We start from the raw sequence: 123094 nt of genomic DNA, 5'->3' as shown, positions 1-123094 counted from the left end.
ATGTAACACAGGTGTTACAATCTTATGAATCTTAAAAGACTTATTCGTTCTGATATCACTTGTAAATCTTTAAAGGACTTTGCAATGAAAAAAACTGGGCCTCACAAGAAAATTTCTGTGTGTGTGTGTCAACCTTTAAGCTACTTTCTGGATTATGGGGCAGAACCCCCACCCCATCAGTGACCTCACTGACCTGAGTTTGGTCTTCTACAATAGAAATGTGCACACACACAAACTTGTGATGCTTTCCAATGTGTAGAATTTGGTGGAGAACAGGGTGGAGGAAGGCTTGTACACCGGCCTGAAAGTGGAGAGGCAGACAGAGATGAAATATAAAGGAGAGGAAACGGACATCGATTGTCTGGACTGTTGGAAAACAAGAAGTACTTGAGAAACTAAATTGACATCAGGCCAGCTACATTATATGAAAACAATTGAAATTCCTTATTAATGCATGACAAGGCCTGTAAAATAAGACATTTAAATTTGACCTGACATATTTTTTTGCCATCTAAAGAATTTGTAAAATTGATTTATTTTAGCTTTTATTAAAAAAATATATATTTTTTTTAGTGTTACTAAGCTAAACATTTCTTTTTAAGGAAAAACTTCTCTATCCTTTTAAACCTTTTTCATGTGATTTAGTTTGTAAAGAAATGTCTACATCTGTGGGCTAATGTAACCAGGGATTTTAGAAGCACTCCTTTTTTTGAGAGAAATCTATAGTAATGATTCATTTTAACAACAATTGGATTCATATCATAATTTGTGGTCGCTGATCCGATTCACAGTTGATATTGGTTTAATTTGAACGATCCGCTTCACTGATCTAAAATGGATCCAGAAAGTCTTCCACCAGTGTGACTCAGAGAGAAATACCTGCTAATGATCAGTGATGTTTTCCAGATTCCTTGGATTTCTTCAAGATCATTACGTGTAAATGAAATATGTGTCCAAACAAACAAGAATGAATGTCAAATCCATTCACATTTTAGTTTCCTAAAGTTTAGCACACTGTTGATTTTCCACATCCAAAGAATCCTAAGAAAATGGAACAAGAATATATAGAGGAACATCAATCCAAACTTTTGGTTTTGAAGTTGTTTTGATAATGTAACAGTAGTGATTGATTTCATTCAAAAATGTTGGAATCTAGGCTTGGAGTACGACCGTTACGGCTTTGTGAATTCCTGAACAGACTTTTGGTACAACCCACAACAGTGTGAATGACGTCACAAGGAAGGATTCCAGAGAAATTCTTTGTAACATTCCTGAGTATTTTTCTTCTCTTTTTTTTTTTTTTTTTTTTTTTTTTTTTTTTTTTTTTTTTTTTTTTTTTTTTTTTAAACAAACTTTATTGCATTTTTCAATTTACAGACATTCACAGTCACTTACTTGCTCAATAAACAATTGTTAATATCAAACACACATATAAGACTGAAAAAAACGAAAAATAGTAATATTTTTAACAATGTGTGTGCCTTTTTTTTTTTTTTTTTTTATAGATGCTCATATACAAACCAAATTAGGGTGAACAAACGTTATAAATGCACATATAGAAAGAAAAAGAAACAAAAATGAAATAATAGGCAAAGGCAAGGCCAAAACAATTCAAAATAATAATACTTTTGATATATTCTGATAAATGACTGTAGTTTTCTTGTTTTTGTTAGGAATGCATTTAAGACACTTATAATAATCAGAAAAATAATTCAAAAAAATACTAAATAGAGGGCATGTGTTTTTCCATTTACACAAATGAATGAAATGTTTGCATAAAATAATAACAACATTAATGACATCAGAAATTCCCGGATCCAGATTTTCCATATAGAAAAGAACATCATATAAGGAAAAAAAGGGAATATTTAAAATTTTGAGTGACAACCAATTGTGTATATCAGACCAAAATATTTTAACCTGGTTGCAACTGTAAAACAGATGTTCTAATGTTTCAGTTTCAGATGAACAGAATATGCATGGTTCCGATTCAAATTTGAATCTTTTATGTAAAAAATCTCCAACAGGGTAAATTTTAGATATTATTTTAAAATGCGTTTCTTTCATTTTAGGAGGAAGTGGGTACTTTGTGTATAAAGAAAAAGATTTGTTCATTTGGGTGGTTTCTAAATCGCATCTATTGTTTATACTAAAGTTGCAGAAAATTAATTGTTTAAAGGTTAGAGTTATTAATTTATTGTTGCATTTTTTATCTTTTAGGGGAATATTATTAATTTTCAGCTCCGAAAGTTGTGGTTTGACTTCATTGTATTGTAGTATGTTTTGAATGAGATTAAGTAGAGGTATGGGAATTGCTTTACAGACTTTGTTATAACAGTTACTAGAATCCTTAATCTTGTATTTGGTTACAAATTCATAGTATGATAACAGCCTTCCATCAGTACGCATCAAGTCATGGACAAAATACACACCATTATCATACCATTCAGACATAAACAAGGATTTCTTGTTTACAGTTATAAATCTGTTGTTCCATAAAACAGTGTTGTGAGGGGAGAAGTTATGGTTGAAAAGCATCTTCCCAAATTCTAAGGCTTGTTTGTAAAAGTTTGATAGTTTTATTGGTACTTTTGAAATATTATAATCACACTTCAGCAAAAACTCCAGTCCCCCGACCTTACCGAAGAGTTTGTTTGGGATATGATACCACATAGAATGAGGCTGGGAAATACAGCCTTTTAACCATTTCATTCTAAAAGCCACAATCTGTGATTCAACATCTAAAGCTTTTAAGCCGCCATTTTTATAATCTCTGACCAATTGTGATTTTCGTATATAGTGAGTCTTATTTTTCCAAATAAATTTAAAGAGAATAGAATTAGACAACTTGATGTTTTTTGGGGATGTATATAATGAGTGACAGGGATACACAAGTCTTGAAAAACCTTCCGCTTTGGATAATAGAATGCGGCCAAATATTGATAGGCCACGTCCCAACCATTGATTTAAAGTTTTCTGTATTGTTTTTAGTCTGGGAGTGATATTTACACTTTCTCTATCATTACTATTTTTTGTTATTATTAGACCAAGATATTTCACTTCACTTTTTACAGGTATGTTTTCAATAATACTTTGATTGCAGGTATGTATAGGTAAGATTTCACATTTTTTGAGATTTAGGGTAAGGCCAGATGCTCTTGAAAACAAAAGTATTTTATTGATAACAACAGGTACCATATTTTTATTCTTTAAAAATAAAGCTGTGTCATCAGCAAATTGACTAATTTTAAATTCCCTGTCGAAAATGTTAATACCCTCAAAATCTGGAGAATATTTAAGAAAGATGGCTAGTAATTCCGCTGAAATTATGAACAACAGCGGGCTGATTGGACATCCTTGGCGAACACCTCTATTAACAGGAAAACTGTTTGAGAAACCTCGGTTGAGTGCAATGTTGCTACTTATGTCTTTGTAGAACATTTTAATTATGTTACAAAATTTTGATTCAAAGCCAAAGGTTTTCAAGGCATTAAACAAAAAGGCGTGTTCTAATGAGTCGAAGGCCTTAAAAAAATCCAAAAAAAGGATAAGACTTTCCTGAGGAATAATTTGATTGTAATCTATTATATCTAAGATTAAGCGAGTGTGGTGGTGAATATGTCTCCCCTTAATAAATGCTGATTGTGATTCGTCTATGATCTGAGATATTCCTGATTTCAATCTGTTAGCATAGATATGTGCTAGTATTTTATAGTCACAACAAAGAAGTGTGATTGGTCTCCAATTATCAATTAATAACACATCTTTGCCCGGTTTGGGTAAAAGGGAAATAATGCCTCTTTTCATTGTAGGTGACAACATCTGTTCGTCGATGCATTCATTAAATGCCTCAAACAACATTTCTCTGATGTCAGTCCAAAAGTGTTTGTAGAACTCAGCTGTAATTCCATCAGGTCCAGGTGATTTACCACTGGCCATCTGGGAAACAGCTTTATCAAGCTCATCTATAGTAAGTTCAGATTCCATGAGATCTCTAAATGTCTTGTCTATTTTAGGGACTTTATCATAGATTAACCTTTCAAATAAAAGTGTGTTTTGATTTGAATATTGAGTAGTGTAAAGATTTTTATAGAAGTTGGTGATATAGTCCTTAATATTGTTTTGATCGTCTACTAGAGAGTTTTCTATCTGTAGCTTAGTGATTGTTTTTTTCCTTTGTCTACTTTTTTCCAAGTTAAAAAAGTAAGTTGAATTTTTTTCTCCATCTTCCATCCACTTTGCCTTTGAACGAATAAATGCTCCTTTGGCTTTTTCGGTATAGAGTTCATCTAATTTAGATTGCAATTTGTTAATTTCAATGACATTTTCCTCACTCAGTTGAGTTAAATTACACAAAGTGTTTAATTTTGAAATTATTTCAGTCTGTTCTTGTCTTTTTTTCCTAGCCAAAATTTTTCCTTCTACAATTGCAATTTTTCTAATATTAAATTTCAACCACTCCCATCTATTAATAGGAGACAGGTATTGTATTTCTTTTATTTCAGGAATAAGTGATTTGATTTTTTTACAAAAGTTTTTGTTATTTAAAAGGCTATTATTGAATTTCCAGTGGGATGTTCCATTTTTTGGTTGATTTTTTTCAGGGGAAAGAGCCAAAGTGATAGCACAGTGGTCAGTGAGAGGAGAGTGGGAGATATTACAATTCAAGGTTGAAGATGTTAGATTACTTGTTACTAACCAGTAATCTATCCTTGAGCGTTGAGAGTGTTGAGAGTTATTCCAGGTGTATTGAAGCTTATTTGGATTTTGTCTACGCCAAATGTCGATAAGGTCGAGAGAGTTAGAAAATTCCGAAATAATTTTATTGAAATGAGGAGAGTTGTGTTGAGTTGGATATCTGTCTTGGTTTTCATCTGGTACTACGTTAAAATCACCTGCAACAATAATCTTGTCAGTTGCATACATCTGTTTCCAGTTGATTATCTTGTGATTTATGTTTGTGAGGAATTTCTGATTTTTTGTCCTATTATTGAAACCATAAATGTTAACAAGAATATATTTAGTGTCGTCCACCTCAATGTTAACCATTAGCCAATGACCTTCTGTGTCACTTTTATGATCAACAATTTTACCATCAAAATTATGTAAGAAAATTGCCACTCCTGCTGAACGAGGACTTCCATGAGATAAATAAATGTTTCCACTGCCCCACTGAGATTTCCAAAAATCAAAATCTTCTTCACTACTGTGTGTCTCTTGAAAGAAAAAACAGTTCACGTTAACTTGTGCCTTACAGTAAAGAAAAATTGCCTTGCGCTTTGTTACATTCTTAAAACCATGAACATTTAAAGACAACAAAGAAAGAACCATAAAGAATAGCTAGAAAGCAATTAACTCCATAAAGGGCTATAATGCAATTTCACATTTTTCTAATCGGTTTTCTCAAAGCTGTAATAACATTTAACACTATAACATACCAGCTTTGGATTTATTTTCTCTCTTCTTCTTCAGGAAGATGTCTTTGTCCATTCAGTCTAGATGAAGGAGTATTGGTTTCAAGCAGTGACCTGATGACCATCGATGACCGCGTATCCGTCCTTTAAAAAGGCCTTGAGTCCTCTCTTCCTCGCCTCCTCCACTCTCGGCCAAAGACGCTGACGAGTCTCCCTGTCTTCTTTGCAAAAGTCTTCTTTGAAGCGAACATTTAGATCTTTGCAGATTTTTGCATTTTTTGACATTCTCCAGACTTGGTCTCGAACCACTCACATTCCAAACTGGATGATAATCTGTCTTGGTTGGTTATTTTTTCCTTTCTGTCCCAGCCGATGTACTGTGTCCACTGAGTGTCGTAGTTCCTCAACGTTGACCGACGTCACTTTGGAAAGGATCTTGAGAGTTTCATCTCGTGTGATTTCCCCTTCTTTCTCAGAAAGGCCAATAAGTCGCAAAGACCATCTTCTTTTATATCTTGCATGTTCCAGACACATTTCACGGAGAGAAGCATTTTCTTTTTGCATAGACACCATCTGCAGTTTGAGGCGGTTCACATCTTCCACAACACTTTTAACAGCAGCTGTATTTGTATCAACAGATTCTTTAACTTGTTTAACTGCATCTGTGATCTCTTGCAGTTGAAACTCATATCCTTTCAGATATTCGCTTTGAGTGTCAAACTTGGTTGTCAGGGTTTGAATCGCGTTAAAGAGGACACTGTTGGATATTTCCTCCTTGCGTTCTTGTGGAGCATTCTTTTTAATCTTTTTAGGGTTTGGGCTTTTTACCGGTGTGTGGTGTCTGTTGACTCTCGTTTGATCTTGTGAGATGTCTTCCTGTTCCTCCATCCATTCAACTTCTCCCTCGCTGCACGTCTGTCCTGAAGCCACTAGATGGTACTCATGGTCTTTGCTAGTGTTAGCCATTTCTTCACGTCGAAGTTTGAAAAATATAACGAAAACAGTGGTAAACAAACCTCTTTCAAGCTGAATCGGTTTGAGAGTTCTTTGCTGGTATTTTCTTTAGCTTTGGTTGAACTTGTCATATAGAAAGAGTTATTATTTCAGGTAAAGCGTCGGAGCCCCGAAAAAAGTAACCGCTTATTCCGCCATCTTGGTAACACCCCAGTATTTTTCTTCTCTGCATCCTCGCTTGGACATTTGTCCAGCCTGGTGAACTTCCGGAGGACGTGGAACGCGCCTTCCCTCCCCTTCCCATCATCCTTTGCAGCGCGGACGGAAGCCGTCTTTTGGCGCGGTGTCGTCCATCTTGCGGTCCATTTCGTGCTAGGGTCCCCTTGATTCCGCCGCTCTCGTGTCGAGATCCCTCCGCTGGTTCGGCAGACGGGTCCAGGTTCGGTGAAGCAGACGCAGCTCGGTTATGGCGGCGGTTAGCATGACTCCCAGCCGAGATACGGGTCGGTCGGCGGCCTCCACGCCGCTTTCGCCGACCCGTATCTCCCGGCTGCAGGAGAAGCAGGACCTGCAGCAGCTCAACGACCGGCTGGCCGTCTACATCGAGCGGGTGCGGGCGCTGGAGCTTGAGAATGACCGGCTGATGGTGAAGGTGTCTGAGAAGGAGGAGGTGACCACGAGGGAGGTGAGTACCGGGCACGTGCAGTGTGTGCGCGCGCCCCCGCCAGCGCTAGTTTTGTGTGTTTTGGGGTAAGTGGGGGGTGTGTGATCAGTCTTTGTTTCTGTTCTGTTCGCGCGCGCGCGCGCGCGCGTGTTTGAGTAAGTCCAACCTTCAGTCCGTGTGAAAAATCCAGGTCTGGTTTTTGGGTGTGACCCACTTTTCCAGCTCTGCTGTTTGAACGCTTTCCCCCCCTTTTATAACCAAAGTGGCGCCGCTTCTGCGGGACATAGTCAAGCTTTCCAATAGTTCAGAAATGATCAACCAAACCATTATCATACTTTGTTTTTAATAAATCCTAAATTTAAAAAAGTGCTTTTCTGTTTGTTTCTACTTTATTTTGAAAGGAAAAAATTTTTAAATTGTAAAAATCAAACTTTTTGAAACTTTTTGGATCAGATTATAATAATTCTTAAAAACTTGTAAAAGTTTGTAAAAAAAATTCAAAGAACAGGATCTGGATTAGTTCTTGGACCTGGAACAGGGGTCAGAGCCGCATGTGACTCTGATTCCCTCCATTCAATGCGACTCTGGTATTGGTAAAAAATGCTCATGAGTGATAAATAATAGGCTAGGCTAGTTAAGTAAATTTATCATTCATTTTTAAATTTGTTTTAAATACAAATAACATTGTTTTCATGTTCAACCACTGCTGACACATTAAACTTCTAAATCAGGAGGCATTGGGAGCTTTAACATTCCTCTAAAATGCACACATGTTTAGGTGAAATGATGGGAAAAGGTTTGATCTTTTGTCACAGGGGTTTCTTATTAAAATAAGTTTAAAAGCATATTCTTTTATGCATTGTAGCTGTTCAGAGGCCAAATTCTTAGTGTAGTAGCAAATCTACTGAATGTGGATCTTATTAGAAACAGGATGTATTTTATTTTGAAAGGAACTTGAATGTGCTGCTGTCAATATAAGTAATAAAAATACAACATAAAATGATAAAATTACTGCAATAAATAAAAAGCTGTTTAAATGGCCACAAAGACGTAAATAAAGTTACATTTTATGAATGTTGAGATGGGACTTTGGTTCTCGCTGGGTTCTGGTCTGGAAGAAGCTGGGGCAATTGACTCCTTTAGTGTTGAAGGTTGCAGACTCCTGTGCCAGAAGGATCTTGAACGTTCCTCATTTACATGAACTAGGTTTCATCTTAATCCACGTGAAGCAGTTTTTCTTATTGACAGTTTGGAAACAGAAACTTTTTGTTAGGGGCAATTGTCACAAAATGTGATGAGGTCTAGCTGCTTTACAGCCTCAGAGGTCTTGTTTTTGCCCTGGTTGAAGTGCCCCTGTCTGCTGGTCTTGAGTTTTCTTGGTGAGGATGTGAGCTTAGAGAGCTCGGGGTGGTGTGTGCTCCTGTGTGGATTCAGCTGCTTCATCTTCTCTGTGCTGTAGGTGACGGGCCTGAAGGCGCTGTACGAGGCGGAGCTGGCTGACTTACGCCGGGTTTTGGATGAAACCGCCAAAGAGAGGGCTCGGCTCCAAATCGACCTGGGGAAGGCTCAGGCGGACCTGGAGGAGGCCACGCGCAGGTGAGGACCTCCCTTAGACCAAATGTTGCCCAAAGATATCAACGTTAACGAGGGGTCTTCTTCCTCCTGCAGCGCCAAGAAGAAGGAGGCTGACCTGGCTGCCGCCGTGTCCCGGGCCAACAGTCTGGAAGGTCAGCTGCACAAAAGCGAGGCTGCTCTAAGCACCGCCCTGAGCCAGAGCGCCGCGCTGACCTCAGAGCTCGGCGAGGTCAAGAGCCTGTTGGCCAAGGTGGGCACTGGATGGGTTTCTGTCTACGAGTCTGAGCTGCTGCTCGCTGTGCCGTCTCTTTTACCTTCCTATAATTGCCCCTCTCCCTTCTGACCGGAGGTTTCTGGGAAAATGTGCCCTTCTTCAGTAGTAGATTTTAGAATTTTCAGTTTATTTCTGATGGGGGGGGGGTTTGTCACCTGGGCAGGCGGAGGATGGCCATGCCGTTGCTAAGCGCCAGCTGGAGGCGGAGACTCTGATGCGTGTGGACCTGGAGAACCGCTGTCAGTCTCTGAGTGAGGATCTGGACTTCAGGAGGAACATGTTCGATGAGGTAAGTCTTCACTCGTCCCACAGCAGCTGCCCAGCTAGCATCATAGAGTAATATTTGAGCCACTAAAATGACTAGAAAAGCGAAATGTCTGAAAAGTGCAGTTTTAATTAAGAAAAATGGGTGTGAATTCCCGGTTTTGCCTTTAAAATCTCTCTTTTTGTGTGTAAAAATGACATTTTTGAGGTTAATATTGTTATTTTGCAGAAGAATTTTCAGACGACTTCTCTATATCTTTGCGTTTTCACCCCTGAAATCAGCAATACAAATGTGGGTCACAACCAGCCAATCACAGACAAGAAGGTTCATCCTGATTGGCCTGGATTCCGTCCATATAAGTGATCTTATTTGTTAAAGAAGGACGTGAAACTGTAGGTTTTGATTGTAGGCGAGGAGCTTATGAATCAAAAACGGTGACTTCAGTTCTGGTTTTAGTGGCACAAACGTTGGCGTCACGGAGCGTTGGCGTGCGGTCGGCTGTCAGCAGCTTCTCTTCCTCTGCAGGAGATGCGGGAGTCTCGCCGTCACCAGGAGCAGCGGATCGTAGAGGTGGACTCTGGAGCCCGACAGGAGTACGAGTTTAAACTGACCCAGGCTTTACAGGTGAGGGGGCGGAGCGTCTGTGGCACCTGCAGCAGCATCCGTGTTTGAATGAGACTCAATAAAAAAAAAAAAAAAAACTCAATTTTAGTGGTTCCCAAACTCCCGGAATGCTGACTGGTACCAGGCTGTGGGTCATTTGGTTCTGGTCCACAAAGGAAAAAGAAAAAAAAACATAACTTTCATTGTTTCTGTTTTATATAGGATGTGATTCTGAAGTAAGTATCTTTATGAGAACCCTTCTGGGTTCTCTCTTCTACGTCTGTCTGTGACTGTGATGCATGTCAAGACGTTCGTCTCGGTTAAGGTCATGTGACTTCATTACGTTTGCTGCCGTCTAAAGGGAACTGCCCCGCCTGCTAAATGTTAATTCCTAAAGATTTGGTCATGTATACCACTGCGGGCGCAATGGGGAAACAGCGGCAGAATCTAGACTAGCTGCTGCCGCCCTGATTTTTTCCTCAAAATCGTTGGCGTGGTCATGAATGCAGAGGGCGGGGATGACGTCATCACAAAATCGGGCGACAGTTAGGCCGGAGCAGCCGGATCGCCGGCCAGCAGCATCTCTGATTGGACGATGTGTCAGTGTCTCCGGATTGCGGCCGCCCACCACCCGGCAGTCTGGGGCAATGTTACCTGCGGCTTTGTGCACTGCTCGTACATTGTCGGTGCACAAGAAAATGTGTGTGGCGCCCAAAATAAAATGACGTACTAGTCACATCAGAAACAAAGTTACAAATCGCTAACAGGCGACTGCCATCGACTGCCATCGCCCGATTGCAAATGCCACTGCAGCGCCAGATTTACCGATAAGCTAGCGTTTAGGCAGATGTGGCTATAGCTTCAGCTAGCAAAGAAAACAAAAAACAAATGTCTTTGTTTCTCAGGGCAGAATAGTGGAGGAAGAGGAAAAGAAATCTGCATTGAACAAACCAAAACCAGGAGTTGTAGTTATACGAATGCATTAAATTCACTCTGCATAACATTTGGCAAATAATATTACCAATCCGCCGCTGATAAAGTTTCAAATACAGTGGATTCACCTTTATTATTATTAGTTGTTTAGGTCGTTTTTTAGTTTTATCATTTTATTTCTGCCGCCCTTTAAAAAGGATAATGTCCAGTTTTTGAACTTTAGCCGTAGCAGTTTAAAGTCTCTAATCACATTTTACCGGCTCCTGCAGAAAATCTAACATGTGACGACAGTTTAGTGGCTGCAGATCTTTTATAGAGGAGATTTAAGAAAATGTTGCTGCTTTGATTGATGAATATTTTTGCCCTGATGAGAAATCTTAGCCTGAATCAAGATGTCTCGGTGATAAAATGGCATTTTGTTTAAAATGAATTTTATGAATTTTTACAAACCATGAACAACTTTTGCAGATCAAAAAGTTTGTTATATTTCTTCTTTAACCTCTGTGAAATATCTGCTGAGACCGTTTTTAACTAGAGGTCATGTAGGACAAATTGACCGTGAAAGAAAATTCCCCAAAAGTTAGAAGCTTAAAAAAAACGTCATGCAGCTTCGGCCTCCAACAGGCCGATCGGTGAAAACATCGTCTGACAATAAACCGGTCTGCAGCCGTTTGTTTTGACCTGGACCTTTGAAAGGTTCTGGTCCGGGTGTCCATGGCCGACATGTTCTGAGCCGGATTCTGTCATCCTGAAGGACCTGAGGAAGCAACACGACGAGCAGGTCTCCTTCTACAAGGAGGAGCTGGAGAAGACCTTCCAGGCCAAGGTGAGAACACATCCGGATCCCACCGATGTTTGTAATCCTGATACCGGACCACCTGTCTTAACTCGTTTCTACTGAAAACCGATCACAAAAATCCCGATTTGGAACAGCAACTCTTGTTTTTTTTTTACAGTGAAAGCAATAGTTACTTTTTCTGGAAACTATTATTAAAGTCACTTTTTGATTTTGACTGGTTCTGACCCGTCTGTTCTGACTCGGTTAGCTGGAAAATGCTCACGTTTCCTCTGAGATGAGCAATGCAGCCATGGATGCTGCAAGGGAGGAGCTTCAGGAGTCGCGCTCCAGGATCGAGAGCTTGAGCTACCAGCTGAGCAGCCTGCAGAAGCAGGTACTGACCCGTGGGCTCAGAATCCCCACAGGATGGGAGTTCTGGTGGTTCTGACGGGGCCTGTGCGTCTCCAGGTGGGAACCTCAGAGGATCGGATCAGGGAGCTGGAGGAGATCCTGTCGGCCGAGCGGGACCGGCACCGCCGGGCCATGGAGAGGAAGGAGCAGGAGATGAGCGAGCTGAGGGAGGGCATGGACGCTCAGCTGAGCGAGTACCAGGAGCTGCTGGACGTGAAGCTGGCTCTGGACGTGGAGATCAACGCCTACAGGAAGCTGCTGGAGGGAGAGGAGCACCGGTACGGCACACCCGGTTCTGTTGGGCTCAGAGAAAAAATCCAAATATATCAAAACCTGGAGGGATCTGTGTTGGGGAGGTAGCTGGCACCAGCTCTCCGCCTCCTGCTGATGTCCTTTTCCTCGTTCCAGGCTCAAACTCTCCCCCAGTCCCTCGGCCCGCGTGACGGTCTCCAGAGTGACGGGATCTTCCTCCTCCCGCTCCACCAAGAGAAAGTGGTCGGAGGTGGAGGCCCAGGAGGAGGCGGGGCAAGCAGAGGAGCAGCTGCTGGTGTCAGAGGAGGCCACGTCCACCGGATCTGTCAGCATCTGTCCTACAGACATGGACGGAACCTCTGTGAAGCTCACCAATGAAACGGATCAGGTCAGTGGGTCCGGAGCTCCTCCTCACTCAGGAGGCCTCTTCAGCTTTCATGAGGGAGGAGTGACCAGAGTTCTCGTAGGAGAACCAGGCGTCCTGATTGGTTTTGCGCCTCCTTCTCTCTGCAGGACCAGCCTTTGGGCAGCTGGAGGCTGAGGAGACAGGTGGACAACGGTGAGGAGGTGGTCTACAAGTTCTCCCCCAAGTTCGTGCTGAAGGCTGGGCAGTCGGTCACGGTGAGCTGAGGGAGGAAGAAGAGCAGCAGCGAAGCTCAGCTCCTCCGCTCACCTGCGCGTCTCCCGTTGCAGGTGTGGTCTGCTGACGCGGGCAAGCCCCACAACCCGCCCTCCGAGCTGCTGTGGAAGAGCCAGGCCTCCTGGGGGACGGGAAGCACCATCGTCACTTCTCTGATCGATTCCAGTGGCGAGGTACGGGTAGGGATGTGTGAGGGGGGGTTCTCTGGGGTGAAGAGCAGCTTTCTGATGTCAATATTCCTGCAGGAGGTGGCCAGGAGGTGTGCTACTAGGACTCAGGTGGAAATGGAGAATGGCGAGGAGGAGGACAGCGAGTCAACTGTGACTCAGAGGGTGAATATATTTTTTTCTCTGCTGATGAGGTCTCCCCCCCCCCACCCCCCAAACACCTGGATCATGGAGTCTTTCTCCTCTGTTCTGCAGGGCCGGGTCTCCTCCAGAGAGTGCTGCGTCATGTGAGGCTCCTGCAGCTCCTCCTCCAGGAGCCTCTCCGGCCGCTCCTCGTAGTTGTGTGGTTGCAAACGCTCTTGTCAGTTTAGGAACCATGGACCTGTCCATGTGGCAGAGAGCGCCTCCTGTAGGTCTGCAGAGAAACTAGAGTTCAGCCGATCATTCCCATCATCTCCTGACGGACCCTGGTGGACCTCCAGTCTGAACCCGGTTCAGTCCGGAACCACCCTGGTGGTCTTTGGGATTCTGCAGGCAGGCTCACTTTCATTTTGGACCTCTCTTCTCCTGCTGAGAACCAGAACCACGGTCCACAGGGAGTCTGGCTCAGAGAGCTGCTTGCTCCTTCATACGGGTCAGAACCAGCCACGGTTTGAACATGAGTGAGTCTGCCTGTAGAGGCTTTTCAGACTCCGAGGAGCAGACCTTGAGCCTAAACCTTTTTATTGTGGTCCCTTGATTGTGTAAAGGTGAGGTTCTGGTTCTGCTCTGATTCTCACACGACTCCAAATGTAAACCAGAAAGGCCTTTAGGACCTGGAGGTCACAGAGTTAAAGCTGCTGACTTTCCCTTCCTTTTGGACCCAGAAGCTGGGCCTTAGAAGCCTCCTCCCTGAAAAGAGCTCACATTTGATGGGCTTGGTTCTGATTCATCTGAATGGGCCAGTCATATGGATCAGAACCATCGGGCTGTCCTTCTGTCAGCAATTCTCCAGCGGCCTTGCAGGACCCCATGTGTCTCTTCACGGCGGTTCTTGGTGTGAACATTAAAATTGTCTGGATGACCCGGTCTGAAGACCTGTAGGACCAGATCTCCTGCAGGATCATTGCAGGACCCACCAAATTGGATCTGCCCTGGCCAAGACGACTGGTCATGAGTTTTATGGTGCCTTTGGTGATCTGCTATCGGGTCGGCCGTGTTATCTGGCAGAATTTCTGGGTCAACATCCAGAACCGTGTCCGGGCTCTGTGTGAAGTTTAAGGATTAGACTGATCAAAGGTGTCCAGGATCACAGGGACGGACTGGGCCAGGTTGGATCCACACAGACATTTCACAAGACTGCTTTGGACTCTCTTGATTCCGTAGGTCCAGGCCGCTCTTGATTTTCTGAACTGTCGGGTCCGGCTGCTTTAAAAGCTTTAAAAAAAAAAGTACTGACAAAGTGTTCAGGTCCTCTGGGGTTCTGATTAGAACCACAGTGTTCTGGAGCTGGTGGGAATTTCGGTGCAACTCATTTTCTCGTATTTTCATTACTAGTTATTTTAGTTACCTGTAACCTGTGTGTTAACTGTAGGGGTATGTGGGGGGAAGGGGGGTTTGAAAAGACACACTACGCGGTCCATCAGAACCAGTGTTGATGAAAAGAGAACAACCTGCTGCAGAGGTCCTGAGCGAACCGGACCTGCCGGCCCGGTTCAGCTGCAGCATGTGACCCGTTCTTCTGGGAACTTTTTATTATTATTATTATTGCTGAATTTTAACAGGGTGGCGTTTTTTTCTTGTGAGGATTCCTCCATGAAAACTCGCCCGCCAACTTTTCTACACAAATAAAGACTTTACACAAACACGGCGTTTGTTCTGTCCGTACGCTAGAACCTCCGGTCCGACATGAGAGACTTGGAAAGGTCCAGGACTTCAGGTGGCACAGTTTTTACCACCAGCTAGTTCATGTGTGCAACATTACATTTTTGGCTCTAATGTACTCCGCTCTGCGCTCCCTAAGGCCTCGACGCCGACAGAACATCCAAAGAGGAACACTGGAACTGTAGAGGTAAGAGGAATTCCACACCAAACAGTCATGAACCGGAGCGGCGTTCCGACCTCCCATCAGCAAAGGGAAAATCGCTCTTCCTGTTGTGGAACAGGACTGTCGTGCATGTTAGAGCGCAGACATGGAACCTCAAGACTTCAGGCCGTGTTCCTGAATCTGACCTCATGTTTTGGCTTCAACCCCTGAAATAGGAGATCACTGTTTCTGCAGGGACACATCAAGAAACTGGAGGAAGGTTTTTCTCTTGGCAGGAAGTCCGAGATCCTGTCAAAGGGTTCTCGCAGTGAGGTGAAGTGTTCTTTATAAGTTTTCAAAAAAACATTTACCTGCAAAGGTGTTTACTGAGAGTTGAGCTCAATCTTAAAGGAAACACGCCTGTAAGCTTTTATATTCTTCTTGTACGTGGTGCTCTCATTTCCAGCACCTGTTGTCAACGGTCCTACAGTCTGTCTTCATGCCAGCGCCTGGTGAAAGTCCATCATCTGTTCTCTAGGTCGCCTCAATCGGGCTTTGTCTGCTCTGCGTGTGTCTGCCACACTTGGTGGCAACTGCTCTGACATGGAACCAAACCCTGAAGACTTGGAAGGGTCGGGTTAAATCTATTCTATAGTGAACTTCCTGTCTGTTTTCTGGACACGCTGGAGCAAAAGCCTTCCACAGATCACTAAAGAAAGCGGTTTGTGCTCTCCGTCTGCCTGCAGACGGCGCTTCATCACTTCTACTTTTTATAACCTCATCAAGAAGATAGGGATTTAAGTCTAAATTCTCAGGTGTGCATCTTCAAGTGCGGTCATAAATGACCGTGTCATCGTGAAATGGAATCGTGAATCAAAGTGCTTGGAAGAAAGCCTGGCTTCCCTGATCATTTAAGACCAGATGTGTTCAATAATATCTCTAAATCTGTGGAGATCTTTTTGAAACAACTTGATTGTTCGCCAGAGAAGCAGCAGCCATGGTTTTGGTTTAAACACCCACCTGATCGAAAAAAAACGGTGCTTTTAACATGTTCTTGTGTCGTTTTACTCATGTTGGAGTTTCTGAGTTTTTCTTTATTCAAATCATTGTGAATCAGGAGCAGATGAATAAATGCAGTTTTAAAAAACAGAATAGGCTTACTCCATCACAGCAGTTCTGCCCACAACTCGGAGGCAAATTTCTGATGAACCCCAGCCGCTCTGCAGAAACTATGTCCTAGAAAACAACACAGGACTTTTAATTTAGGTTTCAAACATGATTAAAAGACCTGAGGGAACGCTTTTTCAAAAGATGACCAGAGTGAGACTTTAAACATCTGGACAGAGTCACACACACGGGTTATTTTGACATTTTATTCTTTCTCTATTCACTGCATGTATACATGTATGTATGTCACCTGTTCATGTCCGTCTACATCCAGAGAACACTGGGTACATTCACCCAAACACCCCCTACCAGAACTGCAGCTGTTCTCCTGCTGTTAGGAACTTTCCAGAGAACATTCACAGGGGAAACATTCAGGACCTTCTGGAGAGGACCTCCCTGCAGGTTCAGAGAACCCCAGCTTGTTCTGAAGTTCTCCATCACGTGTTCACGTTAGGGCCCAGAATAGCAAAGAGGAAGAAAATGTATTAGAACAAATCTTTTCTGGGATCCCCTGCTTCCTGTTTTTGGATGTAGAATCTTCAGACCATCCTGTCCTTAGCTGGGGGTTTGATGTTTTTGCATAAAAATGTCATCTGCATTTTTTTTTCCTGAGCCACGCCTCCTGCAGGTTAGCGCGGGTAAACCAACCTCGTTTTCTCATGCGAAATAAACATCTGTCGTTTGTGTGGAACTTCACCGATTGTACATCAGCAGACACACGGTTGGATTCGTGGAGATAAAAACGTGCGTCAGGCAGGTATGCGGCTGCGCAGGTACTCCAAAACCGCATCAGTTCCTTTGGCGACGATGGCGGCTCGGGGTGTCCGGAAAGGGTTTCCCTGCAGACTGAGACTCCTGAAGAGCAGAAGGCAATACCCTTCAGACACATGGTCAGTGAGGTGGGTCAGTTGAGCCGCTCACCTGAGGCTGGTGCACAGGCCGAGTTCAGGAGGGATGCTCAGCAGGTCATTGTTCGACAGATCCAGGGTCGACAGGTGCTCCAGTCTCGCGAGTCGGGCAGGATCTACACTGCTGACCTGATTGTTAGCCATCAGTACCGTCTCCATGGAAAACATCTGGTAGAGCACCTCTGGGAAGGACTTGAACCTGTGACGCCAATAGAAAGGAGCCAATGGCAGATGTGAAAAGCACAATTCACCTGCACAGGTGTGCAGTCCTCCTTTGCAGTCAATCTGGGGAAGACTGCAAGCCTTGCTGGGATTCAGACCAGAAACCTTGGGTTGTTAGGATACAGTGAACCATGCCCATTATGCAGCCCCACCCTCTTAGTGATCTGTCAGATCTGTCTCGTTTTTTTTATACATTTTCTGCTAAAATGTTACATTTTCACAATAAACACGAAGGTTAAAATTTAAGGATGACCCCCACCCTCTCAGTCTCAGCATCTTGTCTAGTTGCATATAAAACCGGACTGAGTGACCCTCCCCCTGGCGTTCCAAACATGAAGTACCTTGTTCCAAGAAGCCAAAATCCCATAGATTTCTATAGAGAAATAAACAGCTGTAACTCAGTCATTCTATTGGTCAGAAAAACCATTTTAGCTCTTTTATTAACATCTTCTTAGTAGTCCTCATATTTTTAATATATGTTCTGTAGTTCAAGTTATAAATGGACCAATTATATGCCTCAACAATAGTAGGTGGTGCCTGCTGACCCCCACGCCCATTAACATTAACAGATTTTCTTGAGCTGGCTTTCAAGTAGGATGGGTGTGGCCTTCCAACAGGCTTGATTTGATTTGGATTTGAATGGTGTTAGGAAAAGTCGAGGGACAATGGACCCTGTAGTCTGCCTAGAAGCGGACATCAGGAAAGCCCAAGTAGATAAGGAATATTTGGTTGCAATATTTTTTTATATAGAAAGTGGTCTGGAAAGAGGGTTTATTGATAAAATTACCAGGTAGGTTAGGACTTAATGGACGAATTTATAATTGGATTTAGGGATTTTTATGTGATAGATATGTTTAAGTTAGAATAGGAAAGTCTTTTTCTAATAGATACGTAGTGGATAATGGAACAAAAAGGAAGTGTGATTTTCAATTATTACTTATTAACTCCTGGCTGTTTGTTATTGACATTTTTTGACACGTTATTCTGCATTTCTTCTCTTATTGTATACTTGCTCAATAAAGTTTAAAGAAAAAAAGGACAAGAAGACGAGAGAACTTGGATAAACACAAAAGGGTTTTGTGGATTAATGATATCTTTAATTCCATTGGATGTGAATTTTTGCAGATGATGGAGCCTTGTGGAAGAGGGGACGGAATATTCATTATATGGAGAGAAAGATACATATTACGGGGGTGGAAAACTGGTCCTATAATTGGGGATTCAAATTTTCAGTGACTAAAACAAAATGCATGGTTTTTACTAGGAAATGTGAAACTGTTGAACTTAAAATTATATGGAGAAGTAGTGGAGCAAGTGCATAGTTTTAGGAATCTGGGAGTTATATTTGATACAAAGTCGAAATGGAAAGAGAATATTGATAGTATAGTAGGGAGATGTAAGAAAGTCATAAATATAATGAGATGCTTGAAAGGCACTGGGTGGGGAGCTAGTGCACAGGCTTTAAAACAAATATATATTACAATGATTAGGTCAGTCACAGATTATGGAATTATTGTTTACAATACAGCATGCAAAACGTTATTGCATGAAATAGAAGTCATCCAAAATCAGGCTTTGAGAATATGCACTGGGGCTATGAGGTCAACTCCTGCTGTGTCATTACAAGTTGAAATGGATGATCAACCATTGAAACTAAGAATTAAACAGCTGTTGCTTAACTATTGGGTGAAAACACAGGGTTGTGTAGATCTAGAAGACATGGTTAGGAGAGCTACTGCTCCTTGTTGGAAAAGTGATAATGGGACAAACGAAAGTGTTGCTTGGAAATTAGATAGATTAGCAAGAGAAACAAAGATTCATGGTAAAACCCTAGTTAAGACAGTTTTGTACCCAGCACTCCTTTCTGGGTTTTTCCAACCATACAAGTGGATTTGTATCTCCACAGGAAGATGGAGGGTAGCAAATGGAAGGGAAACTGGGATGAAATAACAGCAGACAGGTAAGACTCAATCCATGCTTCATTTATTCCCATATATACAGATGGATCTAAAGACCCAGACACAATGAGAACTGTTTTTTTCTTTCTGTATCCCTACATTATGAAAATACGTCGGAATTAAGACGTCAAAGGATCTTTCAGTTTTTGCAGTTGAAATGTTGGCAATATCTTATAGTTTACACTGGTTAGAACAGAATAGAATTGGAGATGGGATAACATGTTCAGACTCATTATCAGCATTGATGTCGTTGAAATCTTTTTCTGCTGATAGCAGGTCAGATCTAATGTATTTAATTTATGAAAGTTTGTTCAGATTGGAAAAATTGAAGATACGCCTCAGATTTATGTGGGTACCAGCACATAGGGGGGTAGTGGGAAATGAAATGGCTGATTTTCTGGCAAAAAGGGCGTTGAAACGGGGTATAGAGATGGAAATTCCTTTAGGCAGAACGGAAATTAGGGCGATTATTAGGAGTCGTATTGTGGCAGAATGGCAGAAACATTGGGAAAGGTATGGAAGCGCTTGTGTAGCATAAATAAAAAGAAACCAGAAAACCAGAAATGCAGCTTAATTTTGAAAATGAAAAAGCATTTCTGGTTTTGACTTTTCTTTTTATTTATGCTACACCATCGCTTCCATAGAAAGGGAGAAGTTTAGTTAGGTAGCCCCCCCACTTCGACCCATACTCCAACACAGTAGGTGGCGGTAATGCACCTTCACGTTGGTGCCTCCCGCCATTTAAACTACAAGAAGAAGAAGCTGTCACAAACAATGCATGAGGGGACAGCCAGGTTAAACGAGGTATGTTTGGTTTCAGTTTTACTTTTAAAATCATTCGATCATGTCCTGATCTTTGTTCTACGACCCATTAACTCGTAGGAGCCAACTATCAGTCTAAACCCGCCGCAAATGAGCCGCGTATTTGACGGAGAGTTCACACTCCCTCCCTTGTTTTGGTTAGCTTAGCATTAGCTCTCGTCAATGAATGACGTGGACCGGTTAGCAGCTGCTATCTATGCCAAATTTCTGTGTTCTACAATGTTGTCTACACTGAATGTGTATATATGGTAAAATGTTTTGTTAATGTAACCACATTGATTATTAATCAATGTAAAGGTTCTTTAGTTATTTTGTCTGATAATCTAATCTTTTTCTGGTGTCTTATCTAATGCAATGAAATGCACTTTATTTGAAAAGCCATTCTATTGAATGGAAACACACACTTATGTGCTATTTCTCATGTGCTTTGTTCAGTGCTAATGATTCACTTACAGGATTTTAATTATGAACTGAATTGCAATTTACAGTTAGGTAAATGAGAGAATCCATTTACCTAACTGTAATACAATTTGTATTTAGAATAAGAACTTGTGTTCACACAGAATATAATTTTCTGGATCTAATGGGTCCTGTTCTTTATCCAGGTCATTTATGTCGATGGTGAGCTAAGCCTGAACCAGAAAGAGACCAAGCATTGGAGCCTTCCAAGGAACTTCCTCCACCCTATTGTCTCTGCCCCCTCTCTCCTTGAGCTGTTCCCAAGTTTCTGATCACTAGTCCACAATATATATATATATATATATATATATATATATATATATATGCTATAGATCAGTGTTTTTCAACCTTTTTTGAGCCACGGCACACTTTAACCTTGACAAAAATCCCGCGGCACACCAGCATCCCAAAAAAAAAAAAAAAGAAGCAGAAACTCATAGTCTGTTTTGATCTACAGCCCCCCCCCGGCAATCTGACGTGCATTTTTGTGATAATTGTGGCAGAAAAAGCAGGAAGTTGCAGATGTTTTTCTAAAAGATGTAATAAAAGTTAAGTTACATACAAACTGTATGTTCGTTGTGTTTTCAAGACGCGTAAGAAGGACGACTCATTAAGCCAATGCATCATGGGAGATGTAGTGTGAAAACTGCGAGAAAACGGCAGAAAGACTCGCGTCTCTGAGCTTCATGGTTTTGTTCACTTGTTCCACGGTCTGATACCGGATTCTGTGGAAAGCTACACCGCTAAAGACGAGCTTTAGCTGGTGTTTTTGTCGGAACTGACTGAGTTATGAGCTAAATTGGAACAAGGAAGTGGAGACTTTTAACACTTCTGATTGGTCAGACTGATGACATGTGATTAAGCCTTCAAGAATGATTGGTGGAGTCGTGGAGACAGTAAAAGCTGCGGGACTTTTCCTTACACAGTTATAGCTGCAGCTATTTCGCGTTACCGTCATTCTTATCAAAATGTCTTTAATAGAATCAAATAAACACAAAGAAAAAAGTATTTTATGATCGTTTATATTCCTAACTACTCAGTGTTTTATCAGGACCTGTTTGGATGAACAAAGAGCTGATTTCCTGGAGATGGGAAATGCTTTTAGATCAGTTAATGAGGGCAATTTCCACGGCACACTTGACCATCTCCCACGGCACACTAGTGTGCCACGGCACACTAGTGTGCCGCGGCACACTGGTTGAAAAACACTGCTATAGATACACAGCTGATAGTCCTACTGAATAGACTGTTAGAATTTGTATTATGGCAAGAAAAAAGCAGTACAGAAAAATGAGTGGCCATCATTACTTTAAGCAATGAAGGTCAGTCAGTCCGAGAAATTGGGAAAACTCTTAAAGTGTCTCCAAGTGCAGTCACAAAAACCATCAAGCGCTACAAAGAAACTGGGTCACATGTGGACCGTCCCAGGAAAGGAAGACCCAGAGTCACCTCTGGTGCAGAGGATAAGTCCATCCAAGTCACCAGCCTCAGAAATGGCAGGTTAACAGCAGCTCAGACTAGAGAGCAGGTCAATGGCTCACAGAGTTCTAGCAGCAGACACATCTCTACAACAACTGTTAAAAGGAGACTGTGTGAATTAAGCCTTCGTGGTAGAATATCTGCTAGGAAACCACTGCTAAAGAAAGGCAACAAGCAGAAGAGACTTGTTTGGGCTAAAGAACACAAGGAATGGACGTTAGACCAGTGGAAATCTACTTTGGTCTGATGAGTCCAAATTGGAGATTTTTGGTTCCAACCACCGTGTCTTTGTGCGACACAGAAAAGGTGAACGGATGGACTCTACATGCCTGGTCCCCACAGTGAAGCATGGAGGAGGAGGTGTGATGGTGTGGGGGGTGCTTTGCTGGTAACACTGTTGGGGATTTATTCCAAATTGAAGGGATACTGAACCAGCATGGCTACCACAGCATCTTGCACTGGCATGCTATTCCATCCGGTTTGCGTTTAGTTGGACCATCATTTATTCCTCAACAGGACAATGACACCAAACACACCTCCAGGCTGTGTAAGGGCTATTTGACCAAGAAGGAGAGTGATAGGGGGCTGCGCCAGATGACCTGGCCTCCACAGTCACCGGACCTGAACCCAATTGAGATGGTTTGGGGTGATCTGGACCGCAGATGAAAGACAAAAGGACCAACAAGAGCTAAGCATCTCTGTGAACTCCTTCAAGACTGTTGGAAGACCATTTCAGGTGACTACCTCTAGAAGCTCATCAAGAGAATGCCAAAAGTGTGCAAAGCAGGAATCAAAGCAAAAGTTGGCTACTATGAAGAACCTACAATATGACATATTTTCAGTTGTTTAAAACTTTTTTGTTATGTATATAATTCCACATGTGTTAATTCATAGTTTTGATGCCTTCAGTGTGAATCTACAATTTTCATTGAAATGAAAATAAAGAAAACTCTTTGAGAAGGTGTGTCCTAACTTTTGGTCTGTACTGTATATGAGCAGCTCCTCTGAAGTTACCTGTTGTAACTGAGGATGATGCAGCGTAGCTTGGCCAGGTTCTCCATGTCGGCGGGTAAATCCTTCAGCTGGTTGTTCCTGAAACAGCAGAGCACCATCAATGCACTGAGAGCTTTCTCTGTGTCTTCCAACAAACTGTGTAGAAGATCAATCAGGATGACTTAATGTTCAAGAGGGGGTGGGACATAAGAACATTCCTCTAAAACCCAAACAGTGTGAAGATCAGTCTTTAGTCCAGACTGTGTCTTCACAAAGACAAGGAGAACTGCTCTGATATGTGCGCGCGCCTGTGTAAATGTGTGTTCCTGCAGGCATACCTGAGGTCCAGGTGCGTCAGCTGCAGCAGCCTGCACACCTCAACGCCGCAGTGGTCCAGCTGGTTGAAGCCTAAGTTGAGCTCAGTCAGGGAAGAGCTCAGTTGTAGCAGCCTAAACACAGAATCTGTTGTAACAGGGACAGGGTCTTGGGGGGAGGGGTCCTGGAGTACCTGAACACACCTGGCAGGGATGGAGGTCAGCTTGTTCTTGCTGAAGTTGGCAGTGACCACGTTCTGACCTTCAGCAGCGAGGAACGCCTCGTCTGGGATGGAGTCTACCTGCATGTCACTGAGCAGAAACCCCGGGGTTACACCTGCACAACATATGGACGTGTCCTGCACGCACTCCCAGGTCCACCGCTGACCTCTGGTCCAGCACCCCCAGGGTTTTGATGCTGTGCACGTTGATTCTGGCCTGGGAGGGGAATGTCATGGCTGTGGGGGGGTCCTCTGAGCTTTCAGGTTCCTCTGCAGAAGGACCACAGAGAGAATCCGTGAAGAAAACAGAAGTTCACTCTCCTGCTGAAGCTGTAGAGCTCACCTTTCACTCTTCCTCTCAGGTACTTTAGAAGTTCATTGGTTCCTTTCTGTGATGCAAAGGAAGATGAGGTTCAACAGAGGATAGCAGAACTCAACACGAAACCATGGTGGAGCAGAAAACATTGAGGTTCTGACGGCAGAAACACTTGTTCTTTCAGCGGTCTGGCCCACCATGAGCTTCTGTTTGTCGTGACTCGGTATGACCCAACAGCTGTGAAGCTCGTGTCTGTGTTCTGGTGACACCTACAGTCAGAAGATCTCTCCTGATCCCCCGCAGAGGGTTTCCCTCCACCAGCAGCACTTTCAGGTTGGGCAGCAGGCTGAGGGAGGCTGGAAGACTGACAGAGACAGGAGTCTCTCTGGTGAGCGGGGCGTGGCCTGCAAAGGTGGGGATGATGTCACAGATCTACCTGCCGATGTCGTTGTTGGTCAGGTCCAGGCGGGTCAGTGTATGCAGTAGAGACATCTGCTCGGGAACCGCTCGGATCTTATTGTCTCTGAGCTCCAGAACCGAGATGGCTTTCAGGCATTCCAGCTGCTCCGCCTCCAGCACCCCCACCTGGTTGTTTCCCACGTAGAGTTCCTGCAATCACACTGCTCCATCACCGAAGCGGAGGTGGACCGGGCCGTGTGGGCCTGTACTGACTGACTGGGATGGTGCTCACCTTCAGGGCAGGTGCGTGGAGCTGGGGTAGCCGCTGCAGCCGGTTGTGTCTGAGATGAAGCTGCTCCAAAGAAAGCATGTGAGCCAGGCTGGCAGGAACGTCGCTCAGCTGGTTGTTGCTGCAGTCCAGCAGCTTCACGTCTGTGGAAGCAGACCAGAACCTTAGAGACCCACACCTCATGAAAGGCTCAGCTATGTGCTGTCCCCCCTGTAAGACCTCAGGAGGTCTGGACATCTGCCATTTTTCACCTGAACTTCTGTCTAAGATAGGCACGAGTGTTTTCCAACAGTGACGTTCAACTTCAGCTCCAAATCTTCAAAATAAAAATCCATCTTTGTCTTCTCTCATCCTCCTTGCTGAACATCAAATGTGAGTTTGAAGGTATGAGATACAACCATGAATAAAACCTTCTGTGACCCCAGAATGACCTGTGACCTCTGATGGGCCTCAGCGGCGCCTCTCCTGGTCAAGAGAAGAACTGCTGCCCTTACTTGTGAGCTGTGACAGGCAGTCAGGAAGACAGCTCAGCTTATTGTGAGACAGGCTGATCTTCTGCAGGCCGGTCAGACGGCCAAGGCTTTGGGGCAGGTCTGTCAGACGATTCTTGGACAAATCCTGCAGACAGAAGACAGACGTCTGCAGGAGCCAGAGACTACCCAAGTTCCTGCAGGCAGTGAACACAACAGGCCCTTTCACATTAAAATAACTCATCCCATCCCCACTGAAAAATCACTCACCAGCTCTGTCAGGTTCTCCAGTTGTCCGAATTCTTCTGGAAGGTTCTCCAATAGGTTCTGCTGCAGGGTGAGACTCCGCAGGTTCCTTAGCATACACACCTCCACTGGCAGTGATGACAGCTGATTGTGACTAATTACAAGCAGAAAGGGCTTTAAGAACATTTAATGTCCAAGATGAGCCTGAGGTCACATGATCAAGAAAGAGGTCACATGATCTGGCGTGAGGTCTCAGGATGTGTTGAATGTGAGCTCACCTAAGACGTAGCGTCTGCAGCTCCTGCAGCTCTCCAATGGCGCTGTGTAAAGTGTTCAGCTGGTTGTCGTGGAGCTGAAAGGAAACATGCATTTCTGGTTGGTTATTTCAAGTCACTGCAAAAACACTGGATCTTATAATCCAAGAATTACTGCTCGAGTGAGACCTTTTCTCTCCAGAGCCAGAGCTGAAATACTAAAATATGCTTTTAAAACATCTAGAACAGATTGTTGTTATGCCCTTCTTTTGTTAAGAAAAATGTGATATTAATCTGCCACAGCTTGGCTGTGCGGCTCTTAACCAGGACCAGAAAGGAGGACATGACTCCATCTTTGAAACCTTTGCAAGGGCTCCCAGCCAGCCTTAGACATGATTTTAAGATTATCGTATTAGTTTATAAATGTCTTCATGTAACTGGATCTTATATTTTATCAGAACCACTTTAAGTTTATCATCCTCCAAGAGCCCTCAGGTCCTCAGGTGCAGGTCTGCTAGTGGTCCCCAATATCAGAACCACTCACTGTATACGAGAACTGGACCGAGTGACTCCTCCCCCCTGACATTCCAAACAGGAAGTACCTGCTGCCAAAATCCCATAGACTTCTGTTGCTCAGTCATTGTATTGGTCAGAATAGCCATTCTTGCTCTCTGATACCTTTTTAACATGTTCTTGATAATCCAATTTTTTTTTCTTTATTGGAAGTTATTCAGTTAAAAACAGAATAATCAGATACCTCAATAAAAGTATGTTGGTCTCACATTAAACATTCAAAAGGTTTGACTGATTTCGTGTAGCTTGCTTTCAAATAGTAGGGGGTTGGACTTCCAAAAGTTCACTTTTGATTGGCAAGAGTGGTTGCCACAGAAACAACAACTCAGATCGACTTGGACCACTGCTTATTGACAAATTCTAGTTCCAACATGGGTTGCCGAGAACCGCAACTGAAGTGCCTTCATTTAATTGGACCTGGAAGTGAACCATTCTCTATGGGTCACACTCACTGGGCCCACTTCGCATCCACAGTCAATGGTCAGAACAAAAACCTGCGGCGAAGCGACATCCCAGCACTGTGGACCTCACCTGTGGAATTGCCTGCCTGGGGAGGTGAGGGCTTTGCCCACTGTGGTGGTTTTCAAGAAAAAAAATTAAACTAATCTTTTAAGGTTGCTTTTAAGTAGATTTATTTACTTTAATTTGAATTATAGTTGCTTTTTTCCAGTTTGTTTTTGTGTACGGTGTATGTGTGTTGTGGGGCTTTTATTGTGATAATTTTTAATTATTGATAGAACTCCCAGAACTCCCAGTTACCAAATCAGGGAAATGCAAAGAACCTTTTTAAAGGAACAGTTCTTCAACGTCAGTTCTCCAGGTCTTTAGGAGCACCTTCATTGTTTTTGGTGGATGGTCACACTAAATATTGTCCATCAGTAGATTCTGCATGCCTTAACCGAACAGTAAGTTAGAGTGTTAGTTTTGCCGTCCATGTTTACCAGCAGGCAGGTTTGGTGAGGTCAGGCTGCAGCTTCACACAGCTGTGAAAGCTGCAGCAGTTCTCATAGCAGAGCATCACAGACGTATTTGTAACACTTACATCCAGCGTGACGAGTGCAGGCAGCAGTCTGATGTCCTCAGATATCTGACTGATCTGATTGGAGGAGAGCAGCAGCTTGGTGAGGTCCGTCTGTTCCCACCAACGATCTGAAGCTCCAAACGAAACATTCTGCTGGGCCTCTTCATTGACCCGGTACACACTCTGAGGGACTGAGACACACCATCATAATGTCCAGCAGAGGAAAGCAGTCATTCCACCTTAACTCTGTCCTCAGTGGAGTACGCTCACATTAGAGATGAACACGAAGGGCTTTCATGAAATTGCACTGAAGCTTTGGATGTCCAAGTGAAAGGAATCACAGACCAGCAGGTGTTCCACAGACCCAGCGCCATGATCACACATGCACCCCCAATTCTCAGCTGCTGAGTTCGTAAAGGTGCCGAATTATATCAAAGGGTCATTTCCCTTTCAAGCTACAAAAATCTCTCACTGATAACAGTGAGAGATACATTTTGTAAGTATTTGAGTCTAAGTTTGAGTTTAAACATTTGATCTCTTAGTAACCATTAAGAGCTCTGCTTCACACAGACCAGTTAGACTCTACTATTCAACTTGTTACCTGAACTGAAGACACCTGTTCAGTTCTGATGGACAGACAGAATCAGTCCATCAGTCAGACTCCAAACTCTCCAACATGGAAAGACTAGAGTTTCCAGTGGATTTGAGGGAGACGATTGTAGACCTGGACAAGACCAGAATGGACTACAAAACTATCAGCAAGATGCTGGAGGTTAAGGTGACAACTGTTGGTTTAAGAGACTATCAACCATCAATCCACCTTTAGGTCTGAGGCTCCAAACCAGATCTGACCTGGTGTGGTTTCCATGACCATGAGAACAGAGAGAAATCAGCCTAAAACAACACGGCAGAAGTTAGTTGATGATCTCAAAGCAGCTGGAACCTCAGTCACTAAGAAAACCATTGGGGATACTAGGAACCAAAGCCCCCCTGCTTAAGAAGACACATGTGCGACCCGCCTGAAGTTTGTCAACAAACACCTTCGTCTTTTATAGAGGGATTGGGAGAAGGTGTTGTGGTCAAATCAGACCACAGCTAAAGTCTTTAACTCAACCTGTTGTGTTTGGAGGAAGAGAAATGCTGCCTACGACCCCAAGAACAGCATCCCTACTGTCAAGCATGGAGGGGGAAATATTATGCTTTGGGGCTGGTTTTCTGCACAAGGCTACTTCACAGTGTGGTAGGGAGGATGGTGGAGCCATGTATCGTCAAATCCTGAGTGAGAACCTCGTTCTCCCACCAGGAGGTTTAACATAAGTCTTCCAACAGTATAATGACCTAAAACATACAGCCAAGGCGACCAATGAATGATTGCTACAACCATTCTCTGGATATTAATTTTATAGAAAACCAATGGAGAGAGCTGAAGCTTAGAGTTGCCAAGCAACAGGCACCAAATTTTAATTATTTAAAGTAGTTGTAAACTACTTTTTTTTGATAACCAAACAGAAGTTTTATTTTGATAGGGATTAAAAAATAAAGGCATCCGCCCAGTGCGGCGAGCGCGCGCAGGTCCGCCTCGCCCAATCACGTACACGCAAACACTAGCGTTACCTTTCGTGAGCGCGCGGCCGGACAAGTTGAGCTGTCCGCTCTTCCGCGCGGCTTTCAGCAGGCCAGCCGGGACTTCCTCCTCATCTTTAATCTTTGGTCGGAAACCCGCCAGAGAATCTGCGCGGCCTCCCCTTCCTAACCTCGACATATTGATGAGATCCAAACGGCAGCTTTCCCTCCCGCCCGTCAAACAAACGCAAGGTCCTTTTCCGGTTTTTCAGAGTAAAAGCCCTCGCGAGGTCGGGGTTGTTTTTCTGAACCAAAGTATACATTAACGTGCGTGTTCACTCTAGATCTGATGCAGAAGCAGTTAAATATTTTATTTATTTAACCTAAGGAAAATTACCAACATTTTTAGTAAAAAAATAAATAAAAATGGAGTGGCAGCGACTGTAATTACAGTGATCAGTTTGGTCATGTGACCTGGGCAATTTGAACCCAGCCATGCATATCACAATTTACAAGTAATGCATGATACTGCAAGGCTGTAGGAAGGAGGACTAAAAAAGTGCACTTTCTGTTGTGTCATTCTAACAAGTAAACACATGATGTGGACAACATTAATGTGTGAGAAAGGTAAAAAAAAAAAAAAAAAACATTGCTCAGCTCAGTGTGTTCAGTTCTGCTTTAAGTGTTTGTATAATGTTTCAGTCAGAAGACCTCCTTAATTCTTCCATGGAACACATGTGGAAAACACAAAACTTTATTTAAAAAAAAAACAATGGTCTAAATAGCCCTGTGGGGCTGTCCTTAAGCTGATGGTTATACTCACATCTGTGAATGAAAAAGAAAATTTCCTTAGAACAGCCTATATTTGATCGTAAAAGAACTTAAATACCCACTCTGATGAAAATGTTATTCTGACATTTTTCTGATGATTGATAACATGTAAAGAAAATTAGGCTCACAGTTGCTTTTCGGGTGCTCACTAGTCAGTAATGAGTGCTCACTAGTCAGTAATGGGTGCTCACTAGTGAGCAGAAACCCGACCGTTACTGACTGGTGAGCACCAGTTAGTTTTTTTTTTTTTTACTTCAATTGTTTTTTTTTTCAATGGTCCTTTAGGGGCTCCGTACCTTTCTGAATATTTCTTCATATTTATATTGAATCAGGAGCAGCCAAAACAATACAGTTTAAATAAAGATTATTAGTTGTGACGTAGAAAATAGGGAGGGCGGGCCACAAGGTCTCTGCTCCGAGCTCTCAGCAACGGGAAGGGGGGTCGGGGTTGCTCCACACCTAACCCTGCCTATAGCGCAGATATGGATTTTTAACCAACTCCTGCTGCTCTGCAGTAACTATATACTAGGAAACAACAGTTTGTTTGTTTTTTGGCTTAAAACAGCATCATCATCATGAAAAGATCCTTGGGACCACATAACATTAAAGTGAATGGAAAATAACTTGTGTAAGATACTCACTAATGGTACCTGGAAATTCTAGTGGCTTCATTTTTTTGGTTTTATAATGTTCTTCAAACAGGAAGTGACCTCCTGGCCTTTGGCTGGGTTGGGTAAATAGTTTTTTAATGGACTTACTAGACTTGACTCTCAGCTAAGACTTGGTTTCCATATTATTTTATAATCCCAAATTTCACAGGCTGCCTTGCTGTGTCAGGAGCAGGTCACCTGTTTGTGACGTCACTGACGTGTTGGAGACCATTGCAATGCCGCGGCCGCCGCCGTCCTGTCATTGACAGAGATGATAGTGATGGTAAATCACTGCATTACCAGACTCCCCAGGAGAATCCCAGATTGTGAGGTCTGCTCCTGTGCTCACACACAGTCACACACACATTTTACACATTTATGCAGTGTTCGGATCCTTCAACCCCCACCACTATGGTGTGGGTTGGCTCTCTGTTTACTCTCCACAAGTTAATTGTGTAATTAAGAGAGTGGGCGGGAACTGCAGTTGATTGACCAAAGTACTAATTACAGCTCGACTGTTTCTGCTCACACATGCGGCTGGCGTGTGTGTGTTGGGGGGGTTGATCTCCAAGTGCAGTAGCAAAGGCGCCATGGTGCTCAAAACAGCGGTCTGACATTTGCTTCTCAAGTTCTGACCTCCTGTGGTCGCTCTGTGAGGGGTGATACACACTCCTTTACCACACCCTGGCAATCCCCCAGGAAAGCCACCTCTGCAGGGGAAAGATGTTTTGGAAAGAGGCGGGTCCATTTAGGAACTGCTGAGCAAGCTACCTGGAAAAATTGCTGTTGAAATGATCCTCAACAGAATGAATGTCGTTCATGAAGTTGTCCCCCCGTCAGGTAGTAGTGTAGACTGCTTCCCAGGCAAGTTATCAAACACTGAGGGCTCTAAAGCTCCTTCAAGCAGAATGGCATCATCATGGTGTGTTTAATCTTTTCCCAACATTACCGATGACTTTAACTCAGAGTGCCAATCAGGTGCTGCAAATGTTATCATATCAGGAGGTTGGGGGGAAAAATCCTAAGCTTAACAGTCCTTGTGACCTTAGGTTGGACTTCGTTCGAATTTTGCTCATACCTGTTAAAAACACTCATTTTTAATAAAAGCATCTGTTATAGCCGAGCTGGATTATTCCAGTTTTGTCATTCCAGTACGGGAATGTCAGGAATATTTTATGCTGCCTTTAAAAGGTCCATTTAAAAAAGGTTTGAATTTTCCACTAAGATGGTCTCTGCTTAGGGGTGTAACGATTTATTTTAACAACAATTTAATTCATATAATAATTTATGATTGCCGATCTGATTTATAGTGGACATTGGTTCCTTTTTAACGATCCAGTTCAATTACATAAAATGGATCCAGAACATCTTTGTCCAAAACTTCAACCAGAGTGACTCAGAGATAAATACCTGCGACTGAACAGTGAAGTTTTCCAGATGCCTTTGATTTATTCAAGAGAATCAAGTGTAAATTAAATCTGTGTACAAACAAGTAAACAAGAATTAATGTCAAATCCATTCACATTTGAGTTTCCTAAAGTTCAGCCCACCACACAATGGACTGGAATGATGGACTGATCAGTTTTTGATGACATCACAAGTGTGTTGTCTGCTGTAATGTCACTTTGTCATTTTAAAATAATAGTAACATAGCCCTAATGTACCTTAATCCAAAGGCATTTTCCATTATCTATTATAATGATTTATTCAATTTTAAAAGGAGTTTATGATCGTATAAGTTGATTCGATTAACAACTTGCCTCAGGCAGGTCCTTGTGGTTGGATTGTAGGGATAATAATAATCTCTAAAGTAATATATACCTTGATCTCTGCTTTTCTTTTTTTAAGTTTTGGTTTTCATCTTGATCGAGCTTCTGAAGAAATTAACTGTTCTAGTCTGGAATCATCTCCTGTACCCAGAACTGAAGCTGAAGAGGTTGCAGCAACCTTATCTGTTCCCTCGAAAAAAGTCAACAACAATCAGGTGAGAAGTTCTGTCCTCAGTGATCAGAGTCTGAATTACAATAAAAGCCACTGTCAGCAGAGATAAAGCAGTGTGACGAGTTTTGCCGTCTTCCATGGACTATTAATGACTTCCTAAACCCTGGTAGGGGTTAGAACTACAGGGTAGATTAGAGATAGTGTGGATCTGTACCAGTTTCTCCCAACATTTGAAAATGCTGTGTACTATGAAGGTAAAAATGTGTCTAAATGGACGAGTTTGGAGATTTTTTATGTGAGAACCTGTAAAACAGAATGTGCAACCCAAATCTATATGTTGAACCATAAATCAACACATCTGTAGAAATTCTATGTTTGTTTTTATGTGCGTACATTTTTACACACAGATGCAGATTTTTGGTGCACAAGTTCTCGCATTTTATTTTACAGGTTCTCACATCAAATCTCCAAGCTCGTCCATTCAGACACATTTTTACCTTCATAGTGTGAGGGCTGCCTGACAGTAATCATTTTCAGTGATAAAATTGAGTCTTCCCCTCAGGAGGGGCTAAAGTTGGAGAACAGGCAGGAGGGGGACACTGGCCTGGCTTAATGCTGGTTAAGAATCTTGGTCAAAACAGCAGCAAGCTGAGAGTCAAAGTCCTTTGTTTCCTGTCCAGGAATCTAAGGTAACATACAATGTTGCAGTTCCTCAAATGACCACTGGAGGTTGATTTTATAAGGTTACCACATCCCAGTGGACTCCCAGGTTAAAAAAGTCAAAATTTACACCAAAAAGAACAATTCACAGCCAGATGTCAAAAATTTTTCTAAAATTATTAATTATAACAGTGGGGTGGGTGGGTGGGCGGGGGATAAAAATCTATTGTTTTAATTTAATAAGAGTATAAATTTGTGATTTATTAGAGATATATTTTTGAATTGTCAGGTGGGTGGATCAATGCAATTGGCTGACTTCAAATGATCAAACTCTCACTTTATTTTGTCCTGCCCATTGCCTATTTTTGGATGTTGTAGAGGTGGGTAGAGTGAAGGTGGGCCCGTACCACTTCAGGCCTCCTTTTTACCATTTAAATTTGTCTGAGTGATGTCAGGGAATAGTTGTATATGCAAGGGATAGACGAAAGCGGAAGGGTTACTAACTTGTTGGTGTATCTAAGATTCATGAGGGCGATGTCACAGAATTAAAAGTGAAATGGGCACATGCCATTTGTTTTTGTACATTGGATGATCTGCATGTGTGCTGCGGTGCATGGATGAATGTGCATGTATTGGTGCGTTTGTGTGCTCATGCGTGTGTTTCTTCTGGCCTGTAATCCGTCTCCTGGCAGTGACGGCCCCTCGGCAGCAAGAGGGGGCGGTTGGCTCCATTGCTGCTTTTTAGTCTCCTCGGGACTCTTCTGTCCCTGGAACTGGATCAGATTTTATCTGGAGATGAAGTTGAACTTAGAAAGCTGCAAATTTGCAGAAACTTGATGAAGCTCCTGGATCTCTCTCAGAGATGAGACTCAGCTGACGTCTGAGGAGAAGCTGTAATTTACAGCTGTGTGAAGAGGATTGGGAAGAACTGAGGAGTTGTTCCTGAATTCAGTGCCACACTTCTGTTAATCTGGGCCTCAGTGATGTGTGGAGGATTTACTTGATTTGAATGGAAACAGACGTTCCAAGCTTAAGGAGACAGCAGAGCCATTCAGCTCAGATCTGATGAAGATGCTGGATACTGAGTCTTGGAGCCGTAGGAGCTGAGAACAGTAAGAATCTACATCTGTTGGTCTTTTTTTTGGTCCAGAAGAACAGAGAGAAAAATCCTTGATTGGATATTCAGAGTTTTTTCCTTCTTTTTTTCTGTTATTTTTTTATTTTAAGAATGACATGTCGGCTTGTTTAAAGAATCTTTGGAGTAAAACACAAACTTCATCTTCATGCTTCTCAGAAACATCCTCCTCCAAACTCTAACCTGCAGAGTCTGGATCTGAACTTGGAGAACAGGAATGATTCAATAAAGGGAGGAAAAACTTCTAAAGTTCCTCACAGTCCTGTCATTTTGACTTTTGACGCCTCTGCTTTGCCTTCATGGAGACACCAAGAGGATGTGGGGGGGCCGACGGTGCCGTGAAGTGGCAGCTGTGTTATGATGTGACGGCCAAGACGTGGTGGATGGTGAGTTCAAATTCAGCCAAGACTGTGATCAGAAAGCATCAGATGTAAGCCTTCATGTGTATAGTAGTGTGTGTGTTTTCATGAGCATGTGTGTTTGTGCCTATTGTTAGATTTAGTAAGAGTTGGTCAATGTTAGTTATGGTTGGCTGTAGTTGGTTATTTTTGGTGAGATTTAGTTAAATTAGTTATAATTGTGCAGGAGTTGGTGGAAGATTGCGGCCCAAGCTCTGACAATCTGTTTCAAAGTCAACCCTGAAGGAACAAATGTCATCGTTTCTGAAAAGACTACTGGAAGCTGCAGTCAAAAGAGAGCAGTTTATCATCAGCCAGGTTTACAGCTTTGTTTACACTTTAGCAGCTGTTTGTGACTACTGTGGTGGTGGTGGTGGGGTGACTTTGTTATTCTATGTGCTTATTTTATTAGAGCTGAAAGTTGTGCATATTTAGGGATGTGTTTTTTTTTATTGGCAGATAGATCGAACTATTGATGAACCAAACAGAGTTTCAAACTTTACCTTATTTTGCCTAACTAGAAAATGTTGGGACGCTTTTGAGCAAAATCTAAGCAGAACACCAATGGGGGACCTTTCTGTGTGGAGTTTGCATGTTCTCCCCGTGCATGCGTGGGTTTTCTCCGGGGACTCTGGGTTCCGCCCACCGTCCAAAAACATGCTTCATAGGTTCATTGGTTACTCTAAATTGTCCCTAGGTGTGAGTGTGCATGGGTGTGTTATTGTGGCCCTGCGACAGACTGGCGACCTGTCCAGGGCGTCCCCTGCCTTCGCCCACAAGTGGCAGAGATAGGCTCCAGCAGCCCCGTGACCCCAAAAGGAAAAAAAAAACGGGTTTAGAATATGAATTCATTTCTAAAATCTGTGCGTGGAATTCAGTGTAGATCCCAATCTAGGCCCAAACTCTGAAATATGTGAATGCCAGTAAAGATTTAATGATGCACGCAGCTTCTGAGCATGCATCTCCCTCTGAACACAAACCTGCAGTCAGCTGTACGTAAATGCAAATGTTCTCTTTCCACAACCTGCTCTGATGTGAGTAAAGATTTATTTGTGATAAAGAATGTGCATGAAATAAGTCCATAATTTTTGGCAATTACGCTCTGGGCTGATGACGTCCTGCATGCTTGGGATGAACTTGGACTATGGATGAATTAACCCCACAGAGTAGACTCTGATGGTAGCTCAGGGCCAACCATGCCAAAGTATCACTCCAGGAGGAGAACGGGGTGGAGGAGAGCTGGTGAAGTGCTTGAACAGGGGTCAATGTTAAATAGGCCTGCACAATATACCGCAAATTTATCGTTATCGCAATATCCAGCTCTGCAATATGCATATCGCAAAAGACGCCGAATATCGCAATAAATCGCAAACCCAAAATGTGTTAAAACAGTCTTCTAGCAGCTTGAAGCATTTAACGAATCAAATAAATCCCTTTATGCTTTGACCAATCAGATGGACGCCTTCCCATTGTTGACCAATCAGATGGAGTCCTTTTATGTTAGATGTTTGTCACCCGTGTCGACGAGGGTCATTTGGAGTATAATTTTTAAACTGTTGCAATGAAATGGGAATGATGTTTTTGTTTATTTTTCTATTTGTTTATTTACTGCAAATTATATCGTTATCGCAATATTGATCACTAATATCGCAAGTTTTCCTCATATCGTGCAGCCCTAGTTCATACTAGGTCACGTTTAAGTTGTGGGCCTCTATCTTTTTTCTTCATTGTTCATTTATGTTTTGGCCACAGCTATAGGTCTTAACTTTTTCTCCTTTTTGAAAAAGACTTGGATTTTAAGTTATGTTGACTTATTTAATAACACTTGCAGTAAAATGGAAATGTAGGAGACACCAACCTTTTTTATTCCTGGGCATCTATATAAATTTTTTGTAATCATTCATCATAGTTTTGGCAAGTTCTATGGTAAATATATTTTCTTCTTTTTGAATAAAACTTGCACGTTAATTTAAGTTGTGTTGAATTATTTGAATAAAACTCACACTGAAACCAAAATGTATTGGTATTTTTGCTTTTCTATTTTTCCATTTATCGCAAGTCATACCGTCATCGCAGTTTCAAACACTGATATCGCATATCGCAGATTTTTCTAATATCGTGCAGGCCTAATGTTAAAGGAATCATTTGGGCCAGTTTCTTACTAACTAAAATGCAAGGAGATTTGCAAAATCCCACTTTCTATTCAGAAAAAGACTCACTTTAGTTCTAGTTTTGTGGCCATAAAGCCATTTGTTTAAAACATGTCGCTTTTAAATATTTACAATAATTGAATTACAACAGGGTTATACTTTTCTACAAATAACAACTTTAATTTCTTTCACTTTTGACATCAGCAAACACAAGTTCATTTCAAAATAAAATACACCCTGGTTTAAATACCCTGTACTCATGTCACCTGGCTGCACCTAGTTTTTACCCTGAAGTAGTAGGGATAGGTTCCAACAACCCCGTCAGCAGACTCAGGGTGGTTGAAGCTGTTTGTAACAGTTCATAGGATTTTTTTTAACTCTCCATAACAGATACATGACAACATGAGCCCAGTATAACATCAGCCTGTCGTTTTGTTGTACAATACTCTGTTCAAATGATGTTGTTTTAAAAAACTCAAAAAGGGAATTTCATCGAAAGCATCAGCTAATCTAAGGAACATTGAGTTTGGAGCATGAGTGAATCCATTCAGCCTCCACTGATGATCAATAAGTCTGCAGATGTAGATTAGTTTGGACCATACAGCTTTGATGACCTTGAATGCATCAGCATGCTGTACCTTAAACAGACCAAAAACTAAACAAAAACTGCAAAAGTAGAAACAGAGAATCAACCAATGAAAAACAGACATTGATGAGAATTTGCAGGTAAATGGTCTATACTTGTAAAGTGCCTTTCTACCGTCCTCAAAGGCCAAAGGTGCTGTATAGTCACAGTCCTATTCACACACACTGATGGTGGCTTTGCTGCCGAACACTGGCACCAACTCTCCACCAGAGTTAAGGTGGGGTTCAGTGTGCTGTCCAAGGACACTTTAACATATGGGCGGGCAATCAGAGATCGACCGCCGTATCACTGCACCACGGCTTCCATTCTTGTTCAATGGAACCATTTTTAAACAGTGAAACAGACCAAAACGATGGGTCCCTCCATCTAACATTTGGTTGCACACATTTTTGAGCCAATCTTTGGAAGCAGACGATTTTGTAACTATCAGAAAGACTTCTTCACTTGTTGGCCGATATTCTGATCCATTTTTTAAACAAAGGACTTCAAGTGTGTCCTGCAGAACACATACAGTATTTCAGCCCAGTCCACAAAAGTTCAACAGCATTAAGATCCGGGCTCATGACGGGACACCGTGGAATGGTCTACTGTTTTGCTCTCTGGTGTTCTTGGTGGTTCTGACAGTCAATTTGGTGTGTTCTGTGGGGGCCTAATGGCAGATTGGAAGGTCAGATAGTGAGCTGAATGTGCCCTTTCAGGTTGCGAAAGCATTAACTTTTCTTGTTTTGTTTTTTTAATCCTGGGACTACAGAGGCGCAAAGAGTTTGTTGATTCAGAGTTTCCCTGAACTGTAAGCTGTACGGATTTAAACAACTCTCTGGGTGGTACAAGCAGTGTGGGAGGCGCCAGCAGGAGCCATCTTTATAATGAGAGGGAGCACCAGAAAACACCAACACACACTCACACTGTAAAAGGACAGGCACGGTAGGGATAGATGGATGGACGGATTAATGGATTTCTGACCCTGGATAAAAATCAGGTTTCTAGAATATTCCTCTTTCATGTTCTCAACATACAACAGAGAACTTAGCTCGCACATATTGTAACCCTTTATTAGGAGACCGTTCCAAAGCTTGTTTTAAGACCAAGTCTGAGGAAAATTGTGTTTTTAACATGTTCTTGTGGCATTTTTCTGATGATGGTGGGCATATATAAAGAAAATCAAGCTCAAACATGCTTTTCTGAGGATTTAGATGTTCCAAATCTTTAAAGCGTGGAGATTATGTTCAAACCATTGTATATCCCCCAAAAATTTGAACAAGGGCGTATTTTGACAATACATTGGGTGGATCACAAGCTCCATGCTCTGCTCTATTCTGATGCATCCACTTGGAGACAAATAGATCCGTGTACGTCTTTATTTTCCTCGTCTGTGTTGGAATCTGGATCAAGGTACAATATTGATGGCCATTTTTGTTGCACCACTAATGTTGTGGGTGTGAGTGGCTTTAAGCTAGCGAAGAAAGTGTAAACAGAAATCTCTCAGCAACAGGAAGGGGGGGCTCTGTGCCAATGGTTCTGCCCACAACTCAGAGGTAGATTTCTAATGAACTGCTGCTCTGCAGGAACTATGTCCAAGAAAACGACACGTTTAATGATTTTGGCTAAAAATGACATCATAGAAGGACCACTGTGAAAACGATTGATCAGAGTGGGACTCTAATAACAGCAATGTTCAAATCTAGAACATTTGGTATTAGGGCATAACAATCAGATTTAATCCAGAAAGGCTGATTTGGTATCTGGTAAAACACATTCTCGACTTGTGTCCAGACTTATTTATTTTATGGGTAGGATTTGAACTATAAACATTAAACCAGATAAAAATCTCAGAGTTTAGGACCAGATCAGATGTATCAGAAAAGTACAGCTCAGTTTAAAGTTTTTTTGTTGTTGCTTCTTAGGATGCGAACTAAACTTTAAAGCTATATGGATGGATGAGGAATGGCGTCTCTCTCCTCCTACAGGCTCATAATGGAGCTCTGTGCAGCAGGTTCCTCTGTAATCTCGTAGAACTGAACATGTGGCTCCTGGAAAACCGAACCTCCGATGCGGAATCAAGGTCACTGATCTGGATTCAGGTTCTGTGCACGCGCACGCAGACTGAAGTACGGCAGAGAAGGGCTCTGCCGCAGCCCGGAGGTGGAGGAGGAGGAGGAGGAGAAGGAGGAGGGCGCCGCGCGGCCCGGAGCCTGACGCGGGACGTTTCTGGTCTCGAGCACCGCGGATTTACTCCAGCTGGCGCGCGCACGATGACAGAAACGGAGTGATAAGAGATGGACCGGAACCGGGAGCACCTCTGAGCTCCGGCAGCGGTTCGGCTCCGACATGGTAGGACTCCACCGGTTACGCTTGCAAACGCGGCCCGGTGGTTCTGGTTCTGTTCGCGGGATGACAAGTTTAGATGCATGCGCGTGAGTGTCTGACGTGCGCGCGCGCGTGCAGTTAGTTCTTGTTTGCGTTCGTCTTCAGGGCAGAAAGCTGACTCCGCACTCACGCACGGACTAACACGCAGTCGACCGAAACCGCTAGTGCGAGTCGGAACTTATGATCAGCATGTTTTCCGTTAAAAGTGAGGCGGAAACATTTGTCCGAGGGGCCTCAAATGGATCATCTCAACACAACCGGCCTTCTTTCTACCACCGAACATGGGCCGAACTTTGATCGACACCACCCAAGACCAGAACACGACCTGTCATTGACGAACTTCCGAGTTTCAGCTTAACATAACCGTCAAAAATACCACCCGAACCCTTCTTCCAAGTTCTGACTGGGACCCCCCCGCACCCCCGACTAAAACTGCTATCTGGAGTCCGGACGAGATTCGGCAGGGCGGTGAACCCGTGACAGTTGGGACGTGTGCCGATGCGGGGGGCTGCGGTGCGGGCCTCTGTCCGGGCTCTTCAGGCGGGATGGTGGAAGGCCAAGTTGAAGTTCAGCCCCCCCTCCCCGCCTCCCCTTTGTGTTAGTCAGCAGAAAATGGCCGCAGCTGCAGCAGGGAGAGCCGGAGCTCTGGTGTCCAACTAAAACTGAACGCAACATTTTGTGAACTCCGAGCATGCGCACAAACCACCTCGGTGACGGAAAAAAACCCAACAAGCTAACAGAACCTTGGAAGTTCTGCGCGCGCACACGCGTGTGTGTACATTTCAAACGGATGTTTTCTGGATCCTCAGGTGCAATAAATCGGACAAACAAATAAATACTCAACCAATTAAAACAGTAAAAGGAAAACCGAACCACCCCTTGGGATTTCAGTGTTTTAGAAAATGTTAAAATTGTAACTGATTCTTATGTCACAGAACTATCCTTTATACTCCTAAATAAGGACAGAGTGACAAAGACAACAGTAAAACCAACAGAGAGGAAAACTTACCGAAACACCTGATGTTTTAGTCCCAACTGTCCTGACGGGTGGATATGGGATGTCTGTGGGTGAGAAATGGTCACCCAGACAGGTGACCCACAGACTATGAACCACTCAGTGAACCTGCTCAGAAAAAATGATCATGCGTGTGTTTCTCTACAGGCATGCTGCAAGCAATAACACTTCTATAACATGTAAGAAGGATAAAGTAGGTGAGATGCAGGCATGTCATACAGATTTGTTTCAACCTCTCCAAACCTGCAAACAGTGCAAAGAGCCCAATAGTGCTATTCAAGTGAGGAAGTGCGTGTTCATCGTACCGCCTTGCACGGTCCGTGCTTCCAGCTTGCCTGTTGTTGCCTCGTTAGATAAATGGGAAAATTAGACAGAGCACCTATCTATCACATGCACACCTCGGGCCTGCAGGATTTGCTCGTGTTTAGTAAGGAGCCTGTATAAACATCCCCTCACTAACGACGGAAGTGCGGCGTAAGGGCACTGTACGACAATATCACACCTATGTCATAGGTGTGTGTAGCTTACATTATCTCTATAAATACTTCACAGTACACTTACCACACACACGACAATGGTATGTTCCATTTTCATGATGTTCCTTAAGGTGACCACATGAGCCTCATGGGAACTGCAACACGTACCTGCAGCCGCACCTGTCTACAAATGTCTCCGGACCAGGGCAACCCAAAAACCCAGAGCACCATGGCCTGGGTTGACCAGTACAGGTGGATGTGACTAAGGCTTGATTTATTGGGGGTGGAGCCATAGCATACTCTGTAGGTCACATGATTCCATCAGAACGTTGCTGGTTGTTTGAACTTTGAGTAGGCGGTATCCTGCAGAGTCAAGGCTGCTGATGGCTCTCTTACAGGTGCATGTGTGTGTCCTGCAGGATGAGTTCCATCCATTCATCGAGGCTCTGCTGCCACAAGTACGCGCCTTTGCCTACACCTGGTTCAACCTGCAAGCCAGGAAGAGGAAGTACTTCAAGAAGCACGAGAAGAGGATGAGCAAGGAGGAGGAAAGAGCAGTGAAGGATGAGCTGCTGGGGGAAAAGGCTGAGGTAGGCCTGAACCTGTTGCCTTCTTGCCTCTTCACATACCTCTCCCAACAATAAGATTTATAGAAATAATCTTAATTTTACAGATAATCTGCCTTCCCCTTTGGACTTCTTCCGATAATCAAAAATGTCCATATAATCAGACTTGAGAAATCCCGGATGAGCCCCAAATTTGTGTTACACCCCTGTCTCACAAAGAATGAAGGATAAGAATTATTTCCAAAAAAAGCAACTATTTACAAAAAAAATAACCAAAATACAAGAACTACACCTGTGTAAGCAAATACGAAAGTTTAGCTCAGTTGCTACCAGCTGGGCGAGAATCATTGACTGGATGATATATAACTGTACGATTCATGTGTGACGACATCCATTGAGAATTTCTTGCTTCCAGTTCCAACCAAATGAAGTCAATTCAGTCGCCATTTTTCAGTCCGTCGCCATGTTGGAACCAGACGTCCTCAGTAAGCTGTGATTGGCCTGTCTACATTTCTGTGGCAACCTCTCTCTCCAATCAGGAGCGAGTATGTTGAAAGGCCACATCCCTTTCTCTGGAAACGGGCTCTGGAGAATCTGTGAAACGCTTTTAACGTTCAACCTGAGGCCTCCTACTTTTATTGAAGCATGTGATTGGTCAGTTTATAACTTGAATAACTTCAAGGACAGAAAAAATATGGAGAAAAAAAAGGTATAGCAAGAACGTGTTGATAACAGGTAGTAGAACAAAAATGGTTATTCTAACGAATATAATGACTGAATAATAGCTGTTTATTTCTCAATAGAAGTTTCAATAGAAGTGTGTACTTGCTATTTGGAACGCGAGAGGGGAGGGGCAGCTCAGTCCAGTTCTCATTTACTGTCAATGCTGAGGAGCTCCAATAACCTGCCTTCCACTGGTACTTCTCCTGTTAATCAAACTTTTCCAAAAAATCGGACGGTTCCATATGATAATATGGATACCAATTATTAGACTGCTTTTGTCAATTGGACAAAATGTGTTTTTTCACAAAGCAGCATGAGAGAATTTTTGAAAGACAAACACTTCTTCACCTAAAAACGCCAGCGGAGATTTACTCCACATGGAGCCTAAATGATGAACTGAGATCTGGAGGGGGGGGGGGGGGTCTTGATTTAGCAAGTTTGAGTCTGTGGTCTTCATGAACTCTGACAGAAGTCTGATGATGAACTGAAATGTTCCTCAGTTTTCAGATATCCAAGTGCATGTAAAGGCAACAGATTTAGTTGCTGCGGTAATCTGATTACTCCCAGTTGTCTGGATTTTACTCCTGTGTAATCGGAGCAGGGCTGACAGTGTTAACATCTGGAGCAGGTGAAGCAGAAGTGGGCAAGCCGCCTACTGGCCAAGCTGAGGAAGGACATCCGTCCGGAGTGCAGGGAGGACTTTGTGCTGTCTGTGACCGGGAAGAAGGCAGCCTGCTGCGTGCTGTCCAACCCCGACCAGAAGGGCAAGATGAGGCGCATCGACTGTCTGCGGCAGGCGGACAAGGTGAGCACACTCTGGGAGGGGGGGGATTTAATCCAGGTGATTTATGAAGCACAAGGCCCTCTATGGGTTACCACCTCCCTCAGGGATTAGCAGGATGCATGTTTACATTTATAGCCATCACAGGAGCATCAACAGCTGACACCATATTTGACACTGGAAGAGAACTGGACAGAGTGGGTGTGACGTCCCAAGTAGAAAATGGTTTACCACCGACCTCATGTTTTGAACGTTCAACATAGTCAGTTTATAACTTAAATAACTTGCACTACAGCAAAAATTCCACGAAAGAAATGAGGATTAGCAAGATGTTAAAAAAGGTATCAGATTCAGAGTGGTTCTTCTGACTGAGTAACAGCTCTTCATGTCTCTGGGATTTTGGCTTCTTGGAGCCAGCCGGTACTTCCTGTTTGGAACGCGAGAGTGGAGGGGTCACTAAGTCCAATTCTAATTAAAGGTTGACCCGCCCCATCCCCATGTTTCTGCCCCCCCAGGTGTGGAGGCTGGACCTTGTGATGGTGATCCTATTTAAAGGGATCCCTCTGGAGAGCACGGATGGGGAGCGGCTGCTGAAAGGGGGTCAGTGTTCGAACCCCCTCCTGTGCGTGCAGCCGCGGCACATCTCTGTGTCCGTGAAGGAGCTGGACCTCTACCTCGCCTTCTACGTCCAGGACCGAGGTACTGGTGCTCGCTCACGCTCATGCACTGATTGCAGGACTCTTCTATTCGGACACTAATTACATCCTTATTACACAGACAGCCTGCAGCTCATTGATATTCACTGTTTATTTAATTGAATAAAATGTTATGGTTTAATTATTTTTATTCATTGGTGCAGTTTAGCTCTATAGGTTTAGTTAAGCTTAGTTAGGCTTAGTTTATTCAAGTTCAAAGTCAATTAAATGTTATTTTATTTATATAACCCAATATTACAACATAGTTGTATTGATGGGCTTCATACCGGTAATTGCACAAGAATATGAAATCAGTCATAAAATAAACTAAACTGGGCATCCCTGTCCTTATTCCCTCCTTCTCGGTAAGGAGAAACTCCTAAAAAAGAAAACGGATTCTGGAAAAAAAAGAAGAAACCTCAGGGGTGTCCACATGAAGGGGGGAGCCTCCCCCAGAACGTACAGGCGGAGTTCAAGTGGATGCTCCAGGTGTTGTGGAAGGGGCCGTCCTAACTGTGTTCCCCTCCGTCTGCAGAGTCCGAGTCGTGCAACAGTCCCAGCCAGGCCGGCGTTGGTTCTGATCAGGAAGACAGTCGGACCACCACAATGGGTAACTCTTGGTCTTCACAGCCTGTGATGGGAATGATGTGTGGATGTGAATATGTCTGTTATGAGAGTTACACCTGTAACTCTCATTCCTGCTTCACTCTGACCTCAGACTACCCAGGTGTGTCAACGCTTTCCATCTGGACTTGTCTGTGCTTCAGTTCACATTTTAGGCTTACCCCCCCCATGTTTTTATTTAGGTTGAAAAAAAAAATTTTTTTTGCAAGTTGGAACAAGGACTGTCTAATTAAATGTTGTGTTGTTCTTAAAGTCTGTGTTTTTGTTATTTCTTTCAATAAAAATATTACCAACAAACACATATTACATTAGATCATTGAAAAAAAACACAGGGAGTAGTTTTGGTATGATAAACCCCCCAACCAGCCATTCATAATAAGGATCCCTGTACAGAACGCAATGGGGTCATAAATGACCCCACTCAGTCATTACAGTCAGTAAAATAGCTTGGTTGCTTGAGGGTTAAGAAATTAGACCCACATGAACACATTAACCAATAGCCAGCAGGATTGGTCAAACCTTCCCATGTCTTGGTCTTGTCGTGTCTGAAAAGTCCGATTTGCCAGGCAGCAGGTTGCTGGCTTTTTTCCTTGGTTCCACCACCTTCAAGTTGGATTGCAGTTTGTTCCCCGCAGCTCCTGGGAAGGAGGTCAGAATGGAGGGAGTTTCTTTGTTCTTCATTGGATCTTTTCTTGGTCTGTCTCTTTTACTCATGCAGATGCTCCGGAGTTCCAGGAGACCTTCGTTACATCAGGAGTCTTCAGTGTTGCTGAGCTGGTCCGGGTCTCGAGAAGTAAGTCATCCTCACCCAGAACACACCTGCTGGGTTCAGTGCAGCCAGGTCGACAAGCACCGTCTTCTCTTAGCTGAAGGGTTGATGTGGTGAATGAGGGATTGAATGAGTCGGTGAGAGAACGCTTCCACGTCAGGAGGTAAAAAGCTCCTCTCGAGGGACCTCAGATCCTGAGGTCAGCTGCTGTCAGTGCTCCTTCTGCAGCTAGAACCAGATCTTTGGCCATATCAGAACCAGATCTTTGGCCTTTATTTGATTCTATTAAAGACATTTTGATAAGAATGACGGTACCGCGATTTAGCCGTAGCTTCAGCTCTGTTTTCAGAAAAGTCCCGCCCCTTTAACTGTCTCCACCAATCATTCTTGGAGGCTTAATCACATGTCATCAGTCTGACCAATCAGAAGTGGTTAAAGTCTTCACTTCCTTTTTCCGATTCTGCTCATGAAGTCTCTCAGTTCCAACAAAAATACCAGCTGAAGCTCGTCTTTAACAGTGTAGCTTTCCACAGAATCCGGTGTCAGACCGTGGAAAAAGTGAACAGAACAATGAAGCTCAGAGACGCTAGTCTCTCTGCCTTCAGTGGCTGTTTGCTCTACATCTCCCATGATGCATTGGGTTAAAGTGACAGCGTCTCAGCGCACAATGAGTCTTCCTTTGACGTCTTGAAACCACAACAAACAGACATCAAACAGTTTTTAAATCTTTTAACTAACTTTTATTACATCTTTTAGAAAAAATAGCTGCAACTTCCAGCTTTTTCTGCCACAATTATCACAAAAATGCATGTGAGATTGCAGAGGGGCTGTAGATCAATACAGACTATGAGTTTCTCCTTTTTTTTTAAAAAGTTTGGGATGCTGGTGTGCCGCGGGATTTTTGACAAGGTTAAAGTGTGCCGTGGGCCAAAAAAGGTTGAAAAACACTGTTCTAGTGAATGGTTCTTCATTTTTTTCTCCCGTCAACACGATGTGACTTCCTGTCTCTGAAAAAAATTTTTAGGATGCGCTGTGTCATAAGGTTGTGAAGTGGTTGTAAATCATTTTAACCATAGCCATCTATTAGCCCATGCTTGTTGGTGCAGGAAAATGGAAATGTGAAAATTCATGGAGAAATGGCTTGAAAATAGGGAATACTCGTTGCGGTTAAAACCGGATAATGGAAATTCTTATGAAGCAAACTGCATTGTTTACTGAAAGACATGTAAACATTGGGGTTCAAGGTGACTGAACTGGATGTGTCGAGCAAGAAACGGCAGACTCTGGCTGTTCGTTTTATGTTCTTTGTACATATGGTCTTAAAATAGATTCTATGTGTTCTTAAAAAGCTCTTAATTCTTAAATTTAACATTTGTAAAACAGTAAACACCCTACTTATCCCCATCACAGCTCCTGTGGTGACGGCAGTCGGGCCGGGCTTCTCCATGGGGGAGCTCCAGGGTCACCTGGCCTATGACCTCAACCAGTCGGTCAACCAGGCAGTCGGCCTCCGACGTTCACTGGCGAGCACATCATCCAGTGGGTGAGTTCACCTGTGTCTGAATTCAAAGAGTTCCTCTGTCTGTCTCATCAGAGTTTGTAAGGGTTCTGGGTGAGAGCAGTATTTATCAAACACAAGTGTGATGGTAGAACGCATTGTCTTTAAAATGGTGGAGGTCTTCAGCTAGGGGGTGCCCAAATCCAGGCCTCGAGGGCCGGTGTCCTACTTGTTTTCTAACCAATTGAAGCTCCTTATTGGCTAAACACACCTGATCCTGGTAATCAGCAGCAGATAAGGGAGACAGGCCCTCAAGGCATGGATTTGGGCACCCCTGCTTTAAAAGGTCTTTCCATTTTAGTTCATTTTTGCATCACAACAATGACACCTACTGTTTAGACTTACAACAGCAGATAATGACATAAATCTAATGATTAAGACAAACACATTATACATTCATTAGAAAGATGAATCATTAAGGAAACAATGCATTTAAAAACATTTGGAAGGGTTTTCTAGATACATTCTTTCAAAACTGTATTATGGGATTTCCTGCTAAGGATCTTCAAGACCCTTAGTGCAGTTGGAACTGACAGAATTAACTATGCTGCCTTTGAAATATCATAGTCCAGGGGTGGGAAAACTTTTTGACACGTGGGCCACAAAGGGTTCTAAAATTTGACAGACTGGCCCTACCAGGAGCAGATCCGTGGTGTTCTGGTAGTCCACCTCTTAGGAGAGAGAAATACCATGGAATATGGACAAAAGCTTGCTTTAATTTTGGTTGAAAATAACAGAACAGCAAACAGAACCTTTTGGAGTTTTATTGCAAAACTGTGGCTTTTGTTCGATGGGTTAATGTCCATCAGGGAAAAACACAAACTGAAGAGAAATGCTGCATTCAGGTGGTGTTGGAATGATCGGAAAAATGACTGTCCGACTCGGAAAACACACACAAATGTTCAGAATAACTTTCTGCACCTAAACAAGGGTAATTATATATGGATTGCACCATCTTTTGGGAGACACCAGGACATAAGACATCAACAAGGATTCATCAATATAATTTATTATATTCCCCGTGCTGTAGTCTGCCCACCTCTGCCATAGACCATGGAGTTTAAAGCTGTCAAAACGGCCAAATCCTGCTTTGAAAATGACAGCGCCTGTAAGTTGAATCACACTTCCTCAAATAAATGTGCACAATAATCAAGTTATATTAATATTGATATGAATGCAGTCTATGTATGTAGTAAATAATTGTAAAAACTGTGAAATAAATATTAAAACAGAGTTCAAAATACAAAAGGTCCTCCTCCTTTTTAGGCAGAGTGCTGAAGTCTTTGCTTTATTTGTTAAAGCTGTTGCCTTAATGCAGGAGTTTTGAAATAATCTTTTTTGGGTAATAAAAAGGGTTAATTAACCTCAACATCTTATGGGGTGACTTGCAGAGGTCTAAAGGGATCCCGGTGTGAGCCTGGAGCCGGCTGAGGTCTTCAGAGACCTGAATGCTTCACCTGCTTCTGTCTCTGCAGGAGCAAGCGGCACAAGTCTGGATCCATGGAGGAAGAGGCGGAGAGTCCGGGAGGCGAGTACTACCACTCGCCTTCCTCTCCAGCAAGCAGCTCCAGAAACTGGACAGACGACATGGAAGGAGGTAAACGGGAGGCACCGCCACCCTCATAGTAGCTGTGTTCCCGTTACACATATGCGCAAAATGTTATCGAAATTCTACAAGTAAGGAAAAAACACAGTTTTGCAATTGCAGATTATGTGAAGAAACACAAACCAGCTCACGCGATAAATCATTAAAAGAAAAAAGGTGACGGATGTGAACAACGATTTAGAGCAGATACATTTACATTTCTGTCACGGCACTAGCGCTCATCATCATCTATCAAAGGAGACGTCGGCGTCTTCTTCAGGCCGTGGAGGGGCGAGCTTCTTACATGTGGGAGCGGCTGTAAATTAAGCCATTTTGGGAAATGGTGGTTGGTGATTTTACAGAGGAGCTGTGGATTCAACTATTCTGCATGACACGCTCAACTTTTGAGGAGGCGTGTGATGATGTCCCACCTCATGTGGCGCCCGCTGTGGAGTGCATAAGACTGCCAGTTCCTACCAAGAAACACATTGCCATTGCTTTCTATCTGACACATTTAATTTGAAATTAGTTTTTCCATTGCAGTTTTGCAAAATACGTCAATTAAAAACCCACCACCTCCAAGCGCAGAAGCTTTTTTTTTTCAATAAATGTGAATTGTTTTGAAATAGTTTCCATTTGGCAATTTATTATTGCAAATCCAATTTGTGCAATTTCATAGTTAGTGGAAACGCAGCTACAGGCCTAATAGACAAGAAAAACCAGTGCAGAGTGATAGGAAGTCTGTTTATCTCCATGAAGGATCGTTACAGTCTTCCAGCTAATTCACACACTGTTAGATGGTTGCAGGTGAAGCTTCAGGGGTTGAAATGAATCGAGTTGAAGGCATCAGGCCAGATAATACAGGTGAGCTGTGAGACAGGAACGTCTTTGACGGGAGCTAAAGATGTTCTAGTCACATAAAACCTGAGCAGAGCTGGGTGTTAAAGTCAGTAATAATATTACTTTGCTAAATAATAGGTACTTTAAAGTGTTACCTCTAACATATACATAATAATATTATAGTCACTTTCCACCAAAGTAACTTGTTACAAGCATACTGCTGTCACAATCTCAGATCTTTGATTAATGGAATTTTTTCAAGCAACTTTCAGCAAAATGAAAAAAAAAAAAATGTTTTAAACATTATAATTGAATCTAATCTTAAATATGGTAGACATTTGCACTTATACTTACAGTACACACAAATGACACATTTAATCCATTTATATAATCCCAGCCTTATAATATTTTACTGAACTTACATACAGTAGTTGCCATCATTTGGTTCTTAACATCTATTTAAAATTATTAATTACTTTTTTTAATCCAAGAGCAGGTTATTCATCAAGTAACAGACATAAAGTTCTTAGTGATTATCATCAAAAGATGTTATTGCACTATTCCAGAAATCATTATTTCAGGTCAGTTATCATATAACAAAAGCAGAGTCTTTTTTGAGGGATTTCACAGTTGGTTAATATTTTAAAAAGCCGAAAACCTTCTTGTTTGTCTGAGTGAGATACTTTTAAGACTGTTTTAACTTCAGAAAGGAAACTTCACAGAATCAACCTTTAGAGGGGTTACCATGACAACAGCTCTTGCTCCATGCCTGGAATGTATTAAAATATCGAATATAACTACGGTAATTATGTAAGAGTTATTGCCCGACGAAGTGTGCCTTATTACTTTTTAACACACGCTGTGGAAGCCTGGAAGCTTCCGTGAAGTGCGTTAAAAAGTAATAACGCACACTTGGTCGGCCATTAACCCGCTTATGGTAAATGGTAAATGGCGTATACGCCTTTCTTCCTACAAGGACAAAGCGCTTTACAGTCACAGACCCATTCACCCAGTCACACACACATTCACACACTGGTGGTGGCTCCGCTGCCAAACACAGGCGCCCGCCTACCACCAGAGGCAAGGTGGGGTTCAGTGTCTTGCCCAAGGACACTTCGACTCATGGGCGTGCAAGGCGGGAATCAAACCTGCAATCTTACGATCATGGGTCGACTGCCCTACCGCTGCACCACGGCCGCCCATATACCATGGTCACTTACAAAAGCAATACATATTAACCAGTTTTTAGTCCTTAATTCTTGTTTTTTTTTTTTTTCGATTTGGATCGCTTTTCTCACAAAAAGCATCGCGCCGCATCACGTAACACATAGTCCACGTCGCACAGCACCACCGCCGCAGTCAAGATTCGGCGATATCTATGCTGATCGTCCCGATGGGTTGAATAAAGCATCAGTTCAGAGAGAAAGTTCATCTCTTACCGCTTGTTTTTGTCCAGATGATGAAGCAAAAGGTTGTTTTAAAGAAGCCGGCACAGTGATACGAAACATTTAAGCTGGCTGACCGAAACTTCTTTTTTCACCATGCGGTTATCAGGTTTTAATACACACCCAGCAGCCAATCAGAATCGAGTATTCAACCGGACCATGGTATAATTATTACTTATATAAATAAGTAATATTAAATGAAATAAGATTTGTTTTAAAAAGAGCAGTTTAATTACTTACTACACATATAAACACAATGGACCGCATCCTTTTTTGGTCTGTTCTGGGTGGATTTTCACCAACTATGTTTTTGTCTTTGTGTTGGAGGTCCGTCTCCTCCAGTGAAGAAGGCAGAGATGGACAGTCCCTCCCCCCAGGAAGGCTCTCCAAGGATGGGTTCCTACACTCAGCACCACCGTCCTGTCATAGCTGTGCACAGTGGTCAGTAACCCCCCCGCCAGGGATGCACATCCGTGTGTCTCTCAGACCAAAACCTGATTCCGCTTCTATCCAGGTCTGTGCCGGAGTCCTCACCCTTCCTCAACACTTCACTTCCCGTCGTCCTCCTACTTCCCCCACGGAGCCATCCGTTATCCGCCTCACTTGGCCCAGGACCCCCTCAAAGATCTGGTGTCTTTAGCCTGTGACCCCGCTAACCAAACCCCCACCTCAGTGAGTACGAATGTCTCCATCCAGAGCGCCCACTCACATGTCAACCTGTTTGCTCACCAACAAGAAGGGAAATCTCTGAAACACCTCTTTTCCAGCTTAATGGAAGCACCCAGGTCAAAGTGCCTGCCCACTACATCTCTTCTCAGATGTTGGCTCCCCCTGGGCCAGCCCCCTCCCTGTCCGGTCCAGTGTCCGCACTTCTTAGACCGACGCTTCCTGCCGAGTCTAAGGCCAGCACCACCTCCAGTGACGGAGGAGCAAGTTCCCCAACGTCCCCGAGTAAGATTACACGAGCAGCCTGACGTCCTCAAAGCAGAAAGCTTAATGAAAGAATCAGTTATTCAGTGTGTCAATGACAGAAATAACTATTTCACACATGAAGATCATCAGAACAGGCCTCAGACACGTTCACTGGATTATGTCAGCTGTTAGCCTACAAATACTTACATCACTACAGTATAATAGTCGGGTTAGTAGCTACTCCTGTACAACCAGAGGTAACCGCACTGCTGCCTTTATGAGGCTGCGCATCCACAAATGAAAAAGGGTCATTTTTAGCAGCGAGGTGTCAAAAACCAGGATATAGTAAAGTAAAAATGATGATCACTGAGTCCACCCTCAAGTACAAACCTGAGTGGGAACCATACTGTCTTTAGTGAAGGTCCACTCCACACCTAACCTTATTTCCCAAAAATTACTGCCACCACCATAAACTGCAAGTCCAAAGTCCTGTTCAGGTCCAGGGTGTACCCAGCCTTTGTGAGGCTGGGATAAGCTCCAGTGTCCCTGAAACCCTACAGGGACGCTGGACGCCTGGAATGAGTGGAGAAGATAGAAGATAGATGAATTGATGTTTCTACTCCTACATCCCTGTTGGCCATTGTCTGTCCTGCTCCGGGTTCAAAGGAACCACAACACGGATAGATCCACCCATAAACCAGTGGCTGTTGTTCACATCATTTTTATAGGTGTTATTGCAGATGACGGTGTCATATGACCTGTTACATCACTCATGCAGTTCTACAGCTAGCGCACCTTCAGCAGTCCTGGTCAGATCAGAAGAGCTCTGTGAAAAGGTTTCTCTAGTGATACAAAGATGTTGCAACATAAACATGTAACCCAATGAAAGCAGGTGCTCATGTTTATCACAAACTTTCCCAGCATACTCTGCTCCCGGGACACCCCCTGCCAATCGGTCCCCTTTTGTTGGAGTCAGCCCTCGGGACACAGGTGGACTCTACCAGGCCCAGGTGAGTCCGTCCACAAACAGCAGATGAAGGTAAAAGCTGTGGAGGTAAAAAACGAACTAAAATCCCATGATTTATTTAGTTTTAACTTCTCATCAGCCAGACAAAAAGTCTGCAGTCATGTTCTTATTGTATTTGCATTAAGTGGACGTATCTACATTATTTAAAACCATAAATGTGGATTCAAGTCTATACATACCGGTATGTAAATAAACTCCACATAAACTGATGTGAGGAGGGTGTGGGGAAAGTTTGAGGAAAATGTGAGGAAGTCCTGAGGAAGGTTTAAGAAAAGTATAGGGACAGTGAGAGCCAGCTGTGAAATATGTTGTGTGTCTGTCAGGAACATGTGGGGTAGGTCTGAAGAAAGTGTTACCCAGGTATGTGACAGGTGTGAGGAAAACATGGGGCAGGTGTGAGGAGGATTTTGGGGTGGGGTGGGGCAGATGTGGTTTAGGTTTGAATAAAGTGAGAGGCAGGTGTGTGGAAGATGTGAGACGGGTGTGAGGAAGTCACAAGAAAGGTTTGAGGAAAAGTGTGAGGAAAGTGTAATCCAGATGTGAGACAGGTGTGAGGAGGATACCGTAGGAGCCTGCCGTGGGAAGATCTGTGGCAGGTGTGAGGAAGATGTGTGGAAGGTGTAAGGGGGAGGTATGAGGAAGATTTGACACAGGTGTAAGAAACATATGGGACAGATGTGAGGAAAATGTGTGGCAGGTTTAAAAACAGTGTGAGTTAAGTGTGGGGCAACTGTGAGGTAGGTGTGAGAAAAATGTTGGAGAGGGGCCTCAAAGGCTCGGTGTGTCCGAGCCCCAGCACGATGCTGGCCGTTCTCGGACAGTTGTATGTGTGATGTGTGGTTGTGGGACTGACTCTGCTGGTGTGTTTCTGTTGCCGTGCTCGGACAGTTGTGTGTGGTTGTGGGACTGACCCTGCTGGTGTGTTTCTGTTGCCGTTCTCGGACAGTTGTGTGTGGTTGTGGGACTGACTCTGCTGGTGTGTCTCTGTTGCCGTTCTCGGACAGTTGTGTGTGTGATGTGTGGTTGTGGGACTGACTCTGCTGGTGTGTTTCTGTTGCCGTGCTCGGACAGTTGTGTGTGGTTGTGGGACTGACTCTGCTGGTGTGTCTCTGTTGCCGTTCTCGGACAGTTATGTGTGTGATGTGTGGTTGTGGGACTGACTCTGCTGGTGTGTTTCTGTTGCCGTTCTCGGACAGTTGTGTGTGTGATGTGTGGTTGTGGGACTGACTCTGCTGGTGTGTCTCTGTTGCCGTTCTCGGACAGTTGTGTGTGTGATGTGTGGTTGTGGGACTGACTCTGCTGGTGTGTCTCTGTTGCTGTTCTCGGACAGTTGTGTGTGTGATGTGTGGTTGTGGGACTGACTCTGCTGGTGTGTCTCTGTTGCCGTTCTCGGACAGTTGTGTGTGTGATGTGTGGTTGTGGGACTGACTCTGCTGGTGTGTCTCTGTTGCTGTTCTCGGACAGTTGTGTGTGTGATGTGTGGTTGTGGGACTGACTCTGCTGGTGTGTCTCTGTTGCCGTTCTCGGACAGTTGTGTGTGTGATGTGTGGTTGTGGGACTGACTCTGCTGGTGTGTCTCTGTTGCAGTCTTGGTACCTGGGAAACTAAGGAAGGTTCTGATGGAGGCTGACCACTGCAGAGATGGCACCGCTGGAGGGAAACTGTCTTTCACTTTTGTGAATGAATCAACTCTTTAGCATTTTTTTGATGCATTCACACATGTGGAGAGTCAGAAAGCGTCTTCTGGACTGAACATGAAGCTGCAGCTACACTTTGAACTTCTATTGGACCTGAACTCAAACCAGAACTTAGCGGACTAACAGAAGGCTTCTAACCTAGCTGATGATAGGACCAGGTCCACTACATGGGATGTGTTGATGGGTCTAGATAGATCCCACAACCTTATCCTGAACTCCTGGAATGATCCTGTGTGCCACAGGTGCTGGTTCTGATATGCAACAAGCCTTCCGGATCTCCTCGGACACAGAGCTCCTCTTTTTACTGTTTCTTTGCACTTTGAGCTGAGCAATGCAGCAGGACGGATCTCCTTCTCGTCTAGAACCCACAGAAGCTTCCACCAACACGAACAATCATCAGCCTGACCATGAAGACTAAGTCTGAAAGCCAGAGCTCATGTGAGACCTAGAGACCCGCCTCGGCCCAGGTTCTGAGAGACCCGGGCTCTGGACGCTCTGTTCTCACACGCCTGCCTTAGTCAAGCTGGTGTAATTGGGAAATTGTGTGTTTTTGACCCTGATTTAAATGGGTTTGCTGGAAATGAGCATCACTTAAAATTGTGTGTGTGCATGGAGGGGGGTTTGGACACAGGAGCCACATGTATGACAGGTAGAAACAGAACAAATTATGAGAAGTTCTGCAGAACCTGATGAAGAACACTCAGGCTTGCTGCTCTCATCCATCCTGCTCCCGGTGAGCAGAGAGAAAGTTTATTACGAAGACCTCAGCAGCAGAACCAGTTTTGGGCATGGTTCTGATCCGTTGGTTTAGTTAGAAAACAGGGGTTTCTGAGCAAATCAGCTGCAGAACCATCCTGGTGGTAATCGTCACGTCACTCTTTCTGAAGACAGGTTTTAGGCTTCAGCTGCCAAATGTTGATGTTTCAAGCAATAAATAGGCTGCAGCACCACTCCCTCATCATGCCACATGGTGGCACCTTGAGCAAAAGTTCTTTTAAGCAGGATGAAGGTCAATTTGGAGAGGACCCAAGTCATCAAAGTCTGGACAGAACCCAGGTTGAGTTATATTCTAAGCTGCGTTGGGCCTTCATGACATTTCACTTAGAGGTACCTGTGACACACACATATGCACGGTTTTACCGTGAACATTGATCTGCTCACCTATGTACATGTGGCTCCTGGTGTATGGGTCAGACAGGTTCTGGAGTTGGCTGTGAGGGTTGAGATGGGGTTCTGCTCAGGCTAATAAAGGTCCCGGTTCTGTTTGGATCGTCTCTGCACTCAGGACTCTGACAGAAACACTAAAGTGGACCTGGGTGTTCTGAAGCTCGGTTAACTCTGCATGCTGCTGCAAAGGTTCTGTTCGTTCCGGATGAGTGCATGGCTCAGACTGATGATGCCTCTTCATCTCCAACTTGCTCCTCTTCCTCAAGCTCTTGCAGCTTCTATTTTGCACGATCCTTCATGAACACATTATGTGCCTTGGCTTTAGTTAGAAAACAGTAACGCTTTATGGAGCTGGAAGCACTTAAAAAAGCAACGTGATGACCTGACTGGATGCAGCAGGCAGTTAGTGGGCGGAGCTTAGCAGCTAGCTGCGGTAGAATTATCCGAGTTTAGAAGAGGTCCCTGAACGTCTCGCAGAGTAGATGTAACCTGGTGGCTAAACGTGTTCGCCTTGTGTGAGAATGAAGGGGGGCTGCATCAGGAACCTGGTCCAGGTTCTGTGCTGTAATTTGTTGGGTTCTTCTAGGCGTCAGGGATTCGGACAGTGGCACTTTAAAAGGCTGCAGGAGTTCTGACCGTTCTCAAACAGGCGTGTCAGCATTCGCCAGAGAGTACTAGATGCAGGGATGGTCTTTGTGTACATACTGGCCGCACCCCTTGAAGGTTCTGCAGCCCCTCGACATCCCACGTGTCAAATCATGTTACATGATGACGTGCACGCAGTGCTGAACTTGTTTACTTTGGCTTTTGAATTTTGGGTAACCATCAACGTCTTGTCATGAAGTACTGTCTATAATTACAGCTTTAGAGTGTATAAAAAAGCAGACAGTAATGACCTATAATATATATGTATTTTTAAACATTCTCGTGTCTTGTGCTTATGTATTTCTTAGTTAATGGCCTGAAACTTAAACCCATGAAATGGGTTTGACGTGTTAACGTCGAGGAACACCCTGATGAAGGAGGAAGAGCACCCATGATGCAAGTGATGGACAGTCAAGGATGTGAGGGGAAAGGAAGTGGAGGTTGCCTTTAAAAAACCCAGAGGTAGTGAATGATACACGAATGTGTGGCAGGTTGCGACTAACTCAGTGTTTCATTAGTGTGACGCCACCTGCCACCTGGGTGCTGCTAGTCCATGAAGGTCTGGACAGACTGACTGCGTAAAAAGGCAGGCGCATGACGCAGAGCAGCACTGAGAGTCATGTGACTGGATCTGATGAGAGAATTTCCGGATGTCCTGTTGGAGGTCAAGAAAGAAAGTGGTCATGAATGGACCTGCTCCTGTGCCGTTTCAGAAAGGAAGAGCATTATGTGGATTGACTTGATGTAGGACTGCTGGTTTTTGGTGCTCTGAGTAAAGCCCATTTGTCTGAAAGTGGCTCACAGGGACGTTTTTAAATGTCGGTGAAGAAGAAACAGATGTTTGAATGTCCAGGCGTGTGCATTGTTTGTAAATCTCTTCTGTGTGGGTTTCTCTGTGAGGTTCATGTTGGCAGGAAGACAGGCGAGGCCAAAACCAGGGTCAGATTATGTGCTAAACCAACCAGCAGCGACATGAACGAGAACCAAAAATATTTAGCTAAAGCTGTGCCTGTGGTCAGACTGTTGGCTGCTCTTGGTCAGCAGTTTGTGATGTATGCAAACACACAATGCCATCTGCTGTGCAGGTCCAAAGGGGAGAAGCCATAAAACAATCCAAAGAGTTACAATGAAAATGCTGACCCCGACCTTTGACCTGAACCTGCGTTCTGCTTTTTTCTGGGGCACTGAAGAGATCCCATCTGAGAAGAAGCAGCCGTCATGTGAGGAGTTCCAGTGTCTGCTTCCCCTTTAGTGCACCATACTGACCCTTAATCCCTTGTTTGTACTTTAACGCATCATCTTTCTGTAGCCGTGCAATCTGGAGATATCACATGACACAGTCCTGCTGGTCGTGGGAGTTTGCTCTTGTGGCGTCATGAGGACGCGTCCTGTTTCTCCTGAAAGCTCCCACCTTTGTCTTCAGTCTGACGGCTGTTCAACTGCATCTGTTGCCATGGAAACGTTTGCCACTCTGCCTGACCGTTGCATCAGTTCACGTCACCTCCTTACTCTGTTATGGGCTCTGAAAACTCGAACTAAGGTGGAATGGCTGTGTGGGAGGGGCTTAGTGTTCAGGTGGGGCTTGACTGTAAATGTGTCTGTAATTTGCTGCGTTGTCAAAGTGGTCATACTGTTTTTCTGAATCCTCAGCCGGCTCAACAGAAGCATCCTTTTCTGAGATGTTTCGGTTTGGTCGGCCGTTTCACTCCGGCTTCCTGGTAGTTTTTTATTCCCCTGCTGTGATGCAGGCGCGATGCTGCTTTTTTCCCTCTGCCTGCTCTGTCGCTGCACTCTTTGCTCTGAAGACACTTTGTAAAAGATGAAAGGATTTTTCTTAGATGCACTTTTCAGTAATTTTTTCATTCTGATCATTTTAAAGGTGTTGGAACAAACTGCTCTCCTTTTCCAGTGTTTGTACTTGTACATATCTCTCACACCCGCTATTGTGGGCATGATAAGATTTCATATGTTACTGCATGAATAGGCTCCACTCCTGAGCTGTGCACACAGGTTGTGCTTCATCATTAAACGTCGCTGCCAGCCATCAACCCGACAGGAGGCGCCGGAACTTGGTTTGGTTTGTGTGTTTTGGTCAGGGCAGCATGTTTGCATGGCTCCTGTCTGTCTCCATCAGAATGGGTCGACCCATGAAAGACTCAGCAAGAACAATGCCCCAACTGCACAGGTGAGTGGGGGCGGAGCTTCTGATGTCGGTGCTGGTTTTCTGTGGAAAGGGCTCCTGCTCTGGACCGGAGCAGCTTTTTTTTTTTTTTTTTTTACCCACGACGCTGAAGCAGGAACCGTCTTATATCCACGCGCCTCTGAATTTCCAGCACTCCGGGTTTTTGAATGTATTTGAGTCTGAGCAGCACGTGCACACGACAGGTGTGCTTTCCACGTGCGCTGGGGAAAATGAACTTACTGATGATATGCCTTTAGAACCATACTTACCACTGTTATCTACAGATTCTGACTTCATTACTGGAAATGAGGATGTTTCCCTATGCAAAATTACCATGAATAAAGAAGCTATACCATAGATGTGACGGTGTTTATGTGTCCATCTCTGATTGGTGTACATACACATCTCTCTACCTGCTGACCAGCCAGCCAAAGCAACCAACAGCAGATTCAAAACAACACACATATTTAGATTTATTAGAACCCAGACTCGGCCTCCTGTCATCTTAACCTGCAGTTCTGGAGGTGGGGGTGTTTGTGGATTATGATAGGGGTGTGGTCTCCTATGATGTTGACGCCCCTGTTCTCATTTACTCTTTAAACAGCTGCTACTTTTCTGGAGAGGTCTTCCCATTCTTCTTTCCGGGGCGGAGTTGAGCAGGCATAAACTCCGCCCTCTGATAATCTCTCCTGTTAATCAAACCCAAAGGGGTCCCTTCAGTACCACTAAGCAATGACATCACTGTGTGTACACCTCATTGTCTGTGAATGAGAAGTGGAGTGAGCGGGGGTGACGTCACTTGCTTCTGGTTACCACTGGTTCCGTTACGGATGTATCCATATTTGAACCAGTAACCAGTGAATGGTCCAAGTTGGCCCGAGCCAACATTTCAAAGGCAACCATTCAAGCCAATCAGAAGTGAGTTAATTGGAAGTCCACACCCCTACCATCTGTCAATCAAACCCTTCAAACGTTTGATTGACTGTAAATTCATCCAACACCATTGGATATGAGCCAATAGTGAACACCATTCTAGAAAATAATACAGGCAAATAGTAAATGTTCATTTTATTCAAAGTCCCACGTCACAAAACCAACATTAGTCTAATCCAATCTTCTTGTTCAAATTCTGCTGATGCATGAATATCAGAAATAACCCTAACTTTTTCAGTTTCAGCATTTGAAAATACACATTTGAAATATAATATAATATAAGAAAGACACATTTGAAATATAATATAATATAATATAATATAATATAATATAATATAATATAATATAATATAATATAATATAATATAATATAATATAATATAATATAATATAATATAATAATTTTACACCATTAACATTCCCGGCCAATAGGTGGCGGTATTTTAATAATTACTATCACTAGCAGTAGAAACTATTTCCGGTTCCGTTACCAGGACAATCCGGTTTAGCGGCCGAAGGGCGGGAACTTTTTAAAAAGTACCAGAGAAACTGGGTCAGACCGGAACAGACAGAAACAACAGAACCCGGAAGAAAACAGCCGCTGTGTTCCCGCGCGCCACCGCTGAGTCCGGAGCTCCTCATGGAGCAGCTGTTCAGCCAGGTGTTGCGAGTCTCCGTCAGGTGCGGGGACTGCGAAGACAGGTGAGTGAGTGACATCATTGTTTGAGCTCGTCACGGCACGCGCTGAAGAACACGGACTGCCCATTTAGTCTGTTAGCAGAACCTTTTAGGTTACATAGGTGTTCAGGTTTCTGACGGTAAACAACAGAGTTTGATGTTGGAATCCTGTTCAGAGAAAGAAGAAAGAGAGGATCCCGCGGCATTAAACTTTCCAACCGAACACAGACAGTCGGTATCTGATAACTACTCTGGACCTGAATAGAGCTCTGGTTGGAGCTTTTCTTGGATCTGAAGCGTCTGTGGACCATAAGATACTCTGGATCCTGAGATACTATTGTTTCGAAGCTCTGGTGGTTCTGAAAAGAGCTGTGGTTTTTAACTCATGTGGATCTGGGGGCCAGATTATACTACTGTTGTTAAGCAGCTCTGGGTCTGAATAGAGTTCTGGTACTGGAGCTTATTTGGACCTGAAGCATATGTGAATCTGGAGATACTCTGGTTCAGAAAAAAGCTAATGATCTGACAGAGTTAGAAATAAGGGGAAAAAATGGTTGTTCTCTGGACAACCTGGCAAGTAATATTTGGTTGTCCTTCGTTACCAATATTCAACAGCAATGAAACCTACTCAGATGTCAGTACTTACACCTTTATTTCTTCTATACATCTAAAATCAATTGCCTCTTATGACGGACATTTAAAAAACTTTAAATATTAAAAACAAACATTTTACTAAATATTGAAGCATCTGGTTACACAAAGTATTGCCATGTAAATCAAATACTGTTACGGTCAAATGAAAATACTTTATCTTACCCTATAATATATCAGAAAATTGATTACATTAACCAACACTGTAACCTAATGAGTATTTTTAAAATTTAGAACACTTGTATGGACTGGGACTAGTACAGAATTCCAAATATAAAGTAATCTTTATATGTGATAAAAAGTTATAATGTGAGATAACATCTATTTCAAATAAACACACGTGTAAATGATGCCATGTTTACATTGTGCTGCAGCAGCAGTAAAGACTAATATCCCTGATCTTTTAAACAGGACATTCAGGTGCAATGTTGTCATTTTTGACAAGTAATTTCCGACAAGTTCCTCCAGGGATATGTCGTCATCATCAACGTCCGACTCAGTCTGCTGAGGCTGATGCCGCTCACGTCTTCGGGCGTACTCGGTTCGTTCGGAAGTCACGTGACATCGTTCGTGTACACTCGATTTATCTTAAAAAGGCGGACGCCGGTTTCCCAAAAACTTTGAAAAATAGTCGAAAAATACCAAAATGTTGAATAAAAGACCAGGTTGTCACACGGACATTTTTTGGTTGTCCTCCGTGAAATCTGGTTGTCTCGGACAACAGGATAACCGCTTATTTCGAACGGTGTCTGAAGATATCCTTGTTGGAGCTCCTCTCTTCTGTATGAGGAACTGTTTCAGATGTTCATGTCTAACAGGAAATCAAACGTTCGAGTCACCATCCAGCTCCAGCTGACCACCAGCCCGATCCATAGGAGGGTGAGCAGAACTTTCTGGATTCTTCAGGTGATCTCCACTGTGAAAAAAGGAAGCTTGTGAGGATGGAATGGATCTTCTCTTTCAGGATCTTCTGGTCAGGTTAACCGACGATGCAGATCCATTTTTTCTCTTTAACCTTTCCATATCAGAGGAGGACTTCCAGAGGTGAGTCTGTTGCACAGCCGCTCACCTGAAGTAGATCAGGACCTGCTTCTGACTCCTCTGTCTCATGTGGGAACAGTCTGAAGGTGCAGCAGGGCCTGCTGGTGGACTTTGCCTCATTTCCTCAGAAGTTTATCGACCTGTTGAAGCTGTGCTGCTCAGAGCAGGAGTTGGAGAGTCCGAGGTATGGGGGGGTGCCTGTCAGGTTCACACCGGAGCGTCTGAAACTCCTCAGCAGGTGTTTCCAAGGTACAGCACAACACCCGGCGTCAGCTAACCTTCTCGTTTGTGCTCAGGTTTGTCCTACACCTCAACTGTCAGTCTGCCGCGTTGGAAGGCCCCGCCTCCTTTAGTGTAGTTGAGACCAACGCCTTCAAACACCTGAACCACCTGTCGCTGCGGCTGGCTCAGGGCTCCGACAGAGAGCTGAAGGACTACCTGGCGGCATGCCTCGCCTCCATGAAGGTATGAAGGTCAGGTGATTCGGTCTGAGCACAAATGCTCCTCCTTGAAGGTCCATCACAGGAGTTTAGTTTAAACCACATTGGAAACGCTGACAAAAACCAGGTCCTGGGGTTGCACGTAGAGACTCCAGATTCTCCACTGGACTGAGAGGTTCTGTTTATCTCCTCACTTTTTTTAGGCAGAGAAGCAGGCTTTGGACCTGAAGCTGAAGAAGACGGAAGAAGATCTGTCCAGGCAGCTGAGCTACGCCCAACAGGTGTGCTGCCTCTGTCTGTTACCATCTCCTGTCAGCTCTGTTCTCCTTGGATCGGCATTTGAGGGACCTGGGGCCTCATTTATAAAACTTTGCGTAGGATTTGCGTCAGAAGTGGCGTACGGATGAAACATAGGACGTGCGTACGCCTGGGTCAGAGCTTGCGTGAAGGACCGCACATTTTCCCGTCAAGTTTGCTTTTTATAAATCTCAACTATTGCGTAGAGAGTGGCGTACGCCTTCTTTTGTGCGTACGCAACGTTTATAAATGAGGCCCCAGAACTTCTTCTCCTTGGATCTGCATTTGAGGGACCAGAACTTCTTCATGATGGTCCTCCAGTGTTCTGAACATCTCATCAGATGTCTTGAACTCAGGATGAATCCCTTTTTAAGGTTTCTTCTGTGGGTTTTCTGGACATGCATACATTTTTATGACAGAGGGTTCACATACAGCACAGAACCTGAGCACCATTTGGCCCCTGAGACCCTGCAGTCTGTCTCACAGTGTTAGGAGAATGAACTGCTCCATTTGTCCTTCAACTTGCATGGTGGGGGAGTTTCAGTGATGGAGAAATTGCTGAGCTGCAAACCAGACTGACTTCAGCCCCCTGGATCCCACTGACTCTGGGTTCAGTCACTTAGTATCTCTCCTTCAGTTCTTAGTCATGAATTGTTCTGATCTGCTTTGTGACGGTCCCCAAAACAGGAGAACCTGTCAGCAGAAACACGAGGAACATGTGACGATGTCGGGGTTTTCAGTTCAGGCTTGTGTGTTTGCTCCACAGACTCTGTCTGACAAAACCAGAGAGCTGGACAAACTACGCTCGGAGTGGACCAATCAGAGCAGCTGCCTTTCCAGCCGCCACGCTCAGGAGCTTCAGCTGGAGCGGGAGAAGGCTGCAGAGGTGAGGCTTTCCCGCTGACGGGCCAGCAGATGAGCTGAGAAGTTCTTGGAGCTTTCAGAAGATGGGGAAAATGTGCAGACGTTCACATAAACCTTGAATCTTGAAACGCTAAAGGATTGAGATGTTTGAGTTTAAGAGTAAAATCCAGTAAAGCTGCACTGGCCTCGGCCTCTTCTGGCAGTGCAGCGTCATCTGGACAGACGTCTGGTGTGTTTCAGCTGCAGAGCCGGTTCCAGCATGAGGTTGACCAGCTGCGTCAGGAGCTGGAGAAGGAGCAGAGGAGGAGCAGCCAGCAGCTGCAGGGCAGACTCGGTGAGCTGGAGGCCTCCTGCAAAGACCTGACCGAGAAGAAATACAAAAACGATGCCGCTGTCCGGGACCTGAAAGGGAAGCTGGTGGCTTCAGAGGAGGTGGGTGTGCAGGTGGAGCAGCTGCAGGCACTGAGCTGCAGAGAGGAGGGTGGAATCAAACACAGACTTTACGCTAGCGCATTACGGAGAGCAAAAATCATCTGTCAGAGCTTCCTCTATGGTTCCCAGTCTGACGGCTGGATTCCTCCAGTCAGAGTTCTTCATGAACACGTGCAGATCACACTACTACTGGAACATGAGGGAGAACTCAGTTCTCTAATTTAGTTCTGAACCTGAACATTAATTCTGACCTTTTCTGATGTTTGGTGACACCTTCTGACTTGCAGGAGTGCCAGCGTCTGAAGCAGCAGGTCCTCAGTCTCAGGAGGGAGAATGGCACTTTGGACTCAGAGCTCCATGAGAAGGAACGTTTGGTGAACCAGCTGCAGATGAGAGCTGCTGTTCTGGAGCAGGAGATCAAAGATAAAGACCTGCTGATGTGTAGAACCAAGGAGGTCCTGGAGGCCACACAGCAGCAGAAGGTAGGAGCTGCTCCTCTGAGCACGGAGCTCCAGCCTGAACCTCCCTCTGCTGGGGGGGGGGGGGGGGGGGGGGGGGGGGGGGGGGGGGGTTTGACACTGAAGAAAATGGCTTCCCAGAATTAGGTCTTTAAGAGGCGTGCAGGAACAGAACATGGGCGTGTCAGGACGGGAGTTGGGTCATTGCTGAGAAGGGGAGGGGCACAGCTGAGATATTACTGACACCTATGTCCTTTAAGAGGCCTATATCATGCAAAATCAACTTTTTTGAGCTTTTAAGTGTTTTGTAATGTCAATTCCTTACAAAACAAGCAAACCCAAAGCAGTATTTTGATCAATTCACGTGTGTTCCTCTAAAAACCTACTCTCGGAGAACCCGCCCCTCCCAATCCACGAAAACAACTGGGCCTTCACGTTGTGATGTCACAAAGCGAAACCTCCCAGGAAGAGTCTGCGCTGCCAGCTCAGTCTGCAGGCTAACACACACACACACACACACTTTCTCCGTGGCTGAAACGCTTTACTTTTCTACGCACAATATGCACATCCATCTTTGCAAAAGTTCGGATGTTGCTTGCTTTCGTGGGAGAAACACAGACACGCTGCAGAAGCCGACTCTAGGATGACGTCATGAAATGGGCGGAGGCCACGTCCACACATGGAGAGAAAGAGGAGCCTCAGAGATCCAGTGGTCTTGTCTCCAGGTTTAAAAATGAGCCTCGAAGATAACTCAAATGTCATTACAAAATCATTCTTTAGTGTCCCAAAGGTGACATATCATAATATTGCATTTCTGAGTATTTTTCATTCAAGTCATTGTGAATCAGGAGCAGAGGGAAAAATGCAGCTTGTAGTTTTGACATCCCAGCTGCTATAGACAGCCACCAGCTCCCTGTTCTGCTCCATTCTGATTGCATCCACTGTCAGACAAATAGATCCACAAATGTCTTTGTTGTCCTCGTCCGAGCTGGATTCTGGATCAGAACTGGACAGCTCTGGTATTGGTCGCTGTTTTTAATGCATCGCTAATGTTAGGTAGGGGGTGTGGGGGGGGGCTGTAAGCTGCCATCACAGATCATTGATTTTGGCTAAAAACTGCATAATCATCAATAACGGAGCACTAAAGACGATCTGACAACAGATCAAAGACGATTGAAGTGAGACTTTAAGCCCCCATGTCCCCTCTGCTTTCAGGAGTCTGTGGAGGAGAATGCAGAAAGTAAAGAACTCCAGCTGAAAAAGCTTGAAGCCACCGTGTCATCTCTGTCCGAAGAGCTGATCAAGGTTTGTGGCACAGACACCCCCCCCCCTCAGAATTGGATTGTGTGGTTTGGGAATCTGATTCGCTCTGAAATATACAGTAGATCACTAGAACTTTTCAGTTCCATTTCACGTCCCAAACCACGATGCTGCCGTCTTTACAGTCTGTTGGACTCAAACGTCCGTCTTCCTCCAGGCCAACGGCATCATCAAGAAGCTGCAGGGGGAGCTTCGAGGTCTGGTCGGAAAGATCAAGGTCAAAAACACGGTGACGGTCTCTCAGGAGAAGCTCCTTCAGGAAACCTCAGACAGACTGCAGAACGCTGAAAAGGAGCTGCACAGCGCCCGGCAGCAGCTGCTCGCCAAGGAGGAGGAGGTGTGGCTCCTGTAGTGAGAACCTCAGAGGTCCTTCGGCTGGACCCTCCTCTTCATCAAACTGTTTCTGACAGGTGTCAAAGCTGAAGGAGCAGCTGGAGGCCAGCATGCAGAAGCTGAACGAGAGCAGGGAGGTTCTGAAGACCAACGAGAACGGTGAGGAACACACAGCCCAGATGCCCAAGGGGAACCAGAACCTTTCCTGATGGTCCTCTTTATCGAGTTCTGCTGGGTTTTCTCTGACTGATGTTCTGGCCCAGTTCTAAGGAAAATGCTTATGAATTTTGTCATGGTCATTTCTCAGTTCTGAAGTTCACTTTAGCTTTTCTCAGCCCCTCCCTCCTCTTTTTTTTAGTTTTCTCCTCATCATTTCCTGTTTGTATAAATAAAGTGTGGGGGGGGATCATGTGCTCCTCCTGCAGTTATCTGTTGGCTGAACAAGCAGCTGAATGAGAGGCAGCTCCCCCCAAAGCCTCCCGAAGGTGCAGACACCCCGCCAGCAGCAGGACTGAGGGTACAGTCTACTTCCTGGAAACATCACACATCTGTACACTCAGGTCAATAACCCCCCCCCCCCCCCCCCCCCATTTCCCCCAGGCACACTTCAACCCTCGGACAGGTCTTCCTACTGTGTCTCCCTTGTCCTTAACAGATGTCACTGCACAACAGAGAGGGGGCGTGGCCATAGGCCAGCAGCTGTGAGTTTTATCTGTGTGTGTGTGTGTGGTGGGGGTGGGGGGTTAGTCAGCTGGTTGGGGTAGGAGTGGGAGGGGGGGGTCATGAAACAGTTCTCTCACTTCCTGTTTTCCTCTCAGAAAATCTCCAGATCTAGACTCAAAATACTTTGAAAGAAGAGACCCAGTCTTCTGTCGGACCCCCCCTCTGCCCCCCACAGGTGAGCCCTCATCATTTCTGTATTTTGCACTTTGACGGGACATCGGCCTGTATCTCACCTCCCCAGCAGATCTCATGGGGGGGACGTGGAGGCATGATGGACACCTCGTTGGGGATTATCCCTTAATTAATCCACACCCTAATCAGAATAAGTCATCAAGTCAGTCAAATGTCTTGTGTGGTTTTCTGCAGATCTCTCTCAGCGCACGAAGCCCTTCATCGCCTCCGCATACTTCTCTTCGTGACCCACCCCACCCACACACCCACCCACCCACACAGCAGCAGACCGTCATCTTTGGAATCTAAAGATTACTTTTGTTTTTCGTGTTCAACCTTGACGTTTCAATAAAGTTTGTTTTTGAATACGTGGCGTCTCAGGAAACACCTGCCTGTCTGATATGGACATACCTAGCCAGGTGAGGACCCCCCCAGAAAGCCCGAACAGGGAGCGGTCCCTGATGCTTTCAGGTCAACATGAGAGAAGCGTTCATGCTCACGCTGACGGCAGCTGGGGAGAATCAAGACGAGGAAGAGGAGTCTGATTTTCTGCTTTAATGGGAACAGAGCACACTGTTTCACTGAAAAGCCAAAGCGCCGACGCGCTTCAAGAACAACGGCATCACAGTTACCATGGTTACGGAGTCGGCTGCAGAGTCCAACTCGAGGGTTCAGTAGTTCGCGTACTAAATGAACCATCTTTACTGTATCTGGATGTAACCACTGCTGTCTGCTGCACCCCCGCCCCCCCCTTCATGATGTCCCAGGAGCCCCATCTGAACTCCTCATCAATGTAAACCCCTCCCCTAATAAAATGAGGCCAGACGGTTAACCCCACACCAGAGGGACAAATGTTCTGGGAATAGTTTATGACAGCAGCAGGGCAGATGAGTTCATCACAGCTGATCCAGTCCAAGGTTCTGGTTCAGGAGGCCCAACAGCAGAACGTGCAGCCCTCGACTCTGGGGTGCACAAAACCGGCCGTCCATCTGTGCTTACCAACCGCGATGACTTCAAACTGAACTGAACCCAATGGAGCCGTGGAACCAGTCTCAGAACCCAACAGGGGAGCTTGTGGCAGGTTGAAGATGACATGAACGAGATGATCTTTGGAGATAAGCAGACCTGCTGTAACCTCACTGCAGGATCCTGTGAAAACAACACTGTCATGCTTAAGTCCCGGAGGTCTCACTTTTACGGCTCGTCCCCTCAGTGAGCCTGGAGCCGGAAGTTCTCGCACCATCAATGCACTTAACTGGTGTCCTGATCAGGATGTGTGAGAGTGGGACAGCTGCTGGAAGATCCTCTCGTGCTTCAGATGCACCGTCCTGAAAGACCACAGGTTAGTCTGTGGTGAGGAGTAGTGGCTCTCTGGGCGAGTCTTGAAGAGGGGAAAACGCTCAGCAGCATCATCTCAGCTGAGGTCAGCAGAAGAAACCATCACAGCTCGAAGCTCCAACAGCAAACCCTCATTCAGATCTTCAGCAGTGGATCTCGTAGGCAATCTGGGACTCCATGAACAGACCCGTGTGGTTCAGAAACATCCCCTCAGCTTCAGACGTCAGCACAGGCTCCGCCTCCCCTCCTTCCCCAGCCATCCTCCTCATGGTCCGAATGTCGTTGTCTGGAGGCAGCTGCTTGCTGGGGGCCAGGGTGGGGCTGCAGGTGGGGCCCGGCTCCACAGAGGCGGTGTGGCTGGAGGTGTCGGAGGGCGCGGAACAGGCTGGGTCCGGGGCGGCTGCTGGCGGAGCAGGGGTCAGCACGGGTTTGGCCCGGTTCAGGACATACATCTCGTGGCCCCGCTCGTCCCGGTACTCCTCCAGCTGAGCAAAGGTGGTGGGTCCGTCCGAGTAGTCGTTCACGTACAGGATGCTGTCCTCCTGCTGGTGAGAATTCCCCTTCACGTCAGGGAACCACATTCACTGCAAACACGTCCTCTGAGATTTCATGAGAAACATTCTAACGTGCAGCAACCATGTGAGTGTTTGGGTGGGTGCACAGGTGGAGCAGGGGCTTGTAGTGTTTGTAGGAGCCTAAACGGGGATTCTGCTGGGTTTTTTTTTCTTTTCTTCTTCAGAAGACCATTTTAATCTGTTTGCTACAGTTTAACCTGAACCAAGGCAGGAGAGAATTTGTGAGTGTCAAAGACAAAATGCTTCCTATGTCTAGAATACAGACCATACACTACTCACAAGAAGTTCGGGATATTGTGAGAAACTCTGTGGATGCTGTTTACACAAAATTTGTTTCACTTACAGTTTGGGGATATAGAGGCAATTGTGTTGTGGTGATAGACACAACTCATTTAGTGTTTTCCACCTCATGGTCTCACTGTGTTCATGGCTTCTTACCTACTGAAGGCAAAATCAACAATGCAAAAGAAAAGCCTTTACAATGTGGCATCAGTGTCAACATTCTGTGGGTATAAAAAGCTGATTTAACTGGTAAGTCATTCCTAGTTCACCATTCAAACAGCCATGAACACATGACATCACTTAAAACCCTTGTGCTATCTTAGATGACCTCACCCTTATATTGACGTGTTCTCCCTACCATGACAAAGGTGGATAAAGGTGGAAAGATTTCATGTAATCCATGGACACCAGTGAAGATCACAAATCATTGAAGAAAAAAGGTTCAGAGCACTGTCTAGTGGGTCTAGATGACCCAACTCCCAATGTTAAAGTGCCTAGGATAGCACAAGGGTTACTGGATGAGCAGCTGCACCTGGCCATAGCGCCTTCAGGTTGGTAAAAGACAGTCAGAAGTTGCAGGTGAACTCGGTGAGTCTCAAAGTGTCATCAAGATTCAGAACTACTGTCAGAGTTTGTGACAGACCTAGGAGTGGAGCCCCACCAGAGACAGACCACAACCATGACCAGAACCAAAGGACCTGTGGACTTAAGTGTGGTTTATCAAATGTCACACAGCTGCAGGCCTGTGTACCCCTTGTGCTATTCTATGCACTTCAACGTTGGGAGTTGGGTAATCTAGACCCACTAGACCAGTGTTTTTCAACCAGTGTGCCCCGGCACACTAGTGTGCCGTGGGAGATGGTCAAGTGTGCCGTGAGAAATTGCCCTCATTAACTGATCTAAAAGCAATTACCATCTCCAGGAAATCAGCTCTTTGTTCATCCAAACAGGCCCTGATAAAACACTGAGAAGTTAAGAATATGAAATATAATAAAATTATTTTTTCTTTGTGTTTATTTGATTCTATTAAAGACATTTTGATAAGAATAACGGGATACCGCGATTTAGCTGCAGCTATAACTGTGTAAGGAAAGTCCCGCCCCTTTAACTGTCTCCACCAATCATTCTTGAAGGCTTAATCACATGTCATCAGTCTGACCAATCAGAAGTGGTTAAAGTATTCACTTCCTTGTTTCGATTTAGCGCAAAAAAATTCTCTCTGTTCTAACAAAAATACCAGCTAAAGCTCGTCTTTAGCGGTGTAGCTTTCCATATAATCTGGTATCAGACTGGAACAAGTGAACAAAACCATGAAGCTCAAAGACGCTGGTCTTTCTGCGGTCGGCGGATTACAGGCACTACATCTCCCATGATGCAGTAAAGTGACTGTCTTAGCGCACAATGAGTCTCTCCTCTTAACGTCTTAAAACAACGAACACACATCAAACAGTTTTTGAATCTTTTGACTGAATTTTTAATACATCTTTTAGAAAAAACAGCTGCAGCTTCCAGCGTTTTCTGCAACAATTATCACAAAAATGCATGTGAGATTGCAGAGCGGCTGTAGATCAATACAGACTGAGCTTTTTCTTTTTTTTTTATTTATCTATTTTTTTGGATGCTGGTGTGCCGCGGGATTTTTGTCAAGGTTAAAGTGTGCCGTGGCTCAAAAAAGGTTGAAAAACACTGCACTAGACAGTGCTCTGAACCTTTTTTCTTCAATGATTTGTGATCTTCACTGGTGTCCATGGATTACATGAAATCTTTCCACCTTTATCCACCTTTGTCATGGTAGGGAGAACACGTCAATGTAAGGGTGGGGTCATCTAAGATAGCACAAGGGTTAACAGACGTGAGGGGTCCTAGTGTTTCCAGACTAACCTTTCACAACCAACTCCACCACTCTGAATGACAGACGACTGTTGCAGGTGCTATCACTGACACCAAGACACTGCCTTGAACGTTTGCAGTGCAGACCATGTGACCTGGACGACGCAGCAACGGTTTACCGTCCTGTTCACTGATGAGTGTCGGGTCACCTCGCACAGAAATGATGGTCATCAACATTGCTGGAGAAGACGAGGAGAGCGATTCTCTGAGGTCAACATGGTCCTCAGGGTTAACTTTGGTGGAGGAGGTGCAAAAGTCCGGACAGGCATCACCAGTCAGCGCAAAACCAATTTGGTTAGACGGAAGCAGAGACATGACGGTCTTACCCCACCTCCAAATGACCTGCCATAACTGCATAAAGAACTTGCAGGAGAGAGGAACGCCTCAGAACAACAACTAGTGAGGAGAATGAGGCGCCGCTGCAAATGGTGGAAATACTGACATGATCAACTTTTGTTATTCACGGCCATCTTTACTATTGTATTCATTTTGGGTTAATAAATATCCAACTAATGGAAACAATGTTCCTTCTCATTCATTGATAGTAATATGAAAGGACATTTTTACATATTTCATTGAAATTCAGACCAAACATGAAAAGAACTTGCGTAAACAACAATGTCCCTAACTTATTGTGAGTAGTGTAATTACCTAAGAAGTCGATCAGGATCGAGTTCAGGAACCAAAGAACTGGTCCAGGATCAATGATGGTGCAGCAGCCAGTCTGGACTCGGAACCAGAACCGAGTTTTTGCTGCTCTCCAGGAGTTTAGTGGACAGTCTGGTCAGTCCTTTTTAGCCCTCAGAAGAACCCACACTCAGACTGATACTCACCTTTTCAGAGCCTTCGGCATCCTTATCCCGCTGCTGGTGCCGGCTGTATATCATGGCAACCAGCAGCAAGGCAGTTAGAGCCAGCAGGGAGATCCCTGCAGCGATTGCGGTCTGCGTGGCGGCTCCCAGGGCGCTGAAGGCCATGCTGCCCAGAGCATACAGAGGCTCCCGGCTTACGTCTGAGCCCAAAGCCGGGTTGTAGCCTCTCTGCCGAGGCCAGGCCGGGGAGTACGGCGAGGACAGCTGAGACCAGGAAGCCCAGATTGAGGAGGAGGAGGAGGCTGTGGATGAGTTGATGGCAAGTTCAAATGTCACCCTGGCCATGCCCCCTGCATTCCAGGCTTCACACTCATAGAAGCCTGCGTGCGCCACCGTCACGTTGCTGAGGAACAGCATGCCGCTGCCCGTGTCGGGGTCAAAGTGCTCGCCACCGCTCTTCTGCAGGGTGACTTTGCCTTCTTCTGAGGGCTCCTCAGGCACTCCTGGAGCACCCAGCTCCTGAACCAGGCCCCTGGGGGAGTGTACAACCTTTCCCTGGGATGCTTTTCTCCAGGTCACCTAAAAAACATACTCTGTTTTAGGACTGGAAGGTCTGCTGGGATCTTAGCGGTCCAGGATCACGTGAGCCCTGTCTCAGAAGTGAGACTCATGCACACCTGTGGACGAGGGTAGCCGGTAGCGTGGCAGGACACCCGCAGGCTCTCCCCCAGACGAACCGCCAGCCTCCGAGGCTCCAGCTGCACCAGGGGAGGGATACACACCAGGCTGTTGAGCGGGACCTCCACCAGACTTAGATGGGAAAGGCGCGGCGGCTCGATGCAGACCAACCGGCGCTCTGCAGAACTGAGCAGCCTCTGGCCCTCCTGGTCTATCCAGCTCCTCAGCCAGTGGAGGGCGCAGTCACAGCGCCATGGGTTTTCTGGAAGGGGAGGGGGGCACTCTGATCAGCTAATCATCAACAACCTGGTCAGCAAGTAAATGTGTCTGCCTCACCGGTTATGCGCAGCACCTGCAGGCTCACCAAAGGCCGCAGAGATGCAGGTCCCATGGTGTGAAGATTGTTCCTGCTGAGGTCCAGCAGAGCCAAAGAACTCAGACCCACCAGGGCCTGGTCTGCCACCGCCTCAATGCTGTTGTGCTGCAGGTGGAGCTCCTGAAGCCGCTGCAGGAAGCACAACCCCACCCAAAAAACTCCTTTCAGGAAAAAGATTCTTGGATCACAAACAAAAACCCAGAACAGTTCTCCTACCTGCAAACCGCGGAAGGTGTAGTCCAGCAGGCGTGTGATGTCATTTCCTGAAAGGTAGAGAATGCGGAGGTGGTGGAGGCCCTGGAAGATGTCTGCTGTCAGCAAGTGGATGTGGTTTCCGTTCAGCGCCAGCTCCAGCAGCTGACCCTGATCCTGGAAGGAGCCGGGCTCCACAGCAGAGATGGTGTTGTTCTGAAGAAACAGCAGATCCAGAGCAGACTCACAGGTTTCTGTCCAGTCTCTTCTCAGAGCTGTGTGTGCACGTGTGTGTGTGCACGTGTGGTACCTGCAGGTACAGGTAGTGCAGGTGTCTAAGCAGACTCAGGTCCAACCGGCGGATCTGTGTGATCAGGTTGTCCTGCAGGAAGACGGTCTGCAGACAGAGACAGATTCACCCCTGATCCAAAGCTCAGAACCTTCAGAGGAAGGTCTGCGGGACCTCACTCACCTGAGTGGGGGCGGGGATGTTCCTGGGGGGGGCCTTCAGGCCGGTAGAGCCGCATTCCACGGTGAGGCTGTAGCAGCGGCAGCCTTCAGGACAGGGGGGGGACGCTCCAGCAGGAGAGGATGGAGCCAGGAGGATCATGAGGAAGAAGATCTCCACCATCATGAAGCCCACAGACGGTCCTGCAAGGGGGGGAGGGGGGGGGGGGGCAACAGCATCAGCCAAAATAAAAACACAGAACCTGTGAACTTCTCACGGACACCCTCCTGGACTGTTTGGGTAGGTTCCTTCACACAGATCCTCCGGGCTTCATACTGCTTTTTTCAACATACACGCACGCACGGACCCACACGCACGCACACAGCTCCAAGGAAACCAAGGCGCGTTCACCTGACAAATACCTCAGCGTGCGCCAATTGACGGCCGAACCCGACCTAGCGCCGGTTCTGAACGGGGGGAAAGGGGGTGGGGTGTTGGTTCCGTTACCTGCTGAAGGACGAGGAAGGCTGCGCTCCGCTGCGACGCGCGGCCCCCCCATCACCACTCGAACCAACACGCAGATTCGGTTCCGCGGGATCCGGGATGGGATGAGGTTCGGTCCGCTGAAGGGTGACGTAGACGAACCGGGTCAAACGCGATCCTTTGAAGGCCGCCGCCGCTGCTGCGAAACAAAACACACGCGGCTGTTGTAACGTTAAGTCCAGATGCGCGCATACGCAGAGGGATGCGCGCACGTCGTTGCGGCGCGCTCAGGTCGGGGCGGCGAAGATCGTGTGCACCTTGGTTCTGAGTGAATGAACAGAACCAGAGACAGAATCGGGAACGAAACAAGTCCAACCGTATGATAGGTTTAAAACGGTGACGTCATAGACACATTAATAAAGCCCCGTTTCCTCCCCTCCCAGCTTCAACCTGACCATGAAAACCCATCACAACCTGTTAAAGACCCACTCTGATGAAAATAGTGTTTTATGTTCTTGTAGCATTTTTCTCATGATGGATGACATAATTCAAATTAAGACTGTGTCTCTGAGTCTTTCTTTATTCGAGTCCTGGTGAATCAGGAGCAAAAAAACACAAAAGCCTGTAAAAATGACGTAGAAGCTACAAGCTCCCTGCACCGCTCCATTCTGATGCATCTACACGCAGAAAAATAGATCCATGTTCGTCTTTGTTGTCCTTGTCTGACTCTGGATTGATCCAATATCGCTCACCATTTCTGTTGCACCGATAATGTTGGGGTGTGTGTTAGGGGGCTGTAAGCTAGTGGGAGAGAGTGTGAGCAAAAAGATGCCTGGAAGTCCAGACAGGCGCACACAGCACCATCAGTTCCGTCCCAGCCACAACTTCAAGATGAATTTCTAATGAACTCCTTCAACTCGGCAGAAATTTTGTCCTAGAAAACAAGTTTTTTTTTAAATTTTGGCTAAAAATGGCATCATTACTAAAAGACCACAGGGAACACTTTAATGTCAAATGATCCTGTTTGATACGCCTTAAAACAAAACAATACAATCAGCAACTGCTGATTGTATTGTTTTGTGCATTATTCTTGCTTTGATTGCTTGAAAATAAACCATTTCAAATCAAAATTTTTATTTAACCCTTGTGCTATCCTAGGCACTTTATCATTGGGAGTTGGGTCATCTAGACCCACTAGACAGTGCTCTGAACCTTTTTTCTTCAATGATTTGTGATCTTCACTGGTGTACATGGATTACATGAAATCTTTCCACCTTTATCCACCTTTGTCATGGTAGGGAGAACACGTCAATGTAAGGGTGGGGTCATCTAAGATAGCACAAGGGTTAAAAAAGGATCAAAATATAATCAGAGTGAGACTTTAAATCAGTAGCTGCCACAGCAGGAGGAGAAGGTGCATGTGCTGCTTCTGAAATTGCTTCTGATGGAGGAACATATTTTGAGCTTTCATTGGCTCCGCCCACAGACAGATGGGTGTGAATCAAGGAGGACACAGATGGTAAAACTTCTCTATGTTTAATTATATTTCAATAAAGTTACAAACATTTCAGACTCAGAGCTGCTTGAGGATGAAGACCAATCCAATCCTCCTCCTCACTTGCTCTCTCATCAAGAGTCCATACACGCTCTGCTCTGGTCTCGGCCCGGCCCTGAGCCTCCGCCAACTCCCCCTGGAGTCTGAAGTGGGAATGTTTCTGTGGACCTGAGAAGGTTCCAGTTTCCGCTGCAGGACTTCGGCGGAAATCCAGAGATGGAACAGAACCGAGAGCGGTGCTGAAACTGAAGAACCAGGAACCCAGTCTTTGCTGAGTTCTAGTTGCTGAAGGCAGGACTTGACGGGTCCGGTGTGAACACAATGGGGTAGATCTGGCTGTAGTGATCTACAAAATGGACCTCCAGGCCTTCAGAGATGTAGTCCGGCAGATCCGAGAAGTCCTTCCTGTTCTCAGCTGGTAGAATCATGCAGGTCACTCCAGCTCGCCGGGCCTGATAAAGACAAAAACAACTTAGTGCTGCAAAGACAGATACCCCAACAGAACCCGACCTGGCTCTTTCCTCAGCCCTGGAACTCAGATGGTTCTTCTTGGGCTCAGCTGAAAAAGAGACCAGGGTCTGACAATGACACACCAACAGAGTCCCCAAAGTGGTTCTGATGGCACACAAGTCTAAACTTCTCCAAAAATCTGCTGACAGCAAATGTGTGAATGTGCTCTTACTGCAATCGTCTTCTCTTTAATGCCCCCCACTGGTAGGATCTTCCCGGTTAGCGACACCTCCCCTGTCATGGCCACGTTCTGACGCACAGACCGGTTAGTCGCCAGGGACAGCAGTGCGGTGACGATGGTGCAGCCAGCGCTCGGCCCATCTTTCGGAGTGGCTCCCTGAGGTGCGGAGAGCAGGTCGGAGTCATTTCTTTTAACGCTTTACAAACGTGACCTCCAAGGTGGTCTGTCACCATGGTTACCTCTGGGACATGCAGGTGTAGGTGGGAGTTGAGCAAGAAGTTATTGTCAGGCTCCTCCTTCATGAGGAAAGACCTGGAGAAGGTCCATGCAATCTTGGCACTTTCCTTCATAACATCACCGAGCTGACCTGTGGAAAAGCAGCAGGAGCGTCACATGTTTAGCTTCACACTGGGCTCGGAAATGTGGGTTTGTCTGACCGCTTTCAATGAAAAACCAATGTAAAAAGCAGGGCAAGTTTCTTTGTATAGCACAATTCGTACACAAAGTAATTCAGAGTGCTTCACAAAATGCATAAAAATCACAATACATAACGTTAAAAACATACATAAATATACATACATAAATATTATAAACTTTTACTTTACGTCTAGATTTGAACCTTAACACAGTAGAAGCCTGTCTCACAACCTCAGAGAGGCTGTTCCAGCTTTTAGCTGAAATAAGACTGAAATGCTAATTCCCCTTGTTTAGTTTTGACTCTGGGCATCAACAGGAGGCCGGCCCCTGAGGTCCTCAGAGTACGAGATGGTTCACATGGCACTAACATGTCAGAGATGTACTTTGGTGCGTGGCCATGGAGAGACTTGTACACAAGCAGAGCTGCTTTGAAGTCTATTCTTTGAGGTACAGGGAGCCAGTGCAAAGACCTGAGCACAGGACTAATGTGATCATACTTCCTGGTTCTGGTCAGCACTCGAGCAGCAGCATTCTGGATGTACTGAAGCTGTTTTACAGCTCGTTTGGAGAGGCCGGTGAGCAGGCCGTTACAATAGTCTAACCTACTGGAGACAAATGCATGAATAAGTATCTCCAGGTCTGGCTTTGACACTATGTTTTTGATTTTGGCAATGTTTTTTAGATGGTAAAATGCTGCTTATGTTACTGATTTGATATGGCTGTTAAAGTTCAGGTCAGAGTCCATGATGACCTCTAGGTTTCTGACTTGATTTGAGGGTTTTAGAGACAGAGAGGGAAGGTAACTGCTGACACTTTCTCTTTGTTTCTGTGGACCAAAGACGATGACTTCAGTCTTGTCTGAGTTTAGCTGGAGAAAGTTGTTTTGCATCAAAGCAACTGATCTGTTGGATGCAACAACTGAGGGAATCCACTGGCCCATATTTACCAAAAGCCTGTGTATATTATATGCGTGTTTTGGACTTCCGTGTTCAAAACTCTTACGTTTCCGAGTTGCTACGCTAGTTTTTAAGTCAGCTTTTGGGCTCTACATACAAAACCCGCATTGAAAGTTAAACCAGGTCGAACATTAAAGAATAAGGGACTCAAATGACTTCCATGACATGGAAGTGACAACCGTGAGAAAATTCATCACGAAGGAAAAATAAATAATTACATTTTGTGCCTGGCTGGATTCATATGACACCAAGTCTGTCATATATCAGAATAGAGGTGGAAAAAAAAACCCTGGAGGAAGACTTGCACCACTTTGACATTTTGCACCAATTCTTCTCCAACTGAGAGTTCATACGTCGGTTTCAGGCAGCGACAGTCCTGTGTGAACACCGTACGCCAAAAGCACTCAACAGGCGTCTGGAACATGCCACACATATTTATCTCTGTGTGGTTTTATAGTACCCTATCAGTGGCCTTCTGGTAGGGTGTTCACCCTGAGACTGGAAGGTTGTGAGTTCAAATCCACGGCAGAATCATCCCAAAGACTTGGCCGGGGTCCCGGGGTAAAATGCAGAGAACACAGAGGTTCACATTCCGGTGTGTGACATCTGATGGGGCTTCCACTGATTTCAGAGTCATTCTATTGTCAAAGCGTTCCCAGTGCCCTTATCATTATGACTATGCCGTCTGCGGGTGAAATCAAAAAACCTTTTCTAGGACATTTCTAGGAGCAGCAATGGTTTATAAAAAATTTGCGTCTAAGATGTGGGCGGGACCGTTGGCACAGAGCAACCCACCCCCTCATCCCCTCCCTGTTTACACGCTCTCCCACTAGCTTATATCCCCTCACACCACCGACCTATCATTACCAGATGCCAGGTCTGAGCAGGATGACAAAGACGTACATGGATGTAGTCGTCTTCAGGCGGATGCATTGGGATGGAGCGGAGCAGGGAGCTTGTGGCCCGCTGAGTGTAGCTTCTACATCACAACTAACAGCATTTTTTCCATCTGCTCCGTGTTCACAACGATTTGAATAAAGAATTTCTCAGAAATGCCATTTGACTTTTAATTTTCTTTATATATGTCCTCCATATTTAAAGAAATGTTACAAGAACACGTAAAAAAAACACCAAAAACACAATTTTCATCGGAGTGGGTTTATAACCTCAAAGATGGGACATCTGGGAGCAATCTCACACCCCTTCATGACGCTGAAGTTAGCTTCCGATTCACAGCTTCCGATTCGCGAGGGCACTAAAGGAACATTCCGCTGCATTTTTCGCGCTATGATCACCTAAAACCGGGTCCTGTTCAAAAACTGCTGGACCTGGACTGCTCAAACCTGGATTAAATTATGCATTAGATACTAAAGAACACATTAAACACAGTGTCTGATTTGTGAAAACGTCCTCTGATTTGTGAAAATTGATTTTCCATGCAATTGATTTTCCAGAGTCCATGCAATAAAAATCAACCTATTTCACATTTTCACAAATCAGAGGAAGGTTTCACAAATCAGAAACTGTGTTTAATGTGTTCTTTACCATCTAAATTATAATTTAATCCAGGTTTGAGCAGTCCAGGTCCAGCAGTGTTTGCACAGGACCCTGGGTGAAGTGGACTCAGTGCGTAAAATGCGATAAAAATCAACCTATTTCACATTTTCACAAATCAGAGGAAGGTTTCACAAATCAGAAACTGTGTTTAATGTGTTCTTTACCATCTAAATTATAATTTAATCCAGGTTTGAGCAGTCCAGGTCCAGCAGTGTTTGCACAGGACCCTGGGTGAAGTGGACTCAGTGCGTAAAATGCGATAAAAATCAACCTATTTCACATTTTCACAAATCAGAAGAAGGTTTCACAAATCAGAAACTGTGTTTAATGTGTTCTTTACTATCTAAATTATAATTTAATCCATGTTTGAGCAGTACAGGTCCAGCAGTTTTTTGAACAGGACCCAGTTTAGGTGATCATAGCGCGAAAAATGCAGTGGAATGTTCCTTTGGTGCCCTCGCGAATCGGAAGCTGTGAATCGGAAGCCAACTTCAGCGTCGTCACCCCTTAATTAATATTCTTCACAAACTGGTTTAAGAATGAGAAAATAAGATGCAATGTGAACTCTTCTCGCCTTACCTGTAATCTCCAGGGAGCCTTCATCCTTAGCTCCTCCCCCTCCTGCAGGCCGCCGAAGACACGTCTCGATGAACAGAGTGGATCCTCCTGCACAGCAGACAGCAGACCTTCAGCTCAGGCCTTTCGGCTCAGAGCTCTGACGGTTTTAGCAAAAGTCTCGCTCACCCATAGCCGTCCAGGCCAGACCCATGACCACTCCTGGTGGGGTGACGTCGTACATCCGGTCCACCGTGAACAGAGGTTTACCCACAAACTCCTGCAGGTTGTCTGGAGTCACGGTGACCGCACTCTGATGTCCACTTACGATGCTGAACGCCACTTTGCGGAAGACCTGAAGGGCACACGGGACAGAAGTGAGGCGTTCTGAAACTCCTGGATGCAACGGCAAAGGAGGAACACGCGCGAAGGCAATTACCTTCTCCACCTGCTTCTGAAGGTTTCTGACCCCAGACTCCCTGCAGTACTGCCTGATGAGCAGGCTGAGGGCATCCGGCGAGATGGAAGCCTTCTCCTGCGTCAGGCCGCACAGCGAGCGCAGCTGAGGCACCAGGTACCGCTACAGACACAGAGGGAGGGGGAAGAGCTGTCACGGGGTGAGCTCACTTCAAGGACATCAGGTTCTCCGACTATAAAGGAGGAGTGTGGTGCTTCTCAGTCTCAGATGATCCACAACGCCTCAGCTGATGGACCCTCATGAGGTCAGAGAAGGTAAAGAGTCCTTACTAGTGAAGGAGAGACGTTAGAGCAGGGCTGTCCAAACATTTGGCAGCGAGGGTCAGATTGGGTGAAACTGTCTGAGGGCCAACCATTCAGCTTGCATTCTTAAAACTATTTTAATGGGATAAAATGCAAATGGAGATTTTAATGAACATGTTTACTGCAGTGCTATTTTCATTTCTTCACACGGAACACAAACACAGTGAAATACATTTCAATCAAAATGACTCAAGTCCACATTTGAAGACTAGAAATAAAATTCAGGAAATGTCTGTCTGAAAAAACAAACATTCAATCAAAATGTTACTTCTGAGTCACCGTTAGATGCTCACTCTGAACGTCTACACTTAAACTGAACAGAAAAACTGAACGCAAACAGCTCAAACTGTGGTTTTGATCACACACACAACCCCCTCCCATGTGATTTTAGAATGGATTCACCACAGAAGACTCAATAAATAAGATCCCGGCACTAAAGTGATGGTGATACTGAGATCGCTATTGCATCTAAAAGGCCTGTCTGGCTCAAAGACTGGTTTTAATGAGTAATCTGTCCCGAAAGTGAGAGTCCCCTAGTCTTGTGCTCACGCGGTTCTTGTTAAAGTTCATAAGAGAGAATGTGGCAGAGGTGTGTGGAGCCAAACGAGATCAGCCTTTTTCTTAGTGAATGTTCACATCTGTTGAAAGCTGCCTTTTTTCCAGCTGGTGGTAAAAGCTGAGAAGAGGGAGGTGCTGGTGTTGAATGCATCACTCAACGTCGCTGCAGCTCATTGAGCTTCGTCTGGAGCGTCCATCAGGGCGGTGAGCCTGTGCTTTCAGTGCAAGCTAATGAAAAATACTCAAACTCCGCCCCTTTTGCCTCCTACTGTCTCTTAATATTCCATGAAATGTCTTTAATTCTCCGGACCACTGAGCCAGACAAACATTAAAAAACTCCTGCTTCTTCTCAGGACAAATGTTCTTCACCATTTTCATCCCTTAACGATACCCATCTCTAGTTACAGCAGACCGGAGCCAATCAATGAAATCTATGGCAACATATTGAGGTTTATTTTTATACTTGTTTCATAAGTCAGCCTCCAGTCAGTCTGACATTAGAACACAACCTCCCTTGGTACCGCCCCTCTTGGGTCACATGACAACATGCGGACTTACCTCAGCGATGGCCAGCTTTTCCTGCGCCACATATCCCGACACGTTGATCATCTCCATTCGATCTCTGAGGGGTTCTGGGATGGTGTCTGTCACATTGGCCGTGCAGATGAACAGAACCTGAAACAGACCATGCAGATGATCAGCTGACACACCACCGCCAGCTGCTCACTCGTGGCCACACGCCCACCTTTGACAGGTCCACTGGGACGTCCAGATAGTGGTCCAGGAAGTTGGCATTCTGCTCTGGATCTAGGAGTTCCAGCAGCGCCGAGGAGGGGTCACCCTGGTATCCACGGCCGATCTTATCCACCTGGTGACATCATTGAATACCATCATCAAACTGCAGAAATCAGTTCCGTTGTAGTTTAAGCTCCAGCAAACCAGAGCCGGGGAACCATCACCTCACTGACCTCATCTATCAGAACCAAGGGGTTCTCCGTCTTGGTCTTCTTCAGACACTGGATGATCTTGCCGGGCATGGCCCCCACATAGGTCCTCCTGGACAGAGATATAGACCCACCTTCACACATCTGAACCTTTCTGAGCTCCATAAACTTTGGTTGACCCATAATGTCAGAATTATTAGGGTCACTCTGGTGGTTCCATTGGAGCCTGACCTGAGCTTCTGGGCTCAGACCTGGACGGTCTGACCAGCAGCTGCTCACCTGTGCCCTTTGATCTCAGCCACGTCCGTCATCCCCCCCACACTGAACCTGAAGTACTGGCGGTTCAGAGCTTTGGCGATGGAGCGAGCGATGGAAGTCTTCCCCACACCAGGGGGGCCGTAGAAACACAGGATCTTTCCCTGGGTGGAACCCCTCAACTGACTGACGGCGATGAACTCCTACAGAGACATGCCGCCGCTTTAGTCTGACCAGGACTTTGACGGGTCAGAACAGGACGACCCGGAAGGAACCCCACGAATGTCTATGCCTATGTGTGTGCTGACCAGAATGCGTTTTTTGACATCCTCCATTCCATAGTGGTCCTCCTCCAGAACCTCTCTGGCCCGGTCCAGCGCCAGGTTCTCCTCACTGTTGGTTCCCCATGGCATGCTCGTGAGCCAGTCCAGGTAGTTGCGGGTCACGCTGGAACGCAGGAGGCAGAGGTGAGCGGCGTCTGCAGCATGCAGGCGAGACTTGAAGCAGGACTCACTTGAACTCAGAGGAGTGGTTGTCCAGCAGAGCCAGCTTGGTGAGCTCCTCGTTGATGACCTCCAGGATGTTCTGAGGAACGCTGCGGTCCTTCAGCCTCTCCCTGAACTTCTCCTCGATGGCTTCTTTGTCGTCCTTCTCCAGACCGAGCTCCTGAAACCACACAAACGCAGCTCCACTGAGAGGACATCCTCAGCCGAGTTCTGTTCTGGAAGCGTGGCGTCACATGACCCTTAAAGACCCTCAGGGACCAGATTTTAGAGTAAGAAGATCAGGTCGGGGTTTGACCAATGTTATACATAAACGGAACCAGTCTAGGGTTGGGTTTCAAAGATGGGAACTTTGTTCAAGTTCATCTCTGCAGAGTTTTAGTAGGGCTGTAACAAGTATTTGAATACTCTGAAATCCACGATCTGTCCCAGAAAATTGAGTTTGAACATTTTTCAGCTGTGCAGTGGTGGGGCAGTGGTCAGCACTCTTGCCTCACAACAGGAAGGCTGGATCAAAGGACAGAACAAAAGCTGCTGCAGGTTCTTCTAGCTGCAAGTGAAAAAACAAACAAAAAAGTGGACAAACCCAGTTCCACCAACACTAAATAATTGTTTTGAAACTATATCTAACATTTTTTAAAGAGAAAAATTGACATTAACAGTAAGAATACAAAACAAAATGTTTTATCAAATTAGTCTAAATTCATTACATACAGAGCAGGCTTTGAATAAATTCTACCCTGTTTATTTAATGTCTGCATTTAATGTCCCTAAACGTAACTTAGAATTGAGCGAATTGAAGGTAAAAAAGTACCGTACCCTTCTTCAGGTTATTTTTTTTATTCTTATACTTTTTCTATTAGTTCTTTGTTGATGTTTCTGTTAGTCTGCTGTTATTTTAACCTATCGGCAACAAAAGGAAAACCTGAAAAGGATCCTATGCAGTGCTTGTATAATGAACACTGTAAAGCCGTTGTACACCAAAAATCTGTCTATTTCAAATATCCATCCCTCCATCCATGTCACATATTTTAATTTTCATCATTCATACAGCAACCATTCAGACATTTTAAATAGTAAGAATTGCTGTTTGGTCCCTGAATCATTGATCTTGATTGGTGAACTGAATCCCCTCAGGAAGGATCCACAGCCCGAGGTTCTAGTGAGTCACAGACGTACCTTCTTGATGATTTTCAGCTGCTCCTGCAGCAGGTATTTCCTGTGCGTCTGCTTGATCTTCTCCTCCACCTGTAAGGAAAGCACAACGACAGGTGAACACTTAGGCGCCGCCCTGCGCGGCACTGAGGAGCTGCAGGTGACCTCTGACCTCTCGGCCCAGACGCTGCTGCAGCTTGCTGAGCTCGTACTCCTTCTTCAGCAGGGACAGGGCCTTGTAGAGACGCTTGGGGATCTGCAGAGAGTGGAGCAGAGGTTTGCTCGGGTTCATCCACGCTTCCACCAACATTTCTGGATCACGCTCTCACGTTGGTCTCCTCCAGGACGTCCTGCAGCTCGTGTGACTCGGCGCCGGTCAGAGCCGCGCCCATGTCGCTCAGGTAGATGGGGTTATCCACCACTCTCTGCCCCGCCTGCATCATCTGCAGGACCGACTCCCTGAGGGAAAACAAGACGCAGCATGACGCTCTCATCAGCTGGTCCTGGAGGCAGTTTGATAAAGAACTGAGAGATGCTGGCACAGCACCACAACAGGGTCACTAAATGGACTGAGAAGGTTGTGCTCCTGTGAAGGAACCTCTATGTCTGCTTCATCAAACACATTCATTTATGTTTGCCATTCAAGGGGGAGGGGGCTCACCTGTAGAGGGGGTTCAGAGCGATGATGTCCCTGATAGTCTTCACAATCTCTGCGGTCAACGCCTGCACAGATCCACAGATCAGCGTCATGTGAACATCTGTTTTACAGGGGGACGCGTGCAAGTGTGCGTGCACGGACGCACCTTGACTTCCTCTGTGACGGTGAACTGCTCGTGCTGAACGTTGTCCACTTCCACCATCAGGATGTTGGAGGACAGCAGCGGCTGCAGCTCCGGACTCAGGTCAGCGACGGAAATCTGGACGGCAGATTTAACACGATTTTTCAGACTATAAGCCACAACAGCCACAAAAAAAACATACTAGACAAGAACGAATAATTCATCTTGAAATGTAAATCATAGAAATGGAATAAAACAATAATAGACTGAATATTTTCACTCTTCACCACCGTAACACATTGATGCTTATTCACCTTCATGAACCAGAGGAGGAATCTATTTGCGCAACACATGAACAATTATTCAGATAACCATAAAGAAACATGCTAACAAGTCAACTAAACTCTTTATATGACTTCATATCACTAAACCCGCGAATTCTTCATCCTCAGCAGCTCAGAAGAAGACTTAGTGGAGCGTAATCTTCTTCTCCTGTCAGTAAAAAATACTGATACACACACCTTAAGGGCTCTGTAGTGGTTGTTGAGATTCAATAAAAATAAAAATAAATCACATAAAAGTCGCACCTGAATATTAGTCACACCCCCAGCTAAAATATGCAAAATAAAAACGACTTGTACTCCAAAAAAAACCAAATCACCCTCCAAGCCTGGCCCAAACCCTGGTCATTTGTCTCTCAACGGTTTCTTTAGTAAAATTTGATCCTAGTCAAGTTTCCCAAAGCAGATTAGACATCTTGACTCAGATTTTGCTCATAAAATCCATAGTTTAAGTCTGTCCTCAAACAGGAAGTGCTTACAGGTTTACCAACTTTCCCGGTGGGACATCAACTGTATGGGACGGTTTGCTGGAACCGGTGTTGGTTCTTTGGAACAAACAGAAATACCACAGCTAAGCCGGCACAATAAATGACAAATTTCTCGTTATCGCAACATCAAGCTGTGCAATATGCGTATCGCAAAAGACGGCGAAAATCGCAATAAATGGTCATCTTAAATATGCTAAAACAATCTTATGGCAGCTTGAAGTATTTTACGAAACAAACAAATCCCTTTATGTATTTGAACACTCGAATGGACTCCGTGGCCTGTTGGGGAGCAGGCAGCACAGACCGGGACAGGAAGAGACTTAACAAGCTGGTCAGGAGGGCCAGTTCTGTCCTGGGCTGCCCACTGGACTTTGTGGAGGAAGTGGGTGAAAGGAGGACGTTGGCCAAGTTAACATCCATCATGGGCAACACCTCTCACCCACTACATCAGACAGTGGAGGCACTGAACAGCTCCTTCAGTGGCAGACAGTTACCCCCCATGCAGGAAGTAACGGTTCCGCAGGTCATTCATCCCAACAGCTGTGAGACTGTACAATGCCACAGTTTAAATATGCATGTACAAACCAGTAATCATACATCCATAGCTCATCTGTATATTCTGTGTTTTTACTTTATTTATTTAATTTTATTATTAGGCATAACATATGTTATGTCGTAATAGTGTACATAAGTTCTTACTTACTTTTTCTATTTTTGCACATTTTTGTATTTGTATACTTGCACATTTTGGAACACCCCTCACTTTTGCACATTGCTGCTACTTTTCTCTGCTTTTTGGAACTGCTGTGACAATTGAATTTCCCCAATGTGGGATCAATAAAGAATATTTTATCTTATCTTTACATCGTAGACCAATCGGCTGGAGCCCTTTTATGTTAGCTGTTCGTCTCCCACGTAGATGTGGGTCGGTGAAATGTAATTTTAAAACTGTTGCAGTGAAATGGAAATGATGTTTTTGGTTGTTTTGCTACATGTTCTTATACGTTCTTATAAGTTATAACGTCATCGCAATATTGATCACTCATATCGTGCAGCCCTAACCACAGCAATCTGCAGCAGCATGCAGTTCTCTCTGCTTTGAGCCTCATTGGTCAGAGGTTCGACCTACAAACGAGACCGTGACCCAAAACCTGATTCCAAGTTCTGCTTGATCTCCCTGAGGACAAAAAAACAAGATGGTGAGCTTGAAAAAACATGGAGTGTTCAGCACAGTCCACAGAGCTGTAGTGGAATGAACTGGACAGAAGAGTGAAGTCAAACCAAACACTGATGGGAAACGTCTACAGGAAACTTGAAACTAAGCGTCTGCAGACCGTGTCAGGTGTTGTACCAGTAAAGCTACGTTCACACCGCCCTCAGCAATGCACGTTCAAGAGACCACATCTAATGAAAAGTCTATATAAAAGCAGATAAATGTGGGTTTTTTAGGCTTCCTCACATCCACGCGTAGCTACGCAAGTTTCTGCGACTGTTTTCCCACTCGACATACAAAACATGCGGCTATTGAACGCACGTTGAAAGTTGAACCAAGCTGAATTTAGACCAATCAGGGACTCCGATTTGGCAGTGACTTTTGGCCCACGTCTAATAGATAATAAAACACCCGGCCGAATACCAAATAGTGACCGAATATCAAAAGCGGATGTTGAGTTTTTCTTTATTTTTTAAATGTTGTACTAATAGCCTAGAATAAATTTTCCTCAACTTTTCAAACACGTGGGACACGGGAGGAGGCCTGCCAACACCGCTAGTCTTCCTTTTAGCCCCCTCAGCTGTTTCTTTCTTGTATTCCTCATGCTGTCCCAGGTGTTTAGCTTTAAAAAGCCCATTAAATTCAGATGTGGTGACGGTTTTGGCCGACAAACCCCCACACGACAATTTAGTTCTGCAGCCGCTGCAAACTGCAGATCTTGTATCGCTGTCAAGCACTTTGAAATATTTCCACACAGCCGATATTTTAAGGTAGTAGCGCTAGATCGCTACTGCACGTTGATTGCGTAATGCGCCAATATTCGGCCTGAATCCCACAAAAGCCAAAAGTTTTTTTTTAACAGTGTTAGAAAAACACATTTTAACAATGTTTTTTTTGCCTTGGAGGCACTTTAACATTGGGAGTTGGGTCATCTAGACCCACTAGACAGTGCTCTGAACCTTTTTTCTTCAATGATTTATGATCTTCACTGGTGTCCATGGATTACATGAAATCCTCTCCACCTTTGTCATGGTAGGGAGAACACGTCAATGCAAGGGTGGGGTCATCTGGACCCCACAAGATAGCACAAGGGCTAGTCGTGACGTATGGATGTCACTTTTAATTCATGGAAGTGCCAATCGTTTGAAAATGGATCATGAAGGGGAAATAATCATTGGAGTTTGTGTCCGGCTGGAAATAAATGACACCAAATCTATCATATGTCGGAACAAGAAAGAAAGAAAAAGCCTGGAACAAGATTTGCACCACTTTCACACCAAGCCTCCTCCAACTGTAAGTACATGTGCTAGAAACTGTAGGAAAAGAAGAAGCCCCTCCCTGCTAATCCAGTGTGAACACTATGGCGAAACGGACGCTCAAAATGTGCCTTTAACATTTATTCCTTTCACAATAAAACAAGACATGTTTTTCAATATAAAGTTGCCATACTTGAAGTGTTCTCAAACTTTGGATCGGTACCTGCCCAGACACCTTTGTGCTTGCTCACATGCCTTCATGCTCACCTTGTCCTCCAACTGATGCCTGCGGCTGGACTTGGGTCTAATTGTAGGTTTGGGTCGGGGCTCCTGTTCAGACTCGGACCACTCGGGGGGCACCTCCTCTGGGTCTGCATCCAGCTGTCTATTGATCCGGATCCTGCAGCAGGAGGAGACGGTGAATTGCAGCGCAAACTGCATTTCCGAATGGGATTTGAACCAGCGGCTGCACATCATACCTTCGGTGACCCATGACAATCATCCTGAGCTTGTCCCCCAGGTCCTGCATCTCGTGGATCTGAACGAACGTCCCGGTTGAGTAGATGGCATCTAGAGACTCGACCACATCTGACTCGTTGCTGCAGACACACACACACACACACACACACACACACACACACACACAGGTGAGGTCAGCAGGGGGCGGGGTCAAAACCTGTTCCTGACAGCTGATGCTTGGTCTTAGAGCAGCAGGTAGATCTACCTGTCGTCTCTCTTCATGAAGACTCCAGCGTACGGCTGAGCCAGACGCACCTTCCTCCTCAGCAGCTCCATCAGGTCCTTGTTCTTCACCTGCAGTCATCACAAGGAAAAGATAGAACATGCTCATCACCAGGGAGCTGCTCAGGTGTCCTGAGAAGGTGATCAGGTGAGTCCACCTGTCAGGCTGACTGGAACCGGGAGCAGCTTACCTCAATGATCTTGATGAAGCGCGGGAACACCGGGTTCCTGCTCACTGCGATCAGCGGCACGTTAGGGAACACCTCCGGGACCATCATGGGGGTGAGGGCGGTCATCTGGGGACCACTGTACGCTGACCCCCCGTCTCCCCCCGACTCCTCTGCCCCAGAGCCCGCCTCGTCCCCGCCATCCTCCCCGGAGAAGCCTGCCCCGCTCGCCCGGTTCCCGAACCTCCGAACCGGCGTGGTAAAGGGCGCACAGGCCGTCAGGTGGTGGCCAGACTTGGGGAGGGGGCCGGCCGTCACCCGCAGCCAACGGCGGGGTCCGGAGCCCACCTGGACCCGGCCTAGGGGGGCCGTCCGGGTCTGAGGGGTGACGGGTCTGAGGAGCAGAACCGCACAGCGAAACCGCAGAGCAGAACCCCACATCCTCATGCTGGAGGACATCTGACACGTGACTACGCACTTCCGTCAACGCTTGATGACGTAACAGGCAGAGGGGATTTAAAGGGGGATGCACATGGATACATTTTTGGCTTTCATAATAAAAACTTGGACTCGAACAAAAAACTCATAATTAATCTTATTATTATATTTGGCAAATTTTATATTCATAAAATACAAATTGTCTTCATCTTCTATTTTTCCCCCTTGTTAATCAAACAAATTGAAATGTATATCAGTATCATCTCCAAAAGTCTTAATCAGAAAGCTGTATGTTTATATGAAAGTTATAGAAACCTGAATGTTGTTACGTAAAATGCATGTAATATGTAAGCTCCCCTGGCATATCTGAAGTTCATTTTGTAAAATTGTGTTTTGTAATGTACTTCCATTTTGTACAATAAAGTTGTAAAAAAAAAGAAAAAAAGATGAACATTGATAATTGTTCAATAAAAAAAAAAAAAAAAAAAAATTTGTTGCTGACATAGACCTGTCTTGCTCATCCTGTGGGACTCAAGAGGAAACCATTTACCATCTGTTTGTGGACTGCAGACATACAAATATGTTTTGGATGGAAGTGGGAAACAACATTGGAAATATGACTAAACAAACTGTTTAATTTTTGGATAAAGAAAGTTACCTTCATAACAATGTATCTTTATCACACAATTGTTTTTATTATTAGAAAAATTCCATATTCATAAAGCCAAATGGTCGAACTACAAAACTAAATTCCAGCATTTTTTGAGTGAAATCAATCAGTACTGTACCATTATCTGCAAAACCAAGAGGCAATTCAAAGTAATTTGATTTTTGAAAAATGTAACATTTATTAAACCCCAAAGGTTTTTCAATTGATGTTTGCTTTTCTCTTATGTTGTAAGGCAAGGCAAGGCAAGGCAAGGTTATTTGTGTAGCACAATTCGTTCACTAAGTAACTCAAGGTGCTTCACAAAACAGAAAAATGCATTAAAATCACAATACATCATAGAAATAATCAACGTAAAATTTACTTTAAAAGAAAAGAAAAAATTTGAAAATTGATTTAAAAGTAAAGGAAGGAAAGGAAAGAAAAGTGCAGATAGGACCTTTCAGTCATATACACGGCTAAACAGAAATGTTTTAAGTATAGATTTGAACCTTAACACAGTAGAGGCCTGTCTTACGACTTCAGGGAGGCTGTTCCAGATTTTAGCTGCAGAATATTGAAACGCTGATTCCCCTTGTTTAGTTCTGACTCTGGGCATCAACAGGAGGCCGGCCCCTGAGGTCCTCAGAGTACGAGATGGTTCATATGGCACTAACATGTCAGAGATGTACTTTGGTGCTCGGCCATGGAGAGACTTGTACACAAGCAGAGCAGCTTTGAAGTCTATTCTTTGAGGTACAGGGAGCCAGTGCAGAGACCTGAGCACAGGACTAATGTGATCATACTTCCTGGTTCTGGTCAGGACTCGAGCAGCAGCATTCTGGATGTACTGAAGCTGTTTTACAGCTGTTGTGTGTGTGTGTGTGTGTGTGTGTGTATATATATATATATATATATATATATATATATATATATATATATATATATATAATTTCTGTTTTATTTTTTCATATTTTTCTGCAATATGTGCACATTTCAATTCTCCCTGGGACATTCACATTGTTGTTGTATTATGTAGTTTGTCAATAAAGTCTGAAAAAAAAAGATGAGCGTGGATAATTCCTCTCAAATATCGAACATTGGTAAAAAAAAAGGTGTCGTTTAAAATTCTTCATAAAGTTACCCGGCAAAGCGCTACATGACGTTTAAAAAAGTTCAATACTAGTTGTAATTTCTGTGGAGATCATTCAGAAATCTGTTTTGGTACTGTTTGAGTTTATTATTCATATCTTCAAAGATGTTAATTATTTCTTCCTTAAGATGGAAAAATGTGTTGCTTAGTTCTTTTTAGAAACTTTAAAAAACACGATAGAGATCCTTTGTATAATATTTAATAACTCTTTTCTGAACAATTCTATATTTTATATAAATGTAAATTTAATCATAAAACACCTCACTTTACTCATTTCCTTAACCCTTGTGCTATCCTAGGCACTTTAACGTTGGGAGTTGGGTCATCTAGACCCACTAGACAGTGCTCTGAACCTTTTTTCTTCAATGATTTGTGAACCTCACTGGTGTCCATGGATTATATGAAATCTTTCCACCTTTATCCACCTTTGTTATGGTAGGGAGAACACGTCAATGTAAGGGTGGGGTCATCTAAGATAGCACAAGGGTTAAAGAGCCGTTTTTTTTCAACATAGAAGTCAATATCACAGAATATAACAAAAACGCTCTCACAATAGTGAATATTTGCGAATCTTTTCATGTTTTTCTGTAATTGAACTCCTGGCTGTTTGTTATTGACATTTTTTGACACGTTATTCTGCATTTGTTCTCTTATCGTATACTTGCTCCACAAAGTTTAAAGAAAAAAAGGTCAAGAAGACGAGAGAACTTGGATAAACACAAAAGGGTTTTGTGGAGCAAAATGGAAGTCAAAGTTTCCGCCACCCTACAGTCACTGGCTGAGGGAGATTCTTTCTCATTTAAAATGAGAAAAGCTTAGATTAGGCGTAGTCTGTAATTGTAGGAATAGACCAATTTCCTTCTTGGTAAATACTCTTACAGTGCTTCCTGACACAGAAACAACTAAAGATGCTGTTTGTGTGTATTTGTGTGACAGCGAGACTTGGATTCCCTGGGCTGTCCTCCATGTCTCATGTTTGAATCCGGACAGGATTACTGGTATATGTTTTTAATGCTCCAAGAAATGTTGTCAATGAACTCCACAACATCCTTCAGATCTGCCACATTCATTTAGAAAACTCTGACTAATTAAGAAGGCAAAGATTGTCCTGAGCTCCACTTCTCGTGTGCATCTCCATAACAGTTTGTGTGTGTGTGTGTGTGGGGGGGCTAAAGGATGTCAATGTTTGCTTCATCAGTCCGTTTAAAGTTGAAAGATGATTCTGCCTCATTCAGCAGCGCTTAAACACCTTAAAAAGGACATTTCAGCTCCGTGTCTCAGGCATTTATGAAAATGGTATCACTTGTTACCGTGATGTTCCTGTAGGGGGCAGCAGAGGTCCTCAGCATGATCCTAACCTTTTCATCCCAGAATTTAAAAACTAAGCCATTTACAAGTCATTTTTCAGTTTTACTTAAAGAAACTTATACATTATTTTAATCCAACTTATTCTCTGCTGCTGCCAGCAGGAAAATTAAAGCAAAAAAAAAGAAAAAAATGACAAAAACTGTTTTTCAACCTCACATTTAAATAATTTCTGATTTAAGCTGAAGCTGCATGACAATCAAATTAATCTTATGAAAAAATGTCTTTTTCAGACATTTGAACTAAAGTGAATATCCACACGAACACATATCACCCCAAATCACTTTATTTAAGTCCAGGATGGAGATTTCACAGGCTCCTTTTTTAGAAAACTTCAGTCTGTGGGGTTACAGGGCGGGGGCAGAGGTGGCTGGTTAGCAGGGACACGGCGTGCTGGCGTCCAGCTCCACTCTCAGTCCTTTGCTCAGCAGGAACGCTTCCTGTTTGGGATCTCGCCCGAGGAACTTCTTCAGCATCTCCGAGGCATCCTCGGAGCCGCCAGGCCGCAGGATGAACTTCCGGTAGTCCTGACCCACCTGCACAGCCAACCGGTAGACGTAGAGTCACTTAGGGTATCACGCTTCTTCAAAAAAAGAAAAGAGGCGGGGCTTCAGTGGATCTGCTCACCTTCGGGTTCATGATGCCCTCCTGTTTGAAGCGAGCGTAGAACATGTCCATGGAGAACACCTCACTCCACAGGTAACCGTAGTACTGTGCGTCGTAGCCGCCGGCCAGGTGACCAAAGGTGGCCGGCATGTCTGTACCTGCAAAGGAGAGAGAGAGGTTGCAGTTTTGAGGCGGATCTGGGGATCTGGTCAGTCGGTCAAAACTCAGCATTTGACAAGAACAGACTCACGTTCTCTTCTGATAATCATAACAAACATCTGTGGGAGAAACAATGAATCGACTAAATTAAAAATAAGAATGTTCCCTTTGGATTCTTTGGATGTGGAAAATCAACAGTGGTGAACTTTAGGAAACTAACATGTGAATGGATTTGACATTCATTCTAGTTTACTTGTTTGTTTGGACACAGATTTCATTTCCACTTAATGATCTGGAAGAAATCCAAGAATCTGGAAAACTTCACTGTTTAGTAGCAGGAATTTCTGTCTGAGTCTCACTGGTGGAAGTTTTGGACAAAGATGTTCTGGATCCATTTGAGGTCAGAGAATCAGATCGTTCAAAATGAACCAAGATCAACTATAAATCGGATCAGCGCCCACAAATTATGATCTGAACCAAACTGTTGTTAAAATAAATCATTAATGCCCTGCAACCATCTGAAAAAAAGCTAAAGCAGATCATTTGAAACACCAGCGCTTGTGTGGAGGAAACGACCCACATGTCTTGACCTCTGTAGAACTTTTAATTTCTTTTCACGATTTATTTGTCTATGTGACTCGCGTGTTCACAATTCTGTTCCGATTCAAATAAATAAACATATTTGTCAAGTTTCTATTTAAAACAAATTAGTTTATGAATTAAAATAGAACTTTAAATAATAAAATTATGGATTACCATCAAAAACAGAGAGAGCAAAAATATCTTTTAGAGTCAATAGATTTAACTAAATTATTCTAAAGATATTTAAGCCCCGCCCTGTTTTATGTCAAATGTTTTTACTTTTAATATTGACAAACTCAGAGGAAATGTCACAGAAAACTGAGCATGAGTGCACGTGTGACCTGGTGAGGCAGGAACTCCCAGGATCTCCTGACACAGGCGGCCGTACTCTTCTGCCGGGTCCAGTCCGGTTCTGGTGTGCAGAGCCTGGTCCACTTTGGCGAGGACTATTTGTCGCAGATTAAAGAGACCTGCAGATGGACCCGGGTCACATGACCAACATGATCAACAAGCATCTCCATTACAGATGAATCGATCAGAATCTCTGTCTTCTATTTGGGTCAGAACCGTCCTCCGTTCAGGCTCACCGGTGTTGGCGAGGCGGGACTTGATGAGTTTGTCCAGCAGCTGGTCTGGGATGGGTTTACCGGTCTTGTAGTGCTTGGACATCTTCTGCAGAGGCTCCTTCTCCCAGACCCAGTTCTCCAACATCTGGGACGGCGCCTCCACAAAGTCCCGCTCCACGTGGGTCCCGCTGAACATGGCGTAGTCGGCCTGCGGACACAGAAGCAGCTCAGTCTCCGAGGACAGAGCCGAGCGGTGCAGTTTGAGACCCGGCGGCTGACCTGGGCACACAGCTGGTGCATGACGTGTCCGAACTCGTGGAAGTACGTCTCCACCTCGTCGTGCTGCAGCAGGGACGGAGCGTCCGCGGTGGGCTTGCTGAAGTTCGCCACCATGGCCGCCACTGACATCTGCCTGGAGCCGTCGTGCAGCAGGCAGCCGGGCTGCAGGCCGAAGCAGGCGGCGTGGCCGTACTTCCCCTCCCTGCAGGAAGCGTTCAGAGAAGCACAGGAAGACCAATACCAAATATGAAGACTGCTGCTCAGCTGAACATTTGTCCGAGGAAATGACAGACATGCTACAGACAGCGGATCCAACCAATTCAAGACGCTCATGGACTGAAAAGAAGGCTTCAGCTGTTTTGAAACAAGTTCTTTTAGTGTTTTTTCTGATCTTAACGTCTTTTACAAAAATGTGTTTCCTAGAAACGTTTTTACTTTATTAGTATTGATAATTTTGCAGTTGTAAAATGTTAAACTAGGGTTTCTCCTGAAAACAGATCTTTCTGGGTCTCACAGGTTCCTGTTTGAGGTGGTGGGTGGGAGCTGCTCACCGGGGGTGCAGGTCCAGGTAGAACTGTCCCACCATCTGACCGCTGCCGCGGTCCTTCACGCTGTACAGGGTCACGTCGGGATGCCAGACTGACGCCCCCTCCACCAGCTGGAAGGACAGTCCCAGCAGGTCCTGGTAAATCTCTAGCAGACCCTGAGTCACCACCTCCATGGGAAAATACTCCTTCAGCAGGTTCTGGTCCACGGCGTACTGCGTCTCCTCCACCTGAAGGTGGCAGAAGTGGAGGAGGTTCAAGCCTTTAAACAAAACTGTTGGTTTGTCTCCCAGAAGCAGCAGCCTCACCTGTGTCATGAAGTAGCGCGTGTCCCAAGCGTGAAGCTCGCCGTCGAAAGGTAGTCCGCGTTTCTGACACTCCTTCTCCTTCAGCTTGAGGATGACCGCTCGCTCCTCCTCCCCCAGAGGCTTCAGCCGGCGGGCCAGCTCCTCTGCAGCACACACCGCGTGAGCTTCAGCCGACCTCCACCATCACGACGGTGAAGATCATCACTCACCCAGGAAGCCGGACACCTTCTTCCCAGACTTGGCCATGTTCATCTCCAGGACGAAGTCGGCGTGCGTGCTGAAGCCCAGCAGCGAGCTCTTGTGCGCGCGCAGCTTCACCAGCTCCTTCAGGATGGCAGAGTTCTCCTGCCAAGAGGAGGAAGGAGTTAAAGACGCAGAGTATCCATCCTAAAGCTCTAGAGCACCGGCACAGAAACCAAAGGCATGAGGATGAGCTGATGCTGGAGAACAGGATCACCTGCTTGCAACGCGAGTTGAAGGCCTCTTCCAGCTTCCTGCGCGTCTCAGGGACGAAGCACTTCTTCATGGTGGGAAAGTAATGGGGATACTTCAGAGTGACCTTCAGTTTGTCTCCGTCCTTTTCCAGAGAGTTCAGGAAGTCTTCAGGAAGGCCGCCTGGAAACAAAGCAGGAGACGGATGAGCTGCTACTCAGGAGGGGGGCGGGGCCTGAGCAGGTGAGCTGAGGCGCGCGGCTCACCCAGCTCGTCTCTGGTGAAGCCCAGGCTGGTGGTGTCCTCATTCAGGTTCTTGTTGAAGTCGATGCACAGGTTGCTCAGTTTCTTCTTGATGCTCTTGATCTCCTGCAGCAACAGCAGGAAGAAGAACCACATTCTTCACTTGGACCTTCTCAGGTTTTCATTCTACTCAGTCCCTGCATTGTGAGTCATTTCAGTGAGAAAAAAACAATCCAGTGCTTTCAATGTTTTTTGTAATTAGTAAAAGGTTTGACCTTTTTTGTGCCTTTTAATCTACTTTTTGCTGCGTTTCAAACTTTGGTTAAATAGTTCAATCCTCCTGCTGCCTGGAAAACCAGACAGAACCAGGGGGAGCGGTTCTCCTGCAGGATGTGGTGCGTGGACTCAGACGGGGATCAGCACCTCCTGGGTGTCTTTGGACAGATGAAGGCCGTTCCTCTTCCCCAGCTTGATGAGCCGCTCCATGTAGCGCCTGGCCTCCAGGCTGAGGCTCTCCGCGTCGATCTTCTTCTGCAGAAAAGCAGAAGCACAGATTCTGGATGAGGCTTTAGAAAAGGAGTTTGACATTTCACTTTATGAAACAGCAGGAACAAACTTGGAGGAGGCAGAGTTTAGGAGATCTCAGCTAGCAGGAATTTGGATTTTTTTTCAAACCATGCTGCTTTGAATGTTGCATCCCTGAGGCTGTGGGTGTCATGATTGTCCTGAAGTGACCTCCATCAGAGGAAGGAGTCCCTCGCCTCCTGGTGTTTGCTCCTGCTACGTTCTGAGGTTTTCACATTACAGCTGCTACCAGCAGGAGGAACATGTTCAGAAAATGAAATCACATTCTGTCTGAAAGGTTTTCATGAACACTTTTGATGTCTTTATTTACAAAGTCTTTAAAGTTCCACTCAGATCATCTTCTGCTCCATTTTATGTGTTCTCAGTATTCTTTTGATTATGATTTTGCCTCATTTCGCCAAAAATCAATAAACCTGTGTTGTTTTCTAGGACATAGTTTCTGCAGAGCGGCAGGTGTTTATTAGAAATCCAGCTCAGAGTTGTGGGCGGGACTGTAGGTGCCGAGCAACAGGCAAGCAAAACCTTTCACTGTGTAGTCCTGAATGTTTCAGTTTGAATGTTTGATAACTTTCTGTGTAAAGACCTCCAAGGCCACATTCCTGGATGTTCAGCTTCCTCTGTTCTTTCAAATTTCCAGGAACCAGTAGATCTCCAATGTTCCTTTAAGACCCACTCTGAAAGAAATGGATTTTTGGGTTTTTTAGACATGCTCTTGTGCCGTTTTCTTTTCTTTTTTACTTGTTCTGTTCGACAACTGAACGAACAGATGAGAGCTGAAGGCCTTTTGTGTTGGACAGGTTTTACGTTTACAAAAAGAGATTATGTATCTTCGGAAAACCAGGGTGTAAATTTGTTTAAACCCATTTTTTTTCTTGTGGGTTTTTTCTGATGATTGGGAGCATTTCTTTATGGACTGTTGTGAATCAGGGGCAGCCAAAAAAATGCAGTTGGAAAAAGCCTGTAGCTGCTAAAGTGGGCGGGCCACAAGTTCCCTGCTCCGCTCCATTCTGATGCATCCACTTGCAGACAAATAGATCCATGAACGTCTTTGTTTTCCTCATCTGAGCTGGACTCTGGATCAGAACTGTACGGCTAGTGGGAGAGAATGTAAAACAAGGAATGATGGGAAATTTCGAATGAACTCCTGCTTCTCTGCCTAGAAAAGGACAGTATTTTTTTTATTTGGGCTAAAAGCAGCATAATCATCATGAAAAGACCTCTGGAACGTTTGACAAACATATAAAAATGATCAGAGTGGAACCAGATCTGATGAATTTTTTGGGCAAAAACATTCAGACTTTAACAAAGATTAGTCTTTTTTCCCCCCCTTTAATAATCCAAAGCTAAAATCCCAAAGACTTGAACTCTGGTTTAGCGGCTCGGCCTGGAGCTCCCTGCTGATTGGAGGAAAGAGCGGCGACATCAGCTCACCTCCAGAGCCACGACCCTCTGGTAGACGTCCTCTCTCATGCTCATCTCTACGTCAAACTCGGACAGGCGCTTGTCAGCGTCGGTGCTCGCCGCTCGCACATCCTTACAGGGCGACACGTGCTGCGGGAAGTCCAGCATGTTTCTCTGGACTGACAGAGGGAGGGGCCAAATGTGAGGGGCGGAGTCAGACCACAGAGAAAAAAATTCACACAGTTTGATTAAACTTTACTAACATGAGAATGAAATACTTTTGGTTTCATTAGACCAATACTGTTTATATATTTATCACCTTATTTCCAAAAGAAATCAATGGGTTTGAATCTAAACTCCACATTAGCAAAAGATGAACACAAATATTCCGGAAATAAACGGAACAAAAAGTTATCAGCAGTTTGTGTTTTGTTGTTCTGCTTTGGCAACAATGACAATGAACGTAAACATGTTGGCAATGGGAGGAGTTTAATTTTTCAGCAGACAATAAATCAGCTTTTTTTTTTGTAAACAACAGTGATATTCAGGATATTTATTTTAGTGTATAAATATATTGTTAGCTCTGAATTAGGAGATTTGAGTTTTTTCCAAAGTAAAGGCTAAATTATGGATTAAACTTTTGAAAAACAAGAAATTTGGAAAATATCTTTGATTTAAATATTGTATTTTTTTTTTAAGATGGCAAACAAAAAATCATCTGATTTGACCTACAAATGAATCATGAATATATTGAAATGACCAAAAACAGATAAACAACTTAAATCAGTCAGGAAGAAAAAACGTCTGAGAAAAATCTATTAAGAAAAGATAATACTTTTCACAGAATAATTACTAAATCCAGAATACTTATTGTTTTCTTTAAAATCAGATGAAAAATACTTTTTAAAAAAGATCGGATTTGTGACATAGAAACTGATGGGTGGAGCACAAGCTTCCTGCTCTGCTCCATTCTGATCATCCCCTTGTAGTTAAATAGATCCATGAACGTTTGTTTTCCTCGTCTGAGCTGGAGATTGGATCTAAACTGTAGGGCTGGTGTGAGGCAGCTCCTGCTAACCTCTGCGTGTTCGTTGGCGAGGAGGAAAGTGACAAGAAAACTCATGTAGAATGTAGTCCTTTTTATGAAAAGTTGGATCAAAGTCGTACAGAGCGCTCAGAACGCCCAGTAGGATGGACCCTACAGATGTATCCCCAGGAGTGTGCCCCATGTGGCTTTAGGCCTAAAGGAGCCCCCATGGTCCTTAACACCTTAAATGGTCGTCTTCACCAAATCTATATTTTCAGTGGCCCCTGCTCCTGCCAACAAGATAACTTATAGCAGGGGCAGCTCTCGGGCAATAAGCCTGCGGCTCTTTGTGTCTCATCATATTTTCTATATATTGTGACTCTCTGAAAGAAGGCCGTTACGTTTTGGAGAACAGAGAAATACCCGTTTGTAAAAGAGCTGCTCTCAAGCTGCTGTTGATGTTCTCCTCATTATATCTCTGCCAGTCCCTGTTATAACATTGAAACACGTGAAGTCAAAGCATCGGTCCCTTCAGACCAACACTCACATAAAGGAACTGATCAGAGAGGCTATGACTGAATATAAACCTGATCTGCAGAGGATCACTAGAAACAAGAGAAATCCCACTGAGATCATCATCCATCACTGCTACAGGGTAAGACATTCTGAGATGTAGTTTGGAAAACACACCTGACTGAGCATGCTGGTGTGAATATTTTGTTATTCCATCAATTATCAGTTTTTCATGCAAAAGTCAATCATTAGTTTTTACATTTAAAAAAAGTTATAAAAGTAATTTTTTTACTGAAGGTTAAAATTACTGTATGCTACACACATCTGAAATGTGATGTATTTAATGTGTTTATTGTGAATATGAATGACTTAGACACCAGAAGGATGCTCTGTCCAGACGTTTGTTAGTGTAAGTGTCATTGAAAGAGGAATGTTGAGTTCTAAAGAATCACCAGTTAAATACTGTTGGATGAATAGGGAAATATTCAGTTTTTAATCATCATTAATCTGACGTCAGAGGAGTCGGTGCCTCACCAGCCATCAACCTCACTGCACGTCACCGAGTAGTTGTGTGTCAGAAAGAGGCAGAGAAAAGAGTGAGATAGAGAGAGAGAGTGTGTGTGTGTGTGTGTGTATGAGATGAGAGAGAGGTGCCTGTGTCTGTGTGGAGGGGGTATCTGGCCTCCAGGGTAGTTGCTGTGTTACCTCTGGCTAAGCTACATTTGATGTGTGAATTGAGGGAGGACACTTTCCTCGAAATAAACACAAGTACAATAATTGCTGTTGTATTGTAGGGAGAGGAGTGTGTTATGGGAAATAATACGGCTTTAATTGCGTGTTTGTGTGTGTACGTCTTGGCAGGTCAGTGTGTGGTGTGGCTCTTTGACTCTCACAGTTAAAAAGTTTGGCTCTTGGTGTCAAACTTGTTCACCACCCCTGATTTATAGCTTTGTGTTTGGTGAAAAAGTACTCATTAGGTCCTTGAAGCACCACTTTACTGATTTCATTTGGCTTGATATAAATTAAATAGATTAAATAGATTAAAAGATTATCGGAGTGGAACTATGAGGCCAGAACCGTCTCTTTATTCAGAAATGCACACCCTGTGTTTCACAAACACACACGTTGTGTTTCACACACGCACACTAAATGTTTCACGCATAAACAATAAGTGTTTCTCACTAATGTGCTTGCTGTGTTTCACATTAACACAATAAATGTTAAAGAAATTTACAATAGATGCTTTCCAATCATAATTTGTAGGTACACTTGTAGCCAATCAAATGGTCCCTTAGATTGTCAATAGATTTGATTCGATTGACTGACAGTGAACACGCCTGCTGTGCTGGTGAGTTTGATTGACAGATATTTTAGCCAATGATGACATACAAGAGGGGGTTTGTAAATGTACATCTGCAGTTCGGATGATTTTGAGTTCATATTACAAGTGTACCAAAAAATCCTGTTTATAAAACATCTATTGTGCATTTCTGTAACATTTATTGTGTTTTTGTGAAAAAGAGTGTACATTTGTGAGAAACACTTATTGTGCATGCGTGAAACACAACGTGTGTTTGTGAAACACAATGAGTGCATTTCCGAATGTATATTGCAGGTTTGCATAAAATTACAGTTGTGATACGTAGTGTGTGCATTAGTGAATGATGAGACTGTTCTGGCCTCATATAGAACTGACATTGTTTTAGGAGGAAGAACCTAGATGTGGAGAATGTTCCTTTATTTACTTCAGACCTGCTCAGAGTGAGCCTGTTGGGATTCCTGCCGCACTATCCTCATCAATGAGGAGGCGTGTTGGTGGTTTCAGCAGCTCCAAACAAAGCAGCAGCTGGTTCAGCTGCTTTCCCTCAGTACTGCTGATACGTTTTTTAATCCCAATCTGCTGCCTCAGCTTCTGTACAATGGATGGCCCATTGCGCTGGCGTGTCCGTGTCCCAACATTCAAGTCCGACTGTTCAGGCTGCAGGACTGATTTTAAGCTTCTGCAGCTCTTCAGCCACGATGCAGTTTCTCACTGAACGGCTGTTAAAACCTGGATTTAAAACCTCGTTCTCAATCTGCTCAAAAGATTCTGGATTATTTTCCTCTAAATCACAAACTGTTCCAACGAGATGCTTCCAAACGCCAGATTTCAAATATAATGTTGTCATAGAAACAAAAGACCTGCAGCAGATTAGGTCAAAAATGGCATCTGATCAGAACAGAACATCCTCTCTTCAAACATCTGAAGCTTTGTTTAAACGTTTAAAATTAAAATCTCTCCTAATATCTCAGCGGAACGGACCTGAAACCCCCAGTGCAGCTCTCACAGAACTCTGTGGGCCCAGGTCTGGTTCCGGGGTGGTTCTGGCTTTGATCAGAACAGAATTACTGTTGTAAGTTAATAAGTTAAAATCTGAAGGCGAAAGTGTCTGAAGCATCATCAGTGTCTCACCGATGGTCCACATGTCCCCGGTCTCAGTAATCAGATTACACCACTCAAGCCCGGAAGTTACCTTTGTGACATGTGTGTGCTCTCACCACAAAACCAGTTAGCTGGTTAAGAGAGAAACACTTACCAGTGTATTCGACCTCCACGTCGGCGAGCGCCTTCAGCGTGTTCTCGAATGTGACGCTGTCCAGGTCCAAAGCCCCCACGGCGTCGTACACCTTCTTAGTGTCGGAGATGAGTTCATCCGAAAGCTGTCGGATCTGCTCGGGCTTCAGGTCCCAGCGGAGCCGGTTCTCGGCGCAGACCGGCACCGGGCTGCCAAACACCACCTCACCTGGTGAGGGAGGACGAGGAATGGTGAAACGAGGACGCCACGAAGATGTTAGCCGCCGCAATGTGAATGTGGACGGGTATTGTTCCACAATCGCAAAAATCGCAGATAAAACCCAACGTTTCACCATCCACAAAACTATGTAGGGCGGAGGGGGCAAAGTCTGTCTCAGACATTCTCAGGTGGGGGTGGCATTTGACCCAGTACAGGAAAGCAGTCCGAACACACATGCCATATCAGAAACACTCAGTTTGTTTGTGTGTTTGTCTGATTTCTATTAAAAACCAGATTACTTGAGCTTATATGAACACTCCCAATGATTGCGTTTTTTCACTTTTAAGTTTATAAGATTTATAAGTCTTTGGCAGACAACACAAACAGCAAAAAATAATAATAATAATAACATAAAAAATAAAATCACATTGAAGAACAATAAAATGGGGATCTTAAGGCTTGGGTTTCATATAAATACATTTGGGCAAAAAGTATTTAGTCAGCCACCAATTGTGCAAGTTCTCGCAAAAACATAGATGAGAGGCCTGTAATTTTCATCATAGGTAAACCTCAACTATGAGACAAAATGACAAAAAAAAAGAAAATCACATTCCCTGATTTTTAAAGAATTTAATAGTAAATTATGGTGGAAAATAAGTATTTGGTCATCTATAGACCTGTAACTTTTTCTGTGAGAAGATCCTCTGTCCTCCACTCATGACCTGTATTATTGGCACCTGTTTGAACTGGTTATCTAGATAAAAGTAAACTTAATTACTGAGGAAAATATGTTGAGGGACAACTACTTCGTCTGATATTTTTTGAACCATTTCATTCATTCAGTCATCCCTTTCCGGCTTCTGGGGGCTGCAGGGGCCTATCCCGGCCACTTTTAAAAACATTAAATGTAAGTGTACTATTTAATGGACAGTTTATTTATTTATTCATCATTTCATTGAAAACAAATAAATCTAAATATGTTCATACCAAAATAACTCTCAATTTGTTGCAGCATTCATTCCCTCTTGGCTTGTTGTAGATAGCATGTCTCGTTTGGTAGTTTCAATATTGAACCGCTTGAAAACAGTCACAGCCTCCTGGCATCTTAGGCAGATATAGTTGTTTCATATTTCACTGAAAAATAAATTCACCAATTTCCACTTCTCCTGGAAGAGGTCGCAGCAGGTTTACAACAGCTATAAAGGAATTTAGCCGACTACAATCAATAAATCGCACACTCAGGTTTTACAAAATTATATTATTGATTTTATGGCAGCGGCCTACCGGAACTTGGGCGGATTTGGCCTCAGGGCTGGACTTTGGACATGCCTGGTTTAGGATGAGCAGCTACAGCTGTTTTATCCCATTGGTTTAGCTCCACAAGGGATCAAACACACCAAATCCTATGAAAAGGGAAAACTGACAGCAGGATGACCCCAGACGAGGCTTTAAACTGCTATTACTCTGCAAAAAGTCCCTTTCAGGATTGTTGTTTCACCTGAGGAGAAACATCTGACTCCTGTTTCATTTTCCAATTAGTAACAATCTCTTCCTATGTCACAAATAAAGTGATGCCACATTACATGGTTATTATTGAATATCTGACTGTTACAGTCTTGTTTATATTCAGGTTATGAATATACTAAAATAAAATGAGAACATAAATCTGCTGATTTGCTTTGATTCATTCCATGAGATGCAGCAACTTTAATCTTTTACTGTTACTGAACAATAACGTATGTGTGCTGGTGACATTTTATTTTTTTAGAGTTTAAAATAAAACACAAACGTTTTCATTTTTCTTTTATGTTTTTTTTAAACCTCAATAAATAACTATTTGGACGTAAATAGAAAAATCACACATAAATGCATTAGTCAGACGGTTTTTGTGGCTCAGTTCAGCCCAAATGGCTGTTTTAGCGTAAATTACAGCGTAACTCTGGTTTATGAGCTAGTAGTTAGTGAATGACAGACGAGACTGTTAACCCGGTTAGCCCGAATAGAAGCTCGCTAATGCCAGGCTAGCTTAATCGGTTAGCAACAAAGCTAAAAACATCCGGAGTTTATTATAAACAGGTCGTTTCGTCCGCGCAAACATCCATCTAGATCCTAATCAAGCCGCAGACCCACGTGTTCGCGTACACCCGGTCTCTCCAGGTGAGTCTGAAGCACCTGTCCAGGTGCTAGCATGCTAAATTACCGAACACGCTGCTGCGGCAACTCTGCGAAAGATTTTCTGAAAAATCTGAAAATTCTTACGAAAAACCACAATGAAACACCCCACTGTGTGAGCTCACCGGACGGGCCCATGGTAGTCCACAGATTCGAAGACTCTTCGAAGACTGTTCGGTCCGTTTGCTGCTCTGAAGGCGGGTTCCGTTGTCCGGATTATAGAGGAAAGAAGGAGTTCCGCTCAGACCTTTCAAAATAAAGCATGAGAAAAACTCTAACTTGTACAGAACAAAACAAACAACTGATAAAAAAATAAATAAAAGAAGCGAAAAAAGCACACATTATATTTCATAGCAGAAAATATAAAACATCACTTTTTTAAAACCTTTTTTTTGTACTTTATGTTCTTTCTTTAAAAGGAGCCGATTTAGCTCGTGCTGGTTTGCGGCGCCTTCCGTCCGTGAAACCAGGGTTCGAATCCGGGTTGCTCTCTACTCCCTTCTCTGCCTCTGTGGCGGTGCGTCAGGAAGGGCATCCGGCGTAAAACATTGCAAAGTTCATCATGCGACTCATCCTCGACAGAGAGGTTGTTTCGCTGTGGCGACCCCTGATGGGAAAAGCTGTTGTTCTTTCTTTAAAACAAGTGTTTCCGGAAATGTGACTAAGACACCCCTAAAGTGATTAGGTTTTACAGATGTTTTTCCTTTATAAAACACATGTTTATTGTAAATATTGTTTACAAACTACTAAATGAAAAATTGCTTAGCACAAAAATAAAAACACACATCTAGGTGTAAAGTGATGGCAAAAGACCTAAAATAAAACAAAAAAGTGAATTGCTCAGCTTAAAAAAAGCTTTAAAGTTAAGATTTACCTGAGTACAGTTAAATCTTTCCACATCAATCTTGGAAAGTTACGGCAACAGAAGTTCGGCATGTCTTTGTTATTAAGGTTTTCTGTGTTTCAGCTTTTCATGCTGAACAATCTGGACAAACGAAAAACGGAACAAAAGCGACCTCCAGTGGCCAGACACCGCAGCTTACATCAAATTGAGCCATTTATTTTGAGTTCCATCCATCCATCCATCCATCCATCCATCCATCCATCCATCCATCCATCCATCCATCCATCCATCCACCCATCCATCCATTCATCCATGCATCCATCCATCCATCCATCCATCCATCCATCCATCCATCCATCCATCCATCCATCCATCCATCCATCCATCCATCTCAGTGTTGTAATGCAACACAAACATTAGACTCAGTAATGATATTAATGATAAAATAACAAATAAATAAACAAACAAGTAGATAAATAGTAATAAAATAGTAATATACATATAGATATACAGATATATAGATATAGATACATACACTTACTGGCCTCTCTATTTGGTACACCTAGCTAGTACCAGGTTGGACCCCCTTGTGCCTTCAGAACTGCCCTAATCCTTGGTGGCATAAATTCAACAAGGTACTGAAAATATTCCTCAGAGAGTTTGGTCCATGTTGACATGGCAGCCTCATACGGTTGCAGCAGATTTGTCGGCTGAACATCCACAATGCCAATCTCCCGTTCTACCACATCCCAAAGTCTCTGTATTGGGTTGAGGTCTGGTGAGTGTGGAGGCCATTTTAGTCCAGTGAAGGCACTGACATATTCAAGAAACCAGTCTGAGATGATTCCAGTTTTAGGACAAGGTACCTTTTCCTGATGGAAGTAGCCATCAGAAGATGGAACACTGTGATAATAAAGGGATGGACATGGTCAGCAACAATATTCAGGAAGGATGTGGCATTGAAACCGTACTCAATTTCTACTAAGGGGCCCAAAGTGTGCCAAGAAAATATCTCCCATACCATTACACCACCACCACAGGCCTGAACATTTGATCCAATGCAGGATGGATCCATGCTTTCATGTTGTTGACCTCAAAGTCTGACCTTTCCATCCAAATGTAGCAGCAGAAATGGAGACTCATCAGATCAGACAACATTTTTCCAATCTTCTACTGTCATTTTTAGTGAGTCTTTGTGAATTGTAGCCTCAGTTTCCTGTTCTTAGCTGACAGGAGTTGCACCCGCTGTGGTCTTCTGCTGCAGTAGTCCACCTGCCTCAAGGTTGAATGAGTTGTGCGTTCAGAGATGCTCTTCTGCAGACCTCAGTTGTAACCAGTGGTTATTTGAGTTTCTGTTGCCTTTCTATCAGCTGGAACCATTCACTGTATAACATATAACTGGACGGATTGTGTGTGATGTCACCCATAGAAAATGTTTTGCTTCCAGTTCCAATCAAATAAAGGAACCAAATTTCAGTCGCCATTTTTCCCTGATATAGCCGTCTGTCACCATGTTAGAACCGGACATCCTCAGTAAGCTGTGATTGGTCCATGTTGGTCTGAGTCTACATTTCTATGACAACCACTCTCTCCAATCAGGAGTGAGCATGTCAGAAGGCCACACCCCTTCCACTGAAAGCAGGCTCAGGAGAATCTCTCAATCATATGCTTTGAACGTTTGACGCAAGGGCACCTACTGGTATTTAGGGATCTGGTTGGTCAGTTTATTTCTTTAATAGCCTAATTTATTAACCTTTCTAAAGACATGACATTTTTTTTGTCTTTTTTCTCCTAAAACAGGCTATAACCAAAAATATTGCTGTTACTATTTGACTGTTACTTTACAAACATCACCTCGTACTTCCCCATTCTTATGCTCAGTTTGATAAAAAAATACAGCATAACAAGCAGTTGGACAGGTTTGCCTAATAAAAGGGCCGGTTGGTTTTAATTAGCCAATCACATGGCAGCAACTTGATGCATTTAGGCATGTAGACATGGTCAAGAGGATCTGCTGCAGTTCTAACCGAACTTGATTGCTAGTACAACTCTTAAAGATTAGTTTTGAACTCTGAATCTTATTGATTTTTTTTATATGTCTAGAAATTTGGGCACAATCTAACTGCATTTTTACTACAGTCCTTTTTCAGAAAAAAATCCTGGCAGAATGGATCAGGGATGAGGAAGATTACAGGCTCAACTCAGGAGGAGGATCAGTCTAAACTCATTTGTCACAAATTTTCTGGAAACGATTTTTTTAGATCTTTGGTATTTTTGAGTGTTCTGTGAAATTATTTGATCTCAGTAATAGACACACTGTTCTGAGACATGCTTTATTTATCACCACATCATTTATAGTGAAACCTGACAAATCCATGACTTGTTTTAAACACTCATCTGACACCTTGTCTCCTTCGCTCTACTCCACTTTGGCCGGACGCTTCGAAGAATTCTCCCTCGTTCAGTATTTGCTGTTTGAAGACCTTATTTGCCCTTTCAATCTCCTCTTCGCTCTGCAGATGCTTGTTGAGAAAGTCTTTGTAGTTTTTTTCATAGTAACCATCGATGTTGTCTTTCTTCCACTTGTAGTAGAGGTTCGTCTCGTCCATTTTGAGTTCATTGGCGAGGAAAGGCCAGAGTCTCGCGCAGGGATACAGACCCACAGCAAAGTAGATTGGCTCCTCCTTCTCCATGATCTCTCTGTAATCGTCAATGTACTTCTTTATGGCAGGGATCGGTTTGATGCAAGAGACATCCTGCAAAGGATCAGATGATGAGAAAATTGTAAAAACCTGAGCTTCACAGATGGTATTTTTTGACGCTTATGAACATCATTAAACAACTTTTGTTTCACCTTAAGATTGTAGTCGTGCAGCAAGGTCTGAAGGAACTTGTCATAGCTGTTATATCTGTTCTTGAAGAAGTCTTGAAGCTCGCCTGGAGTCTCAGATAATTTCTTTAACATGTTGGTAACCTGTCCCGCATAATAAATGTCCTGCATCATGAAGTTGCTATACACATCCGGTGAAAGTGTTTGTTTCTCCATATTCTGCAGGAACGGCAGGTTTAGTATATCCTTGGCAATGTTCAGGTTGTTGTTCCACAGCTCCTCGTAAACATCTGCAGATGAAAACACAAAAACAGCAGGAACAATAATTCTTGTTAAAGTTTCAAACTATTTTTTGATCCCACTTCTATGATGTGTATTAACGAGGAAAGGAAAATTAATTGGTTCAAATGCAAATTCGAATTAATGTTATTTTCTAAAGCACCTTTCATGTAAAGAAAACAGCTCAAGTGCTGCACAAAAAAACAAACAAGAACGCAAAAACACCAAATCCCGACTCATGCAATAAAATAATTAAATAAGCCTCTCATAATAAAATAAACAAAAACAAACACAAACAAAAGAGAAATTACAAAAAAAAAAGGGAAAAAAGAGAGAACCCAGAACGCGCAGTCTGCCCGGTCCTCCTGTTGGCCGGGGTGTCAGCAGCATCCATGCAGCACAAGCAGAACTCATCCCCAGCACTTTCTGCCCCACAGCCCCGAAACCCCCAGGGTCCAGTGCGCCCGACGTGGGTGCACCAGGCCAGGCAGCTCGAAGGACCCAGAACAGGAGATGCCAAATGATAAGCAGGGACAAAACTCTGGGAGCCCGAACACAAAGACCCCAGCCAAGGGTGAGAAAACACTCGTAAAAAGTCTAAACTGTAAAAGTGATAAATAGAAGAGTTCAAATGTAAAAACAGCTAAAATATGAAAATATTGCATACTCTTAAATACTGTGATGTATCCCAAGAACACCATTCCTACTGTGAAGCATGGGGGTGGTAGCATCATACTATGGGGTGATTTTCTGCAAATGGGCCAGGATGTCACTATATTAAATGGTAAATGGTGTATACTTATATAGCGCTTTCTACCTTCTTTCGAAGGCCCAAAGCGCTTTACAGTCACAGTCCCATTCACCCATGCACACACATTCACACACTGATGGCGGCTCCACTGCTGAACACTGGCGCCAACCTCCCACAAGAGGAAAGGTGGGGTTCAGTGTCTTGCCCATGGACACTTCGACACATGGGCGTGCAAGGCGGGAATTGAACCTGCAATCTTACAATCATGGGTCGACCGCCCTACTGTTGCACTACGGCCACCCCATTAAGGAGAGGAAGACCATGTATAGAGAGATTTTGGGGGCACAACCTCCTTTCCTCAGTTAGAACATTGAAGATGGGTTTTGGCTGGGTCTTCCAACATGACATCAAAGCCAGGAGAACCACGGAGGGGCTCCGTAAGAAGCATATCAAGTTTCTAGAGTGGCCAAGCCAGTCTCCAGACCCCAACCCAATTCAAAAACTTTTTGAGCACAAAATTCGTGTTACTCAGCAATAGCCTAGACACCTGACTGATCTAGAGAAGATCTGTGTGGAGGAGTGGGCCAAAATCCCTCCTGCAGTGTGTGCAAACCTGGTGAAAAAATATAGAAAACTTTTGACCTGTCGAATCATAAACAAAAGCCTCTGTACCAAATATTGTCATAAATCAATACTAATCCTACTGGCAAATATAATCCTAGAAGAAGGAAATTTTAGATATTTTCATAGAGTGAGTAGGTGAGGGGTTGTTCCCTGCCTTCACCCCTCAGTTGCCAAGTAGACTCCATGACCCCAAACGGTGAGCCCAAAGCAGCTTTAGAAAATAGATGGAGTTGGTTTTAAAGATACTTTTTCTGATTAACCTCATCGCTACCAGAGACAACATTTTTTGTCTAGTCAAAACCACAATTCCCAGAGCCTCACCCCATTCACATTTGGTATTACTGAAAAGTCTCACATGTCCTCTGTAGATACCAAACCAAGTTCATTCAGTATGCGGTGGTTGGGACATAATCAGGTTGAGAGATGTCCTCTACAGAGGACATTTGCTTTGCTGGTAGTCAGGAGGATAAAGAATGCAAATAGTAAGAAGCAGGACATCCAGAACAAAGCCTCCAGTTAACATGGATCTGTACAACTGTTCTGGTGTGGGTGGACCCTAAATCACTCTAAGTAATCCGACATCAGAAATGAAACAATGCCTTGACCTGACAAGATCCAGCTCTCCCCTGACACCATACCAACAGAACAAGCTGGTCAACAGGGGGCGCTGTCTCACAGGTCTGACTGCTCAGACAATGGTAACAGCAGAGGTCAATGGTACAGAAGACAGATTCACACATCTGCATGTAAAGATGACTTTTAGTGGACTTTATTTTGTACTGTTTTAAACTATGCTTTAATCTGACCAATAATTAAGTATTCATTTCTTCTTGCTTCCTTCCAGGTGATGGATTGGGGAATTGCTGGTCTCCTTCGAACACAAATGCCATTTATGTCCCATTTTCATGCATGAAAGCCTATGAATTATTTTTTAAATTTCACAAAAACAACACGTTAAAAATGGTAATTTGAGCTTGTCTTAAATGTGATTTGAGAATTTAGATGCAGTTTGGTTCCCTATGAGCCTCACCGCTGTTATCTAGCTATAAGGATGATCAGTAGCAACACCCTGATGACCAAAATGTCTTCAAAAAGTGAAGTGGAGTGAAGAGATTTCCAGGAAAAATGGACAGGTTTTTTTCTTTCACGAAGCTGAATGCAAAACCCCCATGCTTGGTATGTCATGTCTTGGTATGTTCAAAGAATATAACATTCAGCACCACTAAGAGACTTACCATAAAGAAAAGTTTCAGGATTGCTTCAGTGTCAGATGTAAAATATTCAGTCTGTATAAAATCCAATAGACCAACTTTTTTTGCATTTAAATTAATTTGATTCAAGATCCATTGGCCCCAAGTGATTAGGCTGCTGGTTGAGGCATTTTTTCAAATTGAGTAAAAAATACTAAAACAAAGCTGTTATTTTGCTTTTATGTTACTGGTCCGGCCCACTTGAGATCAGATGGGCTGAATGTGGCCCCCGAACCAAAATGAGTTTGACACCCCTGATTTAATGTCTTAAGCCAAATATCCCAGCTGGAAAAAAGTGCAAAATATATTTTTTCACAACTCGAGTGAAATTCCAAATACAGCAAAATTAAAAATGAGTTTTTTTTAACACCTTTCAGTGCAAATTTCATTTATGATTACGATAATGACTCAAACATTAACCGTTTTTGTTTAAAATGAGTTGTGTTGTTCTGTTTGCATGTTGATTCATGGCTTCATTTGTAAAAAATATTTTCAGAAGGCTTACATTTGTGCATACATGTTTAGTGTCTTGCCCAAGGACACTTGGACACATAGACATATGGGTGGGCAGGGTAGTAATTGAACCTGCAGTCTGAGGATAAGAAGTCAACCACTCTACCTCTGCCCCACAGTCAGTTTCCAGTGTGTGTTTACTTGTTTAGTTTTAGTTTATAATATTGTAAATACTTTAACGTTTTCATTTGCAGCAAGGCATCATCAGCACACAATTGTGTTCAATCTCTGTTGTCTGTCTCTCAATCAGTGAGAGTTTTTCTTCTCATCAGAAGAAAAGCCTGAATACCAGGGGCCTCGCAGACCTTTAGATCTGGAAAGACATGATTTGCTATGATAAAGGAAGATGCTGATTAAATGCTGTTGGATAAACGATGAAATATTCAGTTTTATCATCATAAATCTGACTTCAGAGGAGTCACATTCTCACCAGCATCAACCTTACTGCCCGTCACTGAGTAGTTGTGTGTCAGAGAGAGGCAGAGAAAAGAGTGAGATGAAGAGAGAGAGAGTGTGTGTATGAAATGAGAGAGAGGTGCCTGTGTGTGTGGAGGGAGTATCTGACCTCTAGGGTAGTCTCTGTGTTAACTCTGGCTAAGCTGCATTGATGTGTGTATTGAGGGTGGACACTTTCCTTGAAATAAACACAAATACAATACTGCTGTTCTGTTGTAGGGAGAGGAGTGTGTTATGGACAATAATACAGCTTTAATTGCGTGTGTGTGTGTGCATCTTGGCAGGTCTGTGTGTGGTGTGGCTCTTTGACTCTCACAGTGAAAAAATTTTGCTCTTGGTGTCAAACTTGTTCGCCACCCCTGGAATAGGGTCATTCAAACATTTTGCTAGTGATACTTTATTGAAGGATCCTGATGCAACCGTTAGAATCCTGACAATCAAAATACCTGGATGGTCAATTCCAAAGAAATGGAACAGAGAAACACGGCTCTTTATCTGCACTCAAACCCTCAAAATGTAAAACATACTTGCCTCTCACAGAGATGGGAGGTTTTTTGCAGTAGCTGTCCGGCTCCTCCCAGCCACAGATGACAGCAGATGCAGAAGAAGATGAGGACGAGCTCTCCGGCAGCGATGCAGCCTGCAGGTCCTCACAGGCTTTGATGCAGTCATGTGAGCAGCAAGCAAACCTGCAGCCCTCCATCTGACAAGATAACATGAGAGGATACAGAGGCATCAAGTACACCCTCTTCATATTCTGCTACTCTTTCTGGGTGAGTCCAACTTCTCAGAGGTTCAGCTCAACATTAGAGTTAGATCCAGCACATCTGGTCTGTGAGTGCTTCTGGTTTGGTTCTGATTTAGCTTGTGTCTGGAAAAAATCCTGACCAGACAGTTTCTGACACAAACAACAAAGAGGAATTTAAATGAAATAAGTGGATGACTGAAGTATGTTGGGGAGAAAATATTAGAAATTTGCACAAACTTTTATATGGAATATATTTTCAGAAAAGTGATGGATTTGTAAACTGTTCAGGGAGAACACTGTCTTTGTCCCTCAGTAGCTGGATAGGCTCCAGCATCCCTTTAAACCTGAACAGGGATGAGTGAGTTTGGAAAATGGAAGGATGGACTTGAGGTAGTTTTAATTTGAAAGATTATAAAATTCTGATTTCTTTGTTCTTAAAGAACAATCAGATATTTTAGTCATTTGAAAATGTTTCACATGAAAAGATTTTCAAATCAGGTTGAGATGGTTCCAGATTTAGAAGTGAGCACCAGATTTGCTGTGTCTAATGTTTCCATTAAAGATGTGTATCTTTTCCACTCACATGTTGTGAACTCTCATCTTCATGCGTGTTCAAGTCCATAAAAGATTCTACTAACTTTGTGGCGATACGATACAGTCCAAGATTTTTACCTAAATGGACACAATCTAGGTATTTATTATGGATTTGGAATTTAAAACTATAAAGGAAAAGGTCTTTTAACAGAGAAACCTTTTTTTTTCCTCTCACTGGCACTTTTGATTTTTAATCAAAAACAAAATGTTTTTGACATAAGAGCTTCAGACATCAAAACCTGCATTTTGGTTCTTTTCTACAGTTTTGTTCTTTTAAAATTTGTCATTGAAGTAAGTTGACTATATACATTTTCTCTGCATTTAATCTTCCTTGTGTAAAATATCCAAAAATAATATGTTCGTAGAATAATTTTCAGTCCTCACATAGATGGGCTGTTATAAAACAAGTCAAATCTTTCCAAAATGTTAGAGTGAAAGAGCAATCCCAAAAAGATGAGGCACAGTTTCTGGTGAGGAATGGCAAAACAAACAGTTTGTGTCCAAATCTTTTTAAAATTTGGTTAAAAAAAAGTGTTTCACAGGGTAAAATGTATGAATAATTTTGAAATAAATTACTGTAATTTTATTGGTGAGGAAATGTTTTTGAGGCAGGGACCAAACTTTTTTCCACTGAATTCTACAACCAAACCTATTCCTGTAAGAGATAACAAGGGGTTTTGTGGTAATCTCACGAAACAGTGAATGGATACCCTTTTTATTCCCGTTTTGACCAATAGAACAACTGAGTTCTGAGGCTGCCTAGAATCAGAGGAAACAGAGGATCGGTTGTGACCTGTGACCTTCTCGAGCACAAGAAAGCTAAGTTTGAACTCACCAAGACCAGAACCACGAGTGCAGACGTAAAGTGCCAAGCCATCTCTGAATTAAGCTCCGGGATCACCAGCTGTAGAATCTCACACTAGTGTCACACCTTTGAGATGAGTGTTTCTGGTCCCAGTTTATATCCAGTTCACCCATGACGTCAGAACCAAACTGAAGCGGCTCCCACTCCTGATCCCGCCTCTTTATGTTTCTCTGGCAACCATGTAAAGTGCAGCTCTACACAAAAGAGGCACGGAGAAGTTGCTCCATCCAAACATGGAAGGTGTTTGTGAAGAGCCACAGGTTGACCTTGGGTGACACCTTCACAAACCTCTCAGAGGCTGGGATCATCTTTATCCCTCAGAGATGGATCTACATGTCTCATTTTTCACCACGAGGGTGTGGGAGGGACCAACCAAAGCACACTTGTGTTTTTGCTTAAGAAACAAAGAAACAAAGATGTCATGAGACAGAGATGCTGTTTGTCCACCATGAGCTCCATGAAGGTCATTCTTCTGGTTCAGACGTCACTTCAGAGAACGTTCTCTGAGAGAAAGCTGACCAAAGCAAACCTCAGATTCTCTTAATTCTAGCACAAATATGAAATCATTCTCTTGGTCTCTAACACAGAAGTAAATGTGGTCAGAACACAAAAATGGAACCTCTCCTGTCAGGTTCTGTAGAACCTCAGCTGCTTCAGTCTGTGGGCCATTTCCAGAGTGTTTAGAGGGCCATCTTCTGCTTCTTGCAGAGAAGTGTGTGATCCTGAGATGGACAGGTCACCTTAGCAGGTGAGTCTAACCTGACATAAACCCCAGCAGATCCCTGTGGTCCTAGCAGGAAAGACTGTTGTTGACTGCCAGTATTAAAGCTTCGAATGGGTTATGGGTCTGAATCTGAGCTTTACCTCAGACGTGTCCAAACACAAACACGCAGGAGCATGAAAGAAAACATCATCATGCAGCTCATTTAGCCGCTTCACTCAAGGAGGTCCAATTATCCTGTGAGTCTCTCACATCTCCAGCTCAGACGTCCATCCACGTCAGAACTGTTTCAGTATTCAAGTCAAATAGGAAGAATTTTGGAAAACCACTCATTTATGGACAGAAGGTGGAAACAGTTGCGTAAAAATCGAAATCTTTTACTTATAGTTTCAAAGAGATGTGTCAAAATGAAAGCAGCTCAATAGTGTTTAAATGATTGAGGTTTAAGCACTTCCTCTTCTCCAAAACAACGGATAGGCCAATTATAAGAAACAATTTACCTCACCTGAGAGATCAGATCTTCCAACAGCTGCTATGTGTTCAGGGCTGTAAAATGTGGTTCTGACAGACATGTAACACAAAAGCTTTGAAATCTAAAAAAAAAGAAGAAGAAGAAAAAAAAAACCCAAACACAACCATATTGTACCAGTTTACTTCTAAACCATAAAAATTGATAGCTTCCTATAATAGCTTATTGCTGTTAAAAGGTAATGCCACACCAATATTACTCTCTTTAAATAGTAATGGGTTACAAGACTTTTGTAACAAATTGTTTTTGTGTGTGATGAGCCGAGGGTGTGGACAACATCCTTTGTGACAGTGTTTCTCTGTTAATCTTATATGTCAGGAGTGAGACCTAACTGGCACCTCAGGAAAAGTCCTCCACAAACTGTCATCAAATGTACTAAAGAAAAATTTCACAGGTATATTTATAAAATAAAATCTGAGTTTGTGTTTTTTTTGTCCATCAATAAGCCTGCTGGACTGGATGCAGCCGGAGGGGGAGCCAAGACTCACGCTTGAGCAGCACCAGGTGAGATATACCCTGAAAAGGATCAATGCTGCAAAAGCAGCTGTACCAGATGGGGTGACATGCCGACTATTGAAGGCCTGCGATGACCAGCTAGCTGGTGTGTTCACAAATATTTTCAACCTCTCCTTACAGCTGTCCACAGTCCCCACCTGCCTCAAATCCAGAACCAATGTTCCTGTGCCCAAAAGACCTGCAATCACAACACTCAACAACTTCCGTCCAGTTGCCCTCGCCCTCACGGTGAGAATGAAATATTTTGAGAGGATCGTCTTAGAACATATCAAAAATAACATCCCTTAGTACACACACCCCTTCCCCCTCAAAATATATACTCCAACATATAACACACACACATGCACACACACACCCTCACAAACACACATACACGCACACACATTTTGCAAGGAAGGTGGGACCTAGGACCATCTGTCCCCTACCCCTTCCCTGGTGGAGGGTACGGGTCCCTTGGTGGCGGCTGCCGTGTCCCCTGGGTGCCGGTCTCCTGGGCCCAGCGGTGCTCTCTCCGCTCGGGGGGGGGGGGGGGGGGGGGGGGGGGGGGGTTCACATAACACCTGAGCCAGGGGTGTCCGTGTCCCTGGGGGTGGGTTCTGGTCCTTGCCCCTGGGCACTGGGCCCCGCCAAACTTCCAACAGTGGCCGAGCCTGGTCGGGCCATGTTTACAACACCCCTTGTGGGCCCCCCTTTTTCCTTGTGCTCCCCTCTGGGGTGGGGGTGGCTGGCCCCTGCCTTGCTCCTCCCTGGACCAACCGTGGGCCGGGCGGGTGGCTGCCTGGAGCGCGGAGCGGGTCTCCTTTGGGGGGTCCTGGCTCGTACCTGGGGTTGGGGCGGGGGGATGCCCTGAACTCCTGGGTGGTGATGGGGTGCTCGTCTGGGGCTGTGGGTGCCCTTCTCGGGTGGGGCCCTGCGTTGGGCTCTTCCGGTGCAGCGGGGGGGCTGCTCTCCTGGTTGGGCTGGGGCGCCGCTCTCTTTCCCCCGTGCTTCCCTGCTCTCTGGCTCTGGGAAGCTCGCGGCGGTCCTGCTGGTCCTGGCCTGGGTGGCGGATTTGGTCGCCCGGGGGGCGGTTGTCCCCTGCCTGCTGCCGTGTGGCGTTGGGGGGTTCCGGCTGCCGCTGCTGCTGCGGCTGGGGTCTGGGTGTGGGGGTGGCTGGGCGCTCCTCCTCCTTCTTTTCACATTCCACCATCCATTTTAGAAGAACATAAACACTCACCTGAGCACAGGTGTTAGCTGACCTTTGCACTAATAGTTTGCATGATTGAATGAATGAAAGATCTCACACTATTTGGTTTAAAGGCATAAGTATGCGTGTGTGAACACTATCTGTTTTGTGTACATGTTGACATGTGGACATTTTTACAGCTAGCAGGTGTGTTGATAACATTTCCGTGTGTGTGTGGACAGGCCCCGCCCTTTTTGTACAACATTTGAACCTTACCGTAATGATAAACAACCAGTAAACTTGTCTGCTCTATGCTGCTTCATGGTCTTACCCCCCCCCCCCTCCCACTATCACCCTCCTCCCCCCCCTCTCTAACATCCCTCTCTCTTCTTCCCTCCTTTCTTTTTCCGTCCGGTCCAACACCAAAGATTTTCAAACATGATTGAAATTAATAAAGTTTGGTCTCAATTACAAAAGGGGTTTATTCAGTCATGCCTTTGGTTTGTCTGAAGATTATTAACCCCTCTTGTTAAAGTAAAATATGTCCAACACAAGAGGCCCTCAGCTCTCATCTGTCTGCCCAGTTGTTGGACAGGACAAGTTTAAAAAAAAAATAAAAAAAAAATATTACATCCCTGTATCTTGTACCTTTAAGAACGACATCAGACATTGTTGGCTTTGATTTTCTCTTCTGTGGATGTTAATAAAGCAAGATACTAACCGAGCAACCCCACATTTTACAACTGCACGGTCGCAATCCTAACTGAGTGACTATATTGGACAGGACAAGCTTAAAAAAAGAATTACATTTTCCAAGCTTTAATTTAAGCTATGTTTTATGAAAATCGGTTTTGAAATAAGGGAGCTAGCCCAATTTCTACGGTTGATGCCTGCTTGTCCAAAACTGGAACAGTAGGGTTCTGCTGTCGTTACTCAGTGAATAGCAATGGCGCCTGTGCGTGCACGTCACAGCGCGTAGCAGCAAATAGGCAAATGCCAATCCATTAATATACTGTATAGGTGCTTTTCAGACTCTTGGCTTTTCAGAACGTTGAAACTTACACCAGGTTGAAAAATTTATTTAAATGTATTTTTCTTAACCCTTGTGCTATCCTATGGGGTCAAGATGACCATTGACGTGTTATTCCTATCATGACAAAGGAGGATAAAGGTGGAGAGGATTTCATGTAATCCATGGACACCAGTGAAGATCACCAATCATTGAAGAAAAAAGGTTCAGTGCACTGTCTAGTGGGGTCTAGATGACCCTACTCGCAATGACAAAGTGCCTAGGATAGCACAAGGGTTAATTTCCCATCAATGTTTTCATCTTCAGAACACAGTGGATTCATAAATGATCGTCGTAAAACGCTCATATGAATGAGATTTTTACTTTGTGAAAACGAGAAAAGAATTCTGGAGGATAATTTTCTTTGTTTGTTTAGACGGACGGTCAGGTCTTCGTAGGTTTGCAGGAAAGTAAAGGGGCTGAATAATTTTGCACACCTGATATTTCAGTCAAAAAAGTTTGAAATATCCAATAAATTTGGTTTCACTTCATGATTCTGTCCAACAAGTTAGTTTTATATCTTTATGTTTGCAGCCTGAAATGTGGCAAAAGGTTGAAAAGTTCAAGGGGGCCGAATACTTTCGCAAGGCCCTATAGATGTGTCATTTTATCACAATGGGAGGATTTAGTTTTTTACTGTCAGCCGGTTTCTGTGTTTCAGTTTAACCGGCAGTGATGAACCAGATTTAGTAAGAAATGTTGCAAAAGATTGGAAAGTTCAAGGTGGCTGAATACTTTCGCAAGGCACTGTAGATGTGTCATTTTATCACAATGGGAGAATTTCGTTTTTTACTGTCAGCCGGTTTCTGTGTTTCAGTTTAACCGGCAGTGATGAACCAGGTTTAGTAAGAAGTGATGAAGTAGGTGCTTCATCACTTAAAATGTTTGGAAATGTTCACTTAGGCTTGTCTTTATTTTTCCTGTTGCAAAGAGTTTGGTGGAGATGAACACAGAGGAGGTCTGGTGGGCCTTTTTCTGGAGCGGATTGGGTCAGATTTCTGGCTTAGCACTCATGAACTGTTTAAAGCAAAACCAAATGATTACGATCCTTTTGGAGTGATTTGATGTTTTCATAGGCGCTCCCAGTTGTCTTTTCTTTATGATTAGGCCATTTTTAGCCAAAATCAAAAAATCTGTGTGGTTTTTTAGGACATAGTTTCTGCAGAGCGGCAGTAGTTCATCATGAATACATCTCTGAGTTGTGGGCGGGACTGATGATGCTGTGTGACCCTGCCTTCATTTCCCATCAATCCATTGTTTACGCTTTCGGTTGCTAACTTACAGCCTCTCAAAACCCCAAGCTAACATTAGTAGTGCAGCCAAGGAAATATATATAACTGGACAATAATTTCTGACATCACATGACATCTACAGTCCCCTACCTGAAGCCTAAATTTCTCAACTCATGGGTGCAGCCATATTGGCTGGAGTTAATAATATGGAATTATATGAAAAGTACGGAGCCCGCCGGGTGCCAGTGGTTATAAAAGGAAAAAAATCTGATAAACTGTGCGCACAGATTACTAAAGCGTGCGCAATTACTAAAGGGTGCGCACGGATTAGTAAAGCGTGCGCACGGATTACTAAACCGTGAGCACCATTTAGTAAACCTCGTACTGTTAGTAAGCTCGTACTGTTGCGCAATCATGGCGCACGCACATTCATGGCATGTGCATGCCTCTAAGCAGAGCAAATGGACTCCTAGCTTCATGTTTGCAGGGCTGTGAAGGTGCTTTGGTACAGTGTGCGCAACGTAGGAGACTTCGGACTGCTGTCTGTTTCCCGGTTCTGCTGTCGGGACTCAGAACGTCTCCCGGGACATGTGAATCCAGACCGAGGACGGACTTTTGGAAGCGGAGGAGGCTTTTGGGGGACTAGTCCTGAAAAACCGTGCACACAACCATGTGAATTTGTGTTACCATTCAGGTCCAGACAAAATAAAGGCTGATGGTTATTCCAGTTAAGTTGATCCACGGCTAAATCGCTCATCAGCACGGCTAATGTTGTTAGCATGTATGTTGTATTAACCTATTAACTTAATCGTAAACCTTCTTCCGTGTCAGTTCAGACAGAAAAAGCCCCGGGCGCACGGATTTAAAAAAACTATAAGCGAACATGCACTTAGTAATAATCATAATAATAAAAGCATGTTTAAATGGTCATGTCCCTGTGTCTATCGGAGCTTAACATTGTTTACATGAAGACTTCACTTCCTCAATGAACTATCCAGACCAATCACTTTATCGGACCAACCTACAGCCAATCAAATAGGCGTTTGGCCTCAAATGGAGAGATTCCTGTGGCGGAAGAGGGAAGGGAATTATGTGCATATTCAATCCAGACCAGGTGACAAAACCAATCGGAAGCGTTCTGGGCAGCAACACAATGGAGAGCTGCTTCCAACTCTTGGTTAGCCCGTTCAGCTTGCCCGTTGGACTGCGGATGGTAACCTGATGATAGGCTAACAGTCACTCCCAACGCTAAATGCTTTCCACACTTGAGAGATGAATTGTGGTCCTCTGTCCGATACTATGTCCGTAGGAATTCCATGGTACCTAAAGACATGATCGACTAGGATGTTGGCAGTTTCCAAGGCAGTGGGGAGTTGAGGCATAGGAATGAAGTGCACAGACTTGGAGAACCGATCTACCACAGTGAGTATAACAGTGTTGTCGTAGGATGGGGGAAGACATGTTACAAAATCTAGGGCGATATGAGACCATGGTCTACTAGGGGTGGACAGAGGATGGAGGAGACCGGAGGGAGACGAGGTAGAAGATTTGGACCGAGCACAAGTGGAACAGGCACCGATATATTCACAGACATCTTCGTCCATAGTGGGCCACAAAAAACGACGGCGAATGAGAGCTAAGGTACGATGGATACAGCGGGACAGGAGACCCTGGACAAATGACCCCAAGTAATAACATCGGATCTCAGTGACGTGGGAACGTACAGAGTTCCAGGAGGGCCCGGAGTATGATTAGGTTCCTCATCCTGGGCTTGTAACACACGAGTTTCGATCTCCCAGGTGAGGGAACCTACAATACATGTGGCGGGATTGATGGAGGAATCAGTGTAATTCTAGTGGGTACAAAATTTACGAGACAATGCATTGGGCTTGATGTTACGGCAACTGGGTCTGTAGGTAGTCGTGAAATCAAACCTATAAAAGAATAGGCACCAACGAGCTTGGTGTGAATTAAGCCGTTTGGCAGATCGTGAATAGGCCAAATTCTCAATCCACCGCAATTGTGCCAGTGCCGAAACATTCTGGTCCAACTTGCCTGAATGACTATCGCCCTGTAGCACTTACACCAGTCATCACGAAGTGCTTTGAGCGGCTGGTCCTGGCACACCTGAAGGCCTCTTTCCCAGCCACACTGGACCCTCACCAGTTTGCCTACCGTAATAATAGGAGCACGGAGGATGCAGTCTCCTTAGCACTGCACTCTGTACTCACACATCTGGACAATAAGAACACTTATGCACGAATGCTGTTTGTTGACTTCAGCTCAGCATTAATACTGTTATTCCCTTACAAGTTAATCCTCAAACTCAGTGAACTGGATATTAACACTTCACTCTGTAACTGGATTATGGACTTTCTAACCAACAGACCTCAGTTTGTTAGGTCAGACCACATCTGCTCCAACACCATTACACTCAACACCGGTGTACCACAGGGCTGCGTGCTGAGCCCCTTTCTCTACTCCGTCTTCACTTACGACTGCAGACCGATGTATGGATCTAACACCATCATTAAGTTTGCAGACGACACTACGGTGATAGGTCTCATCACCAACAATGATGAGACTACCTACAGGGAGGAGATCCAGCATCTGACCACTTGGTGCACAGACAATAATCTGCTCCTTAACACCAACAAGACCAAGGAGCTCATTGTGGACTTGAGAAGGGAGAAAAAAGGCTCACATGATCCCATCTACATTAACAAGATGGTAGTTGAGCATGTTTCATCCTTCAAGTTCCTGGGTACTCACATTTCAGAGGATCTGTCCTGGACCACCAACATCTCCAGCCTGATCAAGAAGGCTCACCAGCGCCTGTTCTTCTTTAGGACACTCAAGAAAAACGGGCTCGCCTCTGCCATCCTGGTGAACTTCTACTGCTGCGCAATAGAGAGCATCTTAACCAATTGTGTCACAGTTTGGTACAGGAGCTGCTCTGCTGTGGAGCGTAAGGCATTGCAGCGGGTGGTGAAAATTGTCTCCGTTGGGCGCACAGTATCCTAAAGGACTCCTCTCACCCTGCGCACAAACTGTTTTCTTTCCTGCCGTCAGGCAGACGTCTCAGGTTCCCCCGGACTCGAAACAGTAGACTGAGGAACAGTTTCTTTCCGAGAGCTGTCTCCTTATTGAACTCTGCCACCCACTGACCTTTTAACTTTTTTATCCAGCACAATATTAAATTCAGTATTACCTGCCAATTTTGAAGTTAATTATTAATAACCTGTACATTTTTTTAAATAATTAAATATGCACTGTCACCTTTATCCTAGACTTGCTGCTACTGCACTTCTGGTTAGACATAAACTGTATTTCGTTGCCTTGTACTTGTACATGTGTAATGACAATAAAGTTGAATCTAAATCTAAATCTAAATCTAAATCTTGTAATTGAGAACGGCTTCAATTTGTAGAATGTATCCCAGAAAGGGGATGGTGGAAACATGAAACTCACACTTCTCAGCTTTGATAAAAAGTCTATTCTCTAACAGATGTTCCAGAACCTGACGGACATGAATCTTATGTTGGTCTGGATCAGGGGAATAAATGGCAATGTCATCCAGATATACAAAGATGAAGTGGTTTAAAAAATCCCGGAGAACATCGTTGACTAAACGTTGAAAAATGGCTGGCACGTTGGTTAGCCCAAAGGGCATGACCAGGCATTCAAAATGTCCTTGTGGAGTGTTAAATGCGGTTTTCCATTCGTCGCCTTCTTTGATACGGATAAGTTGGTAAGCATTACGTAAATCTAGGGAAAAAACGTTGGCCCCTTGGACAGAATCAAAAACGGAGTTTCGTAACGGCAAGGAGTATTTATCTTTTATGGTTATTTGATTGAGTTCCCGATAGTCCACACACAGACGTAGTGTCGTCT

The 123094-nt window shown here is 44.2% G+C and overlaps 8 protein-coding genes and 1 long non-coding RNA gene across 17 annotated transcripts; 4 read left to right on the top strand and 5 right to left on the bottom strand.

Moving 5' to 3' along the window:
* The first annotated feature begins 5889 nt into the window (after positions 1–5889).
* lmnb2 (lamin B2) lies at positions 5890–14774 on the top strand. The gene is made up of 13 exons (XM_004067640.4): positions 5890–7053; positions 8492–8628; positions 8701–8857; positions 9045–9170; positions 9672–9770; positions 11437–11508; positions 11729–11854; positions 11929–12149; positions 12280–12511; positions 12637–12744; positions 12817–12936; positions 13009–13095; positions 13186–14774. Exons 1-13 carry the CDS (start codon positions 6835–6837, stop codon positions 13219–13221), a joined length of 1740 nt encoding a protein of 579 aa, XP_004067688.1. The 5' UTR covers positions 5890–6834; the 3' UTR covers positions 13222–14774.
* A 1519-nt stretch (positions 14775–16293) lies between these two features.
* Positions 16294–28880, bottom strand: lrrc40 (leucine rich repeat containing 40). Its single transcript, XM_004067639.3, has 15 exons — positions 28661–28880; positions 27068–27237; positions 25477–25550; positions 25223–25352; positions 24977–25100; positions 24486–24625; positions 24231–24403; positions 24068–24158; positions 23822–23867; positions 23646–23748; positions 23462–23569; positions 23282–23392; positions 22965–23042; positions 17024–17209; positions 16294–16957 (listed from the first exon to the last, which is right to left on the bottom strand). The coding sequence occupies exons 1-15, from the start codon at positions 28806–28808 to the stop codon at positions 16852–16854; spliced, it is 1788 nt and encodes a 595-aa protein (XP_004067687.1). The 5' UTR covers positions 28809–28880; the 3' UTR covers positions 16294–16851.
* Positions 28881–39009: 10129 nt separating this feature from the next.
* Positions 39010–58453, top strand: nfic (nuclear factor I C). 4 transcript variants are annotated; one of them, XM_020702022.2, is made up of 13 exons: positions 39010–39351; positions 41277–41468; positions 42796–42972; positions 43464–43647; positions 44179–44253; positions 44986–45060; positions 46447–46579; positions 48070–48191; positions 50789–50905; positions 50979–51136; positions 51232–51415; positions 52298–52386; positions 53991–58453. In XM_020702022.2, the coding sequence occupies exons 1-13, from the start codon at positions 39349–39351 to the stop codon at positions 54009–54011; spliced, it is 1530 nt and encodes a 509-aa protein (XP_020557681.1). In that variant the 5' UTR covers positions 39010–39348; the 3' UTR covers positions 54012–58453. The 4 variants fall into 4 exon arrangements, with proteins under 4 accessions (XP_020557681.1, XP_020557683.1, XP_011472092.2 ...); XM_020702024.2 differs by having other exon boundaries at positions 39018–39351; positions 41298–41468; XM_011473790.3 differs by having other exon boundaries at positions 39022–39351; positions 50792–50905.
* Positions 58454–59459: 1006 nt separating this feature from the next.
* Positions 59460–66958, top strand: LOC101154936 (spindle assembly abnormal protein 6 homolog). 2 transcript variants are annotated; one of them, XM_023954038.1, is made up of 16 exons: positions 59460–59729; positions 61175–61235; positions 61321–61400; positions 61477–61581; positions 61694–61862; positions 62041–62118; positions 62901–63020; positions 63239–63430; positions 63718–63912; positions 65104–65193; positions 65366–65545; positions 65619–65700; positions 65967–66101; positions 66197–66242; positions 66360–66439; positions 66631–66958. In XM_023954038.1, the coding sequence occupies exons 1-16, from the start codon at positions 59668–59670 to the stop codon at positions 66681–66683; spliced, it is 1728 nt and encodes a 575-aa protein (XP_023809806.1). In that variant the 5' UTR covers positions 59460–59667; the 3' UTR covers positions 66684–66958. The 2 variants fall into 2 exon arrangements, with proteins under 2 accessions (XP_023809806.1, XP_023809805.1); XM_023954037.1 differs by having other exon boundaries at positions 59462–59729; positions 65967–66058; positions 66142–66242; positions 66631–66956.
* Positions 66959–66975: 17 nt separating this feature from the next.
* LOC101175636 (leucine-rich repeat-containing protein 24) lies at positions 66976–73923 on the bottom strand. 4 transcript variants are annotated; one of them, XM_020702010.2, is made up of 9 exons: positions 73534–73923; positions 73051–73229; positions 72889–72975; positions 72603–72794; positions 72347–72515; positions 72010–72272; positions 71354–71911; positions 71172–71273; positions 68211–68318 (listed from the first exon to the last, which is right to left on the bottom strand). In XM_020702010.2, exons 1-8 carry the CDS (start codon positions 73583–73585, stop codon positions 71196–71198), a joined length of 1578 nt encoding a protein of 525 aa, XP_020557669.1. In that variant the 5' UTR covers positions 73586–73923; the 3' UTR covers positions 68211–68318; positions 71172–71195. The 4 variants fall into 4 exon arrangements, with proteins under 4 accessions (XP_011472091.1, XP_011472090.1, XP_020557669.1 ...); XM_011473789.3 differs by lacking the exon at positions 71172–71273 and having other exon boundaries at positions 66976–68315; positions 73534–73921; XM_011473788.3 differs by lacking the exon at positions 71172–71273 and having other exon boundaries at positions 66976–68318; positions 73534–73920.
* Positions 73924–75029: 1106 nt separating this feature from the next.
* On the bottom strand, positions 75030–88945 carry lonp1 (lon peptidase 1, mitochondrial). The gene is made up of 21 exons (XM_023954036.1): positions 88445–88945; positions 88237–88325; positions 87992–88111; positions 87780–87912; positions 84239–84352; positions 84097–84158; positions 83765–83894; positions 83608–83691; positions 83460–83528; positions 82292–82443; positions 82086–82224; positions 81802–81980; positions 81547–81634; positions 81324–81446; positions 81137–81253; positions 79680–79820; positions 79430–79595; positions 79265–79351; positions 75995–76122; positions 75747–75911; positions 75030–75516 (listed from the first exon to the last, which is right to left on the bottom strand). Exons 1-21 carry the CDS (start codon positions 88877–88879, stop codon positions 75343–75345), a joined length of 2895 nt encoding a protein of 964 aa, XP_023809804.1. The 5' UTR covers positions 88880–88945; the 3' UTR covers positions 75030–75342.
* A 3345-nt stretch (positions 88946–92290) lies between these two features.
* On the bottom strand, positions 92291–104720 carry thop1 (thimet oligopeptidase 1). 2 transcript variants are annotated; one of them, XM_011473787.2, is made up of 15 exons: positions 104600–104720; positions 104340–104461; positions 101845–102051; positions 97759–97907; positions 96166–96273; positions 95766–95868; positions 95525–95682; positions 95277–95412; positions 95068–95210; positions 94766–94989; positions 94215–94416; positions 93957–94143; positions 93711–93839; positions 92650–92786; positions 92343–92558 (listed from the first exon to the last, which is right to left on the bottom strand). In XM_011473787.2, exons 2-15 carry the CDS (start codon positions 104350–104352, stop codon positions 92397–92399), a joined length of 2058 nt encoding a protein of 685 aa, XP_011472089.1. In that variant the 5' UTR covers positions 104353–104461; positions 104600–104720; the 3' UTR covers positions 92343–92396. The 2 variants fall into 2 exon arrangements, with proteins under 2 accessions (XP_020557658.1, XP_011472089.1); XM_020701999.1 differs by lacking the exon at positions 104600–104720 and having other exon boundaries at positions 92291–92558.
* A 2655-nt stretch (positions 104721–107375) lies between these two features.
* Positions 107376–114085, bottom strand: LOC101157524. The gene is made up of 4 exons (XM_020701983.2): positions 113939–114085; positions 112293–112464; positions 107913–108178; positions 107376–107814 (listed from the first exon to the last, which is right to left on the bottom strand). Exons 1-4 carry the CDS (start codon positions 113978–113980, stop codon positions 107452–107454), a joined length of 843 nt encoding a protein of 280 aa, XP_020557642.1. The 5' UTR covers positions 113981–114085; the 3' UTR covers positions 107376–107451.
* LOC110014857 lies at positions 112428–116243 on the top strand. Its single transcript, XR_002289862.2, has 3 exons — positions 112428–112534; positions 115665–115722; positions 115855–116243. It is a non-coding gene; the product is annotated as an uncharacterized LOC110014857 (long non-coding RNA).
* The last annotated feature ends 6851 nt before the right edge of the window (positions 116244–123094 follow it).

This window comes from Oryzias latipes, chromosome 4, assembly GCF_002234675.1.
Source record: "Oryzias latipes chromosome 4, ASM223467v1".
NCBI classification, from domain to species: Eukaryota; Metazoa; Chordata; class Actinopteri; order Beloniformes; family Adrianichthyidae; genus Oryzias; species Oryzias latipes.
This window is presented reverse-complemented; position numbering and strand designations above follow the sequence as displayed.

Excerpts from the sequence above, each read along its gene's own strand:
- lonp1 (XM_023954036.1), bottom strand. The coding sequence starts at position 88,879 with ATGTCCTCCAGCATGAGGATGTGGGGTTCTGCTCTGCGGTTTCGCTGT. Across the intron at positions 84,353-87,779 it reads GGCATCAGTTGGAGGACAAG|ATTTCCGTCGCTGACCTGAG; the intron begins GTGAGCATGAAG and ends TCTGCCGTCCAG. Across the intron at positions 81,981-82,085 it reads ATGTCAAAAAACGCATTCTG|GAGTTCATCGCCGTCAGTCA; the intron begins GTCAGCACACAC and ends ATGTCTCTGTAG.
- lrrc40 (XM_004067639.3), bottom strand. The coding sequence starts at position 28,808 with ATGTCGAGGTTAGGAAGGGGAGGCCGCGCAGATTCTCTGGCGGGTTTC. Across the intron at positions 25,551-27,067 it reads CTGCACTCGTCACGCTGGAT|CTCCACGACAACCAGCTGAA; the intron begins GTAAGTGTTACA and ends GTTTCCTTTCAG. Across the intron at positions 24,404-24,485 it reads TCCACGCACCTGCCCTGAAG|GAACTCTACGTGGGAAACAA; the intron begins GTGAGCACCATC and ends GTGTGATTGCAG.
- LOC101157524 (XM_020701983.2), bottom strand. The coding sequence starts at position 113,980 with ATGGCTTGGCACTTTACGTCTGCACTCGTGGTTCTGGTCTTG. Across the intron at positions 108,179-112,292 it reads ACCTCCCATCTCTGTGAGAG|ATGTTTACGAGGAGCTGTGG; the intron begins GCAAGTATGTTT and ends TTTCATCTGCAG. Across the intron at positions 107,815-107,912 it reads TGCACGACTACAATCTTAAG|GATGTCTCTTGCATCAAACC; the intron begins GTGAAACAAAAG and ends GATCCTTTGCAG.
- thop1 (XM_011473787.2), bottom strand. Across the intron at positions 97,908-101,844 it reads CGTGGAGGTCGAATACACTG|TCCAGAGAAACATGCTGGAC; the intron begins GTAAGTGTTTCT and ends TCCCTCTGTCAG. Across the intron at positions 93,840-93,956 it reads GTCCCGCCTCGCCAACACCG|GTCTCTTTAATCTGCGACAA; the intron begins GTGAGCCTGAAC and ends GTCCATCTGCAG.
- LOC101175636 (XM_011473788.3), bottom strand. The coding sequence starts at position 73,585 with ATGGGGGGGCCGCGCGTCGCAGCGGAGCGCAGCCTTCCTCGTCCTTCA. Across the intron at positions 72,976-73,050 it reads ACATCCCCGCCCCCACTCAG|ACCGTCTTCCTGCAGGACAA; the intron begins GTGAGTGAGGTC and ends CTCTGTCTGCAG. Across the intron at positions 72,795-72,888 it reads TGCACTACCTGTACCTGCAG|AACAACACCATCTCTGCTGT; the intron begins GTACCACACGTG and ends CTGTTTCTTCAG.
- nfic (XM_020702022.2), top strand. Across the intron at positions 45,061-46,446 it reads GCTGGTCCGGGTCTCGAGAA|CTCCTGTGGTGACGGCAGTC; the intron begins GTAAGTCATCCT and ends TCCCCATCACAG. Across the intron at positions 51,137-51,231 it reads CTAACCAAACCCCCACCTCA|CTTAATGGAAGCACCCAGGT; the intron begins GTGAGTACGAAT and ends CCTCTTTTCCAG.
- LOC101154936 (XM_023954037.1), top strand. The coding sequence starts at position 59,668 with ATGGAGCAGCTGTTCAGCCAGGTGTTGCGAGTCTCCGTCAGGTGCGGG. Across the intron at positions 61,582-61,693 it reads CAGGAGTTGGAGAGTCCGAG|GTTTGTCCTACACCTCAACT; the intron begins GTATGGGGGGGT and ends GTTTGTGCTCAG. Across the intron at positions 63,021-63,238 it reads AGCGGGAGAAGGCTGCAGAG|CTGCAGAGCCGGTTCCAGCA; the intron begins GTGAGGCTTTCC and ends GGTGTGTTTCAG.
- lmnb2 (XM_004067640.4), top strand. The coding sequence starts at position 6,835 with ATGGCGGCGGTTAGCATGACTCCCAGCCGAGATACGGGTCGGTCGGCG. Across the intron at positions 9,771-11,436 it reads AACTGACCCAGGCTTTACAG|GACCTGAGGAAGCAACACGA; the intron begins GTGAGGGGGCGG and ends GTCATCCTGAAG. Across the intron at positions 12,937-13,008 it reads TGATCGATTCCAGTGGCGAG|GAGGTGGCCAGGAGGTGTGC; the intron begins GTACGGGTAGGG and ends ATATTCCTGCAG.